The sequence below is a fragment of the Gorilla gorilla genome, chromosome 10 (assembly GCF_029281585.2).
Source record: "Gorilla gorilla gorilla isolate KB3781 chromosome 10, NHGRI_mGorGor1-v2.1_pri, whole genome shotgun sequence".
NCBI classification, from domain to species: domain Eukaryota; kingdom Metazoa; phylum Chordata; class Mammalia; order Primates; family Hominidae; genus Gorilla; species Gorilla gorilla.
Genome location: NC_073234.2, coordinates 87,247,511 through 87,391,689, shown reverse-complemented (window position 1 = coordinate 87,391,689; position 144,179 = coordinate 87,247,511). Strand labels below are relative to the sequence as shown.

General features: G+C 39.2%; 1 protein-coding gene across 1 annotated transcript; it reads right to left on the bottom strand.

Annotated features, from left to right (window-relative positions):
• Positions 1 to 42,601: 42,601 nt before the first annotated feature.
• Positions 42,602 to 138,875, bottom strand: TPH2 (tryptophan hydroxylase 2). The gene is made up of 11 exons (XM_004053578.4): positions 138,771 to 138,875; positions 136,135 to 136,284; positions 133,390 to 133,573; positions 133,181 to 133,281; positions 128,211 to 128,278; positions 105,131 to 105,327; positions 98,767 to 98,902; positions 83,324 to 83,450; positions 55,383 to 55,478; positions 46,500 to 46,633; positions 42,602 to 46,370 (listed from the first exon to the last, which is right to left on the bottom strand). The coding sequence occupies exons 1-11, from the start codon at positions 138,873 to 138,875 to the stop codon at positions 46,196 to 46,198; spliced, it is 1,473 nt and encodes a 490-aa protein (XP_004053626.2). The 3' UTR covers positions 42,602 to 46,195.
• Between the last annotated feature and the right edge of the window lie 5,304 nt (positions 138,876 to 144,179).

Sequence of the window (144,179 nt, the reverse complement as noted above, 5' to 3'; positions counted from 1 at the left end):
AAATGCAGACATTTCTGACAAGGAATGCAGAATGAGCACTAGCAGGAAGGAAAAAAGGAGCAACGCATATAGCAAGATATATAGAGAGAAGACTCATTTGACTAACATGAAGATGATTAACACAATATAACTATGACAATGGCATCTTCTCTATATATTATGTACATATCAATATGTGTTTATTTGCATTTCTACATTTAGGTGCTGGGGATAAAAATAGCTTGCCATCCACAGATTTCAAACTCCTGGGGGATGGAGATATTATCCATGACACGGATCTGACTCATTTATAGCATCTTTCAAAATCAAAAACAAAGCAAAAAGAAACGGTAATAACAACACGTTGTCTTTAGATAGTATTCTTTGTGAAATAATTGGAAGAATCTTACAACAGAAATTACATGTATTCTTATGTCTCTATAAGGTAAGTAGATAAAAAGCTTTTATCTGCAATTCAGACAGGATGAATAAAGGTGTTAAGTGACTTGTCCATGCTGTGTTTCTGGCTAAATTTCAGGTGACTCTCTATAATTATTTAGCGTTTCAGGTGGCTTTGGAAATTTCTCCTCTTCTATTCCTGCAGAGTGCTTCCATTGTCTTCCCCATTCCTGCCGCAGGGCTAATAGGTCTCTGATAGCAGGCTGCAAGGGTGTCATTAGCCTCTCTCTACTCCATCAGCTCACTTCTCACCAGAAAGAGCTTCAGAACAGTTGGCTAGAAGTTTCCTATTCGGGTTTTTTTTCCTATTTTTCTTTTTTTTACTTTAGCATGCTCTGGTTTTCCTAAACTGAGGCTGTACATAGAAAAATTCAGCTGGAACCCTATAATACAATTTGATCCATTCAACCATTTCTCTGTGTTTGAGGCCATTTCAGGCACAAATCAGATTTTCAACAACCTTCAGACACAGGAACCCAATGCTTACAGTGTAAATAATCAGTTAATCCATGTTTTTAGCTCAAGTGAGATAGAAGAGATATTGAAATCTTAGATCCTCTCCTTTTCAGTCAACACATGTAAATACAATTAGTCCTTTCTGTTGTGTTGTATATGGAATAAACCTAGAAGTCGAGGAGGCTTAATTACAGAGCCCACTGTGCCATAACTTGGTATGCAATGAAGTACAACGAGCACAGGGCTTTAAAACAGTACAGATTTCAGCAAACGAATTGACTGGGCTGTGTGACACAGAGGAAGTTACTTAACTTCTCTGATCCATCTGTAAGAAAAATAGTAACTATTTCATTCACAGGGTGGTTGGGAGGATCAGACAGATTAGCTTATTAAAAGCAACCAGTGGTGTTTCATACAGGTGGTATATATTCAATAATATTAGGAATTGAGTTAGATGAGTTTTAAGGTCCCTTCTGGTACTAACATTTTATGTTGCTATTATTTTTTCCTAGGTACTATAAATTGTATAGCAGTCTGGTTCCCTCTCCTAGCCTGCAAGCTGTACAGCTGCAAACACTTAACTCCCACCTGTAGGCTCAAAATAGCTTCAGGCTCTGAGACTCTTACGACCAAACCTCCGCATTGTACCCCACTTTCAAGAACTAAGTCGCTGCCTTATTTTCTCCCTTGTACTCTTTCTCTGAGACTTTAATTCAATCTTTTTCCTCCAACTCTCTCATGATGTGAAGGCCGGTCCCTGAACCCTATTATCATGGCATGATCAGAACTACGTGCTGTAAGGACTCCCCGCAATGACCACCTGCCGGCTTGGACACTCACTGCCTGCCTGCTGCCAGTTTGAAAGCCCTAACCCACTAGCCAGGACATCTGTCTACAGACCACTGCCAGGCCTCCCAGATACCAGCTAGCCCCCTGCTGGCTTACCTCACAGTGCGCCTATGTGAAAGCCCCGCCCTGTTCTCTCCTGTCCAGCTGAAGCCAATCCTACTTATAGATCCTGGACAATCAGCCCAAACCTAGGCCTGCCATGGGCATGGTCACTGACACAAGCACAAGGATCTAATACTGCTTCTTAGTTCTGCAAAGAATTCATGCTTCTTATACATTTGAGATAAACTATCTTAAGCTCTGTATTTAATCTACGTTGTAGCCTATTTTTTATCTAATTTTTTCGTTTCCTGAATTTGCATTTTTGTTGTGGTAAAACATTATACAAAAAAGTGCACAAAACATAACTGCATAGCTTAATGGATTATCAAAAATCAAACATACCCATGTAATCAACACCAACAAGCCTCACTGTGTCCTCACATGGTAGAAAGACAGCTCTGGTGTCTCTTCCTCTTCTCATAAGGCACCAGACTTATCGGATTAGGGCCCTACCCTTATGACCTCACTTAGGCTTAATTACTTCCTGCAGGTCCTATTTCCAAATACAGTCACACTGCAAGTTAGGGCTTCAGTTGGGAATTCTGGAGGCACCCAGTTCATTCCATAGCAGCTGTAGTAATACATTAAAAAAAAAAAAAACTAATGTTTATTTTGTGGTTATATATGCCATTACTTTACCCACAATATCTCATTTAATGCCCCAACATCCTATCAGGTAACTACTATTATTGTCTACATTTTATACATAAGAAACAGAACCCAGGAAAAGGTTAAATAATGAAAATCAGAACATGCCTTCCTCCTGATTAAAATTCTCCAATGGCTTCCTATTCATCTTAACATTAGATCCAAACTCTTTACTATAATATACCAGGCCTTCCTCATCTGGCCCTATCTGCCTTTTTGTTCTCATCACCCACCATTTCCCCTTCACACACTGCATTCCAGCTGCACGAGGCCTCTTCCTGTCCCTCCCCACCAAGGCTATTACCCTCTCAGGGCTTTGGCACATACAGTTCTCTCTATCTGGAATGTTCTCACGGATCCTTGCATGTTCAACTGTTTTGTGATTTAAGTCCTAAATGAAATACATCTTCTCAGACCTGGCCACACTATCTATCTGCCCCTCCCAATTACCTTCCAAAATAATAGTCTATTTTTACACTCCTTATAAAACCATTTTAAATTATTTTCTTTTTTATTATCATTTCATGTTTTATTTCATTCCATTTTTGGTAGTCAACATGTGATATTAGAATGTCAGTTATAAGGATAAAGAACTTGTCTTTCTTCTTCACCTCTTTAGCTCCAATGCCTAAAACTTAGCATATAACGGCACCAAGTTACATTGAATAAATGCATGAATAGATGAATGAATGAATGATTTGTCCACAGTCACACAGTTAAGTAAATGGCAGATCATAGATTCTAAAACCATTCATTCTTATTTCAAACTCTACAAAGAAATGCCTGAAAGAAATTATTTCAAAATTATATGTCAAAATTAAAATCAAGGAATAGATTAATTTTTGGAAGGATCTGATTCAATAATAATTATAGCTACCATTTAAGAAGGGCCTACCCTTCTATGTACTCTGCTAAGTGCTTTCTAAGCACTGTCTACTTAATCCTCAAAACCACTCTATAAAGTAGCTGTTATTATCCTCATTTTGCACTGAGGAAATTGAAGTTCATAGAGGTTAAGTAATTTATCCATGTCACGCCTAACAGGAGACTGAACTAAGATGGAACCCAGGTCCGTCTGTCTCCAGAATTTGAGCTATCACACTCCAGACCATAAAAATTGAGTCTGTTTTAAAATAATGTCACATCAACAATATATATTTCCTGATCTAAATATGTATTTACTTGGTGCTTTAAAAATAAACTGTAAATAATTTGTGTCCAAAAATCATATGTAAATTTTATTATCACTCCTGACATTATTCTGGTCTTCAATTATTTTTCCCACTAGAGAAACAAAATATTATTTGATGGTGAAATTTTCTCCGCACTAAAATCTAATATGTTATGTAGAAGAGCACTTCTACTAGTTAGAAATTATAGATGGCAGATGTCCAGTGCTAATTCATTGCCTTTTAAATGAAATAGCAAGAACGTCTTTGAAAGGACACTTACACCACCTAAGTCACCTTCCAAAGTGTGGTGTGTTGGCGATTACTAACCAGCACAAACTGCCGAGGTTAATGAATAATGCTAACCTGAATCAATCTGCATAAACTCCATCTACTCAGATTTTTTTCTCTAGTTTTCTCTTGAGATGGCTATTTACAAGCTAAAGTAGAAATTAGAGACTTACAAAGAGATATCAGACACCTATACTATTAAAACATCTGTGGATACAGAAGACTCACTTGGACATGGGAGAAACAGATGATAAAGTCTCTTGACTGTTTCTTATCCAAGTGGTCTGTCTCCAACAGGCCTGGAAAACCAGCCTTTGACAGAAGCATTTGAGTTATTACCTGTTAGATAAAGAATTCTACAAGGGAAAAGAAAAAAAAAAAACAATCTGCCTAAGAAATCTAGAAATAATGACAAGAGAACAAGTTGGTATGAGTTGCTAAACTGGATAATATTCTGAGGCAAGTAAATGGAGTAAAGTCTAAACACTGCCACTAAAAAAAAGAGAAGGGAGGTATTAGAAGCTTCCTACCAACAGCGTAGAAGAACATATCCTTATTGCAGATCCAGCATATAAACCCAGTGCACCATATAGAATGAACATCAGAACATCAGGTACCACCAAATGGATTTTTCATCACATATTTAAATTTTTCTAAATAAAAATGAATGTATGTCATTCTCTCCGGTGCTTTCATGTCTCTAAACTGCTGGTGACAGAAGGATCAAGTTTAGTGATGTAAAAATTCTTTAAGTTCTCTGGAATGGATCTATAGGCCAGATCTAAATATCTCCTTACTAAAATCCACCTTTATCAAAGATATGAGAATGACTATGGAAAACGTTTCCCAATCCTACCCTTCATTTGTACTTGTTGGCTGTCTTCCTAGATGAACAAACCTGTTTCCCAGCCTCCAGTCAATTCCCCAAAGCTATCCATCATGCCTATGCCTGTTAAAGGAGTGTATTTTCCCCTTGAACTCAAGTATAAAGATATCTCTTGCCTGCCTAAAACCCCTACTAATGCCTGTTTCCTACAGAATAAAGTTCAGATTCTCCAGACTTGCCCTTCAGGTCATCTGCAATTTGGCAGTTTTCCAGCTCTCCAAACATGTGTTCAGCAGGCACAACTGTGTTTCCATCACACAATTATGCTCAGTTCCCCAAGGGAAGTTAGAGCTACTTATTTCTAGGCCAGCATTTCTCAAACGCCTTTGCTTCAATGGGCTTCCCAGAAATCTTTTAGGAAAGAATGCTCTGGGCTTTGTTCAGGCAGTTCCCTCTGCCTGGGACATGCTCTTTTTCCACATGTTCAAAGTCCCAGCCTTCTGTGGAAGTCCACATCAAAGTCTCTGGCAGCAAATAAATCCCTCTCTCCCTCACTCTTACAGATCATGTGGAAGCTTTCTTTTATCACTTTATATACTAATATAAGCACCAATATGTACCAATATAAGCACAAGCTTTACAGTTAACAAAGTAACTTTCACATATATTTCACATAAAACACAATGCTTTATAGTTTACAAAATAATTTTCACATATATCGTCTCTTTAAATGATTACAAATGTCCTGTGTTTTTGGCAGTATTTTCTTGGAGAGAGAGGGAGGCATTTTTCAGGACTTCAGACCAGTTACTTCTATCTGAACATCAGTTTTATTTGTAAAATAGAAATACTAATGATACAGTTTGGCTCTGTGTTCCCACCCAAATGTCACCTTGAATTATAATAATCCCCAAGTGTGGTGGAAGGGACCCAGTGGGAGGTAATTGAATCGTGGGGGCATGTTTTTCCCATGCTGTTCTCATGATAGTGAATAAGCATCATGAGATCTGATGGTTTTATAAAGGGAGTTCCCCTGCACATGCTTTCTTGCCTGCTGCCATGTAAGATGTGCCTCTGCTCCTCCTTCACCTTCCACCATGATTGTGAAGCCTCCCCAGCCATGTGGAACTGTGAGTCCATTAAACCTCTTTCCTTTATAAATTACCCAGTCTCATGTATGTCTTTATTAGCAGCATGAGAATGGACTAATACAGTGAATTGGTACCAGTAGAGTGAGGTGTTGCTGTAAAGATACCTGAAAATGTGGAAGCGACTTTGGAACTGGGTAACAGGCAGAGGTTGGAACAGTTTGGAGGGCTCAGAAGACAGGAAAATGTAGGGAAGTTTGGAACTTGCTAGAGACTTGTTGAATGGTTTTGACCAAAATGCTGATAGTGATATGGACAATGAGGTGGTCTCAGATGGAGGAGAGGAATTTGTTGGGAACTGGAGCAAAGGTGACTAGTGTTATGTTTTAGCAAAGAGATTGGAGGCATTTTGCTCCTGCCCTAGAGATTTGTGGGACTTTGAACTTGAGAGAGATGATTTAGGCCATCTAGTGAAAGAAATTTCTAAGTAGTAAAGTGTTCAAGATGTGCTGTTAAAAGTATTCAGTTTGACGTATTCACAAAGATATGGGTTTGGAATTGGAACTTATGTTTAAAAGGAAAGCAGAGCATAAAAGTTTGGAAAATTTGTAGACTGACAATGCCATAGAAAAGAAAAATCCATTTTCTGAGGAGAAATTCAAGCGGGCTGCAGAAATTTGCACAAGTCACGAGGAGCCAAATGTTAATCACCAAGACAATGGAGAAAATGTCTCCAGGGCATGTCAGAGGACTTTGTTGCAGCTCCTCCCATCACAGGCCTGGAGGTCTAGGAGGAAAAAATTGTTTCAAGGGCCAGGCCCAGGGTCCCTCTGCTCTGTGCAGCACAGGGACTTGGTGCCCTGCATCCCAGCTGCTCCAGCCATGGCTAAAAGGGGCCAAGGCACAGCTCAGGCCATGGCTTCAGAAAGTGTAAGCCCAAGTCTTGGCAGCTTCCACATGGTGTTGAACTTGCAGGTGCACAGAAGTCAAGAATTGAGGTTTGGGAACCTCTGTCCAGATTTCAGAGGATGTATGGAAACACCTGGATGTCCAGGCAGACGTTTGCTGCAGTGATGGGGCTCTCATGGAGAACCTCTGCTAGGGCAGTGCAGAAGGGAAATGTGTGGTTGGAGCCCGCACACAGAGTCCTCACTGGGGCACTGCCTAGTGGAGCTGTGAGAAGAGGGCCACGATTCTCCAGACCCCAGAAAGGTAGATCCACCAACAGCTTAGACTGTGCACCTGGAAAAGCCACAACAATACCAGCCCAGGAAAGCAGCCTGGAGGGGAGCTCTACCCTGAAAAGCCATAAGGGTGAAGCTGCCCAAGGCCATGAGAGCCCACCTCCTGCATCAGTGTGACCTGGATATGAGACATGCAGTCAAAGGAGTTCATCTCAGAGCTTTAAGATTTAGCTGCTCTGCTGGATTTCAGACTTTCATGGGGCCTGCAGTCCCTTCTTTTTGGTCAATTTCTCCCATTTGGAACCGGTATATTTACCCATTGCCTGGACCCCCACTGTATCTAGATAGTAACTAACCTGCTTTTGATTTTACAGGCTCTTAGGTGGAAGAAACTTGCCTTGTCTCAGATGAGACTTTTTGGACTGTGGACTTTTGAGTTAATGCTGAAATGAGTTAAGACTTTGAGAGACTCTTGGGAAGGCGTTATTAGTTTTGAAATGTGAGAACATGAGATTTGGGAGGGACAAGGGGCAGAATAATATGGTTTGACTGTGTCCCCCATCTTGAATTGTAGCTCCCTCAATTCCCATGTGCCATGGGAGGGACCCAGTGGGAGGTAATTGAATCATGGGAGCAGGGGGGTCTTTCCACTGCTGTTCTCATGATAGTGAGTAAGTCTCATGAGATCTGATGGTTTTACAAAGGGGAGTTTCCTACACAAGCTCTCATTTTTTCTCTTGTCTTTTTCCATGTAAGATGTGTCTTTCGCCTTCTGCCATGATTGCAAGGCCTCCCTAGCCACATGGAACTGTGAGTCCATTAAACCTTTTTCTTTATAAATTACCTGCTCTCAGTTATGTCTTTAACAGCAGTGTGCAAATTTACTAATATAATTGGGAAAGCATGATTGGTTTTGAAATGTGAGGACATGAGATTTGGGAGGGCCTAGGGGTAAAATGACATGGTTTGGATCTGTGTCCCCATCTAAGTATCACCTTGAATTATAATAATCCCCATGTGTGGTGGGAGAGACTGGTGTGAGGTAATTGAATCGTGGGGATGGGCTTTATCAGTGCTATTCTTGTGATAGTGAATAAGCCTCATGAGATCTGATGGTTTCATAAAGGAAATTCCCCTGCACATACCCTCTTGCCTGATGCCATGTAAGACATCCCTTTGCTCTTTCTTCACCTTCCACTGTGACAGTGAGGCCTCCCCAGCCATGTGGAACTGTGAGTCCATTAAACCTCTTTCCTTTATAAATTACCCAGTCTGGGGTATGTCTTTATTAGCAGCATGAGAATGGACTAACACAACTAATAACACACAATTAAAGAATCACTGAGAATATTGTCATTTTTACACCAAGGTATTTGTTCCCAAGGACCTTAAACCGTTCTCACACAGGGAACACAAAGTGATGGACTGTGAACAAAATCTGACCAGCGCATATACTGAGTTTGGCCTGCCCAGTATTTTATAAATTTAGTCAACATTTAAAAATTAGAAGTTCACATAAAATTCAGATTAGCTCTTCAGCTTCTCTCTGTCCCCTCAAAAGAAGGAGATGGAGAAGAAAAAGGACAAGCAGAAGATGAAAAGCTGGAGGAAGAGGAGGAAGGGGAGGAAGAAGAAGGATTTACCATTCCTATATGACAATAATACTCTGGAGTTGAGTAGCTGGAGTTCCCTTTGAAGAAGTGAGTGGTCTCCAGTGTGTCATAGTCCCCATCATTCCTTATTGTTTTCCTGACATGAAAGCCAAGTGTCAGCCCCCCTCAGCCATCACACATTATTTTCTCATAGAAGAGAAATATATCTCAAAGATGTCTCTATCATAATTGGAAAATGGAAGGATAATCTAAGAGAAACTCATGTTTCAATAAAACCAAGAAATAGCACAAACTCTGTGGAAGTGAAAGTTCTTTCTACACACTTAATAGTCAAAGAAAGTGGCCTATACCTGTGCTGCTTCACTCATTTACATTACCAACCTGTTCCCTGAAAACATTTGGATTTGCAACAATTGGCCTTGATTGGAAATCCCATGGAAGAGAGTCAATATTTTGCTGTTATTGTTTGTTACCATATCTTCCATACCTGGCACAAAGTAAGTCTTCAATAAATGTTTTTTAAAAGAAACACAGTTAAATACTAGGGGAGACAAGTATTTAGAAATAATAACTGCAATTGCCTAGTGGCAAGTGCTTTAAAAGAAATATATACAAAATACAATGGAAACACAAATGATTTTGCCTCCTTATCCAGCATAACATATAATAAAGGTGAGCAAACAGGCATCTATGTCTCTTTGCCCATTACTCTCCACAGCACTCCCACACTAAATGTAAGCTTTTATAGCAAGAGTAAGTAAATGTTTTCTATAATGAGCCAGAGAGTAAATATTTTAGGTTTCTCAGGCAATACCATTTCTGTAGCAACTATTGAACCCTGTCATTGAAGTGCAAAAGCAGTCATAGACAATATGGAAACAAACATGGCTATGTGCCAATAAAACTATATTTACACGCAGCGAGCCATATTTGGCCCATGGGCCATAGTTTGCTGAACATTGTTCTAGAGACTAGGAACTATTTTTATCCTCTTTGCAGTTTTTGAATTGACTTGAACCACTTGGAAAACTTTATTCTTTTGATTTTGGAGTCTGATCTTTGCACACATATCCACAAAGAGAGAGAAAGACAAGGAGAGAGGGCAGGAGACAGAGCAAGATACGGAGCAATGATAACTAACACTAACCACTTTTAGAAAAATGCTGCTGCAGAAATGGAAACAGGATGGGACATCTTTTTTATACAGCTTCTTAATGAAAACAAAAATCTCTGGATTTTCACAATTAAAGTCCTGACCTCAATACCACCAGTTGGTCTTAAAAAGATCCAAGGGAATATCAGTTTAGAAACATAAGAACTAGTGTAGAGAAAACTGACCTGATTTTTCTCTGATGTGAACTCTAGGAATGATATTTACTGAGATTATGTTGCTTCCCTAAATTATAGTTTAGTTTCTTGAGGTGGAAAAAAAAATAATAACAAACACCATTTGTATATATAGATAAAAGTATTAGCATATCTAGATTCTGTTAATGGGAAGATAAAGAAGCTCTTCAGTTTAAAAAAAAAGAAAATACCTTAACATAGAAATTGTCTTTTTAGTCCTGAATGTTCTTGATGGGGCTACAAAATGACTATTCTATGATTTAAAAAAAAAATTAGGGAAAGGAGATAGGGGAAATAGAGTAAGCAATGAGGAAGAGCATAGGAGAAAAAGAGAAAGAAATAATAATAAATAGAGAATAAAAGAGAAGAGGAAGAGACCAACGAGCCTGCCATAGAGAAGTGGCAGACTCTCAGTAATTTCTTCAAGGTCAGCAGAGATTTCAAAGTCATGAATGACCAAAGCCTGCTTCACTGTACTTTTAAAAATCCATTCCATAGTATCTTTACAGAAGTAAAGGTAATTGGCTTATTTCAATTCTATGAATCAAAAAATCTATTCTAAAATCCAGACCAAATATAATTAACATATTATTATCTTGGTGTGTTTGGGCCCCTCAAGATATGTGCTGGTGTGCATTGCAACTCCATCATTTGAGATCTCTGTTGTGGGAAGAATCATACTGCTTGTGCCAATGAAAGACATATACGGGCTATAAAATAGGCCAGAAATTACTAAAACTGTGTAGACTGCCATTTAACATGATTGGATTTCAGTGAGTGACTGAAAAGATGACTTTTAAAAGTGTGAAAGAAGTGTTAGCACGAACTTCAGAGAAAACTCCCATGTTCTACATTCTGAAACCAGTGTTGAACCAAGATGGTGAGAGATTAATATGTGTCTTATTTCTCCTGTCATTTTGCTTCCTGGCTCCAAGGTGGTCACCAGGTCTTTAGGTTTTCTTCTTAGAGGAGTTCATGTTGTATGGCCAAAGAAGAATTTGCCTAAAGATTATGCATTTTTCTGGATTATTTCTTCCTAAAAGCCTAAACTCATCTGGGGAGTTATGCTAGGTCTTTGGGGTAAGAAGAAAGGAAAATAAGGTGAATATATCGAGGGAAAGATTCTCCCAAGACTACAATAGGGACTGCGATCTGTGGGTTCTACAAGGAAGTTCTACAAAAGGAGGAGATGGCAGACTTCTGAAAGGAACAACAGCATTCTGTATGTAGGGAGACTGAACACTAAGTGCCTGGGCACACAGCCTCACGAAGACACAGGCTGAAGCTTGAAACAAAAGTAGAAGATCCCCTCCCACTCAAGGGCTGATGTGAGCTTGGGCAGAAATCCATTTGAACCAAAAACATCAAGATCCGCCTTCCACCCATCTACCCTAAATAGCACCTTTGCCCAATCCAGAAATGGAAAAAAACTCCAGTAATTATTGAAATTGAACTTTCAGCCAATATAATGAGATGAAGGCTTGGATCAGATTAAATTTGATTTAGGGAAGTATACACATACCTTGAAGATACTGTGGGTTCTGTTCCAGATCACCTAATAAAGTAAATACTGCAATAAAAAAAGTCGCATGAACATTTTGGTTTTCCAGTACATACTTAAGTTATATTTACACTATACTGTAGTCTAGTAAGTACACACATTAATTAAAAATACTGTGTTGCTAAAAAATCATGAGCCTTCAGTGCATTGTAATCTTTTTGCTGGAGGATTGTCTTGCCTACATATTGATAGCTGATGACTGATCATTTTGGTGGTTGCTGAAGATTCAGGTGGCTGTAGCAATTTCTTAGATTAAAACAACAATGAAACTTGCCACATTGATTGACTTTTTCTTTCAGGAAATATTTCTCTATAGCATACATTACAGTTTGATAGCATTTTACCCATAGTAAAACTTCTTTCAAAATTTAAGCCAATCCCTTCAAACCCTACTGCTGCTCTGCCAACTAAGTTTATAAAATATTCTAAATCCTTTGTTGTTATTTCCAGCAATGTTCATAGCGCTGTCAGCAGAAATAGATTCTGTCTCAAGAAACCATTTTCTTTCTCATCCATAAGAAGCAGCTCCTCATTTATTAATGTTTTATCATAAGATTGCACCAATTCAATCAAATCTTCAGGCTCTACTTCTAATTCTAATTATCTTGCTATTTCCACCACATCTGCAGTTATTTCCTCTACCAGAGTCATGAACCCCTTAAAAGTCATCCATGAGGGCTGGAACCAACTTCTTCTGTACTTCTCTTAATGTTGATATTTTGACCTCCTCCCACATATCACAAATGTTCTTAATGGCATCTAGAATATTAAATCCTTTCCAGAAGGTTTTCCATTTACTTTGCCCAGATCTATCAGATAAATCACAACGTATGACAGTTATAGCCTTACAAAATGTATGTCTTAAATAATAAGACTTAAAAGTCAATATTACTTCCTGATCCATGGGCTGCAGAATGTATGTTGCATTAGCAGGCCTGAAAATATTACTCCCCTGTACACCTCCATCAGAGCTCTTGGGCAACCAGTTACATTGTCAATGAGCAGCAGTATTTTGAAAGGAGTCTCTTCTTCTGAGCAGTAGATCTCAGTAATAGCCTTAAAATATTCAGTAAATCATACTATAAACAGATGGACTTTTATCCAGGCTTTGTAGTTCCATTTCTAGAGCATAGGCAGAGTAGATATGGCATAATTTTTAAAGGTCCTAGGATTTTTAAAATAATCAGTGAGCATTTCCTTCAACTTAAAGTCACTGACTGCATTAGCCCCTAATAAGATTCAGCCTGTCCTTTGAATTTTTGAAGCTAGGCATTGCCTTCTTCCCCTCTCTTGTTATAAAAATCCTATATGGCTTCATCCTCTGATAGAAGGCCATTTTGTCTACATGGAAAATCTGTTGTTTAGCCACCTTCATCAATGATCTTAACTAGATATTCTGGATATTTTGCTGCAGCTTCTATATCAGCACTTGCTGCTTCATCTCCTTTTCTCAAACATCATATACCAATCTCTCCTAGTTTTCAACTTTTCTTGTGTAGCATCCTCACCCCACTCTCCCTTCAAAAGACTGAGCAGAGTTAGCATCTTGCCCTGTGTTAAGTATAGACCTACAGGTATGCTGTGGCTGATTTGATCTTCTATCCAGACCACTAAAACTTTCTCCGTACCAGCAATAAGACTGTTTTGCTCTCTTGTCACTTGTTTGTTCACTGGAGTAGCACTATTAATTTCCTTTAAGATCTATTCCTTTACATTCATAACTTGGTTAACTGTTGGCATAAGAAGACTAGCTTTCAGCCTATCTCAGCTTTTGACATGCCTTCCTCAGTGAGTTTAATCATATCTAGCTTTTGATTTAAAGTGAGAGATGTGTGGCTCTTCCTTTCACTTGAACACATATAGGCCATTATAGTCTGACCCAATTTCAATATTGTTGTATCTCAGGAAACACGGAGGTCTGAAGAGAAGGAGAAGATGGGGAAATGGCCAGTCAGTAAAGCAGTCAGAACATATACAACATTGATGCATTAAGTTCGCCAACTTTTATGGGTGCAGTTCATGGCATCCTAAAACAAATACAATAGTAACATGAAAGAGTGGGGGTCACAAATCATCATAATAGATACATAACAATACAAACACTTGAAATGCTGCAAGAATTACCAAAATGTGACCTAGAGACAAAAAGCGAACTCATGCTGTTGGAAAAATAGTGTCTATAGACTTATTCAACACAAGGATGTCACAAAGCTTCAATTTGTTAAAAAAAAAAAAAAAAAGCAAAATGCAGTATCTGAGAAGTATAAAAAAGTGAAGTGCAAAAATCGAGGTATGCCAGTAAAGGAAACATCTTACACCTAAGTGTTGGGGTGGAATAAAATTCACGGCTGCTGTAGCACTTTTTAATGAGTCACTTTAATTTTATATGGTTCAGTCACATCTCACATTAAATAAAAAGTAGAATCATTCTTAGTCTCAGCCTCCTCCACTCACAGCTCCTGAGCTACAATGTGTCAGACACTGTTCTAAGAATTTTGCCTCAACCCCATGAGGGAGATATTATGTCCCCCATATTACAGATGAGGAAACTGAGGCACAGACAGATTCAATGACTTACTAAAGTCCCACAGCTTGCGAGCAAGAGAACCGGGACTCAAAGCCAGGCAATGTGACTACAGAGGCCACATTCTTTACCAGCCAGCTGTCTCCTGGCTCTGCAGACTGGGTGCGGCATCTCGCCTTCAGACAAGTGAAGTCTAAATGATGCAGAATAAGAACTTCCTTGTGCCCTCAATGTCCTGGTGTAGCCATATGACAGCAGATGTGAAAACTCTGAACATGAAAACAAAATAAGCCTCAGTGAATAGCTGTTGATTAACTGAATGTTTTCATTGACAATCTCTAAAAGCAGAAACTTAAAACCTCTTTCTACAATAGTGCCTATCCTAGTGCTTTTACATTTTAAAAAAGGTGTGCTGAGGTCCAACCAATCCCTTTTAGCTTTCCCCTGAGGTAGAGAAAGTCTTACCAGCACTTCACACCCTGTATGCCCTCACGTGGAGGAAAATGGTTCTCCCTCCTAGGCATGTGGGTGTAGCTACAGCAAGGATTGTAACCCACCAGGAGTGGCTGGGTCAATAGGTTGTCATAGGTGGGAAGTGGAACGGGACAGTGGATATTCACTATCTTTATGAAGCTTTACACGCCCTGTCCTCTAGCCTAAGAGGATGACCATAGTTTGCCCAGTACTTGGGCTGGAAGGAAATGGGAGGTGGAATGTTGTAAAAAAAAAAAAGATCTGATTAAAATCCCACAGCATGTTCTCAGTCTAATCTCCTTTTATCTCCGCAACCCGATTTCAGCAATTGTGTTTATCACTTAAATGCCTCCTCTTGTTCATAACTTTGATGATTCTCACATGGGCTGTAGACTGTTTACTCTAATTGTATTCTTATTAACATTCCCATTTTAAATGACTAAAAATAAGAATTTGACCTTCCAAAGTGAATGACTGCTTACTGCCCTTCCTTGGGGAGAAATTAACTTTGGAAATATCTGCAAAGTATGTGCATGGTTATATGTCCATTCATTTTCCTTCCTATTTGCTTCTTTAAGGTGGAGTCTCCTATTTATTTTCTGGAAGAGACGTGGGGACAAAGGATCACTGGGCCCCAAAGAAAATGTGAGAAGATCATATTGACAAACTGAAAACGTTTCTGTAAGAAAACACTAAAGTCACTATTCATTCTCACAGACCCACTGATCTTTTGCTTTTATTTTAGGAATGAGATTAATTAAATACCACATGTAAAGTATTTTTCTTAATATATGCCAGCCATTAAAAATGACATCATTTAAGTTCAATTTTTTTATATAAAGAGAAATTTTCATTTGATGATTTTGGAGGAAAAAATAAATAAAACAAGATTACGCATTGCTCCCAAAAAAAAAAAAAGAGAAAAATCCTCCTTTGGGATGTGGAACATGAAAAAGCAGCATAATGAGGATTTTGTTTCCTACACAAATTGAAGATTAAAAATGAATTTTAAAACATTTAAATTTGAATGAAAACAATCAAAGATCAAAAGAGCTATTTATAAAGGCTTGAAAAACTAAACCCAATACATCTCCTGTGCCTTTACAAATGTGCATGAGAAGTGGTGTATCAGTGCTAAATAATAATTCTGTACATTTTATTGATAATTGTCTCCAGGCTGACATACAGAAGGAAACATAATAGTTGTAGAGAATTGCAGCAATATATTTAGTTCTTTTAAACCTCTACTTCAATCACCTTTCATAAAGTAAAAGAAATAAAAGGAACTTTGTAAAATATACAAAGGAAAGTAAACTTATTGATATACACTGGGAGACCTAAGCCAATTCATTTAATCCAGGCACACATAATTCTGACTGCAGACCAGCCTCTATTTTCTTGGATGAGCAGTCACTCCCTCCCATTCGAGCTTGAGAAGAATATCATGATCTCTGATCATGTCTCACTATCATTAAAACTGAGGCAATATGCCCACCTTCCCCTTGCATATGAAAGGAAAGAAAGGTAAACAATAATAACCAGCTTCCTAGCACAGACTTTTTGTGTCTTTTCAGAGCTCCATGAATCTTCCAAAATTAATGGCAATGGATAAGCTTCCTCAGTGATTTTGCAGGATGCTCCTGGCACATTTCTGCAAAGTAAAGAAATTTACTTTGCCCTCAGTGGAGGAAAAAAGTGAGGGGGCTTAGAAAAATAAACTAGCTTGAAAATAAATGTTTAAAGCTGAAAAAATAACAGATAAAAAATCTGATCTATTCTCAATCTTAATCATCTCAAAATCTAACAGAGAATTAAACTTACTTATTTCTACAACTGAGGTCATTTTTGCTGAAATTCCAAAAACGGTCATTTTACAAAAGGGACAAATCACATAGATTCTGTGCCCTTCAGAGTAAATAATATGGATTAAACAAAAAGAAGAAAAAATAAAAATGAAGTTCAGGTGAAAAGAAATAATTTCAATGAATATATTCTCTACCATTTTAACAACGATGTTTCAACATCTAAATGATAAAAATATTCTAGCAAAATAATTCCTAAATCCATAGCTGACTGCAGAAAACTATAAATAATCAATAATATTTCAAAAGTTAGACATCCCTAAGACATTTACTGGTAATTATTCACACATAAGCAAATGAGTAATCTTTCTGTCCATTATAAACTAAATACTGATAAAACAGTAAAATTCATTCAATCATTCTTTCATTCAAAAAATATTTATTAGGGGACTACTATGTGCCAAGCATTCTTCGAAACACTGGAGATACAGTAGTGAACAAGATGGGGGAAAAAAACTCAGATAAAAGGTGTAAGAAGAGAGTTTATACTCAAGTAAAGAAAAATAAAAAATGAACAAAAAAATAAAACATATGTATGTTAGATGGTGATAAGTACTATGGAGAAACAATGTAGGAAAGGATAATGGAGAATGCTGGGGATGGCAAGATTTGGGGATGAGTGAAGAGAAGCAAATTGAATAATTAAGGCCTCACTAAAAAGATGGCATTTTTGCAAAGACCTAAGAAAGTAAGAGAATAAGACATGTTGCTGCCTGCAGCAAAAGCGTTTCAGGTAGAAGGAACAGCAGGTTCAAAGATCCTGACACAAGGGTATGGTTGACATTTTCAAAAAAACATCAAGAGGTGCAATAAGCCTGGAGCAACACAAGGCAGAAGAAAGTAACAACGAAATCATAGAGGTAAGGGAATAGGATTAAGATCAGGGTACGTTCTTTTTTAGGCCATAGTAAGAATTTTGGCTTTTTTCCTAAGTTAGAAACCTCCTGGAAGAGTTCAAAAAGAATGACATGATCTGACATTTTAACAGGACCACTTTGGTTACCTCGTTAAGAAATATGATCAAGAAAAAGAGATAGCAGCAGGGAAACTGGATAGAAGACTATTACGGTTATCCAGATTAGACATGATGGTGGCTGGGACCTGAGTGGAAGCAGTGAAGGTGGTGACAAGTGATCAGGAGTTGGATATATTTTGAAGGTAAAGTCCATAGGATTTACTGATTGGATGTAGTGGGGGTGGAGAGGAATGTGAGAAAGAGGAATTTACTATGACACCAAGGATTTTGGCTGAGTGTAATCAGCCAAATGATTGAATCGAATTCTTCATGTTTCCCAGCATCCATGCCCTCCCTGTGGCCTCATTGTGGGCAGCATCTGTTTTTCCACTCCGTAACTATGGACTCAAACACAAATTTAACTTTGGCGAATGACATGTGTATGAAAGTGACTGCCTGCTCATTCTGAGCCCAGGACGTAAAAGGCCTTGCACATTATTTCTTGCCCTCTTACAGTTGTTCTATCAGCAAGAAAAGAATGTACCCTAACCAGCTTTCATGTTCTAGGAAGATAAGAAACAGGTGTAAGAGAGCTGCTCAAGTGACTGACAGACCTGCAGTAGGAAGTAGAACTGCCTTGGCCTCTGAAGCTTGAAGCAGAGGTACCTGGCCAAACCCAGATCAGCCAAATTTAAATCAACCTCAGACACGTGAGTAATAATTAATGATTGTTGTTTTAAGCCTTTGAGGGTTGGAGTGGTTTGTTATGATGCAATAGCTAGCTGATACACTGAGCAACTTAGAGGATAAAGTTATATTTGCTAAAATAAGAAATTCTGCAAGAAGAGCAAGTTTTGGGAGAGAAAACAGGATTTTAGTCTTGGACATATTAAATTTGAGATGTTACAGGGGAGATTGAATAGGAATTGTATATACCAAGAAAGAGGTATAGGCTAAAGTATAAATGTAAACATCATAAGAATTTAGATGGTATTTAAAGCCATGAGACTAATTAAGATCTTCTAGGAAGTGAATGTAGATAAAGAATAGATGAAATCTAAATCTTGAGACACTTCAATGTGAAGATGTTAGGAAAATGAGAAAGAACCAGCAAAAGAGACTGAGCAGGAGCAGACAAAGGTACAGGAGAAGGTCCATGCCTTACATGGCGACAGGCAAGAGGGCATGTGCAGGGGAACTCCCCTTTATAAAACCATCAGATCTTGTGAGAATTATTCACTATCACAAGAACAGTATGGGAAAACCTGTCCCCATGATTCAATTACCTCCCACCGGGTCCTTCCACAACACATGGGGATTATTACAATCCAAGGTGAGACTTGTGTGGAGACACAGACCCAAACCATATTAGTGGTCCACTGGACCAAATTACATACTGATAGGTCAAGTAGGATGAAGACTGAAATAGTACCATTGGATCCTGCAATGTGAAGTTCTGGTAACTTTATTAAGTTTTGCTATATGGAGGAACAGAGAAAAGGGAAAGTAGCTAGAGAGAAAAATTAGGTTTAAAAAGGAGTTTTTGATTTTTTAATAGGATTGAGAATGGCTTTTTCTATTTACTGATGAGAATGAACCAGCAGAGAAGAAAACTTGATGAAGAAGAGAGGGAACTAATTGATAAACCGAAGAGAAGGCAGAGTATATTGAAACTCATGCTAGAAGGCAAGCAGTGTTGAGTAAGAGCATAAGGAAAGTATCTTTTGGTTGCTTATACTTTCAAATGGAACAGGAAGCAAGGTCAGCTAAGAGAGACTGAGGGAGGAGATCTGAGCATTCAATAAGAAAGGAGAAAGTATGAAATAATCAGATAGGAGAATGGAAAAATAAATGCACTACATAAAGCCAGGCTGCATAAGACCCACTTGAGGTGAGTGATCACGAATTTAAAGCGAGACCAATCACATAGTTCTGTGTTTATCTGCAATCACATTCTGTCTCATGGGTGCAGCCATAGGGTAGAGGGATAATTAGATTTATACAGGTTAGGATCCTCCTAAACAAAACTTATAAAAAGGGTACATGAGGGAAGCCGAGAGCACAGGCAAGAAAATAATAATGAATGACCATGGAATGGAAGCTGGAGAGGAAGGGAAATGTGTACAAGAGGGGAGTGAGGGGAAGTGAAAGACTGGATGGAAGCACTTTTAGAGTTGTGATTACTGAAGGAAGCTTCACAGTCAGGGTGGTGATGGCAGGAAGCAGTTGTTTGAAACAGAGCTTATGGAGAGATTGCAGGTATCAACAACCACAAAGATGGGGTATAGACTTTGAGAATGAAGAACTACCTGAAGGGTGGAAGACAAGAGAGGTGGAGGAGGGGAGATGAAGAAAGTGAGAAGTCAGTGTACTGGAAAGTTCACCTTCCAATATTCAATCCAGATATTGAAATTGCCAAGATTAGGGCAGGAGTACTGTTAGAGTGCCAACGATGTAAAAGGTAAAATTTTCCAGAAACTCAAAGTAAAAGATTTTGCGTTTCTGCAAAATATTTCGTACCTTAACTGAAATCATAGCAAGTAGCACTCAAATTGTTCTATAAAGCATTTAATAAGGATCTTAAAAGTACAGTAGAACTCTCTTAACCCATTTCCACTCAGCCAACTTGCCAGATTATCTATCCACATGCTTCCCTTTCTCTGCAAAGCTTTTCTGTTGAAGCCCAAAGATGAGAGAAAGCCCCTGGCAAAGACTGCTCTCTGGTCTGCTCACTCGGTTCTACTCCCACCAGTTGAGTTGGATGCTTGCCAAGAGTCAGTTATATTTGTTTCCAACACTGTTAGTGCCTCTTAAATTCAATGTTATAATTACATAATGACATAGTTTCATGAGACGTTATACAAGTCAATGATACATGAATGCAAAAATGTGGCTTCTTTGAAAACCACGTGGAATGCTACAAAGATTTAATAAAGGTGAGTCACTAAGAAACATGCTATCAGATTAGGTGTGAGTGAGACAAACGTAAAATATTTTTAAAGAATCATAAAAACGTAGAAGGTGTCAGCACTCAGGCTGCTTTACCCATGTCTTTGGGTTATTGCTCCACTTACAAAAGCAAAACCAAAACTCACAGACAATGAATTATGGGTGTGGTTGATGCAAGAAAGACGAAGCAGAGTTTCAATCAGGGGATCCATACTAGAAATGAAGACGGTGGGTCTCCATGAAAATATTGATGAGTGAATACAAATATACATGTTTTTAAGGTAAGTAAAATCTTGAATGTGTCTTTTTAAAATAATTCCTATTTTAAGCAACTTCTTCAGTTAACTTCTTTAACCAACTACTGTCTTGATTGAATTAGATTAACGGACTTCTGATGCTACTTTAGACAAGCAAAACACAGAGATCCAGTGATTCATTCTTAAAGTAAATCCTTTATAAGCATGGAAAAAACATGACTTGGTTGAACTGGAAAGTGACTTTGATTTTTGTTGTTATTGGTGTAAAGTCTCATCATGTAATTATTGGAATGGGAACAATGTTACAAGAGCATCAACCACAAACTTTCCTTTAAGGCAGGCTGCTTATCAATTCCTAAATAGATGAGAATCTCTGCATTAAAGTTTCCCTTGGAATGCTTTTCTCAGAATAAGAGTTTTGCTGTAGTAAATTGTAACTTTACGTTCACCAGTGTAGGCTGCATGAATATGGTTAAGAAGTAGTTAAATAATTAAACTGATCTGCTCCAGTCCTGAGTGACACTTAACAATGTGACAGAGAAAACATCCTGGCGATTATGCTACTAGACAATTTGACCTAATATTTCTGCCTAAATCCAAAATACTAGATGAAACTACTATAACTAGGCAATCCACGGAACAGAGAAAGACTGTGGAGAGGACCTTAAAAATACCATTAAGGTAGGATGGAGCAGATGAGAAGTATTTAGTATGATAGAAGAGAATACCAGTCTCTTCCGAACACTAAAATAGACGGTATAGTTTTAAGAAGCAGAAGGAAACTAAAAGTTTGCTGCAAATAGTGAGAAATGTCCTGTTTGAAGGAAATAACCTTCTAATGTAGAACAAGGACACCATGAAATACATGGGAAAGAATCAACAAAACTTGGATGGACCAGGAGGAAAAACTGGAACCAAAACTGTTCTCTCAGACATGTTTAGCTCAGGTTTGTACTCACTCTTTAGTAAAGGTGAATTAAAATGCTGGTCTCATTATCATCATTGATAGTTTATCATATGTAATTATACTTAAGTTAACCAGATACTAAATTCTATGTAGTTTTCATTCCATACAATTAACTCAGTCAAAATTAAAGTTCAAAATTTAAAAACCCCTCCAGATATTTTAGAAGCCATGATTGAAGACTGAGTTGTAACCCTGTTAACCACTGCAAGCAAGATTCTGATACCCATTATGGATATCATCCTTTTCAGAACAATTTAGTGATCTGTAACAGGTACTATGAATTCTTCATACATCTTCATCAAGTGATACTACATCAAGAAATGTGGTCTGTGAACATGGAGAATAAATAAACACTTATACACAAATATTTGGAGACACCCTAAATTAACAACTTTAAAGAAATAGATAAACTATGATACATTTATATGTTACTTTTGGGTCTTCCACGGACAAGATAAATAGCAAAATGGGCAATGTATATGTGTACAGGGGAGAACATTTGTTATTTTGAGAGTTGAGCACTTTGTTCTTAACAGGATAGAAACTGTTTCCAGATGGAAGAGAAGTAGCAAGCTCATATGCCTAAAGGAAGCAGACAAGTGACATAAATGAGTGAAATGATCCCTGTATAAGAGATAACATGGAAGAGTGATAGTGGGGGCATCTGTGGCATACTGAAGAGCACTTGCCAATCTATACAGACAACCAAAACTCAGCTCCAGCTCAGTTGTATCTGAGAATGTGTACCCATTGTTGCCATTTCTTCTGATTTTTTTCTAAAGGAGCTTACCACCTGGATTTTGCTATGCTTTTTCTGTCATCATAGTCAATAGTCTAAAGGGCCATTTCATATTAACCCAAGGGATGCCAGAGGGTTTGTTTTTTGTTTTTTCTTTGCATCTGGCTTAGAGGTCAAAATAAATTAAGATCCCTTAGTGACTGTGGTTTTTGGGAACAAGGAAGCTCTCCAGGGATAGCCTGGATAGGCTAAAATAATTTCCAAAGAATGGCTAGACAAACTATTCAGCAAAAAAGGGTGGAGGAAAAGTAGACAAATGGAAAGAGGAGAGGGAATAGGAAGTGAAGTAGCACAACTGTAGGTGAAGTAAGGACTTATAAGAACATGGATTTCTAAATATCCAATTCACTAGGATTGCTGTGAACCCTCAGTAAACTATGCCATGCATATAAATGCCTTGGATGATGGTATTTTGAGAAAATCAAAGGACAGTAGCTATTTGCACATCCCCCTTTGTTGGTGCAGGCAAGGAAGAAAAGAATCACTCTAGGAGTTGAGAGATGAGTGAGTTTCAAGGCTTTAAGGAAATAAATTGAAAAGAGAGGTACCATAAAATATGTAATATCACTTTTCTAAGAAGTGATAGAAAATATAGCTAGGGTATTGTACACCCTATAAGACAGAAATTATTGAGTGTATTAAGGTAACCCTACCTGCTATCTCAAGATATCAGTGATTTAAAGCAATAGAAATTTATTTCTATGTCATATTAGAGTTCAATGGGTGGCAAGTGACAAGGTATGAACTCTGCTCTACATAGTTATTTAAGTTCCCAGGCTGATAAAGGGTACATCACACGGGTTCCAAGGTCAACCTGGACTATCAGCTAGCTCTTGGTAGGAGAGAGAGAAAGAGTGGATAACCATGCAAGATATTTCTATGTTCAACATTCTGTTAGCCATAACTTAGTCATATGGCCACACCTAATTGTAAGAAGGCTAAGAATTGTGATCTAGATGTATGTCCAGGAGGAAAGGAGAACTATGTTCTCTGACTTAGTGGGGTCAAGCCAAATTTATTTAAATCTCAATGAACTAGGTAAGATGTGGAGGTGGGATGGATGGATGGATGGATGGATGGATGGATGGAATAAAGATAAAATCCATAGACTGATGTGAGGGGAAAGAAAGATAAAAAAGAGATAATTCCCAAATATTTGTGTGTTTGTATGTGTCCAGACTTGGGAGGGGAATACATATATTCAGATACAGATGAGCACTTTGTATTACTTGCTCCTTCTTAGTCTTCTTCCGGAACCCCCATGACGTTGCCATAGTCCACATGATCCTGTCTCCCAAGACAAGGACTGACTAAACTGGAGTAGACACCTTACCCAAACTAGTACAATCAGAGCCCCATTCAAGAGAGTTTGGAACTGAGGCAGAGGAGCTGTAGTTCTGTTCTTGAACTAGGAAGTCATATCAGAGGCTGCCAGTTGTCCACCAGTCTCTTTTGTCCATAGCAACACAGTTGTGGCTGGACACATTTAAGACCAGCTAGATCTGACATTCCCAAGCCTCTCTCAGCTAGCTACAATTATCTGGTTTATTTCAAGTCAAAGGACTATGAATGGAAGTCACACATGTAACATCTGGATTATCTCCTAAAGGTAAACCATTTCTCCTGAACTAGCGCTTTCCACCCCCTCCCATGAATTGTAACGGGCATGCCTTTGAACCAGCTTCATCCAGGCAAACTGGGCAATGCTCTAGGGAGTGACAGAGCAAAAAAAATATGTAAGGAATCTAGATCTCAGAATAACTGCAGGGAGTAGGCCTGTCTCATCAACCTGGAGTGAGATCATTTCTTTGAGTAAACTTCTTTTGAAACCACTGCATTTTGAGGGTTCTTTGTTGCCTTTTCTGAAACCTATACAAAGGCCATGTAAAGCCAGAACTGGGGTAGCCACATGCATGGCCAAAGTTGAGAAAGCCAGTCTTCAAGAGCAGAAAATCCCCAAAAGGAAATAAAGATTGGAAATACATTCTGCCTTCGAGAAATGAAGAGAGTAAGTTGTTACTGCTGTCAGTTCAGTTACTGGTTACATTCTTTCTTAACGTTCCTGAGTTTCATAAATATGCTTTCAATAAATGTCCATTTCTTATTAAGAGAGTTTGGATTTCCATTGCTTATAGCTCCAAAAACCTCTAAGATGGCAAGAGAGCAAGAATGAAAGCAAGAAATACACAAAAATGTCAAAAGTAGTCATGTTTATGGGGTAGATATGCAAGTGATATGATTTGACTCTGTGTACCCACTCAAATCTCATGTTGAATTATAATCCTCAATGTTGGGGGAGGGACCTTGTAGAAGGTGATTGGATCATGGGAGTGGACTTCTGTCTTACTGTTCTCATGATAGTGAGTTCTCATGAGATCTGGTTGTTTAAAAGTGTGTAACACTTCCCCCTTCACTCTTTCTCTCCTGCTGCCATGTGAAGATGTGCTTACTTCCCCTTTGCCCTTCTACCATGGTGGCAATTTTTCTGAGGCCTCCTAGCCATGCTTCCTGTACAGCCTGTGGAATTGTGAGTCAGTTAAACCTGTTTTCTTTATAAATTGCCCAGTCTCAGGTAATTTTTTTTTTTTTTTTTTTTTTTTTTTTTTTTTTTGAGACAGAGTCTCACCCTTTTGCCCAGGCTGGAGTGCAGTGGTGCGATCTCGGCTCACTGCAACCTCTGCCTCCCGGGTTTAAACTATTCTCGTGCCTCAGCCTCCTGAGTAGCTGGGACTACAGGTGTGTGCCCCCACGCCTGGCTAATGTTTTGCATTTTTAGTAGAGACGGGGTTTCACCATGTTAACCAGGTTGGTCTCCATCTCCTGACCTCATGATCTGCCTGCTTCGGCCTCCTGAAGTGCTGGTATTACAGGCATGAGCCACTGCACCCGGCCATCTCAGGTAATTCTTTATAGCAGTGTGAGAACAAACTAACACAGCATGCCACTTTATTTACTTTTTAATTTTTTTATTTATCAAACATCCTGTGATGAAAAGACATTATTTTTCTGATAGGCAAAAGATTGTATTGAAAAAGCTTCTAATAAAACAGAGGGCAAATCAGAAAAATAATTCTTATACAATTCTCTCTTAGCCATACTCTTTGTCTGGGTGTACCAGATATCACATAAAGAATAATGATATTCTTTACCAAGCCTCTAGCATATGCAAGGCACTCTACTAGGAGCTTCTAATATGTTATTTCATATTTTTCAGCAGGGAACAACTTTGGCCCTGCTGGAAGCCTTGTCATTGACAAAGGGACCAAAGATGTTTACTCTCTTTTGATTCTCTCTTACAGTGGAGCACCTGGGAATCTGGTTTATCTCTGTAACCCCGGGCATATAAAAGGCAGCTGGTCAGGGAATAAGCTTTGTATTCTAGGATGGAGTGTATGAGCAGAAAGCAAGGAATTCCCTTCTTCCTGTAAATCTGTTAAGCTTATAAATAATAGGGGATATGAAGAAGGCTTTGAAACCTAATATCACCAACCTGAAATTTTTAGCAACTCTTAGCCGGTGCCTCTATTGATCCCTTTAAAACTCTTCACTGTTTTATCTTGTTAGGAAGTGTAAGATGTAGATGAAGCAGTGTATAAAGTCTAGATGGTAGAACTATGGTTTTAGAAGATGTCTCTGTCTATTTGTGGTATGCAGAATACCAAACAGGTTCATTTCCTAATCCTCAGAACCTGTGAATATTTTTAATTACATGGCAAAAGAAAATCCAGGTAGCTGATAGAATTAAAACTGCTGATGGGACTAGGGTTTCTAATCAGCTGACCTTGAAATAGGCAGATTATCATGGATTATCCAGGTGGACCCAATGTAATCACAGGAGTCCTTATAAGTAGAAAAGGGACGCAGAAGAGTCAGAGAAGATGTGATGATGGAAGCAGTCAGACGGAAAGGATGCAATGTAAAGACCCACCTGCCATTGCTTGCTTTGAAGATGGAAAAAGGGAGCCATGAGCCAAGGAATGGTGCAGTCTTGAGTAGCTAGAAAAGGCAAGGAAACAGATTCTCTCCTGCAGCCTCCAGAAAGGAGTGCAGTCCTGTTGACATCTTAATTTAGCACAGTGAGAGTGTTGTTGGGTTTCTAACCTGTAGAACTTGGGTAATAAATTTGTGTTAATTTCAGCCACTAATTTAGGGTAATTTTTTGGCAATGATAAAAAACAATACACTACTAATGTGAGAAATCTGCCTGTAAACATAGGTAGATGAGAAAGCAAAAATTAAAAGGTGACTGAGGTAAAAGAATATCTATCTGCCTGTGTGGTTCAAACAGGCCTCTGGGGAGGTTTCCCAAAAGTGATTAGAGGGAGTTGCAATTAGTGATTGGGTATAGAAGGAAAGTGACTAATATAATATGAGGGGAGGACACTGAGAGATGTTCCACAGTGTTAACACACTTCCTGGCAGACTAATCAGCTCTTAAAACACCTAAAAACCTTTAATAACCATGTATGACAGAGGAGTATATAGGTTTTTGCAGTCTGGGGAAAAATCTGACCTCTATATATTGACACATAGAAACAAAATTACAAAATCTTGTTAAATGAATTTTAGAAAGGAAAGTAGTCTTGCAAACTATACATCCAATTCTCATTTTATACACAAAAAGAAACTGAGGTGCAGTGAGGTATAATGGTTTGCTGATATTAGTTTATGTCACAGCTAATACAAGAACTCAGTTCTCCAAATTAGTAGATTTGCCTAAAAAGTGTAGGATCTGGTTACAACTCCATAATTATTCTATTTCCTAATAAACTCTAAAAATAAACTGTAGGACCAAAATCATTGTCTCTGGTTAGTGAGAAAAAATAAATTAAAGCCCTGGCCAAAATGGGATATTAATGTTGGATGGGAAGAAGGAGACATGCTAAGCTTGAGAGGCACTATATGTCCTTGGGAGAAAAGCAACTTCTTCAGAGCTGTGGTAGCTAAGCACCAGGAAATTTCCAAGTAATTGTCCCAAACAGGCCCTTCATCTACCCACATTTTGTGAATGGGAGGAGTCCCTTCGAGATCCTCAAACTAGTCTTGTTCCTTCAGTGGGTATGACAGCCCAGTTGGTCTCGGCCGACCTCAGTAATAATGACCAAGGATAGTAATGATAGCTGCTAGCATTATTGAGCACTTGCTGTGTGCACTGCCACGTACAATTCCAAGTGCTTCGCATGTATTATCTCACTTAATCCTTGCAGTAACCCTGAAAATTTTTATCCCCATTTCACAAGCAAGATAACTGAAGCACAGAAAGGTTTAGTAACTTGTCAACAGTTATTCAGCTACTAAGTGGTAGAGCCAGAATCTGAGCCCAGATAGCCTGACTCCAGAGCTAAGCTGTAGACAGGCTCTGGCTTCCCTCTTGCTTTAGACAATGGACTACACGGGGGCAAGAATTAGGTCTAGCTCATCTATGCAGTTTCAGTGCCTGGTACCATTTCAGCACAAATAGGGCAGAATAGCACAGAGGTCAGAGACTGGACTGTGGGGTCAGTCATTCCAGGTTTTAAAAAACGGCACCAGCCCTCGGTATGACCTTGGGTAAGTGACTTACCTTCTCTCAATTTCAGATTGTTTACCTTATAAAGGAAAAAGCATAATAAAAAGAGACATCTTTATTATTTATTATCTATCGCATCAGGCTGTTGTGAAGATTAATGGTATAACACATTTCAAAGGCTTAGCCTAGCATTGTATTTGATAAATAATAAACAAGACTCCATACAACAGGAAGTTATTTTTGTCATCTTTCTTTGCTTTTCAAAATTATTTTTTAAATGTTCCAAAAACTAAATGTCTCCCAAGTGCCCTCCCAAGTATCATGAAAAGTCCATTTAAGGAAAAAAAATTTTTAAAGTTTAAAAAAAACAGGATAAAGAAAAACATCATTCAAAAGAAGTTTGATTCCCTTGAAGCTTCTCCTAGGCTATAATTTGGTAAAACTAGCAGTAGCAGTGGAAAATAATTGACAAAACATACAGTTTTGTGAAAGTTTATAGGAGTGTATTAAGGTAGCTAATTCATAGATGTTAATTACATGGCTGAAGACAGTTCTATCTACCAGTAGATATTCTGCTGCATAAATCTCCCTGTTCCTACAGGTACTACTTATATGATAGTAGTTTCCAGAACCTGATTTATCTTGGCCTTCCATAAAAAAAAAAAATTACGGAGTGAAGCACAATGCTTTGTGAACACAAAAACATGTAATACACAATTCCTATTCTCAAGGAATTTAGAGTCTACTTGGAGAGACAGAATATATCCATGCAAAATAATTAACATAATAAGTGGCATAGAATAAATACCAACTGGATTCCAAATGAGTTGCACTTTTTTTTTTTTTTTTTTTTTTGAGATGAAATTTCACTCTAGTTGCCCAGGCTGGAGTGTAGTGGCACGATCTCAGCTCACCACAACCTCTGCCTCCTGGGTTTAAGTGATTCTCCTGCCTCAGCCTCCCAAGTAGCTGGGATTACAGGCATGTGCCACCATGCCCGGCTAATTTTTGTATTTTTAGTAGAGATGGGGTTTCTCCATGTTGGTCAGGCTGGTCGCGAACTCCTGACCTCAGGTGATCCACCCACCTCGGCCTCCAAACGTGTTGGGATTACAGGCGTGAGGCACCGTGCTTGGCCGGGTTGCACCTTCAATTGCTCATGCTAGTCACTAATGTTGGTAGCTTTTTTGTAAGAACTAATAGACATCTTTCAGGAATCGACCAGTTCAGTAGTTACTCTTTAAGAGCAAGAGAGATCAGATCCAGAAAAACGCAGAAATACATCCTACCCTCTTCTCAGAGTTTGGCTAAAATCTCAATTTGGCTAAATCTTCTGACAGTACATGATATATTTATTTGCAGATCTGTCTCCCAGCTAGCCTGGGCATTGGTGAAGGGAAATGTCCCTATTTTGGCACATTTCCATATCACATACAGGGGCTCAATTAATAGCAGTTGAATGGAATGGATATCTGTAGTGTATTATACATAGCTAATATTGTTAAAGTTGGATATTTTCTCATATTTGATATTCTATAATTTTCCCCTTTGGTCTGGTAAACCCAGTCATAAACAGACTCAATTATTTGTTGACAGTGTATTTTCCTAATTAAGCCCCATATAATTATGTGGCTTAAATGTAACTCTCTGTAATCAAGAAGCTGGCCTATATGGACCTAATATTTGCACAAGGCATGAATAAGGTCCAAACACACACTAGGAAAGAAATAATGCTATCCACAGCCACTCTGCTGATGACCTGTCCATCCTTCCAAGTCACGTATGCTGTTTGTTGCCTCCTCTTGGAAAGCTTTTCCCTCCCCACATCATGTCCATCCATTTCCTTCACCACATTACCTCATCATCGTCCTTAGGATTTCAGCTTATACTTCACTCCCTCAGGAAAGATTTCCCAGACAGCCTGTGATACTGCCAGAGCCAATACTTCTCCTTAACAGTAATCATTATAACTGATAAACTAACATTTTCCATTAATTTTATGATTATTTCATTACTGTCTTCTGTTTCTGATTGTAAAATCCACGTATGAACATAATATGTGTGCATTTTTTTGTTCATGATTATGTTTATATCACAGAGCAATGTGTCTTGTTTATGTGTCTGTGTATATACACACACACACATATATATTCACACACACAAGACACAAACATATATGCCCTCACATAAGACACTTTGCTCCATAATCTGTACATATGAATGAATAGGTGGGGCTCAGTAAATATTTTGAATGAATGAATTCAGCAAATTTTACCCACGAATCATAAAGGAAGATTTGAGAGCAGGGCTGGGTCATTCCAAGGATACATAAGCAGAGAAACTTTTCAACTTACCACTTATCCTGTTGTCTTACCACCCCTAGGAGACATCAGTTGTGTTCCTGGAACAACAGCACCCCAAACAGTGCTTGTACAGGCCATATTGCCAATCTGTACCTGCAAGGAACAAGGAGTATATTGTGTAGCTCATCAAGAGGAAAAGGCAGGCCAGGCATGGTGGCTCACGCCTGTAATCCCAGCACTTTGGGTGGCTGAGACAGGCAGATTACCTGAGGTCAGGAGTTCAAGAGCAGCCTGGCCAACATGGTGAAACCCCATCTCTACTAAAAATACAAAAATTAGGCGGGTGTGGCAGTGGGTCCCTGTAATCCCAGTTACTTGGGAGGCTGCAGCAGAAGAATCACTTGAACCCAGGAGTGGAGGCTGCAGTGAGCCAAGATCACGCCATTGCACTCTAGCCTGGGTGACAGAGCGAGATTCTGTCTCAAAAAAAAAAAAAAAAGAAAAAAAGGCAGAAGGAAGTGGTAAGAACCCACCTACATCTTTGTGGTTCTCACCCTGTTTTGGTCAGAATATTAATTCACCCGGAAGCATAGTGCTCTTACTCCCCTACTAACCATTATCAGTTCCTAATTAGCAGACCAAATATCACCTCTTTGTCTCTGTCTCTGTGTCTCTGTGTTTTACTCTCCTTCGCTGGCTCTCTTTCTTGGTTTCCCTCTTACTCTACAGGACATTATATGTAAAACAAATATAAGAAGACTCTGAAAGTTGGAGAAAAGACGTTAGACCATCTGGAGACCTTGGGATCTGAGGAACAATATAGCAGTGAGTTCCCTGGGTTTCCTTTCTGGCTTATACATCCCAAACTGGGTGCTGGAGAAGCCAGCAACCTAGACAGACACAACAACAGGTACAGACAAAAAAGAAAAAAAAAAGCCCCAGCAAATGCCACTGTCTACACCCAAAGAACCAGGAAATGTGCAGCCTTCCAAGACAATACCACTTTATTGCAGCCAAAATGGCAGGAAAAACTGTGGCCGCCACCCCAACTAGCGAAATCCAAAGGGGAGCCTAGACTTTCCTCCTTGCCAGGCTGTAAGGAAGCACCTCAAACCCCCAACCAGGACGATGTCAGAGAAGGATGAGTAGGGAGCTGGGACTTCTATCATCACTGAGCAGTAACTGGGGCTGTCCTCTCCCACAGTGTCAGTGGAGACCACATGGGGACATGGAAGCAGTGACAAGACCCCTCTACCCTCTCTCAGCAGTAAGAGGAGCCCCTCCCCATCCCAGGTGTCAACAGACGCTGAGTGGGAACCTGGACTTCTACCCCCACCTGGTAGTAACAAGGCAGGCTCCACCCCTTTCTTTGCCAGAGTGGTTTTGGAGCCAATAAAAACAATAAAAACAGTAGGTGTAAATGAGACTGAGCGTCTCATAACGTAATATCCAAAATGTCTAGCTTTCCATAGAAGATCATATCAAGAGACAGGAAAATCTCAACTTGAATGGAAAAAGACAATCAATAGATCCCAACATCAAAATGACAGAGATGGCAGAATTATCTGACAAATATTTTAAAGACAGCCATTATATAAATGTTTGAAATAAACTATTACAAACATACTTGAAACAAAAAAAAAAATAGAAAGTCTCAGCAGAAGTATAGAAGACATAAAGAAGAACCAGATACAAATTTTAGAACCGAAAAATACAAAAGCCAAAACAAAAGACAACAGCAGAATAAACGAGACAGGAAGAAAATCAATGAAGTTGAAGATAGAGCAGCAGAAATTAAGCAATATGAATAACAGAGAGAAAATAGACTAAAAAAATGAAAAGAACCTCAGGGACTTAGGAAACTATAACAAAAGATCTAACATTCCTGTCACTGGAGTCTTGCAAGGAGAGAAGAAAAAGGGCGGGGCTAAGAAAAGGACACAAAGAAATCATAGCTAAAAACTTCCAAAAAAAGTGATGTAACCTTATTGGCAATTAAGAATTCAAATTGAATAATAAAATGACATTTTTATCCTTTGCTTCTCTAATTGGCAAAAAATATTTAGGATTGATGACATTGCATATTAGTAGGTATATAAGAAATGAGGATTCTTACAGTTAGTGACAGTTTAAATTGATGATATGTTTTTAAGTTTTTCTGAATTGTCTATTGCTATCAAAATTGTAAATGTGCACATTCCCTGATGCTGAAATTACACTTCCAGAAATAAATCTATCCCATGAAATAGCCACATATGTTCAGAAATCATATAAACTATATAAAGAATATTTATTGCAATATCATGTGTAATCATGGAAAATTACAAATAAAAACATCCATTAAAACAGAAATAGTTAATGAATTGTGGCTTATTTGTACTATAGATGTGACAGAGTTGTTTAATAAATGTATGAGATTGACTTACACAATTTGATATGGAAATAACTCTAAGTTTTAAAATGCTAGTAAAGGAACACTGTGCATAATATGGTCCCAAACACAAGTACACCAAGAAAGGTGTATGTTTGTGAATACAATGCATAGAAAGTGGATATAGAGATAAGACATTTTAAGAGTATCCCCAGCTCCAAGCTGTGTTTGCTTGAGCCTTTGAATAAACTGAAAAAAACAGAAAATGTCACTGTTAAAGAATGGTGTGGAAGGACTGATAGAGATTATGAGGTGATCAAAATCTCCCTAAAGCAAAGGTTGACAGTTAATTGAGTTTGACACAGGTGGGTGACAAAGGGAAATGTTCACACTTCGTTCTCCACTCTTTTATGTCTTTGGCTCATGTCCAATGTATTGATATATTAATTGTATGGAAAAAGAAAAGTTATGAAGATATAACCATATGATTAAAAATGAACAATGGATAAAATAATAATAGCTCATATTTATTGGGTGTCTACAAATGTCATGTGTCAAGCATCGGGCCAAATGCTTTCCATATATTATTCTATTGACAAAAACTCTGTGGGATAGGTGGTAGGTGCCATTCTGAGTGCTTTAAATGTATCATCTCATTTAGTGTTCACAGCCACTCCATAATATCAGTACCATTATTAGTTCTCATTTCACAGAAAAAAATAGAGCATTTAGGCCAATTACCCCTGTTAGTAGCAGAATTGAGTACTCAACTGTGTTCTTTAACCCCAGCATCTACATCTTAGCCCCGATTTCACAGAGAAAAAAAAATCCACATATCTGCTAAGCCTAAGCAAACCTGTTTCTTCACCAATACTGGAAGAATACTGATTGTTTGATAAGCTTTAAATGTGATTCAGGAAGAAGAAAAAGAAAATTATTCTATAAACCAAAAGAGAGACATTGTTTAATTGTATGTGTGTGTGCCTCTGAAATATAGGACAACGTGATGTTGTGTTCAGACAAATCCACTGTTACATTCTCTTTGGTGTCATTTTATGTGTAACAATTATACTAAAAATAATGGATATTAAACTAATCATCTTGAGAAAACAAGCTAATTAATATTAGTGCTCAGTTATCTAATTTTCTCTGGATTGAGATAGGTAATTCTAAATGATAAACTATGATTAGTGAAACAATTTAACTCATTTAAAAAAATACTACATATTTCAAAAAAGAGAGAAGAAAGCTACAAATATCTTTAAAACTCAAGTGTGGTCATTTGAAGCCAACATTTTTTGTTAGGTAGAAGCTTCAACTCTGAAGCACTGAGTGAAGTTAATGAGTCAATTTATTTCTAAGATTAAAGAAGACATTTGACACTGTGTAGACCTCTTAAACTTCAGCCTCTGCCCTCATTTTTCTAGGTTATACAGCACAAACCATCAGAACCACAAGGTCACAGTACACAAAGGAAAGAATTTTGGAAAAGTTTAAGACAGAGAAAATAAGCAGGACCAAATTTTCCCACAGTAGGTACCACAAAGCTTTCACATATATGAAATCTACCTAGTCAAATGAGATTTAGATCTGTTGTGTCAGCCTGCTTTTCTGATAGTATCTTGATAGAAACCAGGCTGCAATAAAATCTACCTACTTCTTAAAAACAAGAAAAATACCACTCCCAGAATAAGGCGAGAATCTCTGTAGGAACACATACTCCACAAGCGTGGAACTTGTCCAGCTTTGCTCATCATTATGCCCAGTGCCCAGTGTCTCCACCAACACTTCTGGAGAGACCATGGTCTCAGTTGTGCACAGTCCATAGCTCCTTAACCTTTGTTTAAGATGCTTCTCCTCAGGCTTCTGGGACCACACATTGCTAAGCCTCCTACCTCTCTTGATGCTCCTCCTGTTTGCATCATTCCTCCTCTTCAGCCACCAATTTACTAGAAGCCTTTCCAGCCTGTATTTGAGCGGACGTCAGGGAAAGGGAGAGGGAAAGGGAGAAGGAAAGAATGGATGGGCTAAAGGTGGTTTACCTGTAATATAAGTTCACTTTACCCACTCTAAAAACTAGAATATTTGGATGAAAAGCCAGCAAATCCAAAAGGGGTTCATAAATTGAACCCCTTTAGTCTGATCATTTAGGATCTAAGGACAAGCTCCATTAGGCATGGTGATTTCCAAAGGGACAATAGTTATAGTCTGGACTCTAGAGATCTATTCAGATTTCTGCCCAGCCCTTCTGCTTCCAGGAAAGCCTCCCTACCCACAGGTGAGTGTCTCTGCAGTCATATCTAAGCCACTTTACCCTTCTATGCTGGCCATAGTCAATTGGACCAGGAATGGACAGCTGACCCACACTGGATCTATCAGATTCCCTTTCCCAAGATTTTGGAATTTGAATTCAGAGGCAATGAGTCTGTCTTTGTCTAAAACTATGACCTTTACCTCAGAAGTTATAAAGTCACCAGATTCCATCATGCATATGGGTAAGTAGAAAAATCCCATCTGCAGAGAAAAAAGAAGAAAAGAGAGTCACAGATAGTAGAGTGAAACCGATGTGCAGAGAAGGCATAGTAGAGGCAGAGAGAAAATTCTGAAATCTTCTCAGTTCCCAGCTCTCATTCCTTTTGAAGGCCACCGCATCCCTGCTCTTGGATTCCATGAGTCACATATAATAAAGCTCCCTTTAGTTTGCCAAGCAAACCCAAATTATACAAATGACACAAAAATAAAAGTCAACAAAATAAATGTAGGAAATGGAAAATGAAGCTAAGACTGAACCAGTTTTAATTATAAACTCTACTGAAATGAGGTAGGCTGTCATATGTCAGCTCTCCCAAGGCCTACCCTAGTTCCCCATGTACAGGCAAGCCACAAGCGTAATTGCTCTGTGTCTAGGCTGATGGTTAGAATTAGTGTTCCTTTCAATGTTATTTACAACAAAGACAAAATGGAGACAAAAATAAAGCTCAAAGGGAAAATGAACCCAACCATTGTTCCCCTTCCCATATTAGGATATTTTTCTAAAAGTGAATTCTCCAGCAAAGAGGACATCAGAAAGGAAACAGATGGTTACTTTAAGGAAAGTAGGAGACATTCCATATTGCCTTTCCCTTGTTCCCTTTTTTTAACAGGAAGGACTTAAGCAGTTATGGTTATTCCTCACATACATTTGAGCCATTCTGTTTATGCAATGCAAAAGACGGATAATTGCACTACTGCACTACAAAACAAGCAGCTGAATGTGGAATGGTACTCGAAATGGAAACCTTGTCAGTTAGTATTAGCGAATCATCACATGAAACAAATTGTTCACTTTTGCTCAGCCCATTAGCTGCAAGGATGAAAGGAGTTGCTCTCTCAACACATAATATTCCAATTTCCTGTTTTTACTTAGCGTTTCTCTTTCCTCCTCTGCAAATAATATACATTTATATTCTGGACCTAATTTGTTCCCTCTGACCAGGAGATTATTTTAGTCAGAGACAACTTAAGCAATTGCTTTGTGAAATGAAGCCTTGGGAACGCAGTACCTCTCATATAGAGGGGATTAATTTGGCCTTCCTTTCAGTAGATGGTCTGGTGACTAGAACATAACACCCACCAACCACTATGCCCTGTATTTCAGTTTTTCTAAGAAAGACAATTGTGGAATGGCTCAGAGCCCACTTGCCACAGTTCAGTTATATATATATAATAATCATGGTAAGTCTGTAAATGAGGTATTTTCATTCCTATTTTTCAGACAACTAAAATGAAACACTGAAAGTGTCAATAATTCTACAGCGATCACCCAGTAAGTAGAGATATCAGAATTTGTACTTCTGTTTACATGTCAGTGCTCATGTTCTCTCTCCTATACTCTGGGAGACAAGTTTTATTTAAAGGTGCCCTAATGAAAACCAGATCATCCTAAGAGTTACACTGAAACACTGGGACAACAAAAGTCTTATCCAGTTATCTAAGCTGCCTTTCATCGTAAGTTGAATTCACTTTGATTTTCTTTTTCCATGGAACAAAGCAGTGAGTAACCTACAGAATGAATCTCAAGTTGTCACCTGGAATCTAATTAAACACTTCTGTCGAGCCATTTTGCTGACCACATCTCACTGGAATCAAGTCACACCACTCCCAACATTAGAGGAGTATAAACAGGTCAGATACCCCATATTTCTGTAGCACAGGAAGGACAAAAAGACACAGATAGTACAGACACACCATGTTTCATTGCACTTCACTTTATTACACTTCACAAATACTGCATTTTTTAGAAATTGAAAGTTTGTGGCAACCCTACATCAAGCAAGCCTATCAGCACCATTTTTCCAACAATATGTCTTCACTTTCGGTCTCTGTGTCACATCTTGATGATTCTTGCAATCTTTCAAATGTTTTTATTATTATTATATGTTATGGTGATCTCTGACCAGTGATCTTTGGTGTTAGCATTGTAATTGTTTGGGGATGCCATGAATCACACCTATATAAGACAAATTAAATCAATAAATGTTATATGTGCTCTGACTTCCCCACCTATCAGCCATTCTCCCATCTCTCTCCCTATCCTCAAACCTACTATTTGCTGAGACAAAACAATATTGAAATTAGGTCAATTAATATCCCTACAATGACCTCTAAGTGTTCAAGTGAAAGGAAGAGTCACACATCTCTCACTTTCAATTAAAAGCTAGAAATGATTATGCTTAGTGAGGAAGGCATATCAAAAACCAAGATAGCCCAAAAGCTGAACTTCTTGTACCAGTTAACCAAGTAGGGAATGCAAAGAAAATATTCCTGAAGGAAATTGAAAGTTCTACTCTAGTGAACACACAAATGATAGGAAAGTCAAACAGCCTTATTGCTGGTATGCAGAAAGTGTGAATGGTCTGGATAGAAGACCAAACCAGCCACAACATTCCCTTAAGCCAGAGCCTAATCCAGAGCAAGGTCCTAACTCTGTTCAATTCTTTTGAGGCTGAATGAAGTAAGGAAGGTGCAGAAGAAAAATATGAAGCTAGAAGTTGGTTCATGAGATATAAGGAAAGGAGCCATCACCATCATATTAAAGTGCAAGGTGAAGCAGCAAGTGCTGAGGGAGAAACTGCAGCAAAGTTATACAGATCTAGCCAGGATTATGGATGAAGTTTGCTACACCAAACCACAGATTTTTCATGTAGACAAAATAGCCTTCTATCAGAAGACAATTCCACGTAGGACTTTCACAGCTAGAGAGGAGAAGTCAAAGCTTCAAAGGACAAGCTGACTCTTTTGTTATGCAGCTGGTGACTGTTAAGGTGAAGCTAACGCTCATTAACCACAGCCAAAAAAGCCTAGGGCCCTTAAGACTCATGCTAATTCTACTCTACCTGTGCTCTAGAAATGTAACAAAATCTAGATGAAAGAGCATTTATTTATAGCGTTGTTTACTGAATATTTTAAGCCTATTGTTGAGAACTACTGCTCAGAAAAAGAGACTCCTTTCAAAATACTACTGCTCATTGACAATGTACCTGGTTACCCAAGAGCTCTGATGAAGACATACAAGGGAATAATATTGCTTTCAGGCCGGCTAATATAACATTCATTCTGCAGCCCATGGATCGAGTAGTAATTTTGACTTTTAAGTCTTATTATTTAAGACACACATTTCATAAGACTATTGCTGCCATAGATTGGGATTTATCAGATAGATCTGGTCAAAGTAAATGAAAACCTTCTGGAAAGGATTTAGTATTTTAGATGTCATTAAGTATATTTGTGATTTATAGGAGGAGGTCAAAATATCAACATTAAGAGAAGTATGGAAGAAGTTGATTCCAGCCCTCATGGATGACTTTTTAGGGGTTCAAGACTCCAGCGGAGGAAGCAACTTCAGAAGTGGTGGAAATAACAAGAGAATTAGAATTAGAAGTAGAGTCTTAGGATGTAACTACATTGCTGCAAACTCATGATAAAACTGGAACAGAGGAGGAACTGCATTTTACGGGTGAGCAAAGCAAGTGTTTTCTTGAGACGGAACTGACTCTTGGTGAATACGCTATGAACTATTGAAATGACAACAAAGGATTTAGAATATTTCATAAACATAATTCTTAAATCAAGAGCAAGGTTTAAGAGTATTGACTCCAATTCTAAAAGAAGTTCTACCATGGGTAAAATGCTATAAACAGCATTGTATGCTACAGAGAAATATTTCATAAAAGGAAAAGTCAATCAATATGGCAAACTTTATGGTTGTCTTATTTTAAGAACTTGCCACAGCCACCCCAACCTTCAGTAACCACCACCCTGATCAGTCAGCAGCCATCAAAATCAAGGCAAGACCTTCCACCAGCAAAAAGATTATGATTCACTGAAGGCTTAGATGACTGTTAGCATCTGTTAGCAATAAAGTATTTTTAATTATGATATCTACATTTTTAGACATAATGCTATTGCATACTTACTAGACTACAGTGTAGTATAAATATAACTTTTACGTACATTGAAAATACAAAAAAAAAATTTGTGTGACTCACTTTATTGCTATATTTGTTTGATTGCAGTGGTCTGGAACCCAACCCACAATATATCTGAGGTTTGCCTGTACTTCTTCAGGAAGTTAAGATTCCCAGAACCAACTGGAAAACTGTGAAGAAAGCAAATCTAAAATCCTCTACCCCTTCTCTCTTGCTTTCATCATGGATGTTAGAACTTTTTTGATGCCAGTGACAGCATGAAGGAAAATGAGAGCAGAGAGGAGGGGTCATTTACTAGCTCATGGACCTAGAAAGTCTAAAGGTACATCTAGCTACATGCACAGCTAAATCTGTGAGCTTGACAATGTCATGAGCTTGACAGCCAGGCCAAAGACACTGTCTCGGCCGGGCGCAGTGGCTCACGCCTGTAATCCCAACACTTTGGGAGGCCGAGGTGGGCCGATCACAACGTCAGAAGATCGAGACCATCCTGGCTAACACGGTGAAACCCTGTCTCTATTAAAAATACAAAAAAAATTAGCCAGGCACGGTGGCAGGTGCCTGCAGTCCAGCTACTTGGGAGGCTGAGGCAGGAGAATGGCGTGAACCTAGGAGGCAGAGCTTGCAGTGAGCCGAGATCCAACCACTGCACTCTAGCTGGGGCGAGAGAGTGAGACTCTGTCTCCAACAAAAAAAAAAAAAAAAAAAAAAAGAAATTGTAAAACACTGTCTCTATCTTTTACTCTTGGCCTTGCATTCTCTATTTGGTGGTCCATGGAAGTTCCAGACTCACTTTCTACCACCTTACAATTACAGAAGAAAGCAGCACACCTCTTTCTCAATGGTTTCAGAAAAGTCCAGGGTTTGGCTTTAATTGGCCCAACCCAGGTCCTGGCCTACCTATAAACCAATCATTGTGACCAGAAGAATATAATAGCTCACTGATTAAACATTGGTCATAAGCCCACCCCTAGAACTGAGAAGTGGAATCAGCCCCACCCAAGGTAAGGAATAAGACCCGGGACAGGATTCACAAAAGGAAAACTATGGTGCAATTATAGGACAATAAAGGTATGGATACTGGGCTAACAACAGCTGGTCGGTATGATCAGAGAGACAATCATCCTAAAAGACATATTTCCAACATGGAAAAATAGCCTCCGTCCAGGTTAGGAGTTTGTAGGAGCTATGGGGCTTTTTCCCTCTGTTCTCAGGCAGAAGCTCAAGAGGCAGACTCAGTCTGGCAATTAGCTGTCAGCTCATCAGCAATTCAAATGTCCTGGAGTGGGCCATGCTGATGATCTGTATTTGCAGTAATCATTTGGCTGGGTGAATCAAATTATACTTTCCAATGCCACTTCAAATCAGGATTGCTATGTCTGCACTCATTTTCAGCAGTATTACCATGCAAGTTATTTTCTTTGATATTGACTCTACGTGGGCAAGGGAGAAATTTAGGCTTCTTTTAAGTTCTGCTCAACAGGAAAGACCAAAAAGTTTTAGAGATTTGCAAGGAGACTAATTAGGATCCATTCCAATTTAATGGCTAGGCTTTCACACTGAAATGGATAGGGAAACATGTTCTGCCCTTGCAAGGTAGAGATTTTTCTTACAAGTAGCTAGCTAACTTGGAAACCTCATTCTTTCATAATGCCATGTGCAGTGATCAATCAGATGTAATGATCAAAAGAAAGTTTGCCTCAATCAATCCTGATAAACAAATAACTGCTATAGTGGCAAATCTAATGTGTTCTTCACTTCAAATTCACTTGCCAATAATTGGCCTCATTAGCGTCTGTGAAGTTAGCTGTTCGCTAAAATTGGGCAAGCTGTACATTAGATGTGTTCAGTGGTTTGCAAACCTTTGGGAATAACAGACCTACTGAATCAGCAATCTTGCTAGTTCCATGGAAATGAACAAGCTAAAAAGCAAGGAGACTGCAAGAGATCTAGGAGTGAAGGAGGGACCAGGAACTTCCTCCCACCTACCTGTAATTAATATTATCTTTCTCAACCTGTAAACTAAGGACTAGTTTTGTACCATTTTTTAAAGATTTGATTTTGACAGAAAATGAACTTGATTTCTTTGTGCCATCTAGCTTTCAAATTACCCTGCCCACATCTGTCAGATGTTTTTGTTGTTCAATTATAAAAACTGTATCCAGACTGGATTATGAGAATGCTGTTTGCAGGCACCATAACCACAGATGCCCCTGGGTTGAACATCAGGCTCACTGCAATCTTCCCAAAGAAGGAAATATACTTCCAGCTGCTGCACCAGACCCATCCTTCTTGGAAAGAGGACAAAATCACAGCAGGTGAACCTTTTCTGGAATATCTGAACTATGCATTTGGGGAGATGGGAGGCAGAGATAAGAGTGGAAATAGACTTAACTAATCCACTAATGTTTATATGGCTTATTCCTACAGAAATAGCAGAGTGAACAGTGAACACAACTATTCAGTTTGCCTGGAGGTAAGAGAGGTTTTTTTTCCTGAATTACCCTATATGTCAGCACCACCAACATTCACCAATAATACCTCATTTTCTGTGTCATTTTTGCTTCTGTTGTCAATATCTGTGAGTCACAAGAAAAAAAAATGCATTTGCTTTTCAGTGTAGCTTTCTTTCCCTTAAAAGCTGGCCAGAGAAAATTTCACATGATGTTTGTCAAAGGAAGCTTTAAGTATTTGTGAAAGACACAGCATATGTTTGGATGCCTTCTTTTCCAGCCAAATGAGAATCAACCCAGGTACAGATCATTCCAGTTTCTCTGTTTTTCACCTGATGGCGCCCACCCTCTTAACTTTGTAACTTATTTAATTACAACTATTTTTAATAACATCCACCATGATCAAGTAAGATATTGACTTTGCAGATCCCCAATATTGCAGTGGCCTCCTAATTGGTTTCACTGCTTCTACTCTTATTCCCACACCCACCCTTTAACCCCACTACACTCCCTTTCCACAGAGCAGCCTGAGTAAGCTCTTAAAAATGTAAATCAGATCTTGTCACTGTCTTCCTTACATCCCTCCAGTGACCTTCCACTGCACAGAGAGTGCTCCTGACCTCTTGTGGAACCCTGTACTATTATCTCATCCTTGTCTTCCATGCTGCCCTCATATAATTCCATTCCACCCACTGACAATCTGTCTCTTCCTCAAACACATAAACCCAATTTGGATTTGGAGCCTTTGGTCCTTCTTGTTCCCTCTTCTGAGAACACGCTAACCATGGCCCTCTTCAGGCCTGGCTCCATCTCATCCCTGGTTCTTGGTCAAATGCCACCTGCTCAGAAAACCCTAACCCTGACACCATCTCCCCATTTCTCTTTATCAAATCATTGTGATTATTTTCTTCATAGAACTTGCTGTGATTTCAACTCATCTGTTTTTTTGTTTTGTTTCGTTTTGCCTGTATCTCCCTCTAGAATGTAGGCTCAAAGTGGGTATAAACCTCCTCTGCTTTATTCATCACTACATCCTCAGCATCTAAAACAATGCTGATATTGCGCCTGACATGTTCCAAGAAACTGGGTGAATGTTTTGAAACTCCAAGTCGCATTATAAAGAACCACCATTTTATGTTCTAGAACTGGTTTTATTTCAAACATTTGCAAATCTAATATTACAAGAAGCAGTCTCCCATTGTTAATTCCCTTGAGTGTCCCCAGAACATGACAATTTGCATAAGAATCATTTCCCAAAAGGAAAAAAAAAAACCTCAGACACACCAGAAAACTCTGGACTGCTTTCTTCTTCATTATAAGTAAGACAAGTTTGAGAGAATAAACATCAAGACTTGATTCTTTAGAAGTTGAAAATTAGATCAAATGAATTGGAGGACAACTACATCTTGTGTTAATGTTTTCCTCCTTGAATGAAGAAAATGAGGTGATGCCAGCCATGACTCCATTTGAAAATGAAACTCTGTATTTCTATTTGATTTCACGTTAAAGCACACTGTTTTTCATTGTAGACTTTTCATGTTGGTAAATGTTGCAATACTTCACAATCATTAGGCTCAGGCCCATTTACTATAAGCAAGCAAGACAAGCACAGATACATCATGCCCATAAAGCATCATTTGTAAATTACACAGTAAATAAATGAGACTAAGTCAGAAACCCAAGTCTCACAACTTTCACCACTAATGTGGAAGAAAAAAAAAGGAAGAAGAAATTTCAGTTCAAATTTTCCCACTCTCAAAAGGTATAATTTATAAATAGTCTATTATGCTTTTATTATGCCAAATAAAATGAACATTCAAGAATATACTGTATACCTTATTCTAACTCATAATAGACTGAAATGCTTCAAGAATAAAACTGGACTAATCAGATTCTGGCTATCTTTTGCAAAATGTGACACGTAAGCACCCTGGTCCTGCCAGGAATTTTGTGTTGATTTCTGATGAGCTGATTACAGAAGTCAGCAGCAAAGCCATAATAAAGTAACAACTCACAGTGAGATGACAGTGAGCAAGTGTCTTTAAATTTATAATTGCCCTTGGATCTATTTAATTTAGCTTTAAGTCATGAAGCATAATTGAGATAAATGGTTACACTGAGCAGGTATCAAATATGACAAGAAGCTGGCTATGATTATTTTGTTACACTATTTCCTTACAGGGAATTTTTCTGCCAACACTTTTCCTATGATGGCTATTAAATTTTATAGGATTTTTCCCACCATTAGCTGTAATGGCATTTGCATGTTAAATGCTCACAACAAATGAAAACCATGATTCCATTGTTTCACACGGGGAAAACCACGGTTACTGCTATTCCAAATGGAGAACAAATCTAAAAAGAATCAAGTAATTCCACTTCCTTGTATGATACTTATATAAGCTCTGTGGGAAAGCCCATTTACTTTGCAACTCTTTTATTTTTGAAACAAGATAGATTTTTGCACATATTAGAAAACCAGATTCCACTACAAGCCAAGCAGAAGGCACTTCAAATGCTATTTTTTTGTTGAGGGAATTTGTTTACAACTAAATATAATTCTCTCTCAAGTATATTTAATTAAGAAGCTCTAATCTCATGGGACTACAAGGCGAAAGCTTGATGGCTACTTGTAAGGGTTTTTTAATGGATATATATGACAGGACTCTGGGACTTGTGTCTAAAGCAATACCAAATTATGAAAACATCACCGAAGGCAGACATTGAGCATTTCTTAGCCAATTTTCTTCTCTGAGAAAATTCAGCAACCAGTTCTGAAAATTTGTGGATATGCTATTCTGGATTATGATTCTGGATTCTAATTTATAAGTAATTTATTCAGGGTCATTTAAAGCTAGCAAAGCAAGATATAAGAAACTATATATTTATGGATCTATGAAACTATCAAAATATATGACTGCTTGATCAATCTAGATCTTTTAAATTTGGTTTAGCTTGTTCCTCATTTCTCCACCACCAATTTTTCAAGGCACTATTCCCTTCACCTGGAATAGCATTTATATTTTGTGACTCTCACATTCTATCCACCAAATTATTTCTCAAAATTCAGTTGTTCTGAGAATGCTTCAGAGATAAAAGATCCTCAACCGTTAAGACAACCAATATTCAAACCTCTGGGTTTTCATTTTAGTTTGATCTCTCCCTGATGTGTCTTTTAGCTCTTTCTCATGTTCTTCCTGAATATATTTAGTCCAAAGATTTCTGACCCTTTGTGGGCTCCACATAAGAGTATGAATTAGTTTAAAATTATATGTCATTTCTTACTAAAAGAACATCTTTGGAAATTGCTCAAGTAAATATTTTAAATTGCTAAAGGTTATTTTGTCATTTTTTTCTCTAGTTTTTCTTGCCCCCTCCTTCCCCAGTCCGGTGTTCCTTACTACCAAATGCAGAATCAGAAGAACAGTAGTTATGTTCAGTGAGGGAATCCAGAGAAATTCATTCACCCTCAGCAGTTTTCTATTTGTTCACTTAACCACTTAATTTCATCTTTTACTGCAAAGACCACCAAAACTGCGTGCTGCATCACTACTGTTTACCCAAAGTTGCCCAAACTTTAGGAAAGTGGAGAACCTTCCATAGATTTGGCCTGATTTGCAGCTGCGAGGGGAAACAACGTATATACAGTTGGCCACCCTTGACCACAAACCAAGTTCTATTTACTGATAAACATTAGTTTGGATAGGCATTATTTCCTGTCTCCAACGACATATTAACACATGCACACACCACGATGAAGTTTCCCATCTCGGATGACACAGAAACACATGCACGCACTGGGTCGAATTTATCAGCAAAACAAAAGGAAAGTGCAATGGACTGTGAATGTTAGTGTACAACTCACTGTACTGCTTCAGGCAAATCACAACTTCTCTGTGACTCAATTTCCACATCCCTGAAATCAAAGATGATCTTTATAGCTCTGTGATTTTATTCTCCTCTGACCAGAAAAAAATTGTTTAAACACCTGAACATGATAATTTACTTTATTCCAGCATAAAATTCATAGTCCCAAGATTGTCCACTGTTTAGTCTTTCCTAATGTCCTTTCCGGAAGTACTATCTTCCAAAATACTTCAGGAAGCTTGTCATAACTCAGGTTCTACAAGGTCAACGCAACCTACATAATTCCATTTGTAAAAAGGTGTTTTCTTGCATTGTGTAACTACTCAACCTAAAAATCATTCCAACTGCTGTGTTATGTCAACAATTTTTGAAATAGAATATTGAACCTTTGTTATTGTGATGGGAAGTTTCCTACAATTCTGGGTTTATCTCAAATAATGCGTGAAAACACTGATACTATTGAAAATGGAAACAGCTTCACTGTTTTTTTCCATTTTATCTAATGAACACAGAGGAAAGGCTTAGATCTGAAAAAGAAAAGGGCATAAATGAGACTCATAAGAGGGCTATTTGTTACAAATTTTAACTAGATGCAGTTTGGTTAAGGACACTAAGCAGGAATGTCAAGTCTTTTTAAGATGTTTAAACATATTACGTTATTTCATACAATGAGTGGTTATCTGCCATTGGATTTCTTATGGTGCTTTATATACTAACACAGTGAGTTACAAGATGGTATAGATATATGGAATTGCATGCTTATTAGCCAAGCCATGACACAGAAGGTTATTTGTGTTATATGACATTGACCGAACTGCTGCTAAGCCCCAAAAAGATCATGCTGGCAACAACATCGGTTCCAGGCATCAAATCCCCAGATATTGGTTCATTTTGTTTAAAGCATCACACACTGTATTCAAGTCGCTGCGAAGGTCCTGCACCACATTTTCAATACTTCTGGTGTCTTTCAGAATTTCAATACTCTGTGTGTAGGGATTGAAGTATACTGAGAAGGGACGGGTAATTGACTTTGCAAAGTCCCTGCAGAATAAACAGAAGTAGAAAGAGATGTGATCAACCCTCATTGGTACAAGAGATAGATAAAAGGAAGGAATAGAGACAGAAAAATAAAAAGTTATTTTCTCTAGCTAGGAGAAAAAAAAAGTTTACCTCATCTTTTCTTTGGCTTCTTCAAAACTTTCTGAAACAAAGTAGGCTTCCTGGAAGGTGGTGATAAGGCATTCCTGTAAGCAAGTTGTCTTTGGGTCAAAGGCTTTCACACATGCCTTGTCAGAAAGGGCATGCTGCAAAATATACCACAAAACCTGTTAAACTCTGTAATGAGACTTCCGAAGTTCCATGACATCACATTTTTACAACACATTTGATAGCTCGGTAATCCTACAGAGCTGCTCAGTTACTAGTCTGTCATGAAATATAGAACTCTCCTGTGTGCAGGGTAAATTGGACACTAGGATTTTGTTTGTTTGTTTGTTTGTTTTGCTTTTTTAAGTATACTAGGTACTGCGGGAGAAAATGAGATTGTGGTATTATTTAATTTATTACCATCCAAATTCATACTGAAGGACAGTTCAGAGCTGTTCCCCCACAGAAATGGGATTTTAAATCTATGCTATGAATAGAAGCAGGGACAGCATAAATATGCTCCTAAATTTATTGCTGTAAGCAATGTACTAAAATTTCACTTAAATGGCAGAAGTAATAATTATCTGCATGGAGAGGTAATTGGGGCTCTGACTAAACTATTTGTCTATTCATTGCGAGATATTTTGAGGCCAGGTACTGTGTATCAACAGAGTCTGGAGTGGGCCTGTATATTTGAGGATACTTAAAAAGCATTCATTTACCTTCCACCAAGTACAGCAGAGCAATATACAGCAGATAAATATTGCCACTTGAGGAAAAAAGGAGCTAATATTAATAGTCAGAGTTATGCCAAGAGCAGGTATTAGAAAAACAGGAAAGCTGGCGTAATTACTCTTTGAACCATCATTAGCTCCGTTCAGCTCACTACATGACTAGCACTAAGAACAGCAGGGAACAATGAATGACTATATTCTCAAGATAAATTCAGTGATGTTAAAAGTTAGTGGTCATTTCCTGCCATGTGCTGCCTGTTTATAGACCCTAGATTGATGGTTCTAAAAATGCAATGTGCATAAGAATCACTGAGGAGCTTATGAAAATGCAGATATCCAGGGTCTCAATTTCATTTGTCAGGTCTGGATGAAACCTAGAAATCTTCATTTTAAAGGCATCCAAGGTGACTCCAATATAAGTGGTTGTGAACTATATATTGAGAAATACTCCTCTTGATTCTTTTTCTTAATTTAAGGGGGAAATTATTTGGGAGAGAGAGGCAGAGAGAAAAAATGGGGTAGCAGAAACTGCCGTGAACTGAGAGTTGGAAAACTGGGGCTTTAGTCCAGGTCTAACTGGGTAACCTCAGCAATCATTCAACCTCCCTGTGCCTCCATTTCCTCAACTGTAAATGAGAGTTTTAGGCGGGAAGATTCTGAAGACAATCTCTATCCCAGCCTCTGGATTCCACCCATCATACTTTTCTACCTTCTCGGTCTCTAACAGCTAAGTTTTCCTGGAGAAATTCTGAAAACCCTTTCCTGTTCAATATTCCTCGTGCATTCCTCCAACAATTTCAAAATGCATGGAATGATCTACAGCCCTCCATGAAGAAGTCTGTGGTTCCCTAAGTTTGAAAATGCAATTGAGAACCAAAAGACTGACATGTAAGAGAAAGGGCACCCTGCACGTGATTTGCTTTCCTGCAAAGTTCCGTTGTCCAGATAAATGCATATATGAATCTCAGAATGCAGAGGGCCTCTCAGCGTGAACTCATTTTTTTTGGCCCACAGAACAACTTCATTATAAGCAGAAGGTCACTACGCTTGCAAATGCATTTGTGCTAGATTCAATGCAGGGCAGTGAACATCAAGGGATTTTGGTTCCACATGACCAATAATTCTGTCCACAATTTTAGAAACATATTCACAGTTTCAAGAAACAAAATGTCCCTTTATGAAAGCTGTTGCTCCTCTGCAAAAAATTGGCTTCCTATTGGCTTGCCATGATTTTCAGAATTCGAATTAGCTTTCTTTGCATCCATACATTCTGGTTACATTTAATGTACTATGTTGTTCTAACAGTCCATTCATCCATCAGTACGTATGGAAAGGACTGTGGCTGGCTCAATGTGTTTAGTCTTCCTACTCTCTCATCCCTGCATTCAGGGGCATGGCCAGAGTGGTAGCAGAACAGGCTGTAAGAACATTAAAGCCATGGCTCCCTTGGGACATCCTTGCTAAGCTAAAGACATTTCACTGGGTCAAGGACAAGCACAAGAAAGAAGTGAAACTCATCTGTTTGTGTCTCCATCGCTTCTATAAGACATTAGCAACCTTAGCAGTCACTATGTATAGAGGATGCCTCCAGAGGTGTGTATGCAATGACAGAGACTGAAATCAGTGTGGTTTTGGAAAAAATATCATTTTGTGACAATTCCACTGGATAGCCAGATACTTATTTAGTCATTTTAACAGCTAAAAAGCATTAAAGTAGGTCAAGAAAAGGCCCAGAGCATACGGCACTCTGCCCCAGACTTCAAGAAAAACCAGTGGGTTCACACACATGTAATTTGAGGCAGGCCATTAGGAATACAGATCACACTTGACCAATGTAATATTTAAAGGAAAAACTGGAAGTTAATTGTCTTAAGTTCTCAAAAACGCAGCCTACCCTCAGGAGTCTGCTATGTGTGTGATATGCTGGTTACCTGCTGGAGACCTTTCCACCCATGGAGTATGGGACCAGTGTTGCTGTTTGGCTGTTAATGAATATGGGGGTAATAATGGTACCACCCATGGATTAGCCTGGAGAATGACAAGAACCTGGAGATGGGGGAGCAGCCAGTGAATGAAGCCAACAAATGAAGTAATGATCACCCATATAAATGGCCTCATTTACCTGACCATGAGCTGACTGTGTGCTGAGTTCCAGGAACACTCATGCAGTCCATGAAGTCTCCTATCTCTGAATACTACAGTGTGTCCCAAGGGGTATAAAATAGCATCCATGTCTTTGATTCCAACTTCTATTGCCCAATGGAGAAGTCCGACTGAGTTTGCTTCTCATTTCTATCCAGGTCTCTCTCTAAGCCCCTCAGTTTTGGGGAGCAGCTATTGTACCCTCTTCTCTGTGTCCAGAGTGGATTCTCTGTAAACATTGAACCAAACTACTTGATGTCCCCAGGGAACTCTGCAGTGATTCCATCTTGAAATGTTAGCAGTCTGATATCCTGAAGTTTGCAAGAATTAATCCAACTTCCTGCAGAGAGAAGCTTTATAATGCTGACAGAATCTGGTTGACAATCTTTTACTTTGAAGCCATTTTTAAAGTACAGGAATGCTTGAGAGTCACCTTCTCTCATCAGAACACCCTCTAAAAGGACTATTTTGGATTTACCCATAGTACTAGAGACAAGGGCACAGGGCTGGGAACCAGGAGACTTGGGTTCTAAATGTAGCTGTCCCCAGAGGCTAGACGTATAATATGAAATGAGTGAAACTACCCCATGTTGGGCTGCAGCTTTATCTTTGATAAACTGAAAAGATTGACCTAGATGAATTCTAAGACTCTTCTTGAAATATAATCTTAACAGGCTGCAAGTACACAGCACTCATACCACCTTTACCTCCCTCCACACCAGCCACAGTAAATTGACCATAGCAGCCTTTCCCACTGAGCCTGCGGATGGACTTCCCACCCTTCTCCACAGAGGTGGCTACTACCAATTAATTGACTTTGGTGCACAGGTTAAGACTTAATTCCAGCTTTTTGAATATAAAAATTTCTTTTCAATATCAAAAATTTCCCAGAATCCAACTATTAGTAGACAATACTATAAGGTAATTAAAAATACAGGTCTTTATGGTTAAGAACACAGGTCTTTACAGTTCAGAATTGAGGTTCGAATCTGACTCCATCTCTACCTAACTACGTGTCCTTGGGCAAATTACTTTACCTCTGTAAGCCTATTTGAGTGTTCATCTGGAAAATGGAAATACTACTAGTCATATCTATAACCTGGGGTTGTGGTCAAAATTAAATGAGGTAATGGATGCAAAGTGCCTGGCATGGGAAGTGCTCAGTATATTTAGTTATCATCACTAATTCAGTCCAGAGATGATGCTTTGTGTACATATGTGTTCAGTCACACTTTCCACCATTTGTGCAGCCCTTCTCCCTCAGGGGTCTGAAACCCGTAGAGAATTAAACGGCCCCAGCTCTGAGGCTTTCAGGTCCTAGACTATGATAGCGCCTGCCCTGGGTTCATTAGTTTAAAATCTTCCTTCTTCCCAGACACCTGCTTTTGCAATGACAGTTATTATCTCGACTATTATATATGCAAACCCTGTGACCCTCACTATCTATATTAGGACTGGTTAAAGTTGGAAAAAAAAAAAAACTCAAGTGTGAAGTCAGGTTTGTGAATAGTTTGGGCCCTAGATTCTGAATAAGAATTTGCAAACACTCTACACTCACACCACAGTCATCTTTTCCCACATCAAAAGAACAACAAATATATACATACGTATATGTATAAATGCATTATGTGTGTATATAATATTTTTGAGCCTCCCTCAAAGGCTCATCCTGCTAAACAAACACAATGTGACATCTATACCCCCATTGCCAAATTAGGCAATGATGCATTACACTTTTTTAAATTAGCGATTAGGCTTCACCAATTTGAATAAGCTGCAGGGTCGAGGGAACAACCTCCATCTTCAAGCAATCCTTCCACAAAAACCAAAGACAGAGTTTCCAGCTCCCAACATCCAGCATTTACTCTGTCATTACCAACACCACTAACTTCATGAGAAGAAAGAGCAGGAGGAAGGGACTCGAAAGCCATCTGAACAGGGTAAACATGTGAGAGCTCAGCAGCAGCGAGTCCTTACTCTAGTCACACCATTGACCAAACAGATGACATCAAAGAACCTGCAAGACCCTTGGGCCTCTTCTATACAGACTAGCACTAATTCTGACCACCTCCCAGAGTTGCTGCAAGTGGTAATAAATACAAATTGCTTGTAATAAATATAAAGCTATTCTGAGAATGCTGATTAATAGCTATATCAAAGCAACACAATAAATTTGCCATGCAAGATATCCTAAAACTAAAGCCAAAAAATCATAAGTAAATTTGTTTAAACCATCAGCTTTTTCAAAACCCAAAGAGCAAAACAGATGTGTTTATATGTAATATGTCAGCAACTACTATGGGGTGGATGCTAAAAAAAAAAAAAAAAAAAAAATATAATCTCTGGCCTGAAAGATATAAATATCTAGACCTTACCTTTACTCACGAAAAAGGAGTAGAAATTGCCTTTTGCTTTTGAGATGGGTTAACTTTTTGATATAAACTCAGCCAGTTCATTGGCTAGCAATCATTTCCTCACCACCTGAAGTGAACAAACTTTACTGTCACTTCTCCAAGAGAATTGGACTCAACAAAGATCTGTATCATCACTTTCTTAGAATTTCCCTACTACATTCCAAGTTCTTGAAATCTTGGACCATCAATTTTGTGTTTGTTGAACAAAATTAATGAATAAGCCAGCAAATAATATATCAAAAAAACGATAGACATATAGTTAGATCAACTCAGGATAAAGAGAAAAAGTGTGAAAGGAAAGACACAAGCTAGACTGTGGGTAAGGCAATAATCCTACTTTCAACCTTTTCTTTAAAGTCAGTGTTCCAGGTGACTCAGCTCATTGTTAGTTGTTCTCCGCAGTTATGAAAGGTATGGAAAAGCCCCACCCAAATGCACTTTTTGGCATTCCTGTAAGTACACCACAGAACAGATCATTAGAATAAGAGAGGGGCAACCATTGCTGTGGGGGAAAAAGTAGTGTTTATGGTTGTAAGATTTATGCTAACTTTTACAAGCTTTTCCATATTTATTTTGTTTCTATCTTCAAAAAGAATAAGTATTGTCAAAAAATAAGAGGAAAAAATGAAAGTTATCTGAACTATAGGTATACCACTCGGAAGTACTTGGCCAGCTCTAAAGAACAACATCTATGTCTCAGGAAAATTTAGCCCCTTATAGCACAAAGTATAGAATGTGTTCTGTTTAAGAAGAGAAGGTGATTGTGGATACTTATGTAAAAGTTATAAAGATGACACCAAAACCTCCAGCAACCCAATCTAAAAAGTTATAAAGATGACCCCAAAACCCTCCAGTAGCTGGGACTCACATTTGGGCTGCAGTTGGAACAGCATAAAATATTTTACTGCAAAAGGTAACTGCACTCAAAACTGTAAGCTTGTTTACACAGGAATTATGATAATGCTATTAATAAAGTTATCCCTACATGGGTCCAGGACTATCATTTTTTCATTCAAATAAAGGTTAAAAGTACTCAGAAGTGCTTGGAGAGGGCTCTGGGTACTTTCACAAGCAGGGCAAGGAGAACGTGGGGGAAGAGATGCTAGGGAAAGCATCTTGTGTTACGTATTATCTGTGAAAACTCAGAAGATATTTCACATAGAAAGTATTTCTGAATTGTAAAAATGGTCCTCACAGGGGTGTTGAGGTATAGAAATTTGAGAATGGAAGAATGTTAATGACTAGAGGTAATGGACCAGAGCAAGAAGGTACTCTGTGAACAATGCCCTTCTTGGTACGTATTTCTGGCTGATTTCCATTTCCAGACGATTCTGTCCACACCAGTAGGAACAAAAACAACAGATTCATCCTAGTGCTGCCCACACATGCCTCATTAACCAGACCAGAAGATCCTACGGAAAGTCAGGGCCATGAGAGAGATCCGTTTCCTTTGTTTCTGGTGTAACTTATAAACCGTCTGAGGAGGATGTAAATAGACACAGCTCAAGAGCTACATCATTTTCTGACTCTTTTGTTCAGGGAAATCAAGAAACACTCTATAGAGTGCATGCCCTTATTGGGGATATGGCATTATGCTGTTGCTGTGGGCTTTGCCCACTGCACTAAGATTAACACCAAATAGATTCTTTGTTGAGAATTTACTTTTTTAAAAAATTACCATACTACATCAGGTCATCAGTTTTTTGTTAGGTTGAATATTATTATCCTCTCTTCCAGTGAACCCCAGACAGTTCTTTCAATGGACCAGGCTTCAGCTAGAATCTTGAGGGTCCACACGTGGCTCTCCACTGACAGACTGGTGCACCCCAACCTTTCCTTATTTACCCTTTCCATTCCTCAAGAATCAGCATGGACAGCAGGGCCCTTGACAGGAAGACTTCTCAGGCATGGCCTAATATGAGCCAGGCACATTTCTTTCATTGTCACACTTTTTGTATTATGTGATTAGTTGTTTATCTGTTGCACTAAAATGTACTGTAAACTCTTTGATGGCAGGGATCCAAGGGAGTGCAGCCTAGTGGTTAGGAGCTCAGATCCTAGAGCCTAGATGGCTGGGATTTGAGCCCAGATCAACACTTATTAACTGTGTGATCTTAGGCAAGTTCCTTAATGTCTTTATGCCTCAGTTTTCTCATCTGTGATATAAATATCCCTTATCTCATTGGGTTCTTATGAGCATTACATGGGTTAACATGTCTAAAGCACCAGAAATATTGTCTATTTAAATGCTTGTTCTGGCTGTTATCATTATTTTCTTTTTTTTTTTTTTTTCTGTCAGAGTCTCCTCTGTTCCCAGGCTGGAATGCAGTGGCGCGATCTCAGCTCACTGCAACCTCCGCCTCCTGGGTTCAAGTGCTTGCCTCAGCCTCCCAAGTAGCTGGGATTACAGGTACCTGCCATCATGCCTGGCTAATTTTTGCATTTTTGTAGAAATGGAGTTTCACCATGTTGGCCAGGCTGATCTTGAACTCCTGACCTCAGGTGATCCGCCCACCTCAGCCTCCCAAAGTGCTGGGACTACAAGCATGAGCCAATGCACCTGGCCTTTCTTCTTATTCTTCATCATTATTACTTGTCGTTTTATCCCCAGTGACTGCCATAGTACATGGCACTAGGTGTTCAACCAAATGTTTGAGGAATGAATGAATGAAAGAATGAATGAAGTCATAAAATGACCAGACTCAATAAAACTACAATTACTTTGCATCTTTCAATAATGTAAATGGCCAAAAAGTACCAATAACTATACACTTCCCATTTATATTACATAAGGATAATCAATGCTCAAAATAAAAACTCAAGAATGATCCACAATCCTGACCTTAGTCTGAATAGTCAAAGAAAGATTAAATTATTTTCAGTACTATTCTAGATTGTGTATCACACTGCATTTAAAATTCACCAAAACTTGCTATCCCCCCATGGTATAAATGGCAATTCTTAAAAGACCATAATATTTAAATTATCAGAATATTCCAGGTCTCAACATTTCTGGAAAAAAAATGACCATTTTATTGTATTTTAAAACAAAGTGACATTCTTTGGGCATCATTACACATAATAGATACCTCACTGATAATATACTTGTTTGGTTTGTTTTTCCAAATTGTTTATGTCCACACATGTTTTAATGCACATTAATTTTGAAGAAGCTGAAACAACATCAAACTCCCTTTTAGGAAGTAGATGCTGGGGAGTCCAAAGGAGCCAGGGAGGTGATGGAAATCAGAGTAGCCAAGCCACATTCGCAAGTGAATTTCAATCAGTAGGATCACTGCTAGCTCATGGCCCACTTTTTAGCACTAAATTTAGGCCTGCCATTTGTTACTCAAGATTTGGGCATACATTTGTCATTGCTGTTGATTTGTACACGTGGCTGCTCATCCATTTGAGTCACACCACAAACCCAGAAAGGCATGACCCATTTTCAGAAGTGCAAAAAGTGAGGTCGGCACCCACATCCGAGGTGCCAAATCCTCTATGTTAAATATTTATGGAGTATCTGTGAGTAGAAATGCTCAGACAAACAAATCAATATTTTCCCTGACCTTGAACCAGTTTGCATGGGAAGGGTATTTTCATTCACAGCTTCATACCTTTAATTCTCCAATGGAGGAAAGGAGTCCTGCTCCATATGCCCGCAGTTGCCCTTCTTGCTTGCAAAGGCCAAACTCGATTGTGAAGAAATAGCACTGAAAAAAAATGAACACATATTCAGTGAACTGGTCAATGAGTTATTTGATAGGATTAAATGGCACCCAAAACAAAATGGTGTGCTGTGCATAATTTCTTCAATATTATCAATTTAAATACATTTAAATCAAGAACATTTATTGAAATCTATTCTCTTGCTCAGTATTCTCTCCGTAGGTTGAATGTATATGAAAAAAGTATTAACTACTAAGAGTCTTAACGCTTCCTGAATTCAGAAGCCCTATGAGTCAAATTATATCCCCTGCAATCATTTTAAAAACAAAAAACACAGATATAGAAATGAATAAATATATCACAATGATACCTCCGTAACAATATGCTATATATTTACCAAATTTTGCTTCAGTGACATAAATCAGTTTATGCAAATGTGGAAAAATAAGTTGGAATCCAGTAATCGCTAACTATTTTTGGCAGTTTGTTTATTTATTCAACAAATATTCGTTGGTGCCAGTGCTTGGTAAAGAATTGTGGTAAAGAAACAAGAGAGCAACCAAGAAAGCAAGTACCTCTATACGACTACCAAATTACCAAAACCACAATACTAATATACTTTTTTAGTAAAATCTTAAATGTATATCTATGTTTGCATATGTATATGCACGTGTAGGTTTATATACGTATTTGTGTATGTACATGCTGCTCGACTTACAATAGGTTTACATTTCAATAAACCCAATAAGTTGAAAATAATATCCTAAGTTGAAAATCCGTTTAATACATCTAACCTGCTGAACATCCTAGCTTAGCCTAGCCTACCTTAACAGTGCTCAGAACACTTACATTAGTCTACAGTTGAGCAAAATCATCTAACACAAAGCCTATTTCATAATAAAGTGTTGAAAAGATCGAAATTCCAAATTTGAAGTGTGTTTTCTACTGAATGCATATCACTTTCACACCATGAAGTAAAAAAAAAAAAAAAAAAACTGTAAGTTGATCTAATATAAATTGGAAAGCAGTGGGGCGGATGTTATACACACACACACACACACACACTTTATTGGCCCAAGTTTTATCAGCATCAACTACTACAACTTCCCCAGGACATTAATATCTTCCATTGCTTCTGTTGGGTTTAAGAAATGAACCTAAACAGACAGAGAAATCTTTGCACAATGAGAAGAAAAAAAAACAAAAACAAAAAACTCACAGTGCTGTTGAGAGAGGCTGAACTCACACTATTTTTGCTCTGAAAGAAAAGTGAGATGCTGACAACAAGCAATAAAAATTCCATCAAATTAGCACTGTCCTGCATTAATGATGATAGAGCACTGAAGGTATTAAGAAAGAGAATTTAAATACTCCTGAAAAGGGGCAGAAAATAATAATTATTTCCAGCACGTGGCAGTTTGCTCTATTTTTATTTGGAGGCTAAGATGTCCCTTGGTTCAGGAAGGTTATATATTTTTTTGATGTGCAGGTGATCTCTGAAGTTCAATTTTCCAAAGCTCTGCAGCACTGAGCTGGACCCAAAGGACTGATCATTTCCAGGTCATGGAGCTTAACCTCCAGAAGTAAAATTTTTTTTCCTGATTCACCTCCCAAAGAGGCTAAAATTACAGCCCTAGACCGGGCGTGGTGACTCACGCCTGTAATCCCAGCACTTTGGGAGGCCGAAGGGATCAGATCACCTAAGGTCAGGAGTTCAAGACCAGCCTGGCCAATATGGTGAAACCCCATCTCTACTAAAAATACACAAATTAGCTGGGCGTGGTGGTGCACCTGTAATCCTAGCTACCCAGGAGACTGAGGCAAGAGAATCATTTGAACCCAGGAGACGGAAGTTGCAGTGAGCTGAGTTCGTGCCATTACACTCCAGCCTGGGCAACAAGAGCAAAACTCCGTCTCAAAAATAAAATAAAATAAAATAACAGCCCTTCCTACCCTCCAACACAACCTACAGCACTTACTACCACTCCTCCTTACTCTGTTCCATCTTTTCATTCTTTCTATGAAACACTTCTTTACATAGACTGCAATTTCCATATGCATGATATGTGCTGCTTATCATCTATCCCCCAACACTAGACTATAAACTCCACAAAAGCAGGTGTCTGTTCATTTAGGACAAGGTTTTCCAAAGTCAGCACTATTGACATTTTAGGCTACATAATTGTGGGAGTCTGTCCTGTACATGGTAGGATGTTTAGCGGCATCTCTAGCCTCTACTAACTAGGTGCCAGTAGCATTCCCACCCCCTTTGTAACAACCAAAAATGTCTTCAGACATTGGCAAATGTTCCCAGGAGAGCAACATCATCCTTGGTTGAGAACAACTGATCTAGACTATTGTCTGAAAGATAACAAGAGCTCAATAAGCACTGGGTTAATAAATAAATGGTGAATGAATTAATGATCTCTAAGTTAAGCTGGCATGTGGCAGAATGACCTGGAAGAAAGAAACACACAAAGGGATCCAAGTTCTAGTCTGAGCCCTGCTTCTCATTAGCTATGTGACTCCAACCCCGGGGTTGTAGTTTTCCTGCCTGTGACATCGATCCATCCATTCATTCATCTATTCTGTGACATCCATCCACTCATTCATTCACCTATTCTACAAATACTTCTTGAGCAACTGTTACATGCCAGACTCTGCCCTAGATGCTAAGGATATGCAATGAACAAGGCAACAAAGCCTGTGATCCCATGAAGCATATATGCTACTGGGATGAGACAGGCAATAACAAAAACTAAAATCAATAGCCAGATGATGTCAGGTGGAATACATTCTATGTATAACAAAACCATATAATATGTCAAATATTAAGCAGGGAATGTGACTATTTTAGAAAAAGGGTCAGAGACAGCTTCAGTGAAGGGGTATTGTTTAAGCTGCAAACAGCTTTAAAAGCAGCTTTTCATTAAGAAATTAAAAAGGCAGCTGTGCAAGGATATAGAGAAAATGATGTTCCTAGAAGGGGGAACAGCAAGTGCAAAGACCCTGAGGCAGGAATAGATTTTTATTTCCAAGAGCAATGGGAAGTTGCTGGAGGGTTTTAGGCAGGAGAAAGATATGTACTAACTTAGCTTTCAAAAGGTCATGGAGGTACTGCATGGAAAATAGATTGTAGGGGAGAAAAAGTGAGTGGAAACAGACCAGCTAGATGGCAGTGGCACACAAGAGTGGTGAGTGAACACGAGTATGACTTGGGCTAGGGATGGCAGGGGGTTGGGAGAAGTAAATATCACAGAGCCCTTAGGAGAAGAACCAAGATAAAAAATGTAAATACATGTTGAAAAGCTAAAATACAGCCTCCAAGTGTATCCTCCAAAAAATTTGCATAATTCTGGGTGCAATGAAGGGAAGTAATCACACAGTCATAGAATAAAGCACAAAGGCTTGGAAGCATCCTGGACGTTCAGCTCTCCTATTTTACCAAAAGGAAAATTCAAGTTGAGGAAGATGAAGTGATTTACCCAGGAGCAGTCTAGATGGTGACATTTAAGAGATCTAGAGCTCAGGATTTTAAGGAGCTTGACATCAACATCTGTCACATTTTAAAGTTTCTAGATAAAAAATTAATAGATGCATAATTTTCCTTCACAACCAAATAATGGAGAAATAAAAGTCTAAAATGGAGGAAAACTAGAATGTTACAGTATCTTCTTAGTGTGCCTTTGGCTGATTTTCCTAATTTATATTGCACTTACAACACCTGACACGAAATCCTTGGAGCCTTAACATTGAATATAGAAGAGCTCGTGGAAAAAATGTGCTGTCAAATTCAAAAGCATCCAAAGTACACATTCAGAGCCAGCTACAGGAGCGTTTGGGTCAGCCTATTGAGCACATGTTTAATTTTTTTATGCTGAATCAATGCATACATAATTCATGGTCACATTTATGATCTGAACCAAAACACGCTAAGAGAGCCTCTGAAAAAATCTGGTGTGCCATAGACACAGTCTTCACATAGATTTGGCAAACCATCCTAGTTTAAGGTAGGAATTAAAAGGTAGGTCTGCATCAATACAACTAAAGATTCAAAGATAAATCTCTCACCCAGTGTGTCTTTGGTTAATGTGCTTCTAGAATCAGAGCAATCTCAGAGGAAAAGAGCCCCTGTGCTCTTCCTTCCCATCACTTAGAATGCTCTCTGGCCCCAGACCTCATCTGGGAGTCCTTCCAGAAACTCTGGCCTTACATAGTGCCATCTGCTCATTCCCTATCTACCTTTCCCTTTGGTTTCCTGCTGTCCTCAACCAAGGAAGGTCCCTAAATGCTGTTTCTACAGCCCATTCTGTTTAGAGAATTAGACCTTTTAGTCTGAGACAGTTTTCTATTTGCAGCTCCATGTGTTGTTAAGAGATAAAGAGAAATGGTAAGTTGCATCTGAAATTAAGTTATTAGCAAAATTTGAATCACAAACTTGCTCAGGATAATTTTTCTCTTTCTGTTTTCAATACTGGTGAAGACCTCAGAATGCATAGGGCATGATCACTAATCAGGAGGAGAGGGCAACCACACATTGATTGCTACAGTCTGGTTTTAAATGCAAAGCCTACTTAGAGTTGCACTCGATGACCCCTTGAAGACCCTTCAGAAGTTGAGGATAACTAATCACTTCATGAACATTTAAGAAAATATAATTTGGTTTCCTCAGAGAATTCTCCAGATGTGGATCTATAATATATTCCCTAGAGATTTACCAAATGAATAATCCTACCTATTATCAAGAAAACAAAAAAATAAAAATATGCTGAGACTTGTAAGAACACCTGTAAAAGAAAATTGCAGATTCTTGGCCACTAATGTCTTTTAAACAGAAACAAATAATAATACTAAGACTAACACCTCCCAAATTGAAGGGTATCTTTCATCAAAGCTGGTGTTCATGAATTCCAAATTTTACATACTATTAATGACATGTAATTATTTATAAATATTTTATTTGGATATAATTACATATAATCATTAAAAAACAAAACAGAAATGATAGCTCAGACCTCTTTTATGGAAGAGTGGCAGAGGCATTTACATACATGCAGTCATTAAGCAGAAGAAAGTCTGAGTGACAATCTGAAATCCAAACACGCTGTGGACCCGAGCTGCAGTGAGTGTGCTTAGGAAAATGAGATAGGTCGCCCAATGCTGCCATCTTCAGATCACTACTGGTAGTACACCATTCTCGCAGCAGTTCGGGCCTAGCCAAATGGGCAGTGGCAAAAGCTTGAAGGGACCAAGTCCACAGACACAGAATCACACCAATAAAATATGTAATGGTGCCACCGGTGATTTATAAAAGCACTCTATGCAAAACCCTTCTTATGTTTGGCATTAGGCACCTGAAGTTCTTGCTAAGGTCACAATTAAAGAGATGTATGACTTTGTCAAAGAACACTGGATGGGAAAGAAATTTACTATTCCCATTTCCCTACTGAAGGGCCCTTTTGCCTCCCTCCTCTCACTCCCTCTGCATCCCTCCTTGAAATAATTACATAGCCTCTTCCTGAGGGTCCTTGAATGTTCATGAATTAGATTAAAATGATACATATAAACTTCTAGGAGGAAGCCCGAGTTGCCTACTTCTTTCACTTTCTCCAGGATATTGGCTTACACACGTCATTAAAGAAATAAATTCCTGAGTAAGCAAGTGAGGAAGTGACTGAGTGATATATTTTCCCTATCGCCTTCCCTAAAAATTTGATCTTGCATATTGGTAGCATATATTTTAAAATAATCACATACATCATTCCACATCTAGAATTCCATTAACTATATATCTAGCACATAGGCAGGAAGCAAGAAGTTATCAAAGAGAACTTAAAAGGGCCCTTTTAAGATGGATTTGAGATTGGTTTGAGATGTGCCAAACATAACAAAAAGTTATAGGCTAAATTTGGTGTACTTCACTTATAAGATAATCCCTCAGGTCCTCAGACCCTAGTTATCTTTATCTTGTACACAGTTCTAACAAAGCTTAGTTACGTAGCTTCCAAACCCACACCCTCACTTAGGAGGGGAACAAGAAAAATATGTGCAAAAAGCAGCCCAACCCAAAAAGTTCATCAATACAATATTTGGTGTTTGAGTAAATAAACGCTCCATATTGACGTTATCACTAAAGAACAGAATTCATCAATTATACAGAAATATGAAAATAATAGGAAAACTTAACCAGAAGAAGGCTTCCTCATTTAATAAAGTGTTCTCACATATGTTATCTTACTGCCCGTTGTGAAGTAGATAGAGCACTTATTATTTCCATTTTATAGATGGGAATACTGAGACTCAAAGTTCAAGTGGTTTGCCCGGTTCCAAAACTAGTGGTTGCCAGAGCTAGGAATCACGCACAAGTTTCCCATCTACAAATCCAGCATTCTTTTCTTATCAGTAACTGCACTTATGGATACAGGGCCACTATCAGTCAGTCACACTGGCACAGCCATTCCTGTTGTTGAAATACTGAAATATTTCCAGGATGAGTGTAAATAGCTATCACCTTATGCTCCCCATGACCCCAGCCACTGACACTGCCCCATCTCTTTCTAGGTTTCATCCCCCGAACCCTCCCCACCACTGCCACTTCTTCATGATCTAGCAAATAAAGGCTCAATGTCTATAAAGTTGGGAATTCCAGGATCCTTTCAGATGCAAGTCTAGCAAGCATCTGTGCTGTTAGGGGCCCAAGTCATAACAAAAAGATAAATCTCAGAAAAGAAGACTGTCACTCAAAGATGTTCTAACATCAGTGGCTGTAGCTTTGGTAAGTGCAGATAAAAACACATAAAGCCGGGCGCGGTGGCTCACGTCTGTAATCCCAGCAGTTTGGGAGGCCGAGGCGGGTAGATCACGAGGTCAGGAGATTGAGACCATCCTGGCTAACACGGTGAAACCCCGTCTCTACTAAAAATACAAAAAATTAGCTGGGCGTGGTGGTGGGCACCTGTAGTCCCAGCTACTGAGGAGGCTGAGACAGGAGAATGGCGTGAACCCGGAAGGCAGAGCTTGCAGTGAACCAAGATCGCACCACTGCACTCCAGCCTGGGTGACAGAGTGAGATTCCATCTCAAAAAAAAAAAAAAAAAAAAAACCACATAAAAGGGCTCTGTGGCTCACAGCCTTCCTTTCACAGTGTTTTTACTAACATTTTTCCATCTAGTTTTTGAGAAGACAACTAGTATGTCAATGTATACACTTACAAAGTTGTTGAAAGGTAAAGGCCCCTCAAGGTCTGCTCCCACTTACCCCTTTACCACCTACCCTAGCTGCTAGAGTTGGAATTTTGCTATATCAAAATGTCAGTTTACAAGCAGCAAGTGTTTTCCCACCTTTAGCCAAGATTCCTTAATCTTGATTAAATTGCAAATGACAATAGTACTGAAATAAGAATGAGGCTTGATAGCTAAACAAAAAGCTTTGGAATAGAAGTTTTAAGGCAATAAAAATCAACGTTGGGAACCAAAAGTGAAAACAGAGGCTGCATTGCTTAAACTGTGGAGGTCCCACTGCCTCTGAAATATCTATCCCAACATCATTCATCCAAACCTCCCACCAGACATCAATTTTTGTTGTTTCTTCAATCATTTAAACTCCAAATACTCCTAAGAATCACACATAAAGCCAAATCACACTAAGGCATCAACGACTACCCCAATGCTTTGTTTTGCAGGGCAAGCATTCTTGAGTTAAAAATTTTTCTGGGCCGGGCATGGTGGTTCACGCCTATAATCCCAGCACTTCGGGAGGCCAAGGCGGGTGGATCACCTGAGGTCAGGAGTTTGAGACCAGCCTGGCCAACATGGCGAAACCCCATCTCTACTAAAAACACAAAAATTAGCTGGGCATGGGGACGGGCGCCTGTAATCCCAGCTACTCGGGAGGCTGAGGCAGGAGAATCACTTGAAACAGGGAGGCAGAGGTTGCAGTGAGCCGAGATCACTCCACTGCACTCCAGCCTGGGTGAGGGAGTGGGACTCCTTCTCAAAAAAAAAAAAAAAAAAAAAAAAAAATTCTGGGACTAGGCTTCAAGAGATAGCAGAAAATAGGTTTTTGCATGCTTTATTATTTTGCCCTGAGCTAGTCCTAGGTAAAATGTAAATTAAGAGGGTAAAAATGCTAGAAACTTTGAGATGGAAGATGTTAGGGCTGGTCCAGAATTCTAGTGCTCACTAACATGGTTCTGTGCAATCCTGGGGCTGCAGCTGCTCTGTAATCACAAGCCACTCATGTCACATCTTGAAGCCTCCCTTTGGCAATAGGAAGCCACTAATCAAGCATTCACAGATTTGGGAGGCAGTCATTATATAAATTCCAAGTACCACTGGTCCAAATGCCTTTCACAACTGCAGCTACACCTAGATTTCTATTATCATATTTTACCATATACTCTCTTCGAGCCTCTCAACGAAACCCACCGTTCACTGGGTTTCATAGCAAAGCTGTTGAAAAGGTGAAGACCCCTCAGGGTCCCCTCCCACTCTCACCCCTTTACCACCTACCCCAGCTAGAGTGTAAAAAATGCTAGAAACTTAGAGCTGGAAGACATTAGGGCTGGTCCATAGCGATCAGTAGGTCACAACTTCGTCAAACCACATTTTTTAAATTAAATGTACTAAATTCCACTGTGCTAAGCTCTAGTTGAGATGACAAAAGTAGCTAAAGAGATGGTCTCTCTGCTCAAGAAAGGCACGATAGGGATACAGAGAGACTAATGATAATAATAAATCTCTCCTGTTTTTACTCCTACCACAAACATCTCATTCAATCTTGAATTCATCTTTGCTTATATGTCTCAGGATGTGAATAATATGAAGCTTGTGTCAAATTTTGAAGGAGAAATGAGATCTTAGAAGGACTGCAAGAAGAGAAGTTATTGGAAAAAGTAAATGGTCTAGGACACTGGCCTGAGGTATTGGGAGGGGTGGGGGTGATTTCAGGGAACCCAAAAGGCACATCATAGGAAGGTTGAGGTCAGTCAAATTACAGAATGTACCAGATCACAGGCTGCACTGAGACCAGCAGAGATGGCCTCTTTTACCAGTGATTCTCCTCAAAGCAAGAGAGGGAAAAACATGAGGAGAAAAGAGAAGAGTTGGGATTTGAGAAACATCTTGTCAGCTAGAAAAAGTTGACACTGAATTGTGAAAACAGCATACATTGTCTTAGGTTAAGAACAGCCATCGAATGAATTAAAATGTAAAAACCTAAGCTCTGAGGAAACATTATGGCAAACCTTGTGGAAAATTGATCATCAAATATAAGAGGGACATCCGTGGAAGAAAAAAAAGTGTCAGCAGAAAACAACTTTTATTGAAGAATATGTCGACATAGGCGATTTTCAGCAGCACTGTTTTAGTCTGAATTTTTCTGTGTGTTTCTTAACTATTGTTTCCTATATCTTTTGGGTTGCTTTCAAGAATAAATGGATGATTCTGTTTAAGTGTACTCTGGCCATTTCAGTTTTATTGCCCCTTCCTCAGCTTATCTGGGAGCATTTTCAACTCCAAAGAAGGCCACCTGACTTCCTATTTAACACTACTTCCTATACCAGCCTTTAATGGTATTTTCCAAAATAAAAAAAAAGAAGAAGAAAGAAATATACCCCCATCTCTTCCTTTCACTTAAGGACTAACAGGAATGTCATGCATTCATTTGACATTGGTGCCACCCAAGCAGTTGGCCCACACTTAAAACTCTGGCAAGATCCATCTAAGATACTCCCATCTCCAAGACTCAATGGTAGGTCATGACAACCACCTGGTAGCCCAATGACAAACCTTCATGGTCTCATTGCTCTAGAGTAAAAGTCCAAACTTCTTTATGTGGCAGAAAAGGCCCTCCACGGTCTAGCCATCGCTTTCTCTCAACCTTCATTGCTCCACCGTCTTCTTCCCAATTGTCCACTCCACGGGGAACTAGTGGCAATTGCACAGACTGATCCTGCTCTTCGCAGATTCCACCTGGGCCTTTGCACACTGTGTTCTCTCTGCTTGGAATGCTCTTGTCATTGCCAAGCTCCTTTGTCTGATTCGTGTCCATCTGGCAGGTTAGGTGGCCCTCCTCCCTTTCCCAAGGTAGCCCATACGAATCCACACAGAAACTGCCAGTCTTCCTGCCTGTCCTTTACACTAGACCCTGAGCTTCCTGGAATCAGGAAGAGGGTCTGACTTTTGTTGTTGTTGTTGTTGTTGTTGTTGTTGTTGTTGTTGTTGTTGTTGTTGTTGTTGAATTCCTGCTCTCTATCATCCTGCCTGACATGCGGAAGGTACTCAGCAAATAGTTAAAGTAGAAAGAAAGGAAGAGAGGGAGGGAGGAAACAGATAAGAAGAGTTGCCCTGCAGGCCATGCCAACAGAGTCAATGCCAGCCTTCTGAGTGAGTCATTACTAACCTCAGCCAATTTTCCAGTATTACAGACTTTGTAAAAGTCTACAGTAGCCATCAAAGTGGTTTTCACTTATAGGTTTAGAAATAGGTCTGCTCTTTGACCTCTCTCTCTACTCCCTTTAAGCAATAGCCAGTGGTCCCCAAGTCAGTGAGGAAGGGTGGAACCAGCCTCCTTGCCACAGTCAGGCCCTAAGACACCACAGGCCTTTTGGAGCATGGATGAAGGTTGGTTGGCAGGTAGCTCCTATAGAAGTTAGGCAGCGGTTTTGTAGTTAAGTGGTCTCTGGTCTCCTTCATTACAAGTAGCAACTCTGAAGACCCATTGATTCTGACATCTAGATTCTCATCCAAAAATGTCAGGGGGAAAGTTTTTCAGTTTGCTGCTTTTGAAGGTTGTAGCCAACTGGAGACTTGCCAGGGAAAATGCTAGAGAATGGACGAGTTTGTAACAGATCCAAGCTCCAAAGTGCCTCACAGCCCAACCTGCTCAGAATTAGCAGCTACGGGGAATTTCTATCAGCATCACTGCCCAGACCTTCATTTAGCAGATGATGAAACACAAGATCAGACAGATGTTATTTTTTTCTTGGAGATGAATCTGTGACATGTCCATCCATCCAATTCTGTTTTTTACAAAATTCCATGGCTCTTTAAAAATTGGTTTTATTAATACAAACAGGCATATTTTATTCCTTCTGGACCTGCAGGTATTTTGCCTTTCACAAATCAAAAGCTAGTTTTATATTCAGCAGTCTCACTCATTGGACCTTAGAAATAGTGCATGAGCCTCAGTGCAACATCTCCGTAACAAAGCAATTGACAGAGTTTGGCTCTTCTTTTAAAGCAGTTCCATCTTTTTCCAAATGACCCTTTGCTGAACTTACATAACTAGCTACCTTGAAATAGCTAAACTTCACTGTGAGGACATGGACACACACACACAGGTACACATCATTTTCATATCAGGTGCATGGATCAGCATTCCATTTATATATGTGCTTAATCTACTTTGCACAGAAGACCTGCTTATGCAAATGCTATAGCTTTGGCAGTGCCCAGGAACTGACTTTTATAATCTAAGCAATTCCGAGCTCCTTGAAAAAGAAGAAAACTGATGAGCGCATTCTCAGCCATTCATCCTTTGGCATGCCCTAAAATGTTCTGCATCAAATCACACATTCTCCCCAGATGTGGTGATTTTAAAGGTCAGCTCTCGAATGCTAGTATGAAAAATGAGGTTTTTACTGACTCCCACATGAGCTGTGGGTAGTCACCACTGCCTTTTAGAGGGTCATTTTATTTTTATTCCTGCATTACTAAAAGCAACACCCTCCTAGACGTTAGGTCTAAGGAGCTTGCACTTTCTCGCCTATTTCTTTCCAGGCAAGACAGAGAATCCTGGAAGATGATTTCATGTCTGAAAACTGCCGAGAAAAGTATGTTTGGCAGGGAGAGTCATTCTTGCCACTCCATTGCACTGAGCAGTCTTCTATTTTAAGTTTTTATTAATGAAGTCATGTTTCTTTTCTAGTCACTAACCATCACCACTAGCATCATCATCTCTCATACTCAGAGTTGACACCAAGCATCTATATGTGTAAATGGGGCTGAAAAGATATACCTGTGAGCTGGGGTCCCCGTCACATTGAGGGTCTTTTAGTAATTGAACTTCTAGAAGGCATTTAAGCTCAGTTGAGCTCACCTATCTCTAATAATAATCACTGCCAGTTACTGAAGCCTGCACTCCACCAGACACAGTGTTAAGCACTTTACGTCATATTCACAACAACCCTGAGAGGCAGACATTACGAAAGTGATGTAATGTGGTAGTTTGAGCATTGACTTTGGAGTGAGAGACCAAGGTTCAAGGGCATGCTCTGCCATTTATTTGACCTTGGAGATGTTATCTAACCATTCTGAGTTTTAGGTTCCCTGTGTGTAAAATGGAGAAAATAAAATAACTACTACTTATTGAAGTTTTATTATTTGCCAGTGCTAAATCCCCCATTTCAAAGATGGGGAAACTGAGATGGAGCTTGAGTAACTTCTGCAAATTTAAGGGCAATAGAAGTAGATTGGAATCAAGTATGCCTAACCCCCAAAGACTATGCTGTTTTTACCATACCACACTATCTTCCTTCTGTCCCCAGAGTGACTGAACATTACAGGCCCCCAGAATTGATGTTTATATCGTGTTCTTGATAGTTGAGCTTGGTGTGTGCCAGAAAAGACAGGGGTCTGTCTAGCTTTCCTGCAGCCATTCTGCCATGTCCTGCCCTGGGGTAGGCGCCTTCATTTCCTTTGTGACTCCTGGATATCCTAAGAAACATAACACAGGCCTGTTGAGAGCCAATGAAGAACACACACTACAAACAAGTCACAAAAGGAAGACTAGTTTTCTTAGTCTCGCCATTTGGAAACGGCACTCCAACTAGCACTGCTCAAGAGAGCTGAGATTACAATCAATGAGGCTAGTTTAGAAATATAATAAGTTGTGTCTCTATTAAAAAGCAATATTACAAAGCACAAAACAAAATACTATGTAATATTACAGCATTCTACTTATGTTTGCATTATTTGATGGACACAAAATTAATTTGGTAAAGGATAGTGAAAATTCATGAGACAATAAAGGATGATGACTTGAAATATTTCTGGTGTCTCATGACAAGTTATTTTGCCAACTTACTCTCTGGCTTTGGCTACCAAGAGAGCTGGTAGCCAGAATGACAATCCCAAGCTTAGAATGACAATCCCTCTCTTCTCTTTCCCTTCCCCTAATCAATCAGTAGAGGCAGGACAGGCAGGTGATTGAAGATGAAGTTCCACTTCCCAGGGGAGGATCATGAACCCCATCTAAGGGAACAACAGCAACTCAGCTCTGATCAATTGGCCGCTGGTATAAAGCAATCTGACTGCCAGAGAAGCTGGTTTTGTTTTTGTTTCTGTTTTTGTTTTTGAGAGAAGCTAAGAATCTGGATGTCATGTGATATCCTCTGATGTGTAAATATAGGCAATTTTTTACACTATAAGCAAGATGCAGGCATACACACACACACACACACACACACACACACGCACACTGCTCAGATATTAGCCAGACCACAAGATGCTGCTTTGTAATCCCTTTTTTAGAGGATTGCATGATTTAAAGACCCTGAAATCCACTTTGTAGCAACAAATTGGCTCTCCAGGACAATGAACAAGGGCTTCTGCTATCTCACTTGGTCACAACTTACCCTAACACCCTAAACTCCTGAGAAGTAGTTTGCTAGACTGGACCAGGACTCAGAAAATTAATGGCTCAGTCCCTGCCATTATTCTGCGTTATGGTCTTACACACAACATTGAATTTGTCTGAGCCTCCCTTTATTCACCTATAAAATGGGGATTCCTTTCCTCACCAAAATTGTATTAAGCACCGAATGTGTGTGCAGCATCATGTGAATGAATACCAGGACTGTGTTAAGGGATAATATGAGTCCTGCCTCCCTTGAAGTGCCATTGTGAAACTCACATGAATGAACATATGTCAGATGCTAAATAAACGTAAGAGCTATAACTCAGGTTAAGATTCCCTGCCCTGGGACAATAAGGAACAGCATTATCTGTGTGGCTGACTCATCCCATCTCAGGATTCTGATTCTGCAAAGAAATTACATTCTGATTAGGCAAGCATGGGCTTAATTACAGGTCAACAGTTTCTGAATCTCAGTCTAAGGAGTTTTCCAAGGTAGAGATAGCCCATTAGACGCAAAAGTTTCCTGAAGTATTAACATCTATTCTACCAGTAAGCATATGTAACAGCAAATTAAAATTTACCAATTTGACTGCTGAGAGAAGCCTCCCCTCAGGAAGCCACCTTTGATCAGCCATCTTGCTCCTTGAACCTGATGTGAGTGCCCGCCTTCTTCTATTTTTGCCTTCACAAGCTATAAAGTCCCTGTTCACTTATCTATATCCCTCGGTAGACTGCAAGCTCCCCAAAAGTAGGACTAGTGTTTAACAATTGAATTAACTAAGTCCTGACACATAGTAGTTGCTCAGTAAATATTACTTAATGAATAAATGAATGGGCCATAACTGATTCTATCAGCGCTGTGGAAAAGATATTTAGTAGGAATACAATAAGAGTGTGCCTTTGCTAGAACATCTTTCCAAAGAAGCAAAATCCAATGCCCTTACCTTGCCTATTATACTGTTGGCTTTTTTCTTGGAAGAACTAAGACTCTTTAATTAGATTTGAAAGAGGAAAAAGTGAACAGCCAAAAAAAAAAAAAGTTTTTGTGAGAGCTAAACAATTAAATGTTTCTAAAGCATGTCATTTTAAGGTACATCCCCTTGTTTTATTACAGAGAACTTTTAACCTTTGCTAGTTAGACACTAACATAGGACCCCTGTGTACAAACATGAAGAGATATCCAAAACACATCAAAACTAGAGCAAACAACATCTTTTGGAACTCTTCCAATGGCTTCTTCGCATACTTGTATGTTAATGAAGCCATCTTACAGCCAAACTGCGAACACCTGGCTGGAGTTCTCAGAAGCATGAACTCATAAGGAGGAGCAGCCAAGATTTGAAACCCCAAATTTATTGCTTTATTTAGTTATTCAGGGAGGGCTGCATGTATTTATGAACAGCATCACTCCTAATCTGCTTAAGAAGTTTAGTCAGGAATTCATCTTTCACAGGCCCTCACTGGCACAAACAATATTTTTTCATTTGTTGTCCCCAAGCTGTTTCCTGTGACTTGCCTTTCTCTATGCTCGGGGGAGGTGTTCTATTCAGTCAGGGGAAGCCCCCTCCATCTCCAAGGAGAAGCTCGACATCTCTTAGGGGAGGCCTTACCTCTATTATTTATGGTTAAAACACTTTACATTGCAAAGTAGCATGCTATCTCCATCTAAAACCATTTCGTAATATAAACTGCATAGTCTGCACTTCAGAAGGGGAAACGTGAGTTGTTGAAAGTTAGAGGATTACCCAAGGTCACAGAAGAAAGTAAGAAACTCTCCAGGGGCCTTTCCTGGACATGAGTGCTTTCTGATATGGCCACCCAGAAGTCTGAGAGTATAGTCATCTGAAACATGCTAGCTGGCATTTTTTGAATGCTTGGCACTGTGCTAAGCAGCTTCACAATGCATTATTTCGTCAATTCTCACAACAGCTGTACAAGATTGTATAGTAACATTAGCCTCATTTTAAAGATGACAAAACTGGGGCACAGAGAGGTTAAGTAACTTGTCCAAGGTTACTGACAAAGATCTTTATCTTAACCAAATTCTAATCAGGTTCCTCTGAGCCATTTTTCCAGCGACACCTTGACTTTGGTGCTTCTGTGCTCATGTCTACATTGTCCAATGTTAGCAAGAATCCTGCTAAATTGTTTAATTTAGCCAGAATTCCTCACCCTTGACATCTGATCACCCTCAATATCTGACTGGAATCACCCTTGATATTTGATCACCCTCAGTATCTGATCAGATTCCTCATCCCCTACCTTTCCCCAGATGATGTCTGAATCAACCTGGCCTGCCTTCCACAAGAGTCCTATTAGGACAGTTCAGCCAGAATCCTCCCTTGCCCCTGAGGTTTCCTCTTAGTAACTCTCCATGCACTGACCACCACCTCCCCAACCCTGTTCCTTGGCTATAAATTCTTACTTTTCTTTGTTGTATCAGGAGTTGAACCCAATCTCTCTCCCCTACTGCAAAACCCCATTGCAGTGGTTTCTGCACCTATTATGATAGTCCTGCATAAAGTCTTCCTTACCATTCTTTAACAAGTGTTATGAATAATCTTCTCTTTAACCTCATCCAGCCAGTAAGTGACAGAGCCTGGGTATAAACCCAGGTAAGTTAACCCCAAAACCTGCACTCTGAATTACTAACTATACTATACTGCCTTACTAGCAGGTCCCTGTGCTGCATAGCTCAGGAAAACCGCATAGTGTCATATATAGCAGAGTTCACCCTGTTTTATGGATTCCAATTTCCCTTTTATACCCTAACAGTATGAGTATCTGGGACCAAGTGCAGAGGGGGAGCTTTAGAATACTTTTGCTACTGACAGATGTATGTTTATGATCTAAACTCAAAATGAGAACAATGAAAGGGGCGAGTATTGATTAGACTGGATGAAAATAGCTCTCACTAATGGGGACAGAACTAAAGGAAAATTTGAAGATTGAGGAAATATGTGTGGAAAACATTCTTTAATTAAAAAGTGGTATGTGCTCAATTTTTGCTCAAAACAAAGAAGGAAAAGCAAACAAAACTCATCAGCCACAGCTAATGTTCACTAAAACACTTCGGAACTTAGTTGATTGAAAGTTACAAACCCCCTATTTCTAGAATATACCCAATTTATTCTTTCCTCTGTAGATATAAAAGATAAAGACTTTCCTGACAGCACAAGTGTTTGATAAATGGATGCAAACCTTGATGCTCCTTTTTCCAATGCCAGAACTTCCATTTACTAAGTTCTTATTTGACTTGGCAAAATGACTTTTCAGAAAAGCTAGAAGACTATATGCCAAAATGTTAAGAGTGTTTATTTCTGCTGTGATAGTGCAAATGATCTTTATTTTCCTTCCTTATCTATGTTTTAAATTTTTTCTACAATAAATATATGTTATCTTTTTAATAAGAAAGAGGAAAAAAGGTTTTTGTAAAGACTTTAAAGCCCCCTCAGTAAAGAAGTCCCTGAGTCACCCTGCATTAGCCTCCTCTTCATTGCTGAAGAGATGATTTTTTATGGATGTTCTAAAGGACAGACTTTCAGATCCTGAAAAAAATGGTGAGCACCCCCCCGACAAGGTGATTTATTCCTCCCAAACCTAACAGCATTTCTTACTTACCCCTAGTCTGGATTTAAGCCCTCAAATGACAGCATTTCCATTTTCTAGGAGACGTTTCCCCAGTGTGAAATTCACCCATCAGAAACAGTCCAGAAATGCCCATCCTTACAGTGGCAAGCATATAAAACTCTAAGCAAATTGCAATATTTCTAAGAAGACAGCAAAGAGATTTCTAATCACTGTGTGTTCAATCTCATGTCGTGTTTCTTATTGTGATACCATTCATTGTGGTGGCTCATAATGTACAGTAATACATTTTACATCTACTAAATGTATTATGGGTTTTTATATCACAGTTCAGAAGAATAGCTTTAGAAATCCTTTTGACTCCTTTATTTGAAAACTACGTTTGTGGAATGGGGTAATTAAATCCCTATAGTTTGATATAACATTACCTCTGCTATTCTAGCTCATAAAAAAGTCCCAACCATCTTCTTTCTGCTTTTGCTAGAAATGGAATTACACCACAGATATTTCTGTTAATACAAGTCTAAGATTTTGAGAGCCTACTCCATTGTAGTTAAACCAGAAAACTCTTTCTTTTATACATCTTTATGGAAATTAAAATGACTGCAGAAATCTTCTGTGCTTAATGAATGTATTCTAGCTTACTTTGAGAAGAAAAAGTAAGAAGTCCTCAATGTCAGGACTTTTGAATTATGGGAAAAACTAGAGAATTGGGGGACTTAAAATGACTTTAAAATTATATATCCAATAACACACCTCCTTTGGCGAAGTTAGAATTTTTTAGGTAGTGATGAGAAGAAGTATTTCCAGACCTGGGTATGACGTAGATAATGTCATATGTACATCATTAAAGTATGCCATCGCCTTTACTCTTTATTCAACATTGGGCAGTAGAAGAATATCTTCAATTGAAAGATGACATTTGAGACAAAAAGAGGTAATATAATTTGTTTCTTTGTGCCTAAGCTGAGCACAAGTTTAGGAAGTAACAAATCTAACACTCAAACCCAACTGTGCTAACTTCAAGTTCAGATTCTTTTCACCACATTGCACCACACCACATACTGTACATCAAACATCCCGAATAGCATCTTCATTGAGCTGGGATGAGTGCTGAGAGATCCCAGCTGTTGACTATGGTGCTTCTGCATGGATAAAATGAAGTATGTGCAAAGCATGGTGGGTTCAGCACCCAACTCAGCACATGAACAGAGAATAAAGAGTTACCAAGGTAGTTCTATCTTTATGAGTTTCCAAATATCTAAAATAGGATTGTGTTGCTTTGTTTCTCATCTGCAATTATATGATGGCTCTCTGAGAGCCCTAGCATACAGTTCTAAATAACAAAGAAAGATTTGAGTTGCAAAAATATATAACTATTCCAGATTGCAAATGTATTTGTTTCTGAACATAGTGGGCAATGCAGAGCTCCTGTTTGTTTTCCAATTCCAGATGACTGTAGTGTTCTCATCATAATATAAATAGATGGCAAACACCTCATAATGTCAACAACAAATATCATAAGGGAAACATGCACATATGAGTAGAACAAAACAGCCTGGGCTACAATATCAAAGTTCTCAGGAGAAAATTAGTCAGCAGAAAGTGTAGCCTCAAGAGCACCCAGGTAGAAAAAGAAAGACCAAGAAAAGGTAGTGGTGAAAATAGTGAAAAAGGACAGAAGTTAAGGTCTATGTGACTAGTTAAAGAATTCGAGCACTTCTTGCAAGATGCTACTACTCTTCTATATGCACAGCAGACATAAAAGTGAAAGTAATGACTTGGAATAGATATTATTAACTTTTAATTAAGTTACTCTTAAAAATAACACACAAACTGATCATCCACACAAACATCTCAATTAAGAATGTATAAAAGTGCATTCCTCCCAGCCCTTTGTCAGCTTTGTATAAAATGATCCAAACAGCTGAACTAGTTCAAAGACTCTACATGGAATAAATAAGCCTGAGGCTTATTTCAAGCTTTCTGTAGAGATACTAAAGTGGTCATTTTTAATGTCATCCATGTTCAGAAAGAACTACAGCTGTGCATAAGTCTTTTAGCATCCAAAGATTCCCCATCCCCAGCGAGGTAGGCAAAGACAAGAGGGCCCAGGAAACAAGCTAATATCCTCAGCAGGGAGGAAAATATTAATTAGCAATTTATAAACTAAGGTTACCTTTATAATTACACTTCTAATATAAATTATAGTTGATTATTAGTTTAAGACTGACTGTACATTTCATTACAACTCTCAGCATTAGAAAGTACTGGTTATCCTGAAAATTCAAATGCACGTGATTCATGACCACCAAAAGCCCCAATCAATGCAAATTCTTTTACTTGGAACAAATAAATTATTTGTTTTAATCAAGGAAAGTACAAACAGAACCCTGTATTATTAATTTCCTGACACTTCTTTCCTGCAAAAAAAAAAGTAAAATAAAATAGGTGATGGTCTGGTCATGTTCACAATGAATTTCACCCTTTCAAAAAACATTCTAGATTTATATCTCCTAAAATGTATTTCTTGGAATTCTAAAAGCTTGGCATGCTAATATGCATTTCATAAAAAGAGACCACTGTGACCGTATAATGTATTTTCTTCCTTTTTGTGTTTTGTTTTGTTTCTAAGATTTGTATTACTTGTCAAGTGCTCTCCATAGCAATCAGTATCTAAATGTTTAGTGTTCTAACCTTGCCATTATCGGAGCTCAGATGTAGCCACGGTTCTTCCACCCTTTTCCTGGTCAGATAAAAAACCAATTTCTAATTTACGATTACAGTGTATTCTCATTTTCTCTGTCTGTCTCTTGCTGTCTCTTTCTCTTCCCTTTCTGTCTCTCTCTGTCTCTGTCTCTCTCCCCCTCCCTCATCCAGTGACACCTGTGATTCTGCTTATAACTGTAAGCACTGGCCACCCTTTCTTTCTTGCCTGGGAGTATGAACAGCCAGACCCTCTTTGCATGGCATTTATCTTTTTCTAATATTATTTTTGATTGACAAATCATGGTTGTATATATTTATGGGATGCAATGTGATGTTTTGGTATTTGTATGTGACACGCATGATTAAATCAAGTTAATTAACCTGTCCATTTATCTCACTTACCTACCTATTATTTTTATGGTGAGACATTTGAAAGTTAGTCTCTTAGTTATTTTGAAATATACATTATTATTGACTATAGTCAGCCTTCTGTGCAATAGACCTCAAAACCTATTCCTTCTGTCTATCTAAAACTTTGTACCCTTTGACCAACAATTCCCAAGTTCACATTTTTTTATACTTTAACATTTACAAAATGGAGCTTCATCTTACAATATCAAAAATTTAGCTAGCTGAATCTTTTCCCTCTAAAAAAAAAAAGCCACTATTAAATTAACAAAATGGTTTACAACCAATGGCACCTTCAAATGGGGGAGATATGGTAAGTTTAGAAAAATAACTTTTTATCACTTTTGGAGATTCACTCCACATATTATGTTATTAAAGGTTCTAAGAAGTTTGTAATCCCAGCACTTTGGGAGGCCAAGGTGGATGGATCACCTGAGGTTAGGAGTTCGAGACCAGCCTGGCCAACATGGCGAAACTCCATCTCTGCTAAAAATACAAAAATTAGCCGGGCACATGCCTGTAATCCCATCTACCCGGGGGGCTGAGGCAGGAGAATCACCTGAACCTGGGAGGCGGAGGTTACAGTGAGCTGAGATCATGCCATTGCACTTTGGCCTGGGCAACAAGAGAGAACTCCGTCTCAAAAACAAAAAACAAACAAAAAAAAAAGAACACAAAGCTGTTTATTTAAGCTAGTGTTGTCCAAATACATTTGCCCATGGGTCCCTCCTTTTACAGAACTCATAATGCCATTTCATAAGGCTAACATTCCAGGAACCGGTTCTGGGAAAGACTCCTTATTCCCTCATTACCCTTAGCCAAGACTCTTCTCTCTTCAGCATTACTGAGATCCAGTAACAAATCTTTCAATCAGAAAGTGAAGGTAAACATGTTTCAGGGTTGACAGAACAGAATGGATCACCTAAAACTCTTGCGGAGGAAAAATTCCAACTGGGCCAGAGGCCGATTTATTCTGCTTTGGAAACATCTGTGGTGTATTCACACTGATTGCTTCCCCCACAGATGATGCACAGCTTTGTCTGTTTCAAATGCCTTTATGATATGAGAAATGAATAGACTGAATTGAAGCCATCTGCATCATAGGATGGGATGTACTGTTTGATGAAAGATGCGCCTTTACATTTTCTAACATTTGGGGGAAGGGAAATCAATATATTTCAGGGACTAGTTCCTAAATTCATCTGATCAGTAAATTTCTGTTTGTGTATTTGTATAAAAATAAATAATGTAAGTCATATGGAGAAACAGCAGACAGAAGAGGATGAGAGCAGAGACACAAAACAGAAGCAATGACGTGGCTCTCATAGATGAAAGGTCTGTTTTCAGGGCTTGAATAAGTCATAAATACACTCATCTCATACTGCATGATATTTATCTGGTGATATCCTGTTCATCCAGTTGTTAGAAAAGCAGGCAAAATATGGAAATAAGGATGAAAGATTACTATGTGCCTTTCGAAAGACTTACTCTCCTATTGTCTAATGGATCCGCATGTCTAAAATGCCACCCACCATTCCTGCTACTGAAATGTGGTCCTTGAACCCGCAGCATCATGTGAGATCTGTCAGGAATGCCAAGTCTCAGGCCTCACTCCAGACCTACTCTATCAGAATCTGCATTTTAACATGATCCTCAGGTTACTTCGTATACATCACATTTTGAGAAGCACTGATCCAGGGGATATAATCTTTGTATGACTTCCTATTTATTATTGATTAGGGTCCACAGACTGTAAAGTTCAATGTTAATTTGTGAAGATTGACAAATTGCAAATTATTTTGTCCACAAGACATGCAAATAATTTCTGCCCAGTAGAAAAGATAACCTCAAGGTTATGGTTTTATTGCCCTGTAGAACATTAACCATTTTGCATCTTATTTCAGGATTCTTTCCTTCAGTGACTATATATTCTTGGTCCCTCAAATTCTTCTTTGAACTAGATTTACCATCCTGCTTTTCCCTCCCCCATTAATGGGTTTTAAATAAATCTTTGACACATGTTCAGTGCATATGTATGAGAGTCGTGTTTGTAACAGGTTTAAAGTTATAACTCAAAGGCAAGTCACCTCTCAACCACAATAAGATACTTATCTCTACTGAACACTGTAATGGCTGTCTTTTCTTAGGAAAAATATTGTGCTGTCCAGAAAACAGTAATTGAGAATGTACAATGTGATATAAAGAAGAATCTAGCATGGGCTTGTCCCTCAATGATAGTATAGTCTAAGGTAGAATTTAATTTTAGATATAAGGACAGAGAATTGAGAGCCTTGTAGTTCTGTTTCAGCTTTTTGCAGACATCACTTGCAGCCAAAGAACCTTTTGTTTTCTTTTAGTTTTGGAATTTGAAGCCCTTTAGCATAATATATACATTCTCCAGTTGTCCACATGCTCTGATACTCCTTATTATCTTATATCAGGCTATTTCACACATGTGTGCTACCTAGCTGGCCGATGAAGTAACATTTAAGTTTACAACTCCTAACATACACACTAATCTATTAAATTCACTTCCACTAGTGCTACAGTGGTAAATAGCTGGTCTCAAAACTATAACACACTCTAAGCAGCCTTTATTGGGAATATTTTTGCATATCTATCACACACAGACCTTGGACAGCTATGATGAGTATGAAACAGAGTAATGCTGCCACAACCAGTGGTCTTATTTATTATCCACCAGAGGGCAAATTATTTACATGTATAACAATGCATTTGAAATACGTTTTCTAAGCATTGTCATCAATTTCTTCAGATACAAAAGAGTTCATTTAAATGGTTCTCAGGGCATAGAAACCATTGCCCACATTAAATAGCAGAGATAGCTTTATTCTCAAAACTGAGCATTATTAAAATGTCAAAATAAATATTCTATAGAAATATAGCAAGGAGATAGAAGAGCCGTAGGCAATATAGTCTAGTACCTCGGAAAATCAGACCAAGAAGTTCAAAAGCTGCTTTGGACAAAGAGTTTGGCGATGCCGATTAGTCCTAGTGGAGGTTGTTTTCTTCTTTAGATGGATTTGTCGATAGCACATCACAGAAAGTTATTACATGTCTGCTTTCACTAGGCGTGACTCTCTTTTTCATAAGTGCTTAAATTCACTAAATAAGGAAAAGCAGGCACTATAGAAACAGAGTCATTAATAATATAAATCTCACCTAGAGTCAAAGAGTAATATGGCCTGTCTCATTGTTCTGCATAAATAGTGATTTCCATAGCTTTCCATTTGTCCTCTCTATAGATTTTTCTCCTTTGGTGCATCTCATTGCTCATTTTCCTCTACTTCTTCAGAAGACTTAATGTGAACAACTTTGAGGAAATCAGCTAATAATACCTCTATTTCTCATTTGGCCTTGCTAGCTACCATTATCCCCCTGCCATGGACTTTTTATCCCTGCCAGTAAGACCTGAGCTCTTAATATTTTTGTTTCTGCAAGTGGGTCATTAAATTTGCCTTCTAGTTTCAGTATATGGTTTGAGGTTCATTAATATGCATGGTATCCAACAGGTTATTTATTCCAGGGCTTACTTTGAAATTGCCTGGTTGGAATCTGTGGTTTTTTTTTCAAGACTATCTTCTGGCAATTTTCTATCCACTTTGTTTTTAACTGATGGATGGTATGTGGCTCTTGAAGTCAATAGCAGTGTTAGTATCATTTCAGGAACAATCTCCCTTAGCCTCCTCACACTGTGTGAGGCTATCCTCCTCCATACTCTCCACATCATACAGGAAAATCCTTCCAAATTTCTCTTTGGTCTGCAAAACACTATTCAAAGTAAATGGGCAGCCTATAGAATTGGGAAAATTTGGAACTGGAAGGGTCGTTAGAGACAGAAAGTCAGAGTGAGTTGGGGTGGGAGCTCAAGCAATATCAAGAAAAGAGAAATGAGTGAATCAGGCAAAACCATGGTGAGGCAAACACCCACCCCTACTCCATCCCAAATTCTTCACTGCATTTAAAGCATTTATGTTAAGTCCTTTGCAAGTTTACACTTTCTTTTAAACTTTCAAAGTCATCATAAGACTGCAGGTAGGTTGGCCTCCTTGGAAGGACACTTGATCCTTCCTACCCATGACCTATACAGAGAAGACCATCTCTTCTAGCTCCTGCCCCCTATCCTGCAGCCCAGCCTCCAACACTGAACTCAGAACTCACTCACACATGGTGAATATTCAGCTAAATCCATTTCTTCTACATAACTACTCATGTATATAAATAAAAAATAATACTGACTCTGGGTTTTTTGTATTTTGGGGTACTAGACTGTGACTTTCTTGAAGAAACTACCACCTCTTTTTTTTCCCCTGTCCCTACCTCATGGTACCTAGGATCCTTTAGCCATTTAAAGAATACCTGGTAGCTTAAATTGGCTTTTGCAAAAAAGCAGGTACATTTCAGGGAAAGGACAATAAAAGAGAGAGGGAGAGAAAAAGAGATGGTGAAACATGATTAATGGCCTAATGTTCTCTACTAGATGGAAGTGTTTTTAGCTGTTGGAGCTCAAGCAACCCAAGGCCAAGAGTATTGGAATTATCCTAAGGAATGCAAGCTCCTAAAGAAAACTTACTCATCCTACAAATTTGTTGGCCTAGTAAAATAGATTTCAAGGTATGAGTATTCATTTTTCCCAGAAAGTATAAAAGTAGAAACAAAGAAGAATGATCCCATAAAGATTTTGATGGCCTAATCCCCAGAACCTGTGAATATGTTACCTTTGCAGATGTTGATGATGGCCATACATAGTGAGATGGGAAGAGTATCATAAATTATCCAGGTGGGCCCAATCTAATCATAGAAGCCCTTAGAAGCACAGGGCTTTTCCCAGTCTTGGTCAGTGAGAGAGAGATGTGATGACAGAAACAAGATCAAAGAGATGCAGCGTTGCTGGCTTTAAAGAGGAATGAAGAAAGCCATGAGCCAAGGAATGCAGACGGCCTCAAGAAGGTGGAAAAAGCAACAAAACGGATCATACCCCAGAGCCCCCATAAAGGAACACAGCCCTGCCAAACCAGAGAGATTATTCTGACTAAAACTATTCCTCTATTCCCTCTTTCACTCTTCTCCACTTGACTATCTTTTCTCGTCTTTAAAGATTCAGTACAAACTATCCTCTTAAAAAATCTGTTTTGTCAATATAAGCTATAAATTTCCCAAAAGTGAGGAGAACATTGTCATATTCCTTATAAATGTAATTTGAATGATGGAATTAATTAATCATAATTTGATGGACTGAAAAAATAAAGGACAATAAAATGGTATTCATGTCACTGTTTTAGAAAAAGGACTAACAGCACTCACGAGGATCCACCTCCATTTACATCCATAAACTCCTGCCTTATTTCTTCTTCTCCTCTATTTAGATGCGCATGTTCACATGCACACATGCACACACACACACACACACACACACACACACACGTCAGCTCCACACAGCCTGGCCATTGAGTATCAGTTTATGGCTATTCAAGGTCAGACAAGTGAGCGATATATCTTGCTCCGTGATCAAGGGTATAGGCAGAAGGGAGTCAAAGACTGAAACCAGAAAATTTCAAGGCAAGTTTGAAATGCACAGAAAAGTTTCCAAAACAAGGCATTTAAAACCAGAACCAAGGTTTCAGAACTAAACAACTCATGATATTGTAGTTTTAAAATATACCCACAAATACTTTGACAATCCTTTTTCTAAATGGTGAAAACTAATTCCACTCCAGTTGAGCATGGGCTGAAATGAGTCCCTTCTAATGAACGGAATATGGCCAATGTGAACAGCATCTGATCAAGCCACAAAAGACATCACAGCATTCTCCTTGCTCTCACTCTCTGTTATCACTTGTGGAGGAAGCCAGTGGCTATGTCATAAGTAGCTTAAGGAGAGGCCCACATGGTGAGGAACCGAGGCCTCCTGCCAATAGCCACATGAGTGAGCCATTTTGGAAGCCAATTCCCAAACCTTCAGACAATTACAGGCCCAGCCAGCATCTTGACTACAACCTCCTGAGAGTCCCTGAGCCAGAACCACTCAGCTAAGCTGCTTTCAAATTTCCAGCCATAGAAATTATGATATAATAGATGTTTGTTGTTTTAAGCCACTAAGCTTTGAGATAATTTATTATATCGTGATGGATAGCCAATACAAATGAGATACAATCCTTATACCAGAAGTTACAAATTGGAAGTCAAGATCTAGATTCAGTCTACAAATATATTTTCTTCAGCTTATAATGGTGGGACTTTTTTTAATAAGCCAACATTTAAAAATCATTAAATTTCATTGAGAAATCTAGATTGCCAGTCTCTCTAAAAAATTTAGGAGATCTCTAGCAACACAAAGTCCTGCATCCCATCTATGGCAACAAGCAGTAGAAGCTGAGAACCTGCTATACAAGAGACATGCTGTCCTTGTCCACCACAGCCCCCACCAGAGCCTATTCATCTCCATACTGACCCCAGAGGTCCTTGCCATTTAGATGGCTTCTGCATTGCTATTTATCTTTTAGTTGAGAAATATCTCCCAGTTCCTATATTTTTATCAAAAGTAGGAAACAAAAGATGTACTGAAAGAGCTGTGTGTTTTTAAGAAATCTAGGAGAAAACTTATTTCTGGGTGGAAATGAAGAATATTCCTGCATATCAAATATGCCACTGTGGTGTACCTGTGCTGAATACATACAATTTAAGATCGCATTTTTCATCCCTTGGTGGTTTTGCTCACTAGGCTAACCGACTGGTCCCTGTAGGTAATGGGTTGGCTAAAACTGCTTTTTCTCTTCCTGGGCCCTTAGGAATGGAGCTAGGGTACAGCATATGAGCATGCTAGATCTGGCCCTTCAGCATCTTAAAGGTAGCAGCCAGCATTAAACCTTTTCTCTCATATTGCTTGTTTTCAGAAGAACTTCAGTTTTAGGAAGATACTATAACATCCATTAAATCTTTTCCTGGTTTTGTACTTAGAATAATTGTTGAGCCTCAGTGTCTTATTGCTTGTTGACTCAAATTATGTCTGACTACAACCACCTAGAATAATCAGAGAGAGTTTCAGGTGCAACCCCTACTTTATCATATATGTATACCTTTTACTATTACTAATATTTCTGTGAGAGTCAGCAAACCACAGCACACAGGCTAAATCTGCCCACCACCAGCTTTTATAAATAAAGTTTTATTGGGACACAGTCACACTCATTTATTTACTTATTTGTTGTCTGTGGCTGCTTTCATACCACAGTGGCTAAGCTGAGTAATTCTGACAGAGTCCTTACGACCCACAAACCTAATATGTTTACTATCTAGCCCTTTATCTCTAGCTGACCCCCGAACAAGAATGATAAAATACAAATGTTTTGGTGGTCAATAAGCTGATAACTCATTGTGCTTCAAAAGAATACAACATAGGAAAAGGTAAATTCACCATGTTTTCTCCAGAACATTTACCTATAACTCATAGTCAATAATCCTGAAGCTTTCTTTACCTTACAAATGGACATAAATAGAACTGGTTTTAAGTTGAAAATGAACTCACCGTGGCTAGTTTCTGAACATCTTCATCTGATGCTCCCAGAGACGCCAGACCTATTTCTTGTGAAAACTGAGCAAACTTAGGATCCGCAAGTAGTGGAACATGTCCCAAGAGTTCATGGCATGTGTCTCTGACAAAAAAGACATCACAAAGACGTGTTAAATAAGAAGCTTTAAATTACCACTGGTAGAACAAGACTTAAAAACCTAAATAAGACCTTGTCACTGTAATTAATTAGTTACTACAGTTCATCAATGCTGGGACTTCTTAATCATTTTAATATGTCTGAAATCCCAGGGCATCTCATAATCAACAGCACTTAAAACATATGATATACCATGTTTTAATAACATAAAAGCAACCACTATTTTCAAGCTCTTACTATATACCAAGTACATGGTAAGTGTTTTATTGTATGCTTTATATCTTTTATTCTCAAAACAACCTTAGAGAATTAAAGTAACTTGTTAGCACAGGATCCTGTAGATCAGGGATAGGCAAACAACAGCCATGGTCCAAATCTGGTCCATTGCCTGTTTTTGTAAATAAAGTTTTATTGGAATATAGCCATGCCCATTCATTTGTGTATTATCTGTGGCTGCTTTTGATCACACTGCAGAGTTGAGTAGTTGTGACTGAGATCATAGGGCTAAAATAATTAACTAGCTGGCCCTTTACAGAAAAAAATTGCTGTTTCTTGCTATAGATAGTAAGGAAGGCAAAATTGGAATCCAATTTGTCATGTTTTTCAACTCTTGCTGTTAACCCTTAAGGTGCACTGCAACTCTGTTACACTCTGCCAGGCAATGGGTAATGGCAGAGGATTCTATTGTCATCATCATCAAAGTCGCTTTTCCAGTAGATGATTTATGGCTCTAATATAAGCAACTCTCTTGTGATAACACATTAGAAAATCTCCCAGTTCTCTGCTTTGGTTAGCCTGAACTAGGTAATAATAGAAGCCTGGAACCTCTCTCATTTGCCTGAGCTTTCATTTGGAGCCAGAAAAGTGAGCAAAAGACAGGTATCTTTCACGACAATACAAGGCAGATGCCTTCCTGAGTCATTGCCATGAATAATGAACTGTTCCATGATACCAAGCTGTAATGGAATGAATTCCCCTATGGTTGTCTGGGAATGGATTGAGATGCAGGAACATTTTAAATTATTGACCGAAAAAAACACCAATTACCTAGGTAGTAATTAAAAGATAGTTTTGATTTCACTTGTACTCCTCTGAAATCTATCACTTCAAATAGGTGCTAGAATACAAATACCAGGTGCTACCATTCTTACAATTAAAAAGTATGTTGGATGGTCACACAGTTGAAGCAAATGAATGATGGTCAAGGGCCAAGATTGATGCCCACATAAAACAGATAGCATCACTCAATCACTCAATCAAAAAATCTTATTCCCACAATTCAAACCGTATCCCCAATCTTGGCCAGTTACTTCATAGAGAGAAGGTTGAAAGGGCAGCCACTTGAGAATAGTGGACAGGATACTGAAACAAACTCCAAATTCATCCCTTGTCAACTGTGTCAATAACTTCCTTTTTGGTACATGAACTGAACTGAATTTGTTTTTTAAAACAAAAGGCATATGAGGTGGTTATTCTTCAATCGCATTGCTTATGGCAAAGAAGCAGATTCACTGGATTTTAGGGTATAGGGGCATTTAAATGTAATCCAAGCCCTTCATTTTACATATGAGGAAATGAAAAATAAAGAAGAGAGAGAGAATATACTGAGTTCCTACTATGTACTAGGTACTGTGCTAAATGTTTTCATGTCACATTGGTAACTGAATCTTTCCTTACGTGTTTTATAAAGGAATAATAAATATAAATAAGAGAAGCTTTATTATTCCAATTTAACAAATGAGGAAGCTAAAATTTAGTAAATCTAAGAATCTTTTCCTAGGCTACCACACTTTTGGCAAAGACAGAGACTTTTTTTTTTTAATCAGGGTCTCTCTTTGTTGCCCGGGCTACAGTGCAGTAGTGCAATCACAGCTCATCGCAGCCTGGACCTCCTGGGCTCAAGCGATCCTCCCACCTCAGCCCCTCAAGTAGTTGGGACTACAGGCGCATGCCACCACACCTGGCTAATTTTTTGTAGAAATGTCAGGGGCGGGGGTGGGGGTGGGGGTGGGGGTTCCTCACAATGTTGCCCAAGCTAGTCTTGAACTTCTGACCTCAAGCGATCTGCCCACCTCGGCCTCCCAAAGTGCTGGGATTACAGGCATGAGCCACTGCACCCAGCCCAGAGACAAGGTTTGAAATCAAATTTTTTGAACTCCAAAGCTACACTCTTTCTGCTCTCTGTTGTTTCAATTTGCAGATATGGTAAGCAAGAAAGGGGCTGGGGCGTACACAGCTTAGGCTGTAGGAAGAGTTTAGCCAAGCTAGCTAGCACAAGTAAAAATGTAGTCAGTATTTCCTAAGTCTCTTTTCCTCCAACTCAGTGCTTCTCAACTTTCCAAATCACTTGAGGAGCATTTTAAAAATACCGAATGGCTAGGCCCTGCCTTAGACTAATTCAATCAGGCTCCCTGAGATAAACCTGAGCATTTTTTTTTAAAACTCTCACCTGGTGATAATAAGACACAGCCAAGGCTGAGATTCACTGTGATAACTGATGACTCTAGGAGCGCTCCTAGCAAGCTTCAAGCAACTAGTACTTAAAACTACAACTGAATGTGATTATGTAATTTAGAGCTGTTCAAGTTTAATTCCACTAAAATTACATCATGATACTGAAGAATAATTAAAGGTGGGACTGAGAGGTAGGTGGGTAACTAGTTCATTCTCCATGTGCATTTGATTCGGTTACAAGTCCAATAGTTCTAAGCCGGGAGTGGACCCTATGGACTCATTCTTGCGATCAATTTTTTTAAAAGGTCATGTCGCCTGCACCAATATTGGAATTAAGATCAAGTAACCTACCATGGAAAAATCTGAAAACCTCCATTGTGGCTCATGATGTAAATGCTAAAGAGCTCCCACTGATCCAGGCAGAAGATGTGGCAACAATAATTTTAAATTAGTCACTATGTCAAACTCCAAGAAAATACTGAAGATGATGAGTATTCTCTCATTGACATAAACAAGGTGAGCAGAAACTAAAGTGACAATTACAGTGAATGCTTACTATGAGCCAGGCACTGTGCTAAATGCTTCATAATGTAAGAAGAGAATAGGGTAGGTCAAAGCTACAGTGGTGGCAGATGCTTGGTGCAGTACAGAATTTACCTTTGAACTTGTTAAATACTTGAAGAAAGCCAATCCAAAAGACAGTCTTCTGTCTACTTAGACACTAATGGAGTCCGAAAGCTTACTGGTAGAAGGTAAGGTGAAAAGTTAGCAGTTAGGAAAATACTAGAGATCCAAAGACATTCAGGAGTCAGTACTCCATGATAGAAAAAGGAGCTATCACCTGAGTGTTAAGACGTCATTATCAGAAACCTGTAACTCACTAGCCAACTTAAGAACCTTTAATACCATTGCAATGACAAAGTAATCTAACTACACATAGAAGAGGATAAAAGAAATTATAAATTTGGAAGAAAAAATCATACAATACAGCAGAATAAGTTATATTGTTTCATTAAGAATGAAAGCCTGAAGCGAGTTGTCTAGCGGAATTGTTAATGGAACCTCAGAGATACTCTTTGCTCTGTTATAAGTAGAAATGATCATGCTGTGTTTTGCTAACTTGTGCCCACTTCTCAGCTCCATTTCCACGCAGAGACCCTGAGAAAGAACTTCCCTTCAGATTGCTGAACAAAGTGTGGACACAGCATGTCATGGGGCCAAGGCTTTAAGCACCTATATTTCAAGACCAGGAACAAGGTTATTATATTTTATGTCTTTGGTGAAACTTTCTCAGAAATAAACACCATATTGTTCTCTATCCCACTGTGTTTGGCTAAGGTACATGTAGACAAAGGAAATTGAAGTGCCTGGAAACTCTTCAAGCAAAGAGCAAAGATTTTTAACATTACTAATAAAAGCAATTCATTAACTTTGAAAAGTTTACATTTTTTTAGATTCTCTGCAGAGGACTTAGAAGCTGAAGTCACCTCCACTCTTTGGGGCAGAGAGGGGTTCCAGGCTATGGGGAGTCTGAGGGAGAATGCAGACTGCAAAGCCTTCTCTCTAACCTCTGTGCCAATTAAGGTCTGTTGGGCTGAAATTATGCTATTAAACTCTATTTTACAAAGTGCAAATGCCACTGCGCTGTGTCCTGCATGTAAAGTAGTTTGAGATCCCTACTTTGGTTGTATCATCCACAGCCGAACCCCTGAGTATCTAATTATGAACAGGTTTCCGATGTGAGTTCACAACTATTGCCTTACCTCACCAGATCTCTCCAAAAAGATTCAATTATTTGGCCATAATTGCACCTGTCAGTACATGCTGCCTCCAATCTCTACATCAGCAAACTTTTCTCTTTTTAACTCCCATCCCTTTGATACATTTTTGCCTGAATAATGCTTTTTAGAGTCCTTTTCACAAATGTGCTCTGTTCACTGGAAATACAAGACCTTTCAAAGCTGTTAACACTGTAAAACATCATGTCTCCTTTTTATTTAAAAAAAAAAAAAAAACAAGAGCTGATATCAGACACTAAACTTTTGCTGCTCTAAATTGGAATCTTCTCTGATAAGCCCTGCTAGGGGAATTCTAAAGCCTGCAGAAACAGGTCCACAAAGGAGCCTCGGCAAAATGTCTCTGGGAAATTCTTAACTCAGTCCAAGAAAGTAGCCATCATTTTGCTATGAAGAAATAAGGGTTCTGGTTAAGTTCAAATTCAAAATGCGTCTGGCGTTTTTCTCCTCTTATCAGTTTTCAAAGCTGACTCTTCACAGTATGTGTTGAACAACTCCTTTTTATTTTTGTTGTAAATTAAAGCCTTTACGAGGAATTGAGTGAGCATCCAACATTTGCTTCCCATCCAAAATCTGCACATCTGTCTTTTAAAACATATTTCTTTAGGTTTTGTTTGCTCTAAATGACACAGAAGCCAACACTTTAGCTAAATCACGAAGAGAAGGAAAGGGAGATGAGCAGGAGAGGTGAGGACTTTGCATTAATAAAAGGAAGCAGGAGGATGAGCTGGGAGCCAAAATAGGGTGCGTTTTTCAGCTTTCACACAACAGTTGGTGGGTAAATGCAAGTAATGTGGGATAACACACTGGGATGTATTGCAGACAGGTGACTTAGTTTGCTTTCACTGCATAAGATGATAAGGGGAATTAACTTGGTAGTGAGGCAACTTTTTCTCAGGGCTTGTTTTGGAGCCATATACAGAGTTTCTTTAGTTTAGATTTAAAATAGCATACTGTAAAATCTGACCCAGATAAGATTTTAGGCAATTCTTATGATCACTCCTTCTTATATCCCTATCACAGTATAGCTACAAAAAGTCACCTTTCTGTTTTTTTTTTTTTTTAATAAAGCCAGGAACCTGGATGTTGCATTGGGGAAAATCTTCTTTGCTTTTTCCCCTTAGGAATCATAAGGATGTGCACTGATGTTTCTCTTCTTTACTACAATTCTTTTAAGACTGGCAGATATTATAGTTGTCTTTCTTAAAATTTAGTTCATTGTGTGCCTATTTGTACCAGGTGCTATATTAGGAAATGTGGCTTAAAAGTAAATAAGGCATAATCTTAGAATAACTCCTAGCAAAAGTCACCATATGGTTCCAGAAAAAGGCAATCAAATAGCAAGTACAAACTTTCCTGATGCATAAAAAGAAACAATTTCCAGTTCTTAGAGGGACCACAGAACGAGTGCAACGGAAATTCTGTTGGTATATCACTAGCTCCCTACTGATATAGCTTAGATATTTGTACCCAGCCAAAATCTCACGTTAAAATGTAAACCCCAATGTTGAAGGTGGGGCCTGGTGGGAGGTGACTGGATCACGGGGGTGGATTTCTCATTAATGATTTAGCACCATCCTCTTGGTGCTGTCCTCGGGATAGTGAGTGAGTTCTCCCGAGATCTGGTCGTTTAAAAGCGTGTGGCACACCCCCTCCAACTCTCTCTCTCATTCCTCCTTTCGCCATGTGAAGTGTTCCCTTTTTGTCTTCCATCATGATTGGAAGCTTCCTGAGGTCCCCCAGAAAGAGATGCCACTATGCTTCCTGTGCAGCCTGCAGAACCGCCAGCCAATTAAACCCCTTTTCTTCATAAATTTCCCAGTCTCGGGTATTTTTTATAGCAATGCAAGTATGACCAAATACACCCACCATTTCTGAACTGTTTCTTATTTCTTGAAGAAATAAGAGATATTTAACTTTCTCTCCACCTCTCCAAGTTCAGTGTAATTAAGAAAGCAATATAACACAACAGTCAAAAGCATAGACCCTACAGTCAGACCTAAGTTCATCTCTCATACTCTCCTGTAGGCAAATTACTTAGAGCAGCACTGTCCAATCGGACTGTCTGCAATGATAAAAATGTTCTGTATATGCACCATCCAATATAATAGCCACTTGACACAGGTGTCTACTGAACACTTGAAATGTGGCTAGTGCTACTGAAGAACCAAATGTGTACTTTTATTTAATTTTAATTAATAAATGTAGATAACCACATCTTACCATATTGGACAGCACAGACATAGTGTTTTCTCATCTATAAAATGGAGATTGTAAGATTTCTTCTCTCTTATATTATTTTTTCTTTTATTGAGATGGAGTTTCGCTCTTATCACCCAGGCTGGAGTGCAGTAGCCTGATCTCGGCTCACTGCAAGCTCCGCCTCCCGGGTTCAAGCGATTCTCCTGCCTCAGCCCGCCGAGTAGCTGGGATTACAGGCACCCGCCACCACCCCTGGCTAATTTTTTTGTATTTTTAGTAGAGACGGGGTTTTATCATGTTGGGCCAGGCTGGTCTCAAACTCCTGACCTCAGGTGATCTGCCCGTCTCGGCCTCCCAAAGTGCTAGGATTACAGGCGTGAGCCACCGCACCCAGCCATCTCTTACATTATTAAACAATGTAGTAAGAGAATGCATTGAAAATCTTAGTTCCCGTAAGTTAGGTATTATTACTTATTATATTAAATTGTATTTATACCTAAGCCTATCATACTTGAATAAGTTTTGCCCTTTGAGAAGGTACTTTATCACTTAAAAAGGAGTAAGTTTCTTCAGGACAGAGATTAGGCCATGTTCGTATTTGGGTCTGCAGTGCTTAAAAAAGTCTGGCACATAAGATATGCTCAATAACTGCTTTTTTAACTCAACTGAATAGAGCAGGTGATGATGGGGCTCTGTTGTTCCAAATAGAAGTGAATCCAAGTGAAACTCAAGTATGGTTTTCCTAATTTCCAGTGTCACATAAAGGCTTTGGACCAGAACTTGGTTTTGCTATTTTCTAGTTGTGTAACCTTAGGGAAATTACCTGACTTCTTTGAACCTTGGAATTGCCATCTGTAAAATGGTGACAATCCTGTCCACCTAATAGAGATGAGTGGGATGATGCCAGACAAACAGAACGTGTGTGGGAAATGTCTGCTCCCTCTTTCCTTCTCTCTTGTGGTGGCTTCTGTGCCCATCCATAGACACAATTCTCTACAGGGTAGTAAAGAGGTATGAACAGTGATTACCTCTTTCTTGCATAAAATTCAATCATTTTGGATTTCTTCTTCTGAACTTGCAATTTAAAGATGCAAATACTCCTGGAAATATTTCTCCCTGGTCATCTCAGTCTTCCACACCTGAAAATACATAATGAACCTCTCCCTGACTACAGAGTGCTGAAGGAATATAAATTTTGATTTGGGCCAGGTGCTTTTAAGTGCTAATTTTGGATTATGGGCTCCGCACAAGGAAAACAGAACTGGGTGCAGGGGTAGGGGAGAGTGACATAAGGAATCCTGCTCTGAATCTGCTAAAAAAAAAAAAAGAAGGGTGGCTGAAGTATTGAAGCTTTATCCCAAGTCACTACAGAAAACAGCCTAAAAGAACAAAAACAGGGCTCCAGCAGACAGTTAGACACAATTTTGGTTTCAAACTGCACATTTTAAATAATGTATATGATTTTTTAAAAATAGAATGTATATTGTTAGAATGCTTAAGCTCTTTAGACAAAAGGCTCTATAAGAAATCTCAGGGGTTATTTTTGCTTTAGGCACTTCACAAAACTAGACACAATATTACGATGGAAAACTTGGGAGTCCAGGTCTAGGAACATGGCCTTGTAACTAAGGACGCACTGGAATTTTATGAGGCACATTATCTCTCCACATGAATTTAAGAGGTGCCGAGTAAGGGTGGACTTATTTGGTATTTTTATAAAGCTTTTTTCTCTCCAAAGATCAAAGTGTTATTTCATCATCTCTCACACAGGGAGGTTAAATGGCTTGCCAACAGTCGCACTGGGAGCTGAGAGTGGGGCCTACGTTTCTGGGCAATCAGTCCTTAGGTCCTTCTGCCTGAGGACACAGCAGTCTCCTACCTGCATTACTGCCCTTTGAGAAGGTACTTTATCACTTAAGAAGGAGTAAGTTTCTCCAGGACAGAGGTTAGGCCATGTTCATATTTGGGTCTGCAGTGCTTAGAAAAGCCTAGCATATAAGCTATGCTCAATACTGTAGAGAGGTGCTGTCCCCTTCTTTTTCCCAGTGAGATAGCAGATGCCTCCTCTTCTTGATAAATGGGGCAGACCAACTGTGACCTTGTGAAGATCAAAGGGGAGGGCAGGCCTCTAAGGAGCCTGGAAGTTGGGCCAAGAACTGGATGGGGCAGCACAGCACTAAACTATATAATAGCCATAAACAGTCTTTAGGGTTCTGGCAAATCAGGGTCACCAAATAAAAGTAAGGAAGTATCCCTTTCAAGGCCAGGTACAGTGGCTCACACCTGTAATCCCAGCACTTTGGGAGGCCAAGGTGGCTGGATCACGAGGTCAGGAGTTCGAGACCAGCCTGACCAACATGATAAAACCTCGTCTATACTAAAAATACAAAAATTAGCCAGGCATAGTGGCGGGCCCCTGTAATCCCAACTACTCAGGAGGCTGAGGCAGGAGAATCGCTTGAACCCAGGAGGCGGAGGTTACAGTGAGCTGAGATCGCACCACTGCACTCCAGCCCGGGCAACAGAGTGGGACTCCGTCTCAAAAAATAAAAAAAGAAAGTAGCCTTTTCAAATCCCTTCTACAAAATATGCCATTGGAAAACAACAACAACAACAACAAAAATGCTATTCAGCTTCAGCATACAAATAAGTTTTGAGTATTTTTGTTTAGTGTTACTGATTAACAAAGTAGTTGCTAAGCCCACAGGTGCTGGCATTACTCCTGAAGTTCAAACCCTGACTCACGTACTTACCAGCTGTGTTACCTTGGGCAATGTACTTAACATTTCTGTGTCTTATTTCCTCATCTATAAACTCAGAATAATAATATAACAACTCAAAGTGTTGTAGTATTAGGTGAGTCCGTCCATACATAACACTTAAAATAGTGTCTGGTGCTATTAACAGTAAACCTGTGTCCAGTTGATATATAGTAGACATGTTTGCTATTCATAGTAAAAGTATTGTTGCTACTGCTGTTGTGGTTGCTGTCAAGATTATTTATGCTGAAGGATGGAAGGAATTAAAGTATTTTCAAGTCTTGGGGCCTCTAACATCTTAACTGGCCCTCGGTATAGCCCAAACCGGACTTCTCCTAAGGGAGAGCATGGCTACCAAACTGAGGGTATGTGCACCAGTTACAAAGCAGGAAAGGTAGGCCAGATGACCGGCTTTCTGGGAACATGCCATTTTCCAAGAATCACCGGTAATAATGCTGCACTGCAATCCTGAGCAGCAAGAATGGTAATAGTGCTATGGAGGAAGCCAGGTGGATGAGCAGGAGGCTTGGCACCAAGCTCACATGTCCCATGGGAAAGAACAAGTTTAAGCTAAACACAGCTCGTGGGCATGCAGGTTAAACTCCGTAAAGCTCTGGTTTATCCTCCCAGCTCTGCAGGAAGACCATGCTGAGACGACTTCAGCAAGGCCTGATATTAAAAACACCAACAACAGCCAGGGCCCAAGTCCCAGAACCTCTCGAGTGGGAACAAGGAGGAAAAGTTGGGAAAGAAAAAATTCATATTTTTCCTCTCATTATGGACCTAGTGAGAGACATCTGTTCAATCAAGAGAGGAGCAACCAAGCTTTCCTAATAAGCAAAAAATTCATTTACTTTACTTAGAAACGGATGAAAAATGTGTCAGAAATAATTCACTTTTATTTTTCTTATAAAATTAAACAGCGGCAATTATAAGAAAAATCACCTGACTGCAAAGCCTTTAAACAGTTATATTTAAAAATAACGTTAATTGCCACTAAACTGGTCAACTGCAACAAAAAAGATGTTCCTTAACACAAATGTATTTCATTGTATTACGGCAATATAAGTTGCAATATTAGTCACTGGTGCCCTGAATTATTCCTCAATGCTGAAAGTTTGCTCTTTGATTTGAAAAATGATGCCAGCAGAAAAGAAGAGATGTGTGGAATGGGAACAACACAGCAAAGGGTGCTGCTTTGGCATTAGAAATAGAACACCACACCCGTATAGCCCAAGCTAGCGGCCAGTGATAAGAACTGTGAGTTATCATTCCTACCTAGCAGACTGGGCCCTCACTTTGCCTTTTAAACAGATCACTGAGACATCTGACCATGAAACTTAAGGGGCCCACACACTGCTAGTTGCCAGGGTTTGTGCTATCTCTCTGTTTCTCTCTCCCTCTCTGTCTCTCTCTCTGTGTCTGTCTGTCTGTCTGTCTGTCTCTCTCTCTCCTTCTCTCTCTGCCTGACTCTCCATTCCTGATCCACAGGACCCAGGGTTGAAGGAGGACTGCTTTCCTGATACACTGCACCCCTCTGCCTAGGATCTGCAAGTAACCCTGTTCTAAAAGATGAGGTGGACGGAGGGCATAGCATGAGAGAGCACACGATGGACTTCCCAGAGAGACAAAAAGGAGATCAGGGAGATTTAGAACTTCTCAAGATTTTGTTCTGCCACTGTACACATGCCAGGCGACGCTCACATGCCTACATAACTTGGAACTCTGCATCTTTCCCTCTCATTCCAGTGAGTGAGAGGGAAGGTTTATTGGAATAACTTTGAATTTGGCCCAATTGATTTTTTTTTAAAGGAAATCATTTGCAAACTTCATTACCCAATTAGTGAGAACATTGCAACCACAGCTGATCAAAGCATGGAGCCAGGCAATACTGAAATGCAGATTCATTGCCTCAGGCACTGCTCAAAGGGAGAAAAAGCAAGAGTCCATTTCCTCTTTTAGCAGATCAGTGACCTTTCAATCCAGGCATTAATGCATAGAAAAGCAACTCCTCCCACCAGGAAAACCAGAAGTCACTAATTTGCCAGGGGTTCTTTATTGTCTTCCAGGCCAGAAAACTTTCCCCCAGGAAACCAGTCTAATCTGCCATCACTTTTTTTTTTATTTTTATAGATTCAGGGAGTCCATGTGCAGATTTGTTACAGGAATATATTGTGTGAAGGCAAGGTTTGGTTTCTAGTGTACCAGGTTTAGAGAAGCCAGAGTCTTTAAAATTGTAAAATGTAAAAAGAAGTCGAAGATATGTTTAAAATCCAATGTGTGTTGAAAGCTCTGATGGCAAAATACATTCTACCAGACTGAAAGGGAAAATAAAATTCTCTTTTCAGGTAATGTCTTTTTTGTTGCTTCATGCTCATTTCTACCTGGGTCTTCAGTGCTCACCTTTGTCTCATTAGCGCAGCCTCCACTACAACAGTTCGGCAATTGAAAGCAGTTATTTGGAAGCACAGTACAAGCAGCAAACACAGTAGCCAAGTTGAACTTCATAAATTGGAGAATCTGCCCTCTAGTTGGTTTTCAATTGAGGAAATGGGATTTCATTACAAAGACAATGCCTGTGAAAGTGCTTGGGCAGGAAACAGCCCTCCCAGTATAGTACCCATAGATTCAAACTATGTGGCTGAGAAGGGACTTAGGACTTTGAGATATACAAGGATTAAAAAGATCTTTACAGAGAATTTTGTCTGCATAGTATATTTCTGGAAGGATGAAATGGAAACTAGTAGCAGTGGTTGCCTCTGGAGAGGATGCACTGGGTATCAAGGGGACAGAGGATGGAAAGAAACTCACTGTTCACAGTATATACCTTTTAGTGAACTTTAAATTCTGAATTATGCATATGTATTACCTATTCATAAAGTAATAATTTAAAAAACCAAATGAATGGCCTGTAATCCCAGCACTTTAGGAGGTCGAGGCAGGTGGATCACCTGAGGTCAGGAGTTCAAGACCAGCCTGGCCAATATAGCAAAACCCCGTCTCTACTAAAAACACAAAAAATTAGCTGGGTATGGTGTCACACGCCTGTAATCCCAGCTACTGAGGAGGCTGAGGCAGGAGAATTGCTTGAATCCAGGAGGCAGAGGTTGCCGTGAGCTGAGATTGCACCACTACACCTGACAGAGTGAGACTCTGTCTAAAAAAAAAAAAAATACAAATGATATGAAACCCACAAAAAATAAAGGGCTTGTAAAAACAACCCCAAGTGATGAATCCCAAGTTTCCATCCTCTGACTTAGTCTCCTCTTATCTGTGTAGCCATAGGAGACTTAGAAGAAAAATTACTACTCAAATCTATTGTGGGTGCTTTACATTCACTTCTGAGTTTATAATCTTTATTTGTAACTACCAGAAACTTCTCCATCTGGAGGTTCCAGCCATGGGCACCTCACAGACAAAATACCCCAAACCCAAATCCTCCTCTTCCCTCCCTCTTTCCTTTTCTCTTCCCTCCAAGCTTGATCCTCCTCCAGTATTCTCAGTCATTATTAGAAATGACTTTCCACTCAGCTTCCCAAACAAAAACCTTAGCCCTACCTTAGGGGCCCTCCCCTCGTCTCACCCCTATTGTAGTCACTGGATATTGTTATTTCCATCTCTATGGTGTTAAGAGGGCATTAAATAGGTGCTCTCTTGTACTATACCTCTGACCTCATCTAGCTCCACACCTTTTGAACCATATTCCTTCATAGAATGTGAGCTCCCTAGCTGGTTTTCCTTGTTGTTCATTCTCAACAATTCCCCAGCCCTCACCCCCAGTCATTTTTCTCCAATACACTTACCTGACTATGCCTAAGAACCTTGGATAGCTCCCTGTTGCCTACAGAATTAAGTCCAAATGTCCTAGTTTGACAAATGGTCATTTATAACATGGCCTGAAGATACATTTCATCCCTAATACATAAACTGTATCCTGGCTATTCTGGTCTAACAAGCCTTGCACATGTATGCCTCTTGCGTGTCTCCACAACTTTGCACTTGCTGTTTCCCCTGACTTGCAAAGCCTCCCCTTCCCTCCCCGTCCAGCCTTCTACAAAAATGAAATTTCTGCTCATCCTTCCAGACTCCCACACAGGTTGTACATTCTCTGAAAAGCCTTTCAGGACTGTGCCTTCCTCTGTGCTCTCCAGCACTTTTTACACACACTAATTATAACCCTAACCACACTATTTCCTAATTATTTATGTTTCTATCTCCGCTGCCAGAATGTGAACTGCTTTAAAAAAAAAAAAATTTAAAAAGCTATTATATTTTATTTATCTCTGAATCCACTGCACTTCCCTGCTAGCATTGCACATAAATGTTTGTTGAATGAATTGGCCGAAAGTACTTTGGTAAAAATGTAACACATTATCCTCTGTGGCTAAAATCTCATTTCTTTGCCTCTCTCTCTCTCTCTGCATACCTATTGGCACGCTATCACAGGTCTCAGGAGGGCCAGTTATTCAAAGGGAACTAACAAAGTGCCTTCTATTTGTAAACAAGGCCATTTGTAAACCCTCTGGGCTGGATTTAGAGATTGCCTTTCTAACTCTGACAGTGCTTCTTTGAGCACTCACTCCACTGAAAGAAGCATTTCTTTTCCAAATGTCTGGGGTCCTATAAGTAACCTTTGTTTACCCTGAAAACACTTTCAGGGAAGCTGAAAAAAGCTTAAAAAAAAATGTAGTGACCTGACAGGGACCTACCTGGACTGTGAGCCTTATGCCAGCCTAGGAAAACGAGGGGTGCTTCAGGGACTTGACTTACCCTTGCTCACTTCTACTACCATCAGCTACTTAACTGCTTGAACCTCAAAAGCTTCTCTGCTTCCCAGTGAAGACCATGGCAACCCATTAACCACGAGTGCATTCAAGTAAAGCAGCATCATAAGCAAAGCGATACCCTGAGTGGCCTGAAGAACAGTGGGGTAAGATTAAAGCAAGGCACTCATTTTAATGGAGCCCAGGAAGGCAAAAGAACCCAGAGCTCCCAGCCTCAGGGTCTTTGTTTTTGCTGTTCTCTCAGCCTGAAATTCTCTACCCCATCATATACACATTCAAGTCTGCTCAGATGTTTACCAAGAAGCTGTCCTGACCCAATCCAAAAAACAGCACCCAGGACTCTCCATCTCCTCGCCATGCTCTATTTGTCTTCACAGCACTTATTAGCACTTCATGGAAGCACTTACACCTGACACCATATTCCCTGTCTGTCTGTATGCATGCTAACCATTGTCTTCACCATTCACCTGGAAGGGCAGGAATGCTGTCTCATTCCCAGACAATCCAAGCATGTAGTTGTCTCCCAGTAAATGCTTGTTACATATTTTAAAGCACTCAAAGAAATATGATACAGGGCATTTCACACTTGGAGACTGTACAATCCCAAGTGTGATTAGGCCAAATGATTAACATGTGGGTGTTCCCAGCTTACTCCTGCTTCCTACCCATGTCAGAGCAGTATAGCATCACCTCTTAGTTTCTCTCCCCACTCCTAGCTTACCCATTGTCCAGGAGAGAATGGATAAAAGCCCCAAAGGAAAACTGACAGAACCAGAGAAAAATCACAAACCTCATCTATATCTGGAGGTGGCGGGCAGGACTAGAGAAGTGTTCAAGAAACTAAAATGGCAGGGAGAGCAAAGCACAGAGTTCTGAGTTTGGAGGTGATGAAAGAGATGAGAGGGGATTAGTAATGAGTTGCTATGGTGTGTGTACATGAACCTCCTTCACATGAAAGAGGCCTCCTAATGAGAGAGCCTCACATGTTCTGATCATGTGTCAGTGTCTACTTCACACTTCTGTGCCTTCTCTTCATCATCAGAAATGGAGATCTGGCCAAGCAGATGGCTCAGTGTTGGGATAAAGCTAGAGCATCGAGCCAGAGCTGGAATATCAGGGGCCCCCACGGACCCAGATGAGGAGTCTGATCCTTCAGTGAGCCCTTTTCTCTTTAGGTGAGTGATGTGACTCTCACTAGCTCAAGGAAATTAGTTTGGAGGTAAAACAGGGCCTAAGTCATTTTCAAGTAAAGGGATCATTGACCACTTTATGGTGTGGTGGCCTGGGCTTTAATGTAGGTACTCACGGTTCCGGGGTGTAGAGGGGATCTGAGCCATGCCGGATGTACTGGGTACAGTGGAACACTCTGTAGGCCAGTCCTGCCAGAAAGTCTCGTGGGCTCAGGTATCCAGCTACAGGCCTCACCGTGAAGCCAGACCTTTCTAAAAAGGCAACAGAAAAAGCCAACTAAATATTAACCCAGCAAGACTTGAGGGCCCAAGCAGGAGCTTCTACTATTTATAAGGAAGATCCAGAAACAAAGTAATCAAGGTCATAAACCTCTTGACAACTGAGTGACATATACTGTTAACAGCTATCATGTTTGGTGCTTCTGACAACTAAAATCACTCTTAAATGACAGTTTCCAGGAGAACAAAACATTCAAGAAAATGAAAAGAAGAGCGAAAAAAGTATTTAGAGATTTAAATTCAGAAGCCCAATTAGGATAAGAAATCTCAGATAAATTGATTACAATTGAAAGTGATGCTTACTGCATATTACCTGGTATCTTTCTAAGAGACATACCTAGGGATCTCTTCTGTGTGCATGTGTTCAGTGACACACAGCTAAGCACCCCCTTCACTAGCATCTTCAAATCAGTTCACACTGAGGCTTTCTATTGCCAATACCCGCTAACTCCTTCACTCTATATTGTTTTCTGTGATGTTATATCAATTATCATGATTTGAAGAGGTACACCAAAGCCCTACGTGCTCTATTGGCTTATGGTAAGAGGAAACAAAGTAAGAATGCAATAAAGTCTATAAACCTGCCCTATACCACTAATTCAATTAGGCTGTGAGTCATCAGTGTTCTCAATCTAAGGGCTACTTAATGTTTTCTTCTCAGGAAGGCCCAGAAAACTTACAGCAGAAGGGCTATTCTTTTTTTTTTTTTAATATGCATTTTATTAAAATGTTGTATAGAGTCGTGCATTGCTTAACAATGGGGATACATTCTAGGAAATGCATTGTTAGGTGATTTTGTTGTGTAAATCTCATAGAGTGTACTCACACAAACCTAGACGGTACAGCCTACTCCTAGGCTACAAATCTTACAACACATTACTATACTGAATACTGTAGGCAATTGTAACACATTAGTAAGTATCTGTGTCTCTAAACATAGAAAAGGTACAGTGAAAATACAGTATTAAAATCTGATAAGATCACCACTATGCATGAGGTCCATTGTTGACCGAACAGTCTATATGTAGCACATGACTATTTTTAAATGGCTGCTTTATGTTCTGTTCTCTTCTCACAAGAGCAGTTCTATTTTTTAACATAAATTGTATATATTTAAGGTGTATAACTTTATGTTTTGATACACACATACAGTAAGTCCTCAACATCGTCATTAGGTTCTTGAAAATTGCGACTTTAAGTGAATGACATAAAGCAGTGCCCAGAATAACATCATTTCCTTCAACATTGTATTGTCATAATGTTGATGACGGGAAAAATTGGTTTTGTTATACATCGTTTCACTTTAAGCCACAGTTTTCAAGAACCTATCGATGACGTTAAGTGAGGATTTACTGTAATAGTGAAATGATTACTACATTCAAGTTCATTAATATATCTTTCTTCTCATATAGTTATATGTGCACATGTGTGTGCGTGTGCGTGTGTCTATGTGTGTGTGTGTGTGTAGTAAGAGCACATAAAATTTAGTAACAAATTTCCCTTATGTAATATGATATTATTAACTACAGTCCTCATGCTGTTCATTAAATCTCTAGATTACCAGGCACTGTGGCTCACACCTGTAATCCCAGTACTTTAGGAAGCCAAGGTGGGTGGATGGTTTGAAGCCAGGAGTTCGAGACCAAACTGGGCAACATGGCAAAACTTTGTATCTACTAAAAATAAAAAAATTAGCTGGCATAGGCAGCACGCACCTGTAGTCCCAGCTACTCGGGGAATACAGGTGAGGCACAAGAATTGCTTGAGCCTAGGAGGTGGAGGTTGCAGTGAGCCGAGCTTATGCCACTGCACCCCAGCTTGGGCAACAGAGCAAGACTCTATCTAAAAAATAATAATTATAAAAAAAAAGACCTCTAGACTTATTCATCCTATCTAACTGCAACTTTGTACTCTTTGACCAATATCTCCCCACTTACTCCACCTCCTGCCCCTTGTAACCACTGTTCTATTCTTTGCTTCTGTTTATTTAACTTTTCCAAATTCCACATATGAGATAATGCAGTATTTTTCTTTCTGTGTCTGGCTTATTTCATTTAGCATAATGTCCTGGAAGGCTATTCCTTTAACTTATTAGGAGAGTACCACACAATGGTTGAAAATGATCTTAAGAGGCAAGAACCAACTAAGCTTATAAAACAGGCCCATCCTGGGATTTCTGGTACCTGCTGGAAATAACCTGTTCTCAGGCCTCCTCAGACCCATAATGCGAACAGCACTATGTTCATTCCAAAAGCCTTCACTTTGGATTATTCCCCGGTAAATATCAAAAAGATAAGTGTATTTTCTTCTTTTTCCATATTACATCAATTAAGCCAGTATATCCCACATGTGGGACATATGTAACAGTACGCAGAGGAACATTTTTTTTAATAGTTATGTATTTTATTTTTATGTGAATTAGAAAAAATATAAAACCATGACATCAAGAACTTTGAATCTGTAGATACCATTGCTTTAAAAGTTTCTGTTTTAAATAAATTAGGTATTTTAAAACTGAGTCAATGAAATGATATAAGGACACCTATACTTACTTCATACTATCTACATGCCAGTGCGTGATACAAACTAGGTGATATATCCAGTTCACCAAGGGTTGTGGAAAACAATAACAAAGGAAATAGCTAAGACTCTGCTATGCTTAATGTGTGTCAGGCACATTAGGCCTTTAAGGTATATCAATGAATTTCTCCTCTCAACCACCTTGTGAGGTAGATAAAATTACTATCTCCATTGACAGAGGAGGAAACAGAGACACAGAAAGGTTAAGGTGACTCTTCTAAGGTCACATAGCTAGGAAGGGGCAGAGTGGGGACTCAAGCCCTGACATTCTACATCCAGGGTCTATGGTCCAAGCCACTATACCTTACTGCCTCTCATAAGAATATTAATTTGGGGGGCAAATCCAACAGTATTTATGAGGTGATATTCTAACTATTGGGGTTTGGGGAACAATGCAGTAAAAAGCCATCTCGATATAAGGAGCTCTTTTTAAAGAGGTAATATGCATATAGCTCTGTAGGACACAAAGAAGAAGATGACAGGAGAATACAGTCTAGTTAACAACATAAGGCATGAGGTAATTAGGTGCTAATTAAGTGATACTGATCAGTAGTTCTCAATCTCTTTTCCTCAGTAACAAATATAGTAGATGATGTTCACACATAACATAGAATGAAATCAGAGTGGGAGAGATCATGGTGGCTTCTATAATCAAGATTCATGAAGGAGGCAGGACTTGCTCTGAGTCCTGAAGAATAGGTAGAATTTGAGTACGTGGAGAAGAGATGAAATTTTCTAGTAAGGAACAGAGTTTAAGCAACGGTAAAGAGAGCCCACAGCAAGGGCAGAGGATTTGTACAGGGCAGTTGCAGCAGGAAACTAACTTGGAAACCTGGGTCAGGGCCTCACATTGAGGCTGAGCTGTTCAGACTTGAGCATGTAAAACAGAGATCAGCAAACTATCACCTGCAGGCCAAATCCAGCCCACTGCCTGTTTTTGTACACCCCAAAAGTGAGAATAGTTTTGTTTGTTTGTTTGTTTGTTCATTTGTTCGTTTTGAGACAGAGTCCCACTCTGTCACCCAGGCTGGAGTGCAGTGGCGTGATCTCAGCTCACTACATCTTCTGCCTCCCAAGTTCAAGTGATTCTCATGCCTCAGCCCCACAAGTAGCTAGGACTGCAGGCGCCCACCACCACGCCCAGCCAATTTTTGTATTTTCAGTAGAGACAGGGTTTCACCATGTTGGCCAGGCTGGTCTCGAACCCCTGACCTCAAGTGATCCGCCTGCCTTGGCCTCCTGAAGTGCTGAGGTGTGAGCCACCGCGCCTAGCCAGTTTTTATATTTTTAATAGACACATTTAAATGGCTATAAAAGTACCTATATAATAGCCTTGATTTTGCCTCTTGGCCTGAAAAGCCTAAAATATTTACCATCTGGCCTTTTACAAAAAATGTTTGCCAGTCCCAGTGAAAACAACAGGGAGCCAATGATAGTTTCTGAGCAGAGATGTCAGAAAAAAAGGTAATATTTTAGAAAGTAACATTTATGGGCAGTGGGCAGGAGGGTTAAGGGAAGAAAATATAGGCATCAAGGTTATAAAATGATGAGGACCTCAATTTGGATGATAGCAGTAGAACAGAAAGAAAAGGACAGATTTACCACATGTCATGAAGCCATAAGTGGCAATAGGGGGAGATTGTGGTAGGCTAAGTAATGGCCCCCCAAGGATGCCTATGTCTTAATCTCCTGAATCTGTGAGTATGTGACCTTACATGGCAAAAGAGACTTTGCAGATGTTATTAACTTAAGGATCTTGAGATGGAGAGACTGTCCTAGATAATTTGGGTGGGGCCAATATAATCATAAGAGTCCTTATAAGAGGGAGGCAGAAGGCTCAGAGTCAGAGAAGGAGATGTGACAATGGAAGCAAGAGGTTGGAGTGATGCAAAGAAGAGTCCACGAGCCAAGGAATGCAGGAGGACTCTAGAAGCTGGGAAAGGCCAGGGCACAGAAGCCACCAGAAGGAATGAGCCCTGTCAACACCCTGATTTTAGACTTCTGAGCTCCAGAACTGTGAGATAACTCATGATGTTTTAAGTCACAAAGTTTGTGGTAATGTGTTACAGCTATAATTGGACACTAACACAAAGAAGGACTGAGTATGGGATTGGGGGATAAAGTGGGTAGGAATTCAGGGGAGTCCTTAGAGGCAAGCCTGATGAGTTTAGAAAAAACAGTACTGATAGAAACTGGGGAGACAAGCAAGAAAGCAAGTTCCAGGAAAGAGAGCAGGCAATGAAGTTTTTGCTTTTGGAACTACTGCACTTGAAAGAAGACAGAGAAAAGGGCAGAGAATCCAAGGACTTAAGCACAAGGAAAAACAGAGGAGAAAGCAGGACCAGCGTGAAACTTTGCCTCTTCCCCCAACCCCTCACAAGCCTATTTCCCAGCTATTGTTCCAAGGGGGTGTTGTCAGTGAAGGGACCCACAGAGAGTGTGAAATGATGTCACTGTATGATTTATCGGGTTCACTAGCGTAACATCAGCAACAAGTACAATCCCTGACACACAAATTATAATGTGAAGTATTGATCAGTTAGTTGATTGATTTATTGACTAGTTGTGTGACCAGAAAGGGGTCCCATTCCAGACCCCAAGTGAGGATTCTTGGCTCTCACGCAAAGAATTCAAAGTGAGTCCATAAAGTGAAAGCAAGTTTATTAAGAAAGTAAAGGAATAAAAGAATGATTACTCCATAGGCAGAGCTGTGGAATGGATCGCTGGTTGCCCATTTTTATGGTTATTTCTTGATTATATGCTAAACAAGGAATGGATTATTCATGAGTTTTCTAGGAAAGGGGTGGGCAATTCCCAGAACTGAGGGTTCCTCCCCTTTTTAGGCTATATAGGGTAATTTCCCGACATTGCCATGGCATCTGTAAACTGTCACGGCACTGGTGGGAGTGTCTTTTAGCATGCCAATGCCTTATGATTAGTGTATAACGAGTAGTGAGAATGACCAGAGGTCACTCTCATCGCCATCTTGGTTTTGATAGGTTTTGTCTGGCTTCTTGACTGCAACCTGTTTTATCAGCAAGGTCTTTATGACCTGTATCTTGTGCTGACCTCCTATCTCATCCTGTGACTTAGAATGCCTTACCTCCTGTGAATGCAGCCCAATAAGTCTCAGCCTGATTTTACCCAGCCCCTATTCAAGAGGGAGTTGCTCTGGTCCAAACGCCTCTGAGAGTTGCCTGATTTCTCCTAGAGGAAAGTCACTAATATTCAACATTATCCATAAAATATCATCATTCAGTACATAATTTTTAACAAAGCAAATAAAAAGGCATTTTTGGAGGTCATTTCATACTCAGGTAGCCCAGCATAGCAGCTCCTGGATCAGAAAAAGCTCAGAGCTGAACTCGCAAATATCCTTTGGGCCTTACCATTTACAACAACCAGCCACAAAGAGGCCTCAGCAAGCTCCTGAGCTGCAAAAACAGCTGAGTCCCTGCTCTGCTTCCCGCAGGTGGCCCCAGGTAATTGTTGGCTCAAAGCCAACAATTTTTTAAATCACTATTTTTCCTTTTTTGGAAAAAGAGCCATTGCTGCAACCCGTGTCCTTGGAAGGCAATTGAGGATATTGACTAATAAGAGACAGCCTGTGTGAAATCTTACCTTTCAGAAACATGGAGACATCTTCGAGTTGAGGCACATTGTCCTCTCTGTAGCCACAGTATTTAGTCAGCAGAGGGAAGTTTTTCAAATACTCTCGGCAAGCATGAGTGGGATAGAGTTTGGAGAGCTCCCGGAATACAACACCCCAAGTTTTAGTTTCTTCTTCAGTATACTCCACCCTGGGAATGGGCTGACCACTAGGCAGGAGAGAAGAAAACTAAATGAATCTAACTTTGAATCACTGAGTTAAGTATTTTCTCACCTCAATACCTATCACAAGTCAGACCCTGGCAAAGTGGAGCACATGAGCGTCTGAAAGGATCCCATTTAGTATTATTTTTTAAAGCAAATGCTAACCTTCTAATGTGCATGTGTATTTGAATTTCCATATAAATTATTTTTTAATTCAGTTATATCTTCACGCATCCTTAGAGAAATGTGATAAGATTTATGTTCTTAAACTGAGGTCAGTAACAAGTAATAGTTCCGGGTTGGAAGGAACTGGTTTAGGTACAAAACTATTCTCTGAGAGCATTTTCTGCAAACACCTAACAACAGTAATAAATGTTTTGTCTCTTAAAAATAAAATTGCTTTATGGGTTCTTTTTGTCCCTTGCCCAGACTCACTCCAATCTTCAAGTGTAATTTTGAGATTATTTGTTCCGTGTCCAAAATGTCTGGGAGATACTGAAAGACTATGCTGAATTTAAAAGTGAAAGTTTTGCAAACCAAAAAATAAGGAGCATTCATTGCAGGTCATGCTGAAAGATACACACATTAAGCCCCCTCAATTTAGGATGAGGTCAGCAAACTTTTTCTGTAAAGAGCCAAAAAGTAAATATTTTAGGCTTGTGGGTCATATGGTCTCTGTCACAACTGTTCAATTCTGCCACTATATCTCAAAAGCAACCATGCACAATAACAAATGGATATAGGTGTATTTTAATAAAACTTGTCTTTATTTGGCCCATAAACAGTAGTGTACTAGTGACTGGTTTAGAATCTTGAGACACCGTGCTGGACTGAAGTGGTCAGAGAGAGCTTCCTGGTGGAGGCACAACTTGAGCTGAGACTTTTTGGCCAGGTAAAGACCTGCAGGTTCCGACAAAAAGAAAGTCAGGAGAAACTGGTGCTCTAATATAATAGCAGCCAGCAGCCACAGGCAAGGAACATACCTCATGATGCAACCAGGGATGGGTAGGAGGAGAATACAAACATGTGCTTTTGTAAGCTATTGCTTGAGGGACCCGAATCTGAATTTAGCCTCTGATTAAGATACCTATTCTGAAACTCAGGATTTGAGAAAACCTCTCATGACATACTCAACAGCCACCTGCAGCACGCCCTCACTTCCCACCCTGGCCATGCGTCAGAAATTCTGCCTCTGCAATTAGCAAATATACACGTACAACATATGGAAGTCCAAACATATGCACGTAAAACTAGGAGTTGTGCCCCTGCAATCTACAAATCCAGCCTGTAGCAGGTGGTCACTACAGGAACCCATGCATAGACAGCAACTGTCACTCAGGGTTGCTGCAGTGAGAGGGGCATCTTCAATGAGCTAGGATCATTCAGTAGCACCCCTGAGGCAGAGAAAAATGAGATAGAGAACTATAACAAGAATAGGCTATCAAACAGATCCCCTAGCTGCCTTCCTCCTCCCCAACCCTCTACATATTTCAGTGTTCTCGGCAAAATACTTTCTGTTTAAAGTTCAGGTCCAAATGGAGTCTCTCCTGCCCCCAAATTATTTTTGTTTAAAAAGAATTAATTGCAGTACATGAGGGATGAGGGAATAACACATACTGAAGAAAAAAACAGAAATTCACATTTGCTTTCTCTGAATGCCAAGACTAGGTCTTCCACAAACCAAATTAGAACAAGATTAGCCTTGTTTAAATTTGGCTGTTGATAACAAATAAAAAATTACAACCTGGCAAATATTTGCTGGGAAGATCAAGGCTTCTAACACCTCGCACCTGTGATGAATTTAGAATGAAAGCTTGAAATGAAAAGACAAAAATAGAAAAGATGTAAGGAAATAAGTATATAAATGGTCTGCCTCTGGTTCCAGAAAATTCAACTAAATCTGTTTGAGTTGGGTAAGCCAGTAAAGCTAATAAGGGCTGTGCATGATCAGAAGGTAGGAAAGCAATGAGGCTGAGACAATAAAGGGAATATTGAGAAGCCACTTGAGAAGAATCGTTAAGTCAAAATTTTCCCTTCAACATCAATCTGCAAACATGCAGCATTTCAGAGGGGAGCTGAATATTCAACAGGCAGAATGAGATCAAGTGTAAATTAGGATAGGAAGAAAGAGTTATTCAGGTCTGTTACTTAATAATGAACTTCCAGCCTCACAGTCTTGGGAATATGAGTGGTCATGTATGTTGTCAACTGTTCTGTTTGTTTCTCCTCGATAACTTGTCCTGCTCTTTGAGTTAAAAACGGGTGCAATGCACTGCTGCTACCCTAAACCCAAGTAAGTCGGCCTCTGGTCATATCAACAGACTTCTCATACCACTCTAACCCCACACCCCAGGTAACTCTTTAAGGTAAATATTTAAAAATCAATTTGATCGCAAAGTAAATACTAGTTTTATCTACTTCGTTTCTGTTGAAAATATCCAAAATACAGAAAAAATAAGAAATTTTCCATTTTTCTATGTAGTTAATACAAGCATACAGTAACAGCTGATATTTGAGAGCTTACTATGTGCCAGGCATATGTTTAAGGTTAAGTGTTTTTATATGAATTGGCCCATTTGATTCTCACAATTCCGAGAGGTAGATACTGTTATTATCTCCATTTTATGGATGAGGAAAGTGAGGCTCAGAGAAATTAAGCTGCCTGTCTAAAATCATGGATTCAGGCTTAAAACCTAGTCAGTCTAGCTGAAGACTGGCTGTAATCTTAATGGATTAGTATACACATATTAAATGAAAAATTGTACTCCAGACTGATGGAGTAAAATTGATTTTTCACATCCCAACTTATTTTTCACATACCAAACTAAAATAAGGTTTATAGGTAGGTATGTGTATTCGTATGTAGAAAATCTCATATACAATTATATGTCATACTAGGATATATTTGTAGATCACAAAGAGTACTTTCATCTTTATTCACTCATTTAACCTTCCCAGTAAGACTATGAGGTTTTTCCTGGCTCCTCAACAAAACAAACATGTGTTTGGGGCACCAGGAATGCAGGGCACTGACATTTTTTTAGGACTTTGAAATTTGACATTTGAGAAAAAAATCATAGTTATGAGGAAAATCAGAATGTGTTGTATTTCTTTGAATTTGTTATGGGTTAGTGGGTTTTTTGTAAATCACGTATGAGAAGGGAGCCAGAGGGGTGCCCTGGTCTTTTCAAGGCCTTCTATATATCCTTGTATATCATTATGTATCTTTCTTTCTTTTTTGAGATGGAGTCTTGCCCTGTCGCCCAGGCTGGAGTGCAGTGGTGTAATCTCGGCTCACTGCAAGCTCCGCCTCCGGGTTCACGCCATTCTCCTGCCTCAGCCTCCGGAGTAGCTGGGACTACAGGCGCCCGCCACCACGCCCGGCTAATTTTTTGTATTTTTAGTAGAGATGGGGTTTCCCCGTGTTAGCCAAGATGATCTCAATCTCCTGACCTCGTGATCCGCCCGCCTCGCCCTCCCAGAGTGCTGGGATTACAGGCGTGAGCCACCGCTTCCGGCCCATCATGCATCTTCCTATGGGCGTATGTTGTAATGTATATATATAACAGAAGTCATATTCCAGCATCCTACAACTCTGCTCTGGTCCAAAACTAAAGTTACGTAAGGACTCCACATTCTAGAGAAATTCCCCAGCAGCTGAAGCCAACCATCTCCTTACAGGGCTTGGTGAGAGGCAGCACAAATGGCCCTATCACCAACAAATTCCTTCTGTACCACCTGTACCACACTCTCCCCAGACCTCATCCACCAGCCTACTAGGGAATCAGAGATGCTCAGCATTGTGAGGAGGTCAGTGTTTGAGGGAAAGGGCAGTTTCTTTCCTCCTCTCAAAGTCAAGACAGCAGGCTGCTCCCTGAGAGCGCACCTGCGAGAAGTGGAGTAGGGCACTTTCTTTCCCAGCCGGACCCTTACTGGGCAGCAGGATCCAGGCCTCCAGGTGCTGCCACCACTTCAGAGCAGGGGACCGACAGTCCCTGGGAGAGTGTCTGGAGGCCTGGGAGGATGGTGTACCACGGGGAGCCTGGACATACGTCCTCTGAAATTTGAGGTTCACGTGAACATGAAATCTAATGCCCAGCAAAGTCTAGACATTTATGTGGGACCCAATGTGGTGCGCCTGCGAGAAAGATGGAAAAGTCCCACGCCATCCAGTTCTGCTCAGTTCTCAGGAGGCAGAAGACACCACGGTGGTCCCCATCACCGTCATGAAGAAGCTCTGAGGGCTGCCCCAGCTACGGTATGTCACTGACAAGGCCAAGGGAGGCAGAGCACATTTCTGCAGTTGCGGAGGTGAGGGAATGGTCTCCCCCAGGAAAACTGTGCCTAACACCATTTCAGCAGAGAACACTCTATCGATAGGGATTTGTCAGAACCAGGGTGAGTGTGGCCTGAGACCTACTCACCACTGACATTCCAGCAAGCGTGTAAAAGGGCCTCAGCCTCCTCCCTCCCTCCTCGCAGCCCCCAACTCTAGAAGAAATAGGTCTTAGAGAAGGGAAGGAAAAGTGTCTCCGAACCAGAGAACTTCCCAAAAAACACATGCACATCCACACACATTCACTCCAAATAACTGCGGGAGAGGGAGGATACACTTTGAATCAAGTTTGAGATTAATATTTTTTAAATGAAAAAGACCAGGTCTTAAATACCCAAATGAGACTATACTAATAATTGAAAATGACAGGAAATTAGATGTTGCTAAGAAACTTGCTTCCCAGCAGGAAAGTAGAATTCAACCCAATACAGTTGAAAGTAAAGAGTGGGAAAAATAAAACCATTTTATGTTGCTACAAGATGATACTCCTCAACAGACTAATTATATGTAAATATTATAATTGGATATCTAGAGAGTCTCCTGCATTTATATGGAATTTGTTAGGATTACAGCATTCTCAACAACCACCAAAATTATAATTCACAGGTTCTTAATTTACTGGAGAAAAACAAATGGGACTTTCAGTAGTTTCCATTCACTGTAGATTCTGCCCTCTTGTCAAAGAATGGCAAACTAAGATTGTATGAGCATTGATATGGAACCAGTGTTCAGTGATGGCAGTACTAGAAAGAAGCTAAAATGGTCACCATGGGGATGTCAACTTGAAAACAGGGAAAACTCTCTGGTGGATTATGTTACTCAGAGATGACTAAGAACTTTCTTTGAGTATATTGAAGGCTGTGGGAGGCATCTGTCTGCCTGTATGGTTAAACCCCACTCTTCCTAGAGAAAGGGAGATGATTCTGAAAAACCAGCCTTGTGCCTGCAGAGAAGAATGAGTGGAAAGTGCATAGACAAATCTAATTGAGGGCAGGTATAGATACAGTTATTTTGTGCGAGTCCTGAGCTTATTAGACTGAAGTTGTTTAACAAACACATTTTTGACTCAGAAATTCAGGGACATATACCCCACTGAGACTGAAATTGTGGAAGTTCTTTCTACAGCCAGATGAATAAGCAACAATGATTTCATTTTGTTTAACTATTATTTGATCTTCTCCTCCAGCGGTCCAACAGCCAGCTATTTTTCTTACACATTTTTTTTAATTAGGGGAATTGGAAAATACTCTATTGTGATGCTATATCCTGGCTGCCTCCTGTAGTCCTTGCTGCTAGAATTCCTAATATGAGATGCAGTTTCTCAGCTTGCGTTATCTTTAGAAGAACTTCAGTGTGGGGAAGCAATTCACTTATTCATTGGAGGAAGATGTGACAGGCTGCAATTGATAGTATTTACATCAAGATGGCAAGACTGTCTGAAACACAACACCAATTGTGTTCTTTGAAAACAGCCGGATTTTCTCAGTGGCAAGGAGCAAACAGAGAAGAAGATAACAGAGAATTGGGTAAGGGAATGGGTGAATCTGATAGAAATAGTTAAGAATGAACTCATTTACTATTTTATTTCATTACATGTTCCTTAGGGCAGGAGATGCCTCACTTATTCAAGAGATGTTTATCTGCCTGGAATAGACTGTCCCTCTCATCTTTTCTTTCCTTCCCCACCTTTGGTGTTTCTGTCTTGATTGACATTTCTACCTGGCGGTTGGAGAAAACAAATAAGAAGAGATTAAATGCATCAACTTTGCAACTCATTAGAAATTAGCAGCTTATTGGCATGTTCTGCATATGTATCTCAGAACTTAAAGTATAATAAAATATGTATAATTTTACTGTATGTAAACTATACCTTAATTTCTAAAGTGTAACTTATGGTGTTGAATCAATAAAACCACGGAATCCTTCAAAAAAAAAAAAAGATTTAGACAGGGCCTTTGAAGAAAGATTATGGGAACATCAAGGCTAGTGGTCTCTTGTTCCTTCTTGATTTTTGAGATGCCTTTGTTGCACTCCTCAATAAATATACCCTGAATCTGGCATAATTTCCAGAGAGCTATTTGTAATTTATCCCTTTTCCTTCTTATTCAAGAAAGCACCTAAGAATATAGAAGACTGATGTTGACATTATTCTAACATTATTATAAGAATAACCTTATTTTTAATCTAATGTAACTTTTTAAAGGAATTCATCACTCAAGATACATTAAAGACCTAAATGTAAAACCCAACACTATAAAATCCCTAGAAGAAAACCTAGGCAGTACCATCTTGGATATGGGAACAGGCAAAGATTTCATGACAAAGACACTAAAAGCAATTGCAACAAAAGCAAAAATTGGCAAGTGGGATCTAATTAAACTTAACTGCTTCTGTGCAGCAAAAGGAACTACCAACAGAGTAAATGGATGACCTACAGAATAGGAGAAAATATTTGCAAACTATGCATCTGACAAAGGTCTAATATCCAGCATCTATAAGGAACTTAAACCAATTTATTAAATTGGTGCAAAAGTAATTGCAGTTTCTAACACAAGAGAAAAACAACCTCATTAAAAAGTGAGCAAAGGACATGAACATTTTTCAAAAGAAGGCATACATGCAGCCAATAATCATATGAAAAATAGCTCAGCATCACTGATCATTAGAGAAATGCAAATCAAAACCACACTGAGACCATCTCACGCCAGTCAGAATGTTTATTATTTAAAAGTCAAAAAAATAACAGATGCTGGCAAGGTTGCAGAGAAAAGGAAACACTTATACACTGTTGGTGGGAGTGTAAATTAGTTCAACCATTGTGGAAAGCAGTATGGCCATTCCTCAAAGAGCTAAAAGCAGAATTACCATTCAACCTAGCAATCCCGTTACTGAGTATATACCCAGAGGAATATAAATCATTCTACCATCAAGATGCCTGCATGCAGAAGTTCACTGCAGCACTATTTACAATAGCAAAGACACAGAATCAACCTACATGTCCATCAGTGACAGATTGCATGAGGAAAATGTGGTACATATACACGATGGAATACTATGCAGCCATAAAAAATGAGATAATGTCTTTGGCAGCAACATGGATGGAGCTGGAGGCTATTATCCTTAGCAAACTAATGAAGGAACAGAAAACTAAATACTGCATGTTCTCACTTGTAAGTGGGAGCTAAATGATAAGAACTTATGAACACAAAGAAGGAAACCACAGACACTGGGGTCTCCTGGAGGGTGGAGGGTGAGAGGAGGGTGAGGAGCAGAAAAGTAAACTATTGGGTACTAGGCTTAACACCTGGGTGATGAAATAATATGTACAACAAAACCCCATGACATGTGTTTACCTATGTAACAAACCTTCATATGTACCCCTAAACCTAAAGTAAAAGTTAAAAAAAAAATTCATCATCACAAAATTTATAATTAACTCTTATCAAGCATTTGTTGCATGTCTCACAACTGAGGTGTCACACCAGGTGTGCAGAAATTTCAATCAGTAATTGATGACTCTCATTTTTAGCCAGTGACCATAGTGTTACCTAGTACTATATTAGTTGGTACCACCTTCATGAAATAGTATCACCTGCATCCAGGTGTCTACAGAGTACAGCCAAATACTCAATGAGTATTCGAGAAGATCGCTTATGCCTCTGAGACTGGAAAAATATTGCCAGAATATATATATATATTCTGCATCAACTAAAAATACAAAAAATACTAAAAATACTAAAATCAACCGGGCATGGTGGTGTGTGCCTATAATTCCAGCTACTAGAGAGACTGAGGCAGGAGAATCGCTTGAACCCAGGAGGCGGAGGTTGTAGTGAGCTGAGATCGTGCCACTGCACCTCAGCCTGGACGACAGGGACCCTATCTCAAAACAAAACAACTATATATATATTTTTTTCTGAATATTGCCAGAATGCTATATATACTAATATATAATATATAATAAGCATATATATACTAATATATAAGTGTATATATATGCCCAGAATATTGCCAGTATGTATGTGCATATATATATATATACATTTTTTATCCCCTTCCATTATCTTCCATTGATTTGCTTTTCCAGGTTTTGAATGAAACTGAGATATATGTGGCTGTTTGGGTACTTTGTGACTCCTGCATAAACACCAGTTGTTGATGCTTTAATTTGTCTGAAATGGTTTCTCCTTTTTGCTTTTCGGGCTTGGTGGGTTTCAACAAGAAGTCTCAGCATTTCAAATATGCTGAGACTTCTGTAAAGAGAAGAATAATTTTTTAAAAACCCAAGTCACTTTATTCGATTGGTCTTGTTTTCAACCTGTGTGTCATACCACCTATGTCAAATGGAAGTTGCTAAGCAGATTTTTTTTTTTTTTTTTTTTTTTTCGAGACAGAATCTGACTCTGTCACCCAGGCTGGAGTGCAGTAGCACGATCTCAGCTCACTGAAACTTCTGCCTCCCAGGTTCAAGCAATTCTTCTGCCTCAGCCTCCTGAGTAGCTGGGACTATAGGCGCGTGCCACCACGCCTGGCTAATTTTTGTATTTTTAGTAGAGACAGGGTTTCACCATATTGGCCAGGCTGGTCTTGAACTCCTGACCTCGTGATCCGCCCACCTCGGCCTCCCAAAGAGCTGGGATTACAGGTGTGAGCCGAAGTACCCAGCCACTAAGCAGATTTTTTAAAAACGAAAACATGTGGCCTCTTGGGCAGTACATATATATATATATATATGTATGTATATATATATATATATATATATATATATATATATATACACACACACTAATATGTAGTATTAGTACATATATAATATATATAGCTATATATATATATTATATATATACACACACTAAATGGAGTTGATGATGAATTCTAATTAAGGTTTAACCATAAAGCAAATGTAATCTTTATGTACTGACTTCCAAGAATTCATAAGAAAAGTCTGGGAGTCCTGCATTTGATAAAATTAGACTTCAGAATTCAGACCATAAAGGACACTCAATAAATTTATGATAAAATATTATCAGTAATGCCCGGGGCAAAAAAGCAAAAAGTAAAATATTCAAAATATTACTCTGCTAAATGTGTCTCCCTATTAGGATATACACTTTTTGAAGGCAGAGATTTTTGTTGCTGTGTTCATTTTTGTATCCCTGCTACCTAGGGTGGAGCCTGGAATGCAGAGGTGTTCAGGCCAGGCACGGTGGCTCACATCTGTAATCCCGGCACTCTGGGAGGCCGAGGCAGGTGGATCACCTGAGGTCAGGGGGTCAAGACGAGCCTGGCCAACATGGTGAAACCCCGTCTCTACTAAAAATACAAAAATTAACCAGGCATGGTGGCGTGTGCCTGTAATTCCAGCTAATAGAGAGGCTGAGGCAGGAGAATCGCTTGAACCCAGGAGGCGGAGGTTGCAGTGAGCTGAGATCGTGCCACTGCACCTCAGCCTGGATGACAGATACTCTATCTCAAAACAAAACAAAACAAAACAAAACAAAACAAAACAGAAAAATAATATTTGTTAAGTGAGTAAATCAATCAGCCTAAAGCAAAACACAGATTTAAATGTTAGGGAAAAAATAGTTATGCATCAGAGAGTCTGGCAGATATATGTCTTGCCTCATATATTTCAATTACTATGCAAAAAGCAAAGATTCAGGATTTTAACAAACTTTCTGGTAGCTTCCAATTATTCCTATGTACAATTTACATATAAGGGTTTCTTTTTTCTAATTTTCTCAATTCAGTTTTCCTGACCCTTGTCTAGACATCATCACTCAGTCACACTTGTAACCAAAATTTTCACCAGGAAAGAAAGCAGCATATATAAACCCAAAGGGACAGAAAAGTCCGAACTTAACTAAATACAGAGATGTTTCCTTGGCTGGACATTGTAATGAATGAACTTCAAAAACATTTCCAAGGCTACAGAGCACAATGATTTAATAATATTTTTTTACAAACAAAAACTCACAAATCAGTACAGCAACTTAACAACCATCTAAATGATGCCTGAATTTCAAAACATTCAAGTCATCTGACATACGTGGCTTGACGGGGACTCATCTGTAGAGGAGGTTAGGAGCCCCATGACTGCTAAGCCACACCATAGAGTAAACATAAAGGCATAAACGCATTTTCAGCTAGTCCCCTAGGCCAGTCAGGTAAAGAGCATTTGCGATCACATATTTTATTTGCTTTTGCAAATGAGTTTTGCGCACATGAATTTTCGTAAATGAGTCTACGGGCCTTAAGGAACTTTCAGATGGGAGCAAACAAAAACGTTAGTTTGTTTTGTTCACATTGTTAATATTGGTGCTGCCTTTACAAGAGACATAATGAAAATAAACTACTGCACCTAAGGAGCCTCAGGGAGAACAAAGATTTAACTCCTAGAAATTATTTGTTTTTATTTGTCCTGTGCACCACAGGATAGGGCTTCCCACTATTTTCTCACCTTGTAGAAAGTCCTCTTCATATTCTAGAGAAGTGATTTTCATCTGCAAAAACTATCATGAAATTAAATATCAACAGCAACAACAATGGATCTAACATCCGTCAATATGTGCACGCTCAACATACACAAGGAGCTTGAGCTCAAAGAACTTGATACAGAAAAGAGCTAAAATTCCCAGTCGCCAATAGCAGCTAACAGTCTTGGGCCACTGGAATGAAGATTCACAAAGAATGAAGAGTCACAGATTTAATCAGATACATCTTGCACCTTGTTCAAAAGGGACAGAACACAGCTAACTCCTAGGCCCTATCTTTTTCAGAGTGATAGATGAAGAAGCGTGATTATCCTACAGCTCATGGTCCTGTGCAAATTAATAACAGCATTCATTTATTCACCCACCCATTTCACTGTAACAATAACAATACTATAATAGTTCATTACATGGATTATGTCATATAATGCTTATCCCACAGAGTGACTAAATGACTATTCATGTCCTCACTTAACTGTTGAAGAAACTGAGGCTTACAAATGTAATAATCTGGCCAAGATCAAACAGCTAGTAAGTACAATAGTGGGGACTCAGCTATAGGAAGGCTAGCTCTAGAGACCCCACTCTTGACCAATACACATCAGTACAAGGTACTGACTACCCAATATGTACCTAGCATCAAGGTTTGGCCTCCGTTTCCTCATTCGAAACTGAGGGAAATAAGACTTCTCACATCGTGAGGATCAAATGAGAGGTCATCTGTAAAACATCCTGGCCAGTGCCTAGTGCCTAATAGGTACTCAATATAGTTGATTCTCTTCCTCCAGGTGTATAAAAATGAATAAAATTTCATCACTTCCCTGCAGGGTTGGAAACAGGTCTGGAGATGACAAAACAGCGCTGTTCCATATAAATCCATTCACCTCTCAAGCAGGACTTGTGGAAGTAATTCGAATCCTTCATGTTCATGAAAATCATTTTAAAGTAAAAATACTCATACCTCTTTCCCTGTGAAATACATTAGAATTTGGTGCAACTGTTGTCCTTGTCAGTAAGTGATACAGGACCATACTGCGTTAATGTTTTCCACAGCTGTGGGAGCCATGCTACAATCAGACAACATCCTACTGAGGCATTCACACACATCTAAAAAACCCACCAAGCCCAAAAAGCAAAAAGGAGAAACCTTTTCCAAATCAATTTTCCCTTTTGTCTTTCTTTGCAACTCTCAGGCTCCCTTCCTTTCAGCCATTGAGCTGCGCTTCAGGTAGAGAGAAACACTTGGCATGAAAATGATTCTCCCATAAAGCCTGAAGTATTTTAAATACTTATAAGAACTGTGCATTTCAAATACACTAAGACTTCTGTGAAGAGAAGGATAACTTTATAAAAACCCAAGTCACTTAATTCTATTGGTCTTGTTTTCAACCTGTGTGTGATACCACCTATGTCAAATGGAAGTTGCTAAGCAGATTTTTTAAAAAAGAAAAGACGTGGCATCTTGGGCACAGAAAGATATTTGAATTCTACAGGAGAAGCACTCTAAAAATCCCTAATATGACCTTCCTCAGAAACTATCCTACTCATCTGGGAAATGACCCCAGTACTACAAATATTTGGTTTTGTTCTACTTTTCAATTTACCGCTTCATTTCAGAGAAATTAAAGCATCAACAACTGGTGTTTATGCAGGAGTCACAAAGTACCCAAACAGCCACATATATCTCAGTTTCATTCAAAACCTGGAAAAGCAAATCAATGGAAGATAATGGAAGGGGATAAAATTAGCTCAGTCAGGGAGAAAACATATTTGCCTTCTAAGGTGTCTCTTCTCAAAAGGGCAGCGAAAGGAAAAAAATTAAAGCTTGGTTTCACATCACAGTAGAACCTACAATTCATCAAGGTGACCATCTGCCAATGAAATTGATGAGGAAAACATCATTAAAAAGAAAAACTTGCAACGCCCCCCCCCAATTAAGTTTTTTTCCCTGTTAAGAAAGCATAACCTTCCCTTCCATTCTTCCTCTACCTTCTACTTGTTATGCTTCCAATTAAGATTCGCCTATCTAAAAATAGGTAATGTGGCACTCACAACTCCTGTTAGTAATGTATTCCTTTAAGCTACATTCTGAAACCAAGCAGGATCCATAAATCATGCCTCTTCTCTCATGAAATGAGAAATGCTAAGGTCAACTGAAATTTTTGGAAAGGTGGAGAGGTAGAGCCACCCCAGTTATTTTTCTGCAAGTTGCAATAATTGCAAATGCCTCTTAGGAAAAACTCAGCATCAGTAATCCCCTAGCTCAGACACAAAGCTAAACTGTCACAGCTACCTGCAAGTGGGAGAAGCCCTAGTGTGCACAGTACTGAGCACTAGGATGCGAGAGGCAGGGCAGCAAAACAGCTCTACTCCAAGTCTGCAGTCTACCCTTATTAGTCTCTGATCATCTGTCTCTTTCTTTTTCTTTGCAGACCTATGGCTGAGTCATCTAGTGAAAGAGAAAACTGAGAAGACCTCCTAAGAAGTGAGATGCTGGCTTGGAAATCCAATATGTTCATTCCAAGGCACATCCATTCCATATTTATGTATCTACTCAAATATCTTAAAATGCACTGCATAGTACCGAATCTCAGTCCCAGAGGGTTTTGTTTTGACATCATGTAGTACTTGGCAGTATAAGCAGGAAGAGGAGGGTAAAAAAAAAAAAAAAAAAAAAAAAAATGCCCTTCTCTGCCTTGATGAGAATAGAAGGTTAGAATCAACACCACTCCATGTAAAAGGAGAAAATTCTCTGTCTCTCTGATAGAGCTGAGTAGAATATTCACAAGCTCACCCAAATTGAATGTGCCTGCTGAGCTGGTGATTGCATTTTTCAGATATGCTAGTCCTCTGTTGGAGCTGTTTTGTTTTAGGGTCTCTGTTTAGCTGTGTACTTACACTCAGAGCAAATGAATCACAAAGGGTGCAATTTTATAAATAAAAAAATCAAGAAATAGATAAGCTAGCAACTAGTAAAAACCAGAGTGACACATCCCTGGCAATTGATTTTCAAGCCTCAGCCCAGTTGTGTTTATTTCCATTCATTCTATATCTCATGAGGGTCAGGCTTTGGGTAGGAGGAGAAGAACATGGGGCCTGGAAGAGAGGGAAAAATCACTACACAGAATGGAGACATGGTTCTGCCATGCCAGACCCTGGCAGATGTCCCCAACAACCTGCGAGAAACAGGTTTGCAGTGTCACAGGGCTGGCTTGAGTTCTGAGTCCATAAAGTTCTAAGTGTATTAAATACTTACAAGGATGGTGCATTTCAAATATGCTGAGAATTCTGTAAGGAGAATAACTTTTACAAATGCCAAGTCACTTAGTTCTGTCGCTGTTATTCCCAACTTGTGTATGAAACCACCTATGTCAAGTGGAAGTTGCTGAAGCCACTTCAGAAAACAAAAAAGAAAAGGGTGTGGACTTTTGAGCAAACATTTAGATTCTACCAGAGGCATTCTTGGAACCTCTAAAAGTGACCTTACTCAGAAACTATTCTGGCCATCCAGGAAATGACCCCAGTACTATAAATATTTGCTTCAGTTCTGCTCTTCAATTTACTGCTCCATTTCAGAGGAATTTTAAGCATCTATACCTGGTGTTTCATGCAAGTGGCACAATCAGCTGTGTAACCTTTAGTAAGTTTCTTAATGTCTCCGAAGTTCAGTTTCCTCATCTTCAAAGTGCGTACAATAATGGCACCTACCTCAAGGGCTCGTTGTGTGGTTAAATGACAGAAAATCAAGTGACACGTTTAACACAGTGCAGGATCTAAGAAAAGGAACCCAATACAATCTGAAAGTGTTAGCTGAGAGGTCAACATAATGAACATTTTTACCACAGTGAGCCATTCAGGGATGAGTCCAACATAGACCTGTTGCGAGCTTATCCTCCAACCTTATTCTGGCTGAGACACATTGACCTGGGAAGGCCTTTGAGGGGGCAATTTTCCAGATTAAAGAAGCAAACTATGTGCATAATTTAGGTGAAGCTGGAAGGTCCCCTCACACACACACACACACACACCCCTATTTTTTAAAAGTTCCTTTAACCCAGCCCATCATGGAGCCTGAAATTCCTTAATTCAATTACTCCTTAAGATCCTTTAGAGTCTGGTGCAGTGGCTTACAATTATAATCCCATCACTTTGGGAGGCCGAGGCAGGAGGATTGCTTGAGGCCAGAGTTCAAGACTAGCCTGGGCAACATAGTGAGACCTGTGTCTCTGCAAAATATGAAAAATTAGCCAGATATGGTGGCACACACCTGTAGTCCCAGCAACTCAAGAGGCTGAGGTGGGAGGATCACTTGAGCCTGGGAGGTGGAGGCTGCAGTGACCCATGAGCATGTCACTGCACTACAGCCTGGGTGACCAGAGCGAGATCCTGTCTCACAAAAAAAAAAAAAAAAAATCCTTTATTCATTTTAAATGAGCCTAACAATTGATTATATGAAATTGAGGAACAATTAGCTATTTACCACATGACACTAATAATCATATCTATCATAGATTTAATATCTCCTTGTGCCAGTCAGCACTCTGAGTCCTGTAATCATTGCTAATCCTCCCAATCATGCAAGGTGTTGTGCCCATTTTAAGACGACAACATGAGAATTAGAGAGACTAGGTCAATGCCCACGACCATAGAGCTTTTAAGTGGTAGAGCGGGAATTCAAACCTAATTCTGTGTAGCTCCAAATCCTATACATTCTGCCACATCTTCTGCTACACCATGCTACCTCTTCTTTCATAGGGATTAGTTGTACAGATAGCACATTAGCTCCCACTGTGGGAGAGCAGTTAAAAAGTGTCATAAAGAAATGAAATGGGGCCAGCCACAGTGGCTCACATCTGTAATCCTAGCACTTTGGGAGGCCAAGACAGACAGATTGCTTGAGCCCAAGAGTCTGAGACCAGCCTTGGCAACATGGGGAAACCCCATCTCTACAAAAGATACAAAAATTAGCCAGGCGTGATGGCATGCACCTGTGGTCCCAGCTACTCGGGAGGCTAAGGCAGGAGGATCACCTGAGCCTGGTAGGTCAAGGTTGCAGTGAGCTAAAATCATATCACTGCACTCCAGCTCAGGCAACAGAGTGAGACCCTGTTTCAAAAAAAGGAAGGAAGGAGAGAAGGAGGGAAGGAGGGAAAGAGGGAAGGAAGGAGGGAAAGAGGGAAGGAAGGAGGGAAGGAGGGAAGGAGGGAAAGAAGGAGGGAAGGAGGGAAGGAGGGGAGGAGGGAAGGAAGGAAGAAAGGGAGGAAGGGAAGAAAGGAGGGAGGGAGGGAGAGAGGGAGGGAGAGGGAGGGAGGGAACAAGTTAAATGAATGTGGTACCCAACCTCCCAGATGGTCCTCAGTGAACCCTGACTCCTGATATTCATGCCCATGTGTAATCCCATCCCACAGTGTGTCACAGTTGGTCTATGAATCTAATGGATACAGCAAGAGTGATGGTGTGTCACTTCCAATGCTAGGTTATAAAAGGCATTATAGATTCTGCCTTGCTCGCTCTCTTGGATCACATGATTTGGGAGAAGCCAGCTACACTATCTTGAAGATATTCTGCCTGTTAGAGAGGCCACGTTGCTAAACACTGACGCCTCCTGCAAACAGCTCTACGAGTAACCATATTGGAAGCAGGTCCTCCGGCCCTAGTCAAGCCTTTGGATGATTGTTTCCCTGGTCAACAGTTTCCTTTATGAGAGACCCTAATCTAGAACCCTCCAGCTAGGCTGTTCCCTAATTCTTGATACTCAGAAACTATGTGAGATAATAAATGTTTGTTGTTTTAAGGTGCTAAATTTGAGGATTATTTTTTATGTAGCAATAACTAATATAGTGTAAAAATCAGACAGAAGTCAGGATTATACAAAAGCCTTGGCCGAGGGGAGTGGAGAAGACTGGCAACCAACGGGTAATAAAATGATTTGGAGCATGAGGACAGACAAAAAGAAGAGATCATCTGAAGTGAGAAAATAACAATATTATCAAATATTTATATAGCACATGTAGTGTTCTAAGTTTTGTTACTATATTCACTCATGTAATCCACATAACAATCCTATAAAGTAGTACTAGAGTTATCCTCATTTTACAGATAAGGAAACTGAGGTACAGAAGATTTAAACAATGTGCCCAGGTCACTCAGTTAGTAAATGGTAAAGCTGGGATTCACCCCAGGCAGTGCAGCTCCAACTTTTGACACTTAACAACTTCACACGCTGCCTCTCAGATCTAAAGAAAAGCAGGAAAAGCAGCCAAGGCCTTTATGTTGTCAGGGGTCTGAGTAAACCCCATGCCTTTGGTCTAGATTGTTTGATTCTTGTTTTAATAAGGATAACAAAGTACATTGTATAGCAATGCCCCACTTGCTTCACTTAATCCTTAAAAAAAAACTCCCAGGAGAGGCCGAAGAGATAGTTTTGTCTCCACTTTACAGAGGAGAAAAACTGAGGCTGAGCAGTGTTAAGGGATGATTTGAATCGGTGAATTTTAAATCAAATGAGTTTTCTTGGCAAATTAAGGAATTGTCCAACTCTAACCTAAATTAGAGTTGGAAATTCTGACATGTTGAAACTCTCTTGTTTACCTTACCTATTGACAGTTGTAGTTGCCTATTTACATTTCAGATTCTATGGATAAAAATAAATAAATCAAAGAGGAAGCAGTCCCATGAGAAGAACATGAGGTTCATGTGCTACCTTACTTTCAACCAGGAGTAGGTACATTCATAATAAAACACAATCACAATAATATTCAAAATCAATTTAAGCAAACAAGAGTGGCATAATTAAAGTAGGAGCTCAGGGCCTCTTTCCAAGAGAATAAGATGGATTGAAATAACTACCACCATCCCCATGAAAAAAATAATTAAATTAAATATGCATGCATATTGTTGAGCAATAATCATTGTAACAGCCCCCAAAAGAAAAATGTGTTTATTTCTAGTCAATTGAAAAAACGTATCACTGATTGTTCCCCCAACAATGTAGTAATTGTGAAGTCCACAGAAATGCAGCAAAGTTAATGCTGAGATTCAAATATGAAGGCACTAAAGAGAGAAAACTGGACAGTTTCAGACAAACCTAAAAACTACAACATCGCAGTCATAATTTCCTCTTCCTCCACATGCTATCTGCCCCCCACACACTTCCATTTCCTCTGAACTGCAAGTCTATATGCACATCACATTATCTAATCATGGGGTACTTTTTTCCTGTTTATACTAGAATTTATTTTATTTGGGCGGGGGAGGAGAGGCATGATCTGCGTGTTAGACATTCTCTCACAGATGATTTTAGAAACAGTGTCCTCTCGATACAGGGCGTTCATTCTCAGATCTTCTATGAAGAATGATATTTGCACTAATGAGTGTTTCCTGCGCTATTATTGGTGAGGCAATTAGGCCTTCCCACACTCATGTCTGCAGGCTGCTGTGGGCCTCTGGGTAATCAATCATGTTTCTCAGCAGCACTGTCAATCAGAAGCTCGCCTGAGTGGCATCTATTGACAGTTCTCAGCATGCCGGCGCTTTCCCGCCCCCTCTCCTCTTTCGGGTTCATGGTAATACAGACTTTGAGCCTGCTGTTTTTTCATCATAGAGTGGAATTTTTTCATTTTTCTCTGCTTGTGTTTATTCTTCCCCCCTGATTTATCCTTTCAAGAATATCACAGAAAATATAGTATTCAACACGAATCCCCCAGAGGGCTTCTTGGTTGTGGTTTCAATATATATTATTCTGTATTTCATTTCTTTGCCTTCTCCTTACCTTTAGACAACTCAAACTATATCCTGCTAACCCCTATTACAACCCCAAAATATCCATACTCCATCTTTCTCTGTATTTCTGACCACATGTTTGACTTCTTCTTATTGTTCAGAAAGTCTTAACTAATTATCAACAGGGAATTGAATTGTTCTCCGCCTGCCAGCATGGTCCCTAATTTTATCACCAAACTATATTTGCAAGGACTGCATACGCCAGATTTTTCAAAACTACCCCAATCTCAAATGATCTATTCCTTGGACAAAGTGGTTCTAAACGTCAGTTTGGAAAATCAGGTTGTTGCACTCTTAAATGAGATTATTTTAAGTAATTATGGTATTCAAGTCACTCTCCTTTATGTACTCAGAAAACCATCAGCACTAGAAAAATACCTATTTCAATTAGAAATTACATCTCTGTTTCCTATAAACTGAAGGGAAACCTTACTTGCTACATGGCAGCCTGGAGAAAATGGACAAGGCCCATTTGGAATTCCTTAGTATCTGTGCCCCACCCCCACCAGCACCATAGCAGGCACAAGAGCCCAAAAGTGACACACAGGACTGTCTCTCTCTTATCCATCCTCAAACTCATACTCAGAGAAACTTTAGCAATGACAGCATGCGGGGCATGAAGGAATGATCCTTGGCTCTACTTCCCACAAGTCCTGGGTTCGTGCTTTCCTGATTTAACTACCTTTGGTAGGCACCTTCCTCAGTTCATCCACTCACAAGAAGTACTGGCAGTCTATATTTTGGCAGCTTCCCACGTGCAAAAAAAAAAAAAAGCAGGGAAAAGGGGGTGGGGAGGAATATGACTGCTTTTTATGAAATCTCTCTGTAAAGAGGAATGTGGGTCAACACAAAATACTTCTGTATATGCAACAGCCCTTCAATGGGAAACTAAACAGTTTCTTCCAAGAATGTTTTGAGCTACATTATTTGTAAATGGCACATAAACAATGGTATTAACATCACTAAAGAAGAAAACAGTAGGTCTACTGGAAATGGAAGACAGCCTGTGGAAAAGGTCAGGGGAGATGTATTAAACCTAATAATATAAGTGACATTTATAATCACTGGTCATGTGTTGGGCAATGTGTGAGGTACAGCACATGCATTCTCTGTTTTAGTCCTTACTACAACCCTGTGAAATGGGTCCTATTGTTGGGCACACTTCCCAGATGAAGCAGCCTTGGCTCAATGAGGTTGCACATCTGGCTTGGAGGAGAGGAGTGCACACAAGCCCAGACTATTGGAGTCCAGTGCTGCAGTTTTTAAGCATGCTGTTATCCTGCCTAGGTCAGTCTGGGCTCAGCACCATCCAGGGGAGAGGGCTATAATTCCCTGGATTCTAAACTCTCCTAGGTAAATACCCTTTGCTTTGACTTGACTCTGCATCCATCAAGTAGCCTAAGGTTATAATCTGGCCTCCTCTGCTATCATGACTATAAGGATCATTCTGTGAGTCCTATGAGGGTTGTTTCTCACTATAAAATGATGAATTGGCCATTTCCTGGCTCTCTTGGCTTCCTGAACATTCAGTTACCGACAGCCAGGCCCCTTGAACCTTAGCACTTCCCAGCCCTCCAAACTGGGACCAGATCCTGGATTGCCCCAGCTCCATCCAGCCCTCTTTTGTGTAAATGTCCACCAGTTTCTCCCATTTCTACTTTCTTTTCTCTACAGACATCACACCTTCATCTTACTCTTTAGCTATGCAAAGGTGGCAAACGCAAACTCTTGTTAACACTTTGAGAACCTCACTCTCCATCATTTTGACTATATGCTCATTTTCTGTCCTCTCCATATAAATATGTTTTCTTTAAAACCAAATGACTCCTCATTATCAAAGTTCCATGAAACTCGTTGACTCATATATTCTACTTGTATCACCACAACATCAGCTTGCCTTTGTTTAGCTTTTGAATTCTATCAAGAAGAAATAAGTAACCCTTGAGCTAGTTCCTTAGTCTTGGCTCACTGCAACCTCTGCCTCCCAGGTTCAAGAGATTCTCCTGCCTCAGCCTCCCAAGTAGCTGGGATTACAGGCATGCACCACCATGCCTGGTTAATTTTGTATATTCAGTAGAGACAGGGTTTCTCCATGTTGGTCAGGCTGGTCTCGAACTCCTGACCTCAGGTGATCTGCCTGCCTCAGCCTCCCAAAGTGCTGAGATTACAGGCATGAGCCACTGTACCCGGCCGAAATCATGTCATTTTATACACACACACACACACACACATGCACACACACACATACATAAAACATATAGCATCTACATATAAAATGCCTTTTCTGGCCAAGCACAATGGCAAACACCTATAATCCCAATAGTTTGGGAGGCCAAGGCAGGAGGATCACTTGAGCCCAGAGTTTGAGAACAGTCAGAGCAACACAGCAAAACCCTGTCAAAAATACAAAAAGTAAATTTTAAAAATTAGCTGGGCATGGTGGCACACACCTGTAGTCCCAGCTACTCAGGAGGCAGACTGAGTGACAAAGCTATCTACTTTATCTAAGGGAAAAGGCTCTGCCAGGCATTGACCTTCTACCATGTTCTGGCAGGTCATGCTACAAAGAACTGCCCTGCCCACACCTCCTCTAAGGATCCACCTTTACAGTCATGACCTGATTCCACAGAAGGAGCCTGTGGACCAGGGGAAGCCAATCATAAGGCTCACAACCATCATCAGGGCCTGAGGTGAAAACGTGAGCTCAGCCCATCCGAGTCCTCTCTTCGCAATTTAATCAGGAAACACTGGGACATGGGGCTAGTGGGGGTGGAACTGAGGGTAAGAAGGTGGCCTGAGGTTGGGCTTGGGCTAGGGCAAGTGCATGCTGACATTGCAAGGTGTGGAAAGTCACAGTAGAGAGGGGAAAGAAGCTGCTTAGAACAGAGGAGATGAGAATAGGCACATGTGAAAGGGCATGTGCCATATGGTCCTGGTTTTTAAGAACATTGTCTTCCTAAATGTCGTGGAGAAAGGACGAAGGATGCCTGGGACTTGGGAGGATGAAGGGAAGAGCACCTAAGCATCAAAGGAAGCTAGGGATGCCCAGTGAGAGGTGGGATGAAGAATCTTCTCGTCTGTCTTAAGCACCGTGTGTCAAATCCCTTTTGATAAACAAAGTCCACACTGAGACCCTCTATAACACACGTAATGTTCTAAACTTTCACCAGTGAAAAATTAGCCTCACAGGACAGTCAAGTTTCACACCTACTCTCAGTTGGGGTAGGACGAATCTTTCCCTTACGAGATGGATTTGCATTTTGTTCTGATGACAAGTCTCCTGTAGCTGATCAATCATACCAGACAGAGGAAAGAGAGCATTGTGATGATCTATGAGTTATACTAGCATGAGTAGAACAAACACAGGCCTAACCACCACTGCATTTTTCTAAACATGGCCTGCAGTCAACATACAACACCATTTCCAGTTGCAAACACATCCTGTCACTGTCAGGCCTCTGAGCCCAAGCTAAGCCTACTGAGCACCTTGTAACCCCCACTCTGCCCACCAGAGAACAACCCCCCTTTGACTGTAATTTTCCTTTATCGACCCAAATCCTATAAAACAGCCCCATCCTTATCTCCCTTCGCTGACTCTCTTTTCGGACTCAGCCCACCTGCACCCAGGTGAAATCAACAGCTTTACTGCTCACACAAAGCCTCTTTGGTGGTCTCTTCACACGGACGCGAGTGAAAGTCACTGCCACTTAGCATCATGTACTATGCACAGTCCTCACCCCGAAGTTAGGTCCTCCTCTTCCATCCCAACTCTGATCTGGGAATGGGTGCGAAACTCCTTCATAACCCCTGCAGTTTACAGGAAGTTTTCCTCTCCATGTAAAGCAAACACATGTCTTCTCTATTACAGCTCCTTAACTGAGCCCTTTCACCGTTCTTGCTGAATCCTGCTACTTTCATCGGGGAAGCAGGAGATTGAAGGGGGTTACTGAAAAGTCAAGGCTAAAGTAAAATTAAAATTAAAACACAGTTTCTAAGGCCTGCAGAGTGCAAAGAAATGGTCTTTGTCTTGGTGGAGCTGGGAACACAGTGGTGTAAATGTAGCACTTGGCATGTGGCCCGCAGGTCTCATTATTTTACAATTATACCCAGATGTCAAACATCAATGTTGGCATTTAAAGCCTACAGAGTTGGTGAGTGTTTAAAATGGTTCACACCTGCCTTCTGCAAAAGTTAAAGTGAAGAGATGACAGGTTTGTTTAACACAGCATGTGTTTTTCCTAACTAGCCAGTGACAAGAAAGAGTTACACAGGTACTTACTATTTATAACCCATGGCCACATCCACAAAATACTTTCTTCTCTGTCGATAGACATTGTCCTTAAATCCCTTAAACACAAAAAAGATTAAGTTATTTAACAAAGTGCTGAAAATTAGCTGCAGAAGACCTAAAAGAAAATCACTGTGGTGTCTGAGTGTTCAATTCATATGTAAATCTTATCCTAGGATGGCCATCTTGATGACACAGACAGAAACAAATTGTGCTTACAGTAAAACCTCATTAAATTGGGGCTGTACTAATTTAGGATGTGTGGCAATTCAGGCTAAAGTTTACCTTTCCACTAAGTAAGCAGAATGGCTTAGTTGAGCAAACTGATATTGTGAACAATACCTTTAGGTTTTCAAATATCATTTGCATGTAATTGATCTTAATCACAAATTAATCCTATCCTATTCATTAAAACAGATCCCTTTAACATGATTATTCAGTAACTTAACCTAATTTTAATTGCTTTGTATAAATAACTAATAAATGTGACATTTATTATAAATTCTATCATTTAGAATAATCGACACATTCCCAAATTAGTATGAATTAAAGAGGTTTTGCTGTATTTTATGACTACAGCCACATAATGCAAAATCGATTTTAGGGAAGTCATGCACAGGACAGAAGCCTAGCACCATTTCACTCTGACTTCTTATAATTCTAGTTAGTCTTAGCCAACTTCAAGATTTTTATCCATCATCATCCACTTGGGAAATTAAACATTATGTCTGTCATTTTTCAGTCAAGTGAAATCCTTCAGAGAGGACTTCTTGGTTTACTCAAAAATCTCTCCTCTTGTCAACAGACTTTCCATTTTCCTTTCCTTTAAGCACTTTCAGACAATCAATTCTTTCCAGGGTTGTTTCTTCTAGCTGTTGGAAGCTCAGAAGGAGTTATTGCAATTTGACTTCTACCACTACAGCCCTGCAACCTGGAAGGATAACCAGGAAGCAATGGCTTGCTAAGAATGGAGGCCAGGCAAGGAGACAAGCCACTGGGATCATGGCATTGGAGAGTGAAGAACAGGGTGAGGCCCACAAAGGCCTAGACTACCTCTGCTGAACCTAAGACAGCTCTGCAAGATGGGCTGCTCAAGAGGAGCCTCAAACTCATTAGCAAATCGCCCCTCTCTTGCCTGGCTGAAGAGAACTGGCCTCGAGGCTAGAAATCTTCACAGGGCTGTCTGCTTGACAGAAATGAAGAACTTCCATTGTCAACAACCTTTCTTTCAGGAATGACAAGAGAGTTACTAAGGGGAGGAGAGAGAAGATGCCCTGAGACCACCTTAACACCATGTAGAAATGAAGTATCCTCTGTCCAAGAAACTAGCACTTTCTTTTACTGTGAATTGGGAGTTTTTAAACTGGGGTTCATAGGCAGGCTTGTGAAGTCCTAAAATGTCTATATAAAAAATTTTACAAAATAGTTACCACAGTCCTTGAAGTTTGGGTATTTGGTAAAAAAATAATAATAATAAAAATAAAATAAAATAAATAGTTACCACATTCACAAATAGATCTGTGCCCTTTAAAAAGGTCTCCTGCTGTAGAGGGTAGATGCAGTCATGCTAGAAAGTACTTGTTTCAACACTCACTAGTAAAACCAGGCTACTTGAGATGGTAAAACCGAAGAATTCCAAGCACCTTTATTATTCAAAAAGAAAACAGGCCATGACAAAAGGAAAAGCGTCCTGTGAAAAGCACAGCATCTGTTCCCCGGTTCCTGCCAGACTGGACACCATGGTAACGGCATCATAATCTGCTGGGCCTCCTGAAGAATCTCAACTGCCTCTCTTCTGCAAACACCTGCACCTTTTCCAAGGACGCAAGAGAGTGATTTACTCATCATGCCTCATTAGCTTAGTGTGGCGGTGATTACGCAAATGTTGTGGGCGATCCAGAACTTCCTGGATTGAACCATGGACTGGCAAAGTAAACTAGGGACGCTAGCTGCACTAGTAGTGACAGAGAAACAGCATTCCTTGGCCATCCATTCTGAACTGAAGCCAGGGATAGGGTTACCGGATAAAATACAGGGCACTCAGTTAAATTTGAATTTCAGATAAACAACAAATAATCTTTTTAGTATAAATATGTTCCAAGTATTGCATGGGACATACTTATACCACAAAACTACTCCTTATTTATCTGAAACTCAAATTTAACTGGGCATCCTAGATATTTATTTGCTAAATCTGGCAACCCTAGCAGCCAGAGAGTACCCACCCTCCCTCTCTCAATTGAAATCAAAGGAAATTGAAGAGCCAGCCTGAACTCTAAAGTGCTCAGCTAAATTTGTGTTGACACTCAATTAGCTATCCCAAATAGGTCAACCGTGATGGAATATTAGAATCACCTGGGAGCTTTAAATAATACATCAAACCTGGCCACATTCTCAGAGGCCCTGGCATCAGTATTTTTTAATTCTCCACATGTGATGTGAATGGAAAGCTAGGGATGAGAATCGCTGAGCTGGAACATTAATTAAGACATTAGTTCTCAAACTTTAGATCTCATCAGGATCCCCTGCAGATACTTTGAAATGCAGATTCCTGGGCCATCCCTGAAAGTTCTGACTCAGTAGGCTTCAGATGAGCATCAAGATATTGTATTTTTAACAAACACCTTATGAGTGAACCTTGAACCCCCACTTCGAAAGACCTTCCCAGTCTAGATGCTGGCTCCTCAAAGTGTGGTCCCAAGACCCTCTGGTGCAAGTCTTATCTGGGAGATCACCAGAAATACAGAATCCCAGGCCCTACAGACTCATTATCTGCATTTAAAAATGATCTCGAAGGTGATTAGTTTGCCCCCTGAGGTTTGAGAGGCACTGACCTAGATATTTAACCCTTTCTAGGGAGCCTCGGCAACCTTACTCTTATTCCAAACCCCTTCTGAAGTATCCTATCACAACGGTCCCTGTGTTTGTCTCAGGACTGGGATTATTCCCAGGCAGAAAAAGTGCTTAGACAACTTTTCCATCCTCATCAAACAACTTACAAAAACACCAATTTGCCAATATCACATTCTGTATAATGAACATTTGGTGTGCGTATAAAAGAAATATATGCGGTTTAAAAAATGACAAGAGAGGGGATTGCTAAGTGCTTGCAATTATTTCAAGTGGCTGCACAGAAAATAAGAGAAGGTATCATAAGGTGGGTATAATTAGGATTAATGGAATAAAATTAAGCACAGGAAAATTTATGCTGGGTATTGGAATAAATTTTTTCTCAGCAAGGTCAGTGGTTCCTATGGTTGTTCCATTAAAATGGCTGAACTCCTTTCTCCAGGTTGAGTAATTTTCAAACTAGACTAAGGGGAGCATTTGGAAATAGGAGGTTATCAAAAAATCCTTTACTGTCCAGGCATTGATCCGGATGATTTAATACAGCATTTCTATTTCTGGAATTAAGCATTTACTCTTGCCAAATGCTTTCCAGTTGTTTTATTAACTAGGCTTTTCAGACACCCCTTTGAGATCAATAACAATTTTATTTCCACTTTTTACATAAAGAACTTGAGGTGCAGAGGTAAAGGGACTTGGCCAAGGTCATTCTGCAAGTTAACAGCTGGTGTCTGTGCAGCCCAGGTACTGCTTAGCTCCTACGACAGGTTCCCGTGCTAATTCTGATGCCTTCTGGAAGTTGAGAGAGGGGAAAGATAACAATGGGTGATTATTAAAGCTATTTTTTAATGTTTTTCTAATGTTCAGAAGCCTTACATGTGAATTACTGGAAAATATTCTGAAATTTTAGGCTACGTTAGCAAATATAACACATTGTTTCTTTGAGAGAATCCAGCTTTTTGAAAATAATGCAATTGAATTAGGTCTGTTTGACCATTTGTTTGAATGGTATATTTGAATTGGTCTCAGTTGGTATATTATGTCAAATGACTGGTTTAATTGAAGATTTCCCTAGGGTTAAAGTTGTCATAGTTTCCTTTAAAACAGGGGTTCTCAAACTTAAGGGCGGGCTTGTTAAAACAAATTCCGAGGTGATACTGACACTGCTGATGTTGGGGTCGCACTTAGAGAGCCACTGTGCAGAGTATAGCCACACTGCCAAACCCCCAGATTTCCTCAGTTTAAACAGCAAGGAATGTCTCTAAACTATTACCTGCAGACCACAGAGGCGTCCTGTAAGCGTTAGTGATCTGCTTGGGTTTCACTCTTTTATCTGCCCATTTTTAGACAAGGGGCACCGGGGGAGGGAAAAAATGCCTATAATGAAAGGGTGCATTGCTTACTTCTCCCAGACTATTAACTGTACTTCACTCTGGCCATAAAGAAGTTCCAGGTCTCTTGTATTAAATAAAAACTGATGTAAAAGGGGGAAGGAGAGAATAATGGGAAATGCTTACCCAAGTATCATATTTCTTTACAGATGGTCATTTTTATTGGAGTAGAGGAAAGAATGATGGTAGATAGATTCAGGGTAGATGTGGGAAGAGATATGTCTTCCATCATAGCCTTTATTCTAAAACTCTCTACCTTTCCATTGAGACTGAAGTCAACTACATTACTCTACTCCTAACTACCTCCAGTCAAGGAAAATAGCAAGAAGAATTTTATTCTCTCACTGAGCCCCATAATACCTAGTCCTCCCTAGTTTCCCAGAGGCATGATCAATTTCAGTTCATCGTTTTTCCAAGGGTCACCATCTGCTGGTATATTTCAGGCTGTCTAATTCCACAGAAATATTCTCCAAGGTTTAGCCTCTCCTCCTCTATCCAACCCTTTTAAAAATAAATGCTATGTGAAAATACCATCCTTCTAACCTGCTTCCAGTCAACACATGTACAGGGAAGCTTTATCATTTGGAAGTCTGCTCTCAGTTATGGGGAATAAATAATAAATTGTTCTATAATAAATCATTGCAGCACAGAACATGGCACAGTGCCTGGCACATGGGTGGAGCTGAAAGAGCATGTGAGAAATAGATTTTACTGGACACTTACTGGGTGGTCGGCATCAAGCTCAGAACCATACATGAGAACTCTGTGAGAGCATTTGTCTAACTCAGAGATCTTCCGAGGGAACCAGGGCACATCCTCTAGCTCTGTTGAAAACAGTGCAGGTTCAAAAATATTAGTTCACAGATTGTGTTTTCCCCTTTGCAATATTTGTCAGATTGCAAAATTACCCGACAAGCTAAGACCACCCTTGCCTTCTTCCTCTGTCCAAATATTCTCTGGAGGATTCAGCGTCACAATAGTGGTTTGAAATTTCAGCAACTGAATGAGCTCATTGAATTCTGTTTTCCCACACTCACAGTCCACAAAGATTTCAACCTCAGAACTTCTTCGCCGAGATTTCCTGGATTCAATATGAACCATGTTGACACGTTTTTCCTGTGGAAACACGAGCATCTGAAAATCACCTTCAGGGACAATGAAAGGAATGCCATGAGCTTTTCTTGTTCACATCTTAAGCAAGGTGCCAAGTACCCACACAAGAGGTAGAGACAATCTCTTTGTTATTTGAATAAAACTTGGAAATGTTTCCAACCATTATTTCCATTAATAAAAAATCTATATATTTATACTTCTGTGTATAGGTTGTCCTGCCTCATAAAAAAAATAGAAGGGGCATTTAAAATATAAAATGGCCCTATAAAATGAACATCATCATTTCCCAGAGAGTGGTACACATCCCACAGGTGGCACGTGATTATTTGGGGAAAAAATTATTTATTATATTATCATGTAATATCCAGATTTATGTGTTTCTGAAAAACATAACTAAAACTCAAACCCCTAATATAAAGTTTTCTTTTAAAATAAAGTTTTAAAATAACCTTTTAGAAATAACCTTTTATAATTTTTTTATAAGTAAACAGTACAAAAGGCAAGCAGAAATTGGGGAGGTGGCATGAAAATTACTGAGGCTTGGGAAACACTAGCCAAACGGTAACCCATATGGTACAAAAAGAATTAGGAGCAAGATAAGTAGTCAAGACAGGATCTTTGAAGGCAAAAGGAAAAAAAACAACTTAGATGATTGCAAGGAGGGTGAAAAAAAGGTAAAAAAATAATGATAATAACCCCTAAATGAGATCATTTAATAATTGCTCTCTTTTGGCAATCTTCAAACTAGCTTCAACCAAGGATGTGTTGCTGCAACTATTACTCTATGATGGATCTCAGAGATAAGGGCAGTGATTTAATATTTAAAAATCAGGTTAGAATTTCCCCCAGTGATGTGTTCTTCATTTCCTCTAAGTTAATTGAAGACTCCGTTCTCTCCGTCCCAACCCACCTACAAATAAGCAGACATCTTCTCACTCCAGATGATACACTGTGATTACCAACACAATTCCTGATGCAATCCTAGATGATCTCAGAATTTTCAGCATAGGAACAAGATAGGTAGTTTCCAGTGCCAGAATAGCATCAAATCAAACAGCACCCTCTCCTATATAAAGAAACTGGTCTTGTGATGAGGAAACTAAATGTCCTATTTCTGTTTTTATTAACCTTTACAATAGTATCATGCATGTTTTTTCAGTTGGCTGATAATAATATTAAGATTAAGTTCAAGGCCCAATAGACTTCACATACATTGTGTCACGTTGGGCTTTTAATGACCTTTGGTTGAAGCAGAGTAGATGTTTTTAGGGGAACTGAGGTCCAGATGGGTTAAATGGCTTAGCTAAGGCCCCGTGACTAGCTGATGGCAGAGTGAAAACTCAGGGCTGCTAACTCCTTCTCCAGGAATTTATCCACTGCACCCAGCTGTCTAATTGAATTGGCCTGCCTTTGGCACTGTGTGGACACAGCCTTGGATGACATAATTATCTGTAAAATATTTCCTCAGATTTCCATTACCACTGTTTATGGTGCCTGATCCTTTCTTCAAGGTCAAAAGAGAACAAGAAATTATTTGCCAAATCAGGCTTCTAATTCCCCTGCTATGATCATCATAGAGGCATCATAATAATGCCTCATAGTTGTACACTTTACAAAGCACTTTCACTCATATTATGTCGTCCCAGCAATCCTGTTAGGTAGGAATTATTATTGCAATTTTACAAATAAAGAAATTGAACCTGAGAAGCAGCTAGTGTTTAGCCAAGCCAGGAGAACACAGGTCTGAACCCCCTAACTGCAATTGCAGCTATCTTTCCACTGCACTAGCAGCCCAAGGCATCACGCAGAGCTAGGCTCCTTATCTTAACAGCTCTCATCAACCGCCACTGCCCCCAAACAAAATGCATTTGTAACGGAGGGTGTTTGCTGATGGGTACAGAAACCATTAGGTATATGCTGGCAAGAACACAACAGCTTTTCTGGGCTTTTCCAGCCTCATCCCTAACCAAGATCTTTCTTGAGGGTTCAAACTACAGATTTGGGCCTGAGAAGATGCTATGAACATTTCTATAAGATAAGGGAAGAGCTACCCCAACAATATATAATATAAGGAGAGTGGCTCATCTTCGCAAAAAGATACATTAAGACACATAAACAATGAGACTTAGGGGAATACCATGTGCCTATATTCATGTATCTCAGTTTTTCGTAATAAACATGCTCCTAGGACATGTGTAAATTCAAATTTGAACAAATCAAATCAAGCTGCAGGCTCTTGTTACTTAAGATACCCTGTTTGGCTCTTGTGTTTTCATTTTCAGGTGTGAAGCTCACATTTTTGAAGTACTGACCTCCTAACCTGGCAGTAGTCTTCAGAGTTCCTAACAAGCTAACTCTGCATTAATAAGCCACAGCTTATGCAATTCTGCTTATTTCATTGCTTGACAGACAACTCCCCTTTTAAAGCCTCACGAAGTTTGGTTCCTTTGAATCTTTCACCATATTATCCAGAAATTGACTCAGTAATGTTTCATAGCAGATAACAGGTTTGTACCCAGGCACACGGTCACTTTTAAAATTATGTAATGATATTTTACATTCACCTGAAAGAGCCTCAGTGCTTTTACCAATCCACCAACTTCATTTTTCAAGGAGAAAACAACTGCTGTCTTGCCACTTTCGGTAGCAGTTTCACTTTTGCTGCTTCCCTTGTTGCCTTTGTCGTCATTTTTGCCAGAGTTAGGTTTATTTAGCTTCAGGAATGTCGAAGCATAATAAAACAAAATATTAGTTAGGGTTCCAGAATCCTCCATAATTAGATTTTTCCCACACATTTCATTCATAAGCTGGAAGCTCCACCAATCATACAAACTTAAGGTGAAGTTGACATGTCACTCATAACTTTCAGTCATAAATATTGGTCTAATTTATTCTGAGACACTATTTTCCAATGGTCTAAGACAGCATCTAGTGGTTGAAATTAAAAGGGGATCAGATTTGCTTCACTTTAATAGCAACAAAAACCTGACTGTCATAACGCCTGAAATATCATATATGAACAATTCCTGCCTTTCTAGGATTATTTTACAGCACAAAATTTGATCTCTTAGCCTCGTTGAATCACATGGAAACTATATTAATTACTAACCATAATAAAAATAAGATCAAACATATTTTTGAAAATAATTTTAGTTTCAATTAAATTTTAAAAACAAAATATCGATTTCATTCCAAAATATGTCAGCACATGCCCAGAAATTAATGGGTAGTATTACTTTCTTCAGTTAGATTCACATTGTCATTGTGAATCTGCCTGCAAAAGTTTAGCACAGACAAGTGTATAACTCTAAGGCCATCTGTGTCAGAAGATAATATTTGAAAAGTGACTATTAAAATTCAGTGACAAATAAAAGGAAAAAAGGAGAAACGAAGGAAGGAAGAAACCTGGCCAGCTAATTATTAGGGGCAAACAGTAAAAATCTGAGAAACTGAAAAAGATTAACACTTCATTAGCCACTTACGATTTTATATTGCCTGATGAAGTAATGTCTATTAATCCTGCTGGCTAAAGAAAAAAATGACAGATTCCAATAACTCAGGTCACATTGCCAGAAATGCAGAATAAAAAGCTGGAAACTTTAGGAACAGAATGGGAGGAAACAAAACAAAAACAACAAGCTGGAAACTTTCATTTGACAGACAATGCAAAATTATGATGTTCTGTTTTATATTCTTTATATGCAAATACAGCATTGGGCAGACATAGAAGTAACTCCTGGCAAATGGTGATTTAATACAATCGTACCAATCTACTACATCCTCATGAAACTGAGAAATGTAGGTTTGCTTTGGGACCCAGTGAATAGTTATCTGCCATTGTCTTCTTCTGATTTCTCTACTGGCTTTATTTCCACACATCAGTATTGCCTTACTCACTAGATTTATATATAATAGAGATGGAGATTTTATTATTTATGACTTCAGGGAGGGAAGAAGTTTATGCAGACATTGACATTTGACAGTATGTTTAGTCATTAAAAGCTCAAATGTCTCAGTGTTCTTAACATCTGCCTCCTCCTCACCACACAACACACAGATCTCGCATACAGAAGTAGCATTTTTTATATAAAAGGGTCATACATTAACCATTACCCTGAGCTTTCTTTGTTTTCCTTCTAGCAGTTAATTATGACTTCAAAATTCTTCATTGTAATATCTCATCCAAATATTCATGATATTTAAATGTTAGAAAATCTATTTACATTTTGGCCTCATTTTTGCAAATTGATTTAAATGATTCTACAGAAGTTGCCATGTTTACTTTTCAACATTTTTATCAGTGATAATATGTCAGTCCAATGCAGCCCTCTGGCACATATTTGGAGCTACGAAATTAAAACAGATGATTCTATGATACAGACTGAATTGGATTTGGTTGATAAACTGATAGTACAGTAATAAAATACCATTTAATATTTTTAATGACTAGGACCTGGATACATTTTTATTTCGTGGTTTTTATTAAATCCCACAACTATTACCTGAAAGCAGGATCTAAAATCCTGCAAATACTGCTTTTTTATCCTGTAGATATTAGAAACATAAAACTCCCTTAAATACTATAGCAAGTGGTGTATTGCTTTCATTATTCCATCAAGTAAACTGAAAAAAATTGAGCAATGTGAAACACAGAAAAACTTTTGAAAGGAATCCAATCTTTCTTTTATTCCAGTAACCTGCACCCATAACTAAGAACAGAAAATAATAGTTCTATGTTTAAAGACCAGGCTTTGTAAACTGAAGGGGGTGTAGGAGACACAATGATCTTCTGAAAACCGTGGAAATTTATTTAATTTGTTCTCCCTACTCCTCCTCCTCATAATAAACGGCTTTTCAAAATTCTTCACACTCCATTTTTTTTTTTTTTTTTTTTTTGGCTGTAGATTTAAGACATTGATTCATACAATCTCTCATTCTTAATGTTCAGGAACTTCTTAACTCTCTACTTACAAACTTTGCGGAAAAAAAGTTGAGCACGCAGTGATTGGCACACTCGCTTTACTTATGGAGAGAAGAGGAAGACTGGAGGCAGACAGGAGGAAAGCAGGGTAGACAGATTACAAAGAAGGAGAAATTTGAGGTGTGCGTGCTTACACTACAAAAGGGATTCATATGGTGAGGAGAAGATGGTCACACCCTAAAAAATACTTCTCCATAGTGCCAGGTACGTAGTACTCACTGTTGAGCTGCCAAGTAGCTGATGCTCTTCGGGCACTGCTGAATCCAGGGAAAACCCTCTCCGTGCCCAGTATTTACTGGAAAACATCATCATTGCTGGCTGCATGGATCCCGGTGTAATATTCTTTCTCTGCAGCAGGGGGTACTAGAGGGGCAGTAGCAGCGCTGGCGGAGATTGAGAGGAAGGGGCGTGCGATCAGCTGCCTGCTTGGGGCGCTGTCCAGAACCCTGGTGCTGAAGAGCAATGCGAATCCTCCCATCCCCGGGCTCCTTTATATGAATGACTGGAGACTGATGCAAGACTGATTAGAAAGAAACTCATTTCTGGTTGCCGATGGCCACAGTCAGATTACAGACCTGAAGCCTGGGGTTATCTGTGCTCATGGTGTGATTTGTTTCATAGGTCGAGTAGCTTTTTGGGCGGGTGTGGTGGAGAACAATACATAAGGGGGTGTTATTTGTACAAGAAACCATCTATCCTCTGACGTTAGTTCTCTCATCTCTCAAGCCTGCCACTGGCAAGTTAACCTCAGTCTTTAAGCAACTGTGAATTCAAAGATTTTGTGCTTTCTTTCCAAAATTAGAAAAATAATTTAAGAAAGATCAGCACTGCTGAATGCTTGAACCATTTTACGGATTTTTTAATTTTTAATTTTTATGGATAACTAATAGTTGTGCATATTTATAAGGCACATGTGATATTTTGACACAAGCGTACAATGTGTAATGATCAAATAAGGTAATCAAGATATCCATTGCCTCAAGCATTTATCATTTTCTTTGTGTTAGAAACATTCCAATTCCACTCTTCCAGTTATTTTAAAATACAAAAGAAAATAAATTATTGTGCTCCCGAACACTAGATCTTATCCCTCCTATCAGCATATTTTTTTTGCTCATTGACCAACTCCATTTTATGTTAATAAGCTTTTTCTGACTTGACATATTATAATTTTGTGCATGCAAATGTGTGAGTGTATATATGTGTAATGGCTTTCATAAAAGGGCTTCTTCTTAATCCTGTGATGCCTCTAAGTAGAGTTATATGGAGGAAAATGTATTGCAAAGGAAAGGTAAGGGTTCGATTTAGCCACATGTAGATTACATATAGCTCAGATACTAATCCTGGAATCTTCCTTACTAAATGAGAAATAAAAGGAAACTAGATTCCCATATATCAGCCATTCATTTTAATACTCTTGTGGTTTTTCTCTCTACTGGAAATCATGGAAATTTAATCTTTGACATGACCCTTTCATATAAAAAGTGCTACTTAAATATATGAGATCTGCGTGTTATGTGGTGAGGAGAATGCAGAGGTTAAGAGTACTATGACATTTGAGCTTTTAATGACTACACATACTGTCAAATATCAATGTCAACTAGATCAAATCCAGCAACTTGACATGCATAGATTAATCAATATTCTTACTATTCAAACCTTAGAAAGTCATAAAATTCACCAGGCCACAGGAAAATGTTACCAATCTCCTGAAGAATGAAAAACTCTTGACCAAATGTGCTTGTTTGACTGAAAATCTAAACAAAATCTGGTGCTGGCACTGCTTGTCTATATAGAGAAAAAATTTCAAAACAAGTCGGGATGAACTAATATTGACTGAAGTTTAATTGTTTCTGGAGTCTTGAAGAGACATAATTATTAATTGATCTAATTCTGAAAATATTATTTGGCTTACATTTTCTGTAAGGGTCAGCTGTAATCAGCTAATAGGAGAAGCAAGTTTAAATAAGGCAAATGAACTAATGACAATAATAGTAGCTAATGTTACTGAGATGTAATGAAAGAACCAGAGATGTGAGGGGATAAAATCCACTAGATAGTGTCCCTGCTTGGATGTGGAAATGAGGGGAAAAAAAGATATTAAAAGTAATTTATTTATAATATATATTTAGAATATTAAAGATTTAACTACTTTTGCTCACCGTGGAAGCCCTATTAAAACAAGATAAAAAATTCCTTTTCAAGGTATACAAGAGTCACATAAGTTGGAAAACAACGGCAACAAAAAATTAGCAGCTTGAAAGAAGAAAAAACTGATCAAAGGCTTTGCAGTCATGGGAAAGCTGAACCTTAAGCTATCAATGAAGAAGACTTAGAAGCAACGCACTTTACATGACAGAATACCCTAAAGGCTCAAATACCTCTGGAATTGAAGGTAGATGAGACTGAAAAAGAGTGGTTCAAAGTGTGAGAAGCAGTTAGACAAATCAAAACTTATAACAAAGTTACAATAATCAAGACAGTGTGGTACTAAGGACAGATATATAGGTAAATGAAATAGAATTGAGTGTCCAGAAATAAACCCTTACATGTAGAGGGAATTGATTTTCAACAAACGTGCCAAGACAATTCAATGGGGAAAGAATGATCTTTTGAACAAACTGTCCCGGGACAACTTTGGATATCCACATGCAAAATAATGAAGATGGACTTCTATTTCACATTGCACACAAAAATTAACTCAAAATGAATCACAAACACACATGTAAGAACTAAAATTAAAATTCTTAGAAGAAAGGATAGGAGTAAATGTTTTTGACTTTGGATTAGGCCATTGTTTCATAGATAGGACACCAAAAACATAAGTAACTAAAGAAAAAAATAAGATTTCATCAAAATTAAAAACTTCTGTGCTTCAGAGGACACCCTCAGAAAAGTGAAAAGACAACCCACAATGTGGGAGGAAATATTTATAAATCATATATCTCATAGGAAACAGTATCCAGAATAAAAAATTCTTACAACTCAGCAATTAAAAAAACAGACCAATTTTTAATTGGGAAACAAAATTTATTTGAGACAGCTGGCTTTGTTACCCACAGTGGAGTGCAGTGGCACAATCATAGTTCTTGGCAGCCTCAACCTCCTGGGCTCAAGTGATCCTCCTGCCTCAGCCTCCCAAGCATCTGGGACTACAAGCACAGGCCATCACACCCAGCTAATTTTTTGTTGCTGTTGTAAAGGCAGGGTCTTGCTATCATGCTCTGGCTGGGCAAAAAAAAATTAATAGACATTTCTCCAAAGAAGATACGGCCAGTGCAAACAGGAAAACGTGCTCTACATCAATAGTCATTAGGGAAATGCAAATCAAAAAACACAGTATGACTTCTGACCGACTAGGATGGCTAAAATAAAAAAGGCAGACAATAACAAATGTTGGTAAGGAAGCAGAAAATGTGGAACACTCACACATTGCTGGTGGTATTATAAAATGGTACAGTCACTTTGGGAAACAGTTTGGTGGTTTCTCAAAATGCAAAACATAAAGTTACTGTATGACTCAACAATTTCACTCCTAGGTATGTGTAAAATGGTGTAGTCACTTTGAAAAAACGTTTGGCGGTTCCTCACAAAGGTAAAACTAGAGTTACTACATGATTCAGCAATTCCACTCTTAGGTATACACCGAAGAAAAATGAAAATATACATCCACACAAAAACTGTACATGAATGTTCATAGCAGCATTATTCATAACAGCCAAAAGTAGAAACAACTCAAATACTATCACCTAATGAAAAAAACAAAAAATGATACATGATAAATAAAATGTTATTTAGCAATATAAGGAAATAATGTACTGATACATGTTACAATATGGGTGAACCTTGAAAATATTATGCTAAGTGAAAGAAGCCAGTCACAAAAGACCATGCATGTATTGCAAGATTTTGTTTATATGAAATGTCTAGAAGATGTAAAAAGAGATCGTTTTAAAAAGAGAGAGAGACACACACAGAAAGTAGATTAGTGGCTGCCAGGGACTGGAAAAAAAAGAAGAGGTGGGGAATAGCTGCTAAAAGGTACAAGGTTTCTGTATGAAAATGAATTTTTATACAGAATTTATCACTAACAAAATTCATACAGAATTCATCGCTAATAAAATTAAATATTAGTGATATTTACACAACTTTGTGAATATACTAAAAACCACAAAATTGTACACTTTAAGGGAGGGAATCTTTTGGCATATATATCATATCTCGATAAAGCTGTTATCTTATTTTTAAAAACCAGTTAAAATTCCATATTCCCCTTGACTAAATAGCCAAGCCACCTCCTCTTTTGCCCCCAGGTAGAAAATTGAAGGTTACTCTCTGGAAAGGGTAAAACAAAGGGCCTCTGTACTTAGGAGCATCAGGCATAGTTGAGAATAGGGGTACCATTCTGATTAAATGAATGTATTGAGGTATTGAGACTCATGATATCATGACATGGAGACTCCCAAACCTCAGAAGTCTGACAGCCAGGCATTTATTCTCCAGCCAAATAAAGACAAAAAATATCTTTGGAGAATCTGGCAAAGGCAAGATCTTAAAACACACTGAAAGCTCAGATAATATTGAAAGCTCTGAACAAAATAATGCATCAGATTACCCTGTAGGTAAGCTCACATTTGACAAGCCTCAGTTTAAATATTTGGTAGAGAGTGTGGGGTTAGATTAGTGACAACTGTATATAAAATCAGCCAGTAAAAAACCTTGATAAGAATTAACTGCCCAAGAAAAATGAAACTTAGGGCTGAAGGGGAGCATGTCTCATTTGGGGATTACAGTTACAAAGTCATAACATAAGCACTAAATATTGACCTAACCAATATTATATCAATTATATTAGAAGACAGACAGATAAGAAAGTGGGTATGTGAATAATAGGGGCTGTGGGGAGAGGGTAAACAGCTAAATTCTTGTCTTCCAAGATGAAAAATCAATGGTTAATGCCTAGAGCTGAAAATCAAAGTAGTAGCAGCATACACATATTACAGCATTGGGACATATGGAAGTAAATACCACAAGCATGACCTGACAGTTGAAAGTCTTGCCACTGGTGAGGGTTGGGGAAGGTAGGAGGATATGGATGGTGGGGAGAAGGAGAGGAACAGTTCCTCATAACAAAAAGTCTTGTGGAAACCATGTACCTGTGTGATATTGATTACAAAAATATAAACTTTAAAAATACATTATGCTGGGCATAATGGCTCAGGCCTATAATCCCAGCACTTTGGGAGGCCAAGGCAGGATGATTGCTGAGGCCAGGAGTTTAAGACCAGCCTGGGAAACATAATGAGACCCCATCTCTACAAAAGACAAAAATAAAAATAAAAATTACTAGTGTAATGGTGTGTGGCAGTATTCCCAGCTGCTCAGGAGGCTGAAGCAGAAGGCTCGCTTGAGCCAAGGAGTTCAAGGCTGCAGTGAGTTATGGTCATGCCACTGCACCCTAGCTTGAGTGACAGAGCAAAACCCCATCTCTAAAGTAAATAAATAAATAAATAAATACTGCATGGAAATAAGACATTTTTAAAAATAAAACTAAGTTTAAATCTTCGCTCTGCTATTTGCCTACTTGTGCTTAATCAGGACACATTACTTCACATTTTTCAGCCTCCA

Coding starts and splice junctions, on each gene's coding strand:
- TPH2 (XM_004053578.4), bottom strand. CDS start 138,875: ATGCAGCCAGCAATGATGATGTTTTCCAGTAAATACTGGGCACGGAGA. Junction 105,328..128,210: donor GTGGCCATGGGTTATAAATA/GTAAGTACCTGT, acceptor TCTCCTGCCTAG/TGGTCAGCCCATTCCCAGGG. Junction 98,903..105,130: donor TGTCTCCATGTTTCTGAAAG/GTAAGATTTCAC, acceptor TTGCCTTTTTAG/AAAGGTCTGGCTTCACGGTG.